The 142220-nt window shown below is 37.0% G+C and overlaps 2 protein-coding genes and 1 non-coding gene across 12 annotated transcripts; 1 reads left to right on the top strand and 2 right to left on the bottom strand.

Moving 5' to 3' along the window:
- Positions 1 to 20986: 20986 nt before the first annotated feature.
- ATF2 (activating transcription factor 2) lies at positions 20987 to 108367 on the bottom strand. Of its 10 annotated transcripts, XM_060152603.1 has the most exons (17): positions 108233 to 108362; positions 99852 to 99933; positions 99256 to 99356; positions 97207 to 97261; positions 90282 to 90356; positions 75823 to 75892; positions 63777 to 63873; positions 60587 to 60705; positions 60319 to 60447; positions 57001 to 57179; positions 55313 to 55427; positions 52941 to 53027; positions 40927 to 41076; positions 38167 to 38373; positions 27688 to 27793; positions 25462 to 25497; positions 20987 to 23584 (listed from the first exon to the last, which is right to left on the bottom strand). In XM_060152603.1, exons 5-17 carry the CDS (start codon positions 90311 to 90313, stop codon positions 23358 to 23360), a joined length of 1554 nt encoding a protein of 517 aa, XP_060008586.1. In that variant the 5' UTR covers positions 90314 to 90356; positions 97207 to 97261; positions 99256 to 99356; positions 99852 to 99933; positions 108233 to 108362; the 3' UTR covers positions 20987 to 23357. The 10 variants fall into 10 exon arrangements, 8 of the variants coding, with proteins under 8 accessions (XP_060008586.1, XP_060008585.1, XP_060008584.1 ...); XM_060152602.1 differs by lacking the exon at positions 99852 to 99933 and having other exon boundaries at positions 108233 to 108367; XM_060152601.1 differs by lacking the exon at positions 97207 to 97261.
- Positions 108368 to 118291: 9924 nt separating this feature from the next.
- On the bottom strand, positions 118292 to 122280 carry ATP5MC3 (ATP synthase membrane subunit c locus 3). The gene is made up of 5 exons (XM_060152613.1): positions 122170 to 122280; positions 121871 to 121982; positions 120596 to 120673; positions 119514 to 119707; positions 118292 to 118820 (listed from the first exon to the last, which is right to left on the bottom strand). The coding sequence occupies exons 2-5, from the start codon at positions 121907 to 121909 to the stop codon at positions 118706 to 118708; spliced, it is 426 nt and encodes a 141-aa protein (XP_060008596.1). The 5' UTR covers positions 121910 to 121982; positions 122170 to 122280; the 3' UTR covers positions 118292 to 118705.
- A 4047-nt stretch (positions 122281 to 126327) lies between these two features.
- On the top strand, positions 126328 to 126432 carry LOC132522561 (U6 spliceosomal RNA). Its single transcript, XR_009541297.1, has one exon. It is a non-coding gene; the product is annotated as a U6 spliceosomal RNA (small nuclear RNA).
- Positions 126433 to 142220: the final 15788 nt, after the last annotated feature.

The raw sequence follows: 142220 nt of genomic DNA, 5'->3' as shown, positions 1-142220 counted from the left end.
TGCCAATGTAAAGGATATTGGTATCACTTTATACATGCATCTAGACCTTATATTTACAAATTCAAGAGTAATATGAATTATTAATATTGTAAAATGTTTCTCTGACAGTATGTGCAACTTTTGACAATACTACAAATTGGAACAGGAAAAGAAAATGGGCATTTGACATTACTGGGAAATGATACTTTGTTGTGCAAGAATCTACTGCATTCATGTTGAGAGAAAAGATTTGACAAATTAGTCTTTTTTCTTTCACTTCAATTACTCCAGTCTTCCATCCACTACAAACTAGTGTTCATCTCTGACATCAGCAGTGACAGCCCGTGGGCTATGAAGGTACATTACACTCCAATGTAGTTACTTTGTTCTTCTGTTGGTTGGTTTGTTTTGGCTGCGCTGCACAGCTGCGGGATCTTAGTTCCCTGGCCAGGAATTGAACCCAGGCCCTCGGCAGTGAAAATGTGGAGTCCTAACCACTGGATTGCCGGGGAGTTCCCTAGTTATTTTGTTTTGATGACATATGAAAGAGATATAGAGGAGTGTATTCCTGGGGCCTGAATGGTGTAAGATATGAGAGCAGCTGTTTGTGTTGTGCCAGGGCTGAGTATCAGGTCTTGAGTGACACAGAGGCTCTCTAAAATATGGAGCTAAGGGCAGTAGCTCCTCCTGTCTAGGTCTGGGGGAACTAGAGTGGCAGAGTTGGAGAAGCCACCTGCTCCTAAACTTTAAAGAGTAAGAGACATTAAGAAAAGGTTTGAATATCAAAGGCCAATCAGTAATAAACCCAGCAATAAAGGATTGAGTTCTTCTCATTTAAGTCTGATGGCTTCAAACTGCCAGTGATTAGAGAGAGAGGCCTGGGAATGAGACATTAATATAGTAAACTAGACTTGATGTCTTTGGAAAGGTATGAATAGTAATGAAAGTTGAGTGTGCCTCCTGGCTCATGACACTAAAGAAGCAAATAGATCATAAGCCAATTGAGATTTTGAGAAAGTTATATTGCAGAAGAATCCGTGAGCCTAGGCTAAAATGCTTTTAACAGGTTGAAACAGTCTCTGGCCCCCAAACTTTCATAGGCAGGAAGTAGGCTGTGAAATCTTGAGGCTCCCAAGGAGGACGTAATCTCTAACACACACCATAATGTGGCCAAGGAGGATAACGGACGTGGAAGAACCTCCAGAAAGGTGATGCAGGGGCCACAAAGAATCGAGAAATTCTTCAACAAGTGGAATCAGGTCTAATCAAGGAAATTCCCCAACTGGCAGAAAAGAGAATCCTCATAATGCCTGTCCCTTCAGATTTCATAATTGCTACAGACCAATGATTGCTGTGTGTCCTCCATCAGGCCTTCTTCTGGAGGGAAGTTTCTGTCATAATTATCCTCTCCCTGATCTGCAGTGGTACAGTGGGAGTGTTAGGGGTCTGAGGGAAGATAGCATGTCCATTAGTTCATGTGTTGTGAGGTCCCACAGAGGCACATCCAGATCTAAAGAGGTCTGTGCCTCATCAGCCCTGGACTTTGAACTGGATGCAGTAACTTGATGGGACTTTGGTTTTTCTTCCTTTGGGAGATGACAGCATGTTCAGTGTGGGAAGGAGAGTATGCCCAATATCTGGTAGCCAAAGGGGTGGACTGCTGTAGAGATGGCCACCTCCCATTGAAAATTGTGCTCTATCTCCATAGTGTAGAGATATTCCTGGAAAGACGTAGGATCAGTTCTTCTGCCAGGCATGAGTTTTACTGGGGTTATGCTTTCCTGGCTCTGGCTTTATAAGAGAAGCCCAGGGCAGCCTCTCACTGCCAAGGAAATCTAACTTCAAATCCAACTGTGCTGTGGGCGTCCTCTTTATTTATGGCACTCCTCTTGCTTTATACCTCAGCTATATATTAAAATATTTCAAATATTATGTATAGCATTTTTATGTGTTTGGAGGAGGTAGGGTTGCATTCCACATTAGCTCTGTCTGCCATCCTGAAGTTCTCCCAAACAACAGCAAACATCCAAAAAATAAATTCCAAAGTTCCAAAAATGTTGAATTAAATCATTGAGGAAGCAGAAGCATTAATTTTATTTATTATTCTTTAAAATATACTTATTTCACCTTATCCTATGCATCTCTTTACATTGTTGTAATTACCGTATAAATCATGATCTTAGTGTTTGCATAACATTCATTAGGTTCCATACAATATTTTTGTAGTGAATTTCTTAGTGGCCTCTGCTTGCTATTCATCAAGTAGAACATAAATATAATACACTAATTTACCGTCAGATACATCTGATGGTAAGATCTTAAAAAAAATTGTAAAAATTCTTAACTATGACTTTTCTTCTAAATACAATTTTCTTAATAGACTTTCCATTTGGGAAGATACAATATTTGTTCTTTTAGTTTCAGAAAGAGGTTCTGGTATATATTGAAGATGAATTGCTTAAATTGGGTCCATTTTGGTTTGTCTTGAAGGAGTATATCAATATCTTTTCTCTATCCAAAAGAGTATTTCACACAAATGTATGACCTAGAATCTCAGAAGCATAATGGATATGCGGAAAACTGGTCAGTAGTGGCATTTTAGGGTATAAATCACTGGCTACTTGTTTCAAATACTGGTCAACTAAATCTGCTCTTGGTGTAAATATTTGCCTATATTTAAGATTCTGAATAGCCTCAAAGAAGTAACACACAGGGACTGGGATTTGATCATGGTGTTTTAAAAAGCAGGTTGTTATGAGAAAAACTGGCAATGAGCTACTCCAAAAAATTCAGTGCAATTTTAGTAAAATTGTTTTTATGTAATATTTTATTTACATTATGAAACATTTATAGAAAATTAGACAAGAGAAGTGAAATTGCTGAGCAGTAGGATGTCAGCTTTGTAAAGTGTTATCAAGGGCTTCCCTGGTGAGTGGTTGAGAGTCTGCCTGCCGATGCAGGGGACACGGGTTCGTGCCCCGGTCTGGGAAGATCCCACATGCTGCGGTGCTGCTGGGCCCGTGAGCCATGGCTGCTGAGCCTGCGCATCCGGAGCCTGTGCTCCGCAACGGGAGAGGCCACAACAGCGAGAGACCCGCATACCAGCCCCCCACCAAAAAAAAAAAAAAAAAGTGTTATCAAATTGCTCTTCAAAAGTCATGGTACCAATTATGCTTCCACCAGCAATGTGTGGGGGTTCCAGTGTTCTCACATGCTCCCTCAATACTTGGTCACATCTGATTTATTTTTATATCATTGTTTTTATTTAATTTCCCTGGTTATTATTGGGTTGAATCTTTTAAAACATACTGTATTTGTTTGCTGTTTGGATTTCCTTTTGTTTGTCTTTTTTTGTCCTTGTCTACTTTTTGTTGTAACATTTGTTTTTTCCTATTAATTTATAGTTTATAGAAGTTATTTAAAGAGGATTTTACACATTTTTTTTAGTAGTTGCCCTAGGATTTATAACATTTGTCTTTATGTAATCACACTGTATCTTTAAACAGTGTCATCCTACTTCATATACAGTATAAGAACCTTACAACGTATTATTTCAATTTCTCCTTCCATCTTTTGTGCTGTTGCGGTCATATATATTATTTTTGCATATGCTATAAACCTACAATACATTGCTATTATTTTTGCTTTAGACAGCCAATGATCTTTTAGAGTGATTAGACATAAGAAAAAAATGTCTTTTATATTTACCTTCATTTTAACCGTTTCTGGAAAACGTTTCTTTTTGTTAATACAAGTTTCTGTCTGTCATCATATTTCTTCTTCTTGAAGGACTTCCTTTGACATTTCTTGCAGTGCAATTCTGAAGTTAATAAATTCTCTCAGTACTTGCTTGTCTAAAAGAGTCTTTATTTTTCCTCCAACTTTGAAAAATATTTTCATTGAATATAGAAATCTAGATTCATCAGTTTTCTCTGCAGCAGGTTAAGGAGACACTAAGGAGGCTTGTTTAGTTGTGGACAAGAAGTCTGCTGTGATTCTTATCATTTTCCTCTGTATGAAATTTTTCAATTGAATTTGTTTGCTTGTTTTTTGCTGTTGAATTGTATGAGTTCTTTATATAGTTTGAATATTAATCTCCTATCAGATATATGATTTGCAGATATCTTCTCCACTTGGTATGTTGCCTTTTCATTTTGTTGTGCAGAACCTTTGTAGTTTGATGTAGTCTCACTTGTTTATTTTTGCTTTTGTTGCCTTTACTTTTGGTATCAAATTCAAAAAATTGTTGGCAAGACCAATTTCAAGGAGTTTACCACCTATGTTTTCTTCTAGGAGTTTTATGGTTTCAGGTCTTATGTTCAAGTCTTTAAACTAGTTTGAGTTAATTTTTGTGTATGTTATAAGATGGTGGTCCAGTTTCATTCTTTTGCATGTGGCTATCTAGTTTTCCAATGCTGTTTACTGAAGAGACTATCCTTTCTCCATTATATGTTCTTGTTTAAAAAAATTTTTTATTGGCATATAGTTGATTTACAATGTTGTGTTAGTTTCAGGTGTACAGTAAAGTGAATCAGTTATACACATGCATGTATCTGTTCTTTTTTAGATTCTTTTCCCATATAGGTTATTACAGAATATTGAGTAGAGTTCCCTGTACTATACAGTAGGTCCTTATCTATTTTATTTACAGTTAATCCCAATCTCCTAATTTATCCCTCCCCCCCTTCACCTTTGGTAATCATAACTTTGTTTTCTACATCTGTGACTCTATTTCTGTTCTGTAAATAAGTTCATTTGTACCATTATTTTAGATTCCACATCTAAGCGATACCATATAATATTTGTCCTTCTCTGACAGTATGATAATCTCTAGGTCCATCCATGTTGCTGCAATTGGCATTATTTCATTCTTTTTTATGGCTAAGTAAGTTCCATTGTATATATGTACCACATCTTCTTTATCCACTCCTCTGTTGATGGACATTTAGGTTGCTTCCATTTCCTCTCTTTTGTAAACAGTGCTGCAGTGAACATAGGGGTGCATGTATCTTTTCAAATTATGGTTTCCTCCAGATATATGCCCAGGAGTGGGATTGCTGGATCATATGGTAGCTCTATTTTTAGTTTTTTTAAGAAACCTCTGTACTGTTCTCCATAGTTCCACATAGTGGCTGTACCAATTTACACTCCCATCAACAGTGTTGGAGGTTTCTCTTTTCTCCACACTCTCTCCAGCATTTATTGTCTATAGATTTTTTGATGATGGCCATCCTGACCAGTGTGAGGAGATACCTCATTGTAGTTTTTTTTTTTAAATTTTATCGGAGTATAATTCATTTACAATGTTGTGTTAGTTTCAAGTGTACAGCAAAGTGAATCTGTTATAGAAATACATATATCCACTTTTTAAGACTCTTTTCTCATATAGGCCATTACAGAGTATTGAGTAGAGTTCCCTGTGCTATACAGTAGGTCCTTATTAGTTATTTATTTTATATATAGTAGTGTGTATGTGTCAATCGCAATCTTCCAATTTATCCCTCCCCACTTTACTCCCTGGTAACCATAAGTTTATTTTCTACATCTGTAACTCTATTTCATGTAGATAAGTTCATTTGTAGGCTTTTTTTTAGATTCCACATATAAGTGATGTATGATATTTGTCTTTCTCTGTCTGACTTACTTCACTCAGTATGAGAATCTCTGGGTCCATCCATGTTGCTGCAAATGCATTATTTTGTTCTTTTTTATGGCTGAGTAATACTCCATTGTATATATGTACCACATCTTCTTTATCCATTCCTCTGTTGATGGGCATTTAGGTTGCTTCCATGTTCTGGCTATTGTGAATAATGCTGCAATGAACATTGGGGTACACGTATTTTTTCAGATTATGGTTTTTTTTCTGAATATATGCCCAGGAGTGGGATTGCTGGATCATATCGTAGCTCTATTTTCAGTTTTTTAAGGAACCTCCATACTGTTCTCCATACTGGCTGTACCAGTTTGCATTCCCACCAACAGTGTAGGAGGGTTCTCATTTCTCCACACCCTCTCCAGCATTTACTGTTTGTAGATTTTTTGATGATACCCATTCTGACTGGTGTGAGGTGATACCTCATTCTAGTCTTGATTTGCATTTCTCTAATAATTAGTCATGTTGAGCATCTTTTCATGTGCTTTTTAACCATCTGTTATGTCTTCTTTGGAAAAATGTCTATTTAGATCTTCTGCCTTTTTTGATTGGGTTTTTATTTCTTTGATATTAAGCTGTATGAGCTGTTTGTATATTTTGGAGATTAATCCCTTGTCAGTTGCTTCGTTTGCAAATATTTTCTCCCATTCTGAGGGTTGTCTTTTCATTTTGTTTATGGTTTCCTTTGCTGTGCGAGAACTTTTAAGTTTAATTGGGTCCCAGTTGTTTATTTTTGTTTATATTTTCATTACTCTAGGGGGTGGATTGAAAAAGATCTTGCTGTGATTTATGTCAAAGAATGTTCTGCCTATGTTTTCCTCTAAGAGTTTTATAGTATCCAGCCTTACATTTAGGTCTTAAATCCGTTTTGAGTTTTTGTGTGTGGGTATAGTGTTAGGGAGTGTTCTAATTTCATTTGTTTACATGTAGCTGTCCAGTTTTCCCAGCACCACTTATTGAAGAGACTGTCTTTTCTCCATCATATATTTTTGCCTCCTTTGTCATAGATTAGGTGACCACAGGTGTGTGGGTTTATCTCTGGGCTTTCTATCTTGTTCCATTGAGCTATATTTCTGTTTTTGTGCCAGCACCATACTGTTTTTTTAAAATAAATTTATTTATTTTATTTTTGGATGCGTTGAGTCTTTGTTGCTGCATGTGGGGTCTCTCGTTGCAGTGAGCAGGGGCTACTCTTCAATGCAGTGCGCAGGCTTCTCATTGCGGAGCATGGGCTGTACAGGCATGGGCTTCAGTAGTTGTAGCACGTGGGCTCAGTAGTTGTGGCTCGTGGACTCCAGAGTGCAGGATCAGTAGTTGTGGTGCACGGGCTTAGTTGCTCTGCAGGATATGGGATCTTCCCGGACCAGGGCTTGAATCCGTGTCCCCTGCATTGGCAGATAGATTCTTAACCACTGCGTCACCAGAAAAGGCCATACCATACTGTTTTGATTACTGTAGCTTTGTAATATAGTCTGAAGTCAGGGAGCCTGATTCCTCCAGCTCCGTTTTTCTTTCTCAAGATTGCTTTGGCTATTCAGGGTCTTTTGTGTTTCCCTACAAATTGTAAATATTTTTGTTCTAATTCTGTGAAAAATGCCATTGGTAATTTGACAGGGGTTGCACTGAATCTGTAGATTGCTTTGGGTAGTATAGTCATTTTCACAATATTGATTCTTCCAATCCAAGAACATGGTATATCTCTCCATCTGTTTGTGTCATCATCTTTTATTTCTTTCATCAGTTATCTTATAGTTTTCTTTTTTTTTTTTTTGTGGTACGCGGGCCTCTCACTGTGGTGTCCTCTCCTGTTGCGGAGCACAGGCTCCGGACGCGCAGGCTCAGCGGCCACGGCTCACGGGCCCAGCCGCTCCATGGCATGTGGGATCTTCTTGGACTGGGGCACGAACCCGTGTCCCCTGCATCGGCACGCGGACTCTCAACCACTGCGCCACCAGGGAAGCCCATCTTATAGTTTTCTGAGTACAGGTCTTTTGCCTCCTTAGGTAGGTTTATTCCTAGGTATTTTATTCTTTTTGACGTGATGGTAAATGGGATTGTTTCCTTAATTTCTCTCTCTGATCTTTCATTGTTAGTGTATAGGAATGCAAGAGATTTCTGTGTATTAATTTTGTATCCTGCAGCTTTACCAAATTCATTGATGAGCTCTAGTAGTTTTCTGGTAGCATCTTTAGGATTTTCTATGTGTAGTAGCATGTCATCTGCAAACAGTGACAGTTTTACTTCTTTTCCAATTTGGATTCTCTTTATATCATTTTCTTCTCGGACTGCTGTGGCTAGGAGTTCCAAAACTATGTCTTGTTCCTGATCTTAGAGGAAATGCTTTCAGTTTTTCTCCATTGAGAATGATGTTAGCTGTGGGTTTGTCATATGTGGCCTTTATTATGTTGAGGTATGTTCCCTTTATGCCCACTTTCTGAAGAGTTTTTATCATAAATGGGTGTTGAATTTTGTCAAAAGCTTTTTCTGCATCTATTGAAGTGATTTTAAAAAATTAATTTATTAATTTATTTTATTTTTGGCTGTGTTGGGTCTTCATTGCTGGGTGTGGGCTTTCTCTAGTTGTGGTGAGTGGGGGCTACTCTTTGTTGCAGTGAACGGGCTTCTCATTGCAGTGGCTTCTCTTGTTGTGGAGCATGGTCTCTAGGTGCGTGGGCTTCAGTAGTTGTGGCTTGCAGGCTTCAGTAGTTGTGGCTCACGGGCTCTACAGCACAGGCTCAGTAGTTGTGGTGCATGGCTTAGTTGCTCTGTGGCATGTGGGATCTTCCTGGACCAGGGCTTGAACCCGTGTCCCCTGCATTGGCAGGCGGACTCTTAATCACTGTACCACCAGGGAAGTCCCTGCATCTGTTGAGATGATCATGTGGTTTTTACTCTTCAATTTGTTACTGTAGTGTATCACATTGATTGATTTGCAGATATTGAAGAATCCTTGCATCCCTGGCATAAATCCCACTGGATCATAGTGGATGATCCTTTTAATGTGCTGTTGGATTTGGTTTGCTAGCATTTTGTTGAGGATTTTTGTGTCTATGTTCATGTGATATTGACCTGTAATTTTCTTTTTTTTTTGTGGTATCTTTGTCTGGTTTTGGTATCAGGGTGATGGTGGCCTTGTAGAATAAGCTTGGGAGTGTTCGTTCCTATGTAATTTTTTGGAATAGTTTCAGAGGATAGGTGTTAACTCTTCTCAAAATGTTTAATATAATTCGCCTGTGAAGCCATCTGGTCCTGAACTGTTGTTTGTTGGAAGTTTTAAAACCACAGTTTCAATTTCAATACTTGTGATTGGTCTGTTCATATTTTCTGTTTCTTCCTGGTTCAGTCATGGAAGCTTGTACCTTTCTAAGAATTTGTCCATTTCTTCTACATTGTGCAGTTTATTGGTGTATAGTTGCTTGTAGTAGTCTCTTATGATCCTTTGTATTTCTGTGGTGTCACTTGTAACTTCTTTTTCGTTTCTGATTTTATTGATTTGAGCCCTTTCCCTTTTTTCTTGATGAGCCTGGCTAAAGGTTTTTCAAATTTGGTTATCTTTTCAAAGAACCAACTTTTAGTTTCATTGGTCTTTTCTATTGTTTTCTTCATCTCTGTATCATTTATTTCTGCTCTGATCTTTATGATTCTTTTTACTTCTACTAACTTTGGGTCTTGTTTGTTCTTTCTCTAGCTGCTTTAGGTGTAAGGTTAGGTTGTTTATTTGAGATTTTTCTTGTTTCCTGAGATAAGATTGTACTGCTATAACTTCCCTCTTAGAACTGCTTTTGCTGCATCTCATAGGTTTTGGATCGTCATGTTTTCATTGTTATTTCTCTCTAGGTATTTTTTGATTTCCTCTTTGATTTCTTCAGTGATCCATTGGTTGTTTAGTAACATATTGTTTAGCCTCCATGTGCATGTGGGCCCCCCACCGGCATCTGCTCCTGATGCTGTCCCAGAGCACGAGCCTGCCCAAGCAGGAGGGGGCAGATGTGGTGACCTAGGGTACGTGAACCCTCTCTGGTGGAAGCCCCTCATAGGGCCCACAGAGGCAGGGGACAGCACGTGGGGAAAGAGGCTGCAATGGCAGCCCCACCTCTCACGTGTCACTCAACAATGGTGCTTCACTTCTATGGCACCCCGTGCTTCTTCAACAACTATTTCTGGTTGCGGAGCTCCTCATTCCTGTCCCTTCAGGCTGTCTCCTCACAGCCAACAGCAGTGCTTTTCCCAGGTCTACTCTCCAAACCTCATGTTCCAGCACCCAGCCCCCATGCACACCAGCAGACACATGTCTCAGGCTGGGGCGTGCAGGACTGTGGCACAGACTATCTGTGTAGGTGTCACTCTGTGCTACCTGCCACAGACTTGTTGCTGTGCTCTCCTCTGGGCCCCCGAAGCTCCCCTTCTGTCCCAGCTGATCTCCCTGCTGGTGAGGGGGCTTCCCTGGATGCAGGAACCTCTCCTGTCCTTCACCTCCCCACCCCCAGGGGCACAGGTCCCATCCTGCTTCCTCCTTTCTTTTTTTTCCTTTCTTTCATCCTACCCAGTTACGTGGCAATCTTTCTTGTCCTTTTAGGTGTCTGAGGTACTATGCTATTGTTCAGCAGGTGCTCTGTGAGAATTGTTCCATTTGTAGATGTATTCTTTTTTAAAAAATTTTATTTATTTGTGGCTGCATTGGATCTTCGTTGCTGTGCACAGGCTTTCTCTAGTTGCGGCGAGCAGGGACTACTCTTAGTTGCAATGCGTGGGCTTCTCATCGTGGTGGCTTCTCTTGTTGTGGAGCATGGGCTCTAGGCTTGCAGTCTTCGTAGTTGTGGCAAACAGGCTCAGTAGTTGTGGCTCGTGGGCTCTAGAGTGCAGGCTCAGTAGTTGTGGCACACGGGCTTAGTTGCTCCATGGCATGTGGGATCTTCCTGGACCAGGGCTTGAACCCGTGTCCCCTGCATTTTCAGGCGGATTCTTAACCACTGCGCCACCAGGGAAATCCCTGTAGATGTATTCTTGATGTATTTGTGGGGAGAGGTGAACTCCACGTCCTCCTACTCTGCCATCTTGACTCCTCCCCCTCCATTATATGTTCTTGACTCCTTTGTTGTAAATTAATTGATCACACATGCATGAGTCTATTTCTGGGTTCCTTATTCTGTTCCATTGATCTATATGTCTATTTTTATGCCAATACCATACTCTTTTGATTACTATAGCTTTGTAGTATACGGTTGACCCTTGATCAAACTGGGGTTAGGGGCAGTGACCCTCTGTGCAGTCAAAAATTCACATATAACTTACAGTTGGCCATATGTATCCAGGGTCCCTCATATCCATAGTTCTGCACCTGTGGATTCAACCAACTGCAGATCATTTAGTAGCACAGTTTTTACTACTGAAAAAAATCCGTGTATAAGTGGACCCATGAATTTCAAGTTTGTGTTGTTCAAGAGTTAAGTGTAGTTTGAAATCAGGGATTGTGATGGCCTCCAGCTTTGTTCTTGTTTCTCAAGAGTGCCTTGGCTATCTGGTGCCTTTTGTGGTTCCATACAAATTATAGGATTGTTTGTTCCATTTCTGTGAAAAATGCCATTGGAATTTTGATTGGAATTGCAATGACTCTTGTTGATTTCTTTGGGTAGTACGTACATTTTAACATTAATTTTTCTAATTCATGAGCATGAAACTTCTTTCCATTTATTTGTATCTTCAACTTCTTTCATAAGTGTCTTATAGTTTCCAGTATACAAGTCTTTCACCTCCTTGGTTAAGTTTATTTCTAGGTATTTTATTCTTTTCGATGCAACTGTAAATGGGATTGTTTTCTTAAGTTCTCTTTCTGATAGTATATAATTAGTATATAGAAATGCAACAGATTTTTGTATACTGGTTTTGTATCCTGCAACTTTACTGAGTTCATTTATTCTAACAATTTTTTTGTGGAGTCTTCAGGGTTTTCTATATGTAATATCATGCTATCTGCAAATAGTGACATTACTTTTTCCTTTCCAATTTGGAGGCCTTTTATTTCTTTTTCTGGCCTAATTGCTCTGGCTAGGACTTCCAATACTATATTGAATAAAAGTGGCAAGAGTGGGCATCATTGTTTTGTTCCTGATCTTAAAGGAAAAGCTTTCAGCTTTTCACCACTGAATATGATGTTAGCTGTGGGCCTATCATATATTACCTTTATTATGTTGAGGTATGTTCCTTCTATACCCACCTTTGTTGACAGTTTTAATTACAAATGGATGTCGAATTTTGTTAAATGTTTTTTTCTGCAGCTATTGAGATAATCATATGATTTTTATCCATCATTTTGTTAATGTGGCATAATATATTTATTGATTTGCAGATGTTGAACCATCCATCCCTGGAATGTCTCACTTGATCAAGATATATGATCCTTTTAATGTATTGATGAATTCAGTTTGCTAGTATTTTGTTGAGGATTTTTGCAGCTGTGCTCATCAGGGATATTGGACTGTAATTTTTTTTTTTTTCTTGTGGTGTCCTTGTCTGGTTTTGGTATCAGGGTAATGTTGGCCTTGTAAAATGAGTATGGAAGTAGTCCCTCCTCCTCTATTTTTTGGAAGAGTTTGAGAAAGATTGGTATTAATTCTTCTTTAAATACTTGGTTGAATCTACCAGTGAAGCCATCTGGTCGTAAATTTTTGTTTGTTAGGAGGTTTTAGATTACTGATTCAATCTCCTTACTAGTAAACAGTCTCTTCAGATTTTAAGTTTCTTCATGATTCAGTCTTGGTAGGTTGTATGTTTCTAGGAACGTATCCATTCCTTACAGATTGTGAAATTTTTTGGCATATAATTATTCATATAGTCTCTTATGATCCTTTGTATTACTGTGGTATCAGTATTAACATATCCTCTTTCATTTCTGATTTTGGGTCCTCTCTTTCCTTGGTGAGTCTAGTTAAAGTTTTTTCAATTTTGTTTATCTTTTCAGAGAGCCAGCTCTTTCTTTCACTGATTTATTTTATTTTTAGTATGTATTTTGCTCTGATCTTTGTTATTTCCTTTCTTCTACTAATGTTGGGCTTCTTTTGTTCTTGTTTTTCTAGTTCCTTGAGGTATAAAGTTAGGTTGAGATTTTTCTTGTTTCTTGATGTAGGCATTTATCACTGTGATCTTCCTTCTTAGAACTGCTTTTGCTGTATCTCATAAATTTTGGTGTGCTGCATTTCCATTTTGTCTCAAGGTTTTTTGTGTTGTTGTTTGTTCATTTCCTTTAGATTTCTTCTTTGACCTGCTATTTTTTCTGTAGCGTGTTGTTTAATTTCCACATATTTGTGTATTTTGATGTTCATTCTCTAAAAATTCTCTTTTTATCAAGTTTTAAGTTAGTACTGTGAAGTTGGTATTCTACTATGTCTCTGTTGAATTTAATCCCCCTTCCTGTTTATTTGTGCTTTTTTGGTTATAATTTTAAAACTTTATTGAAATATTATATACAGAAAATCATGCTGACCATATCCCTTCTTTTTAATTTTTAAATCATTCGTCCCTCAGGAGCTTGTCTTTTCCTCTCTCCCTCTCTTCCTCCCTCCGTTCCTTCTTCAAAGCCAAATTTGGGGTGTTATTGCTCCTCTCTCCTGTCCTTTTTAAATATTAATTTCTATGTGTATTTGCCTTTTTCTAATCTTCTATTATCTTGGTTTTTTGTTATTGTTTTTATAACTTTTTGAGTTACTTAGCTCATTTTCAGCCTTTCTTCCTTTCCTATTTAAGTTTATGAAATTCCCTCTGTACATGTTTTGACATGTCAGGTTTTTATTTTATTTTTTAAAGTTTATTTATTATTTATTTATTTAAAAAATTTTTGGCTGCACCAGGTCTTAGTTGCAGCACATTGGATCTTTTGTTGTGGCACACAGGCTTTGCTCTAGTTGTGGCGTGCGGGTTTTCTCTAGCTGTGGTGTGCACGCTCCAGGGCACATGGGCTCTGTAGTTGTGGCATGCAGGTTCCAGAGCGCGTGGGCTCTGCAGTTTGCGGCATGCAGGCTCTCTAGTTGAGATGCACGAGCTTGGTAGTTGTGGCACTTGGGCTTAGTTGCCCTGCGGCATGTGGGATCTTAGTTCCCTGACCAGGGATTGAACCCGCGTCCCCTGCATTGTAAGGCGTATTCTTTACCACTGGACCACCTGGGAAGTCCTGTGACATGTCAGGTTTTTAATCTCTTGTCTTTGTCTCACTGTTAAACAACAGTTAAATAACAGAATTCTGGATTGACTGTCAGTTTTCCCTGAGTGATTTTAAAGGTTTTTAATATACACTCTTTTGGGGGAAATTTTCAAAAAACACTAAGTAGAGAAAATAATGCAGGGTTAACAATTATCAATATTTCTTTAGCATTGTTTGGTTTTTTTTGGGGAGGGTGGGGGATGCAGGGTTCTTAGTCCTTTGTGTATTAGTATCTTTTCTCTGCTTTTGAGATTTTCTCTGTCTTTGAAGTTCTACAGTATTCACATGATGTGTTCAGGTAGAGATTTAGTTTTATGTAAACTGTTTCTTGAATCTGACAATTCATGTTTTTCATTTATTTTAGATAATTTTCAATTATTATTTTTTAATACAATCTCTCCCATTTTAAAAAGTCCTTCCTTCTGCAATTCCTGTTAAACACATGTAGGAGCTTCTTATTCTACTGTCTCTTAATTTTTCTCTTATATTTCCTTCTTTGTCTCTCCTTCCTACATTCTGTGTAATTTCTTCAGGTCTAATTTGAGTTTACTATTCTCTATGGTTCTAGTCTACAATTAACATATTAATTGACCTTTCAATTTCAATGTGTGTTATTTTTCACTTGTAAGTTCTGTTGATTATTTTTCAAATCTCCCTGTTCATATTTCACAGTACAGTCATCCCTTGGAGTCCAGTCCACAGTATTGGTTCTAGGGCCCCTCCTGAATACCAAAATCCATGGATGCTCAAGTCCCTTAAATAAAATGCCATAGCATAGTCAGGCCTCTGTATCCACAAATGCAGAACCTGCAAATATGGAGGGCCAGCTGTATCTTATTCTTTCCTTAGGGTTTTGATTTCTTCTTTTATTTGTTAATCATTTCAACATACTTATATATTTTTTCTGATTGTTTTATTAGCTCAAGTTCCTGGTGCTCTAATCCTCCTGTTTGTTAATCCTGGTTTATGATAGTTTTTTTTTTAAACATATACTCATTTTTAGTGGGATAAACTTTTTTCCTGTGACATTTAAGTATGACCTGGATTGTGGGAATGTTTGCTTGTAGAGACTCTGCATTTGTGCCCCAAAGCTATCCCATTCATTTTTCAGCTTGGATTCCTAGATCATGTGGATAATGCACGTTAAAACATTGCAACCAGGGACTTCTCTGGTGGCACAGTGGCTAAGAATCCTCCTGCCAATGCAAGGGACATGGGTTCGAGCCCTGGTCTGGGAAGATCCCACATGCTGCGGAGCGACTAAGCCCGTGCACCACCACTACTGAGCCTGTGCTCTAGAGCCCGTGAGCCACAACTACTGAGCCCACGTGCCACAACTAATGAAGCCTGCGTGCCTAGAGGCCATGCTCAGCAACAAGAGAAGCCACCAGCCCCTGCTTGCTGCAACTAGAGAAAGCTCGTGTGCAGTAACGAAGACCCAACACAGCCAAATATAAAAAGATAAATTATTTTAAAAACCCAACACATTGCAACTGAACTGCACAGGGCAGGAGGGTTCCAATTTTTTTAATATATATATGTGTATATATATATATGTGTGTGTGCGTGTATATTTACATATTTTTATTTATTCATTCATTCATTCATTCAGGCTGCACCAGGTCTTAGTTGTGACACATGGGCTCTTTGTTGTGGCATGTGGGATCTTTTAGTTGCGGCATACGGGATCTTTTTTTTTAGTTGCGTCATGAGGACTTCTTAGTTGCAGCATGCATGCAGGATCTAGTTTCCCTGACCAGGGATCGAACCTGGGCACCCCCTGCATTGGGAGTGTGAAGTCTTACCCACTGGACCACCACGGAAGTCCCAGGAGGGTTCCACTTTTCAGGGGAGATTTTTTTTAACTCAGAACTTAGGCAGAAACAAACAAGCTTCCTTTTGTATTTCTTTGTGGGTACAATCCCACTTTAATGTAGGGGTCTAGCTCCAGAAATCAGAGAGCCCAAGACTTTCCTCCTATCCCCAGATGAGAAATAAAATCCAAGTGCCTATACAGGTTATTGTCACTTACCTCAATCATTGTACTGAAAATGTTCCCAAAGGTCATGAAAGACCTTTATATTGCCAGATTAAGTGGCATTTTAAATCTTTACACCCCTTGACATTTTTGTTGCATGTAAACCACTTCTCTTTTAAATTTTGCTTTTCTTGTTTGTGGTGTACACAACACATTCATTTGGGTTAGGAGATGGGTGTGCATGTTGCTGCCACTTACTGGTTGTGTGACTTTGGTCAAATAACTTTTGAGTTTGATTTCTTATCTAAAATAGGGATAATGCCATCTTCATAGCATTCAGAGGTTCTAATAAGTTAATATCTATAAAAGCACTTAATAAATTATAGACCACTATAGAAATTATCATACGATCTTGGTTCTCTTCTGACCATTATGCCTTTTTTATTATAATCATTTGGTATGATTCAAGACGTGATTTTCTGCCTGTCTCCCATTACATCTCCTTTCAAATAATTCAGTCTCATGACTTTAATGACCAACTTCTAAATCTTTCATCATTTCTTTCTTCTTACTAAAACAATGCTACTATCATAGGTTGTGATGATGATTAAATAAATGCAGGCAACTTAGTAAATAATACATACTCAATAGAGGCTGTTATTACATTTTTATGTGCTTCTTGGACATTTGCATTTATCTTCGAAATATGGATCATCTTTCCTTCCCAAACTGGCTTCCTTTCCCAGCTTCCTTGTTCTTACAAGTGATAGCCACTATTCCCCAGTCTGTCAAGCCTGAAAAATGGAGTCTTCTGACCTTTTTGCTTTTCATCATCTTCCTTACTAGTCTATAAATTCTACAGATATTTCTTAAAAGACATTCCTTCCACCTATTCCTTTTGCTCCTAATTGGCTCTCCTTCCTTAGTGCTGGTTACAACTCATACTTGGATTAGTGCAATTTGTAGGCTGGTTTCCATGTGGGCCAGCCTTCCTATTGTTGCACTTTTTTTTTTTTTTTGCACAGTACGCGGGCCTCTCACTGTTGTGGCCTCTCCCGTTGCAGAGCACAGGCTCCAGACGCCCAGGCTCAGCAGCCATGGCTCACGGGCCCAGCCACTCCGCGGCATGTGGGATCTTCCTGGACCGGGACACGAACCTGTGTCCCCTGCATCGGCAGGCAGACTCTCAACCACTGCGCCACCAGGGAAGCCCTGCTGCACATTTTTAAAGCCACTCTCATGTCCCTCTTGTGAAAGTCAGTAGTTTCCCGTTTCCTAGTCTAAATCAACTTTTAGGACCCTGTATAATCTAGCCCTGTTCTAGCTATGCAATTTTTCTCATTCCTAACCCTCTTCTTCCCGTCTTTCCACTGTCTTATGAACGTAATACATTTGTTTACTAATCTTTTGTCTTTACCTTTGTTTCCTTTCTATCCCAATCTCATTCATAATTTAAGGTGAAGTTCAAATATGTGGTTTGTCTCCTTTGGTGAACTTATAAAACCTGTTTCAGAAGTTGTAGATTGTGATTATTTCCTGTCACAGGTATAACAAGTATTTTGTCTTTCCAAATGGATCCTACTTGAGGGTAAGATCCTGGTCTTTTTATTTTTACTGTGGTCCCTACAGTCCAACACCTCAGCACAAAGTAGGTGCTTACTATGTACTTACTAACCAAATTCTCATCCATGGCCTGTCATTTTAGTGGGCCAATACTCCTAAGTACTTTCACCAGCAAGAGACACCTAAATTAATTCTTTTATGTTAGGAATTCTGATAAAAAATTGGGGGAAAACTTTAAGCATGAGATTAAAGTATTTTTAAATTATAAATAATTTAAAATTATACATAATTTTATGTACTACTAGTTACAGCAACAAATACCTTTTATGCAAGTTCTTAAATTATAGATCAATAATATTTTCAATAGCTCACTACTTTTGAGGCACTTATAACAGCTTCTACAGATAAATAGGACACATTAATGAAAATGACAGTGGAAGCAAATCTTATTTTCAAAATTGTTATCTAGTGTTACCTTGTCACAAACTCTAGTCCATAGAAAAGAACTGCAATCAGTTTTATTTGAATTGGTCTTCAGTGTCATGAAAAAGATCTGAAGATCTTTGCTTGCAATATGTTAACGTAGGCTATATTAACATGATTGTTGATAATTTAGCAGATTGCCTCACAGTGCTGGAAGTCAATTACCTCAGAAAACATTAGCTGAGTCAAATAAATTAAGATGTAATGTTGGAAGTATTTTTCTAAAAATTTAATAACTGGGGAAAGTCAATAATTATCTGTTGAATAATTTTTAAATGTTCAAATTAATTATGCTAGGATAGTTGTATTACCTAACTCATTTTATTTTTCACTGATGTTATTAGACCCTATAACAAAGAATTTTAACAAGCACACCTCCCCAAAATAGAGGAACTTAGCTACATGTTTAATTACACAGAGATAAAAAAGTTATTGTTGAGAAGAAAATAAACAAAATTGATTATCCATTTAATACTGTATTGTGCAAAAGGGTTTATTTTTGAGGATAATGGTATTCACAGATTTTCTCATTTCCTCAAACATCACATAATGCATTTCTTCCCAGTTATGAGAAGCTCATTATAGACAACTCTTTCATCTTAAATTCTGCTAAGTAAATGCTATTAAATATTTTTTGTGTCAAGTTATAGAAAATAGCATTTCTTAATTTACATGCTTTTAAAAAATTATTAAAGCAAAAATAATTTTAAGAGCTCCTTTGAGGGAACATTCTCTCCTACTTTCATAGAAAGCAAAATCTACTGTAAAACTAAGTGAATAAAGTAAACCTACCTTTATTTGACTTAACTGATAGTTAAAAATGAAATTCATAATGAGAAATACTTTCTCAAATAATTGAGGTAACACATGATAAAACCATGGTTCAAAAAATTCTAGCTCAATGAATTATTTAAATGTAAAATCTAATGCAAAATGAGGCAAGGAAGGCACTGTGACCACGACAAGAGTGTACTAATGACATCCTCTTGTCATAAAGCCATTGGAAAAATTTGCATGTGCATTTGAGGAAAAAGATACAACTCACTGGCCCATTGTTGAATAGCAGAATCCTCCTAGTCTGAGTACTGTGACATATTTGATAATTTTACAATTAACATTTGGTGCTTTGGATTGCTACAGTAGAATGGAACTATGCATAGTTTTTATTGTAAGTTCCAATGTCGCATGGCCTTGGTTATTTCAGAACTAATAAATCCTTTAGTTTTAGAAACATTTTCACTGATTGTACTTCTTCTATGGCAATGTATAATTGGCAACTCACCATTTACTTAAATGGTAGGGCTATTTATTTCTCCAGAAAAATCTTTATTCTACATTTTGTGATTTTTTTTTTCCCACACAGAAGGATCTTAATACTTTGCTTCAGTGAAAACCCGTCTCAATCTACAGTTACACATAGCCAGAAAGACCCGCACTTAAAAAAAAAAAAAAAGTATGAGAGAATTACAGAAAAAATTTATTTGTATTTATTGATAGTTTAAAGAAATGATTTTTCATAATTATATCAGACATAAAATGGTAATAAAATTTTAATTGCTTCAAAAGTATTATCTTGTGGTCAAGGTAATCTATTTAGAAATGTCAGATTAAAATTTTCTTCTAAATGTCTTTATTTTAGAATTGCTTTGATAACTCTGTGTTCTTTAGGTATTTTGTGTGTGTCTGTGTGATTGTACATGTGTATATTTTTATAAGATGAAGTCCCAGCAGTTAATAGGATTCTCCCATAATTAGTCTCACAAATAAATTATTAATGTCAAGCATCAAACTCTATAGTTTCAGAGATGGAGAATTAGCAAAACTACACTTAACGGTAAGTACATGCCATAGACAAGAGTTTATCTTTCCTGTCCTCTGCAATAAGTCAAAGCAGATGTGGTCTTTCAGTGTATCATTAGTCAAACTTTGTTACAGAAACACATCAGTTTGTCGTCATGAAATCTTTTATCTAATATCATGTAAGTTAGATTAAGCACATTTGTTGAAATGTATACCTTAAAATAAAAAATAACCATGTGATTCTTTACATCTTTTCAGTTTGGTTCTATCTATCTGAGAGAGAAGACTGAAACATCACTCCAGTGCTCTCCACAACTGGTATGTCTGTTTCTTTACTTAACACTTCTTATCGTTTCTAACATAGTAAGATGTACTTATTTACTGTGTTAATTGTGTTTCCCAGCACCCCCCCTTCCCCACTTAGAATGTAAGATTCACAAAGGCAGGGGTTTTTGTCTTTTGGCTATTGGTGTATTCCAAGTGCCTAGAACAAAAACTGACACCTAGTAGTGCTCAAATATTCACTGAATAAAACAACGTGATTGATAGAAGATGAAGTCAGAGATATGGATGGGGGAACAGATCATCTTGTAGGCCACTGTAATGACTCCAGCTCTGAATGCAATGAGGAGCCACTCTAGAATTTGGAGCAGAGGAGTGCCATAACCTGATACGTGTTTGAAAAGCTTCACTCTAGCTGCTGTGTTGAGGATGGGCTGTAGTAGGCAGGGTGGAAGAAAGGAGATGGATCTGGGTGAGGAACGATGAGGGCACAGATCAGGGTGACAGCCCTGGAAATGGTGAGGAGTGGCTGAATTCTGTATTACTCTGAAGGTAAAGCAAACAGTATTTCCCGATGTCTTGGACGCGGGTTGTGAGAAAAGAGAGGAATCAAGGTGGTTCTGATTTAAGCAACTGGAAGGACAGAGTTGTAATCAACTGATTTATGAAACATTATGGGAGCAGTGTGTTTGAAGGTAGGGTGAGGGAAGATTAGAGTTCAGTATTGAAGATACTCTGTGTTTTGTCAGGCAGTCACTAAGATAAACCAAAGGCTGGTGCATCCGTGTGTGGCTCAGGCAATATTCTGGGCTGGAGACATAGATTAAAGGTTCATTTTGTATGAACGAGGCTTAAAGTGAATTCAGAGAAGAGGAGAGGCCTGAACACCCTTGCAGCTGAAAGGTCTTCTTTGAGAAGGAATGAATTTTATCACAGAAATAAAAAGAATATCAGGTTCTTCTCAGGTAATAAACACCCTGAAGGAGAAAAACATCATTATCAGGTGATGTTACCTTATGAAGGATAGGTAAGAACAGGCAAATTATGAACATAATTTAAAGATAAAATTTATTCTCTGATGGTTTACTCATGCAAACTGCACATAAAAGAAAATAGTACAGTTTGGGTAACATTGCAAATATAAGGACTCAAAATGCTAGGTACAGAAGTAGTGTGACATCCTGAAAGTCAAAATGGAATTTGTGTTTATACAACTAATAATGACTTTTATTTGCTGAGTACAGACTGATTTACAATGAAAGTTTTGCTAACCTTGGTAATAAGCTCATTAACTGTTTACATGACTTCTTACATCTATGTAGTTTTATTTTACAGTTGCAAGAATTCCTGTTACCAAAGAACTTTTAACTTGCATAAATAATAAAATTTAAGAAAAATGCACTGAATGACCCAGGAGAGTGAAAAACAGAGGCTTTTCCTAATCCATCCAAACTACAATAAAAAACAGCCTTTGAGATATATTTTCATATTTTGTGCCTTTGAGATCAACTCCTTAGCATAACTATGGCAAAATCATGATTAGAAATTGATTACTGGAAAATTATAAAATCAGTTAAAAATAAAAAAATTTTAGAAGTAGAATTATCAACCCAAAATGGTATTTTTAATAAGCCAAACAATAAAATTCCTATTATCTTCATAATTAAAAGTCCTGAAATGTCATTTGTATAATCTGAACGTTTCCCAGTTTGGAACTTAGGCAGGTGGAATATTTCCTTGAATTACCAAGGATATTCCATACCGGTTTTTAAAATGTCAGTCTCATTAGGAGATGGCACTGAGACTTTAGCAAACAGTGTAGTATGGATGCAGAACAAACTACACAACTTATTATAAATGCATGACAGATATTTACATAATGGATCCTGCTCGAATGCCAGAAGTTGCTACTGGGGAGGACTCATAACTATTTTACAAAGTTTTCTTACACACGTCTACTACATTTTTATTTTTTAACAATTTTGTCTATTTTAAAATATTGTACTGTATTTTGAACATAACTGCAGAATAAAAATAGATAATGGCACATTAGAAAACTCAGTATCCCACAGATGACTGGATAATGAGAAAAGTGTACCTACAATCATCTCATCAGAAACAAACTACATCATGGAATGTTAGTTATCCAAGCCTGCACAGTAATGACATCTTAAATTGCAATCATCTATTGGCCAGCATCACACTGAAGGCATCGTTAAACATTCAAGCAAAGACTGCTGGCATGAACTATTGAAAGACACACACACACACGCACACACACACACACACACGCCACACACACACACACACACACTCTCTCTCACTCACTCGTTTCCCATATTATAATTACATTGTTCTAAAGATAGATACTGATTTTTTTCCCACGAGAAACGTTATCAAAATTTGCTACTAAAAGATGACAGTGCTTTCACAAGAATAAGTACAAGTTAACTTGCAAGTACAAGACAATGGGGGTAAACAGTCTTAAATTTTCTAAGTAGTAATTTTTAGGCTTTTCTGGCAACCATACCTTACTTGATTATGCATAAACTTCTCAGTTTGAAACCTGAAATCTGCAAAACAAAACAAAACAGAACAAAGCAAAAAACTAATTTCAAAAAATTATTAGATATCTGATAACCCTGTATTGTACATTATATAATTTCATATTTTGTTAGTCTCAAAACATAGAGTTTAAAATACTGAATTTAAGCCTTAAAAAAGTCATTTTTGAAATGATAAAGGATTCCAAAATTCATGCCTACTTGAAATCTTAAAAAAAAGGAAACGCACTGTTACTGATCTTCATTTAGTTTAAGTGTGCATAAAAGCACTGTATGTCTTTTACCATGTTTCACTCACTTAAAAAGTGTTCGATAATGTTCTTCCTTTTGCATAATGTGCAAAATAAAAGGCAAAAAGATTAAAAGCAAATTTCTATATTTTTCTTGCTAGTGCTTTATGACCTTGTTAACACTACAAAGTCAATAGGGACTATGCAGAACTTTGGTATAAATGATATAACAATACTACCATCACAGTTGAGGGTTAAGAGGTGGTCAAAAGAAACGGAAGTGGGAAGAGAGATTCAGTAACACCCCCATTTATTAAAACACCACAAAATTAAAAGTGAAATAAACCACAATGAATTATTATACAATTTACACATTGAGCACAGAAAAATGAATAAATCTAACAATATTTATAAAAAAAGCAAAATCAGTCTTTTTCCAGAGACTAAAAACTGTTGTTGTTCAGTCTGATCATCAACTGCTGCTACACCAACTTTAGAGCCAAATTTAATTTCAAGTAAAAAAAAAAATTTACAACCACAGACTTCGCATAAATGGAAATTGGTCTTTCCTTGATTTCCCTTTGAAGTCACTAATGAGTATCTAAAACTGCTGCACTGAGGTTTTTAATCAACTTCCTGAGGGCTGTGACTGGGAGGAAGGAGCCATGACAATCTGTGAAAGCGCAGGCTCTGAACTCTGGTCCGCCATCTGCGTGAGGACTGAAGTGGCTACAGCTTCTGCCTTGGAAGTTGAACTGACTCCATTGGATGTGCTGACAGAACTATGCTGTATAGCTTCAGTATGTGGACTACTCGGCACTGACAGGTCTTCTGAACTATCATCTTTATCAGCAGCTGAGTGGAAAAAAGGAAACTACTCAGTTTCTTAAAATAGTTGTAAGAATTTATCAGGTTGAGTCAATGCACAGAATAAAAAGTTAGATGGCATTTTACAGAATCAGTTTAGAGAAGTTGGTATGACTGGAATTGAGTAACTGAAAGGTGGCTAGAAGTCATGAAGTAGGCAATTTTGTCTGTACAGGCTAAACAAGGCACAAGCATGCACATGGAAACACCTCAATGCCCAGTGCCACATAAAAGAGAGCTGAAGAATTATTTGCTAAATAGTGTTAAGGAAGAAAATTGGGTGGGAATTTGGGAGATAGGTCTCTTATAGATATAATCAAACACTTACCCCAGCAACACATTTAACAAAACCAGTCTGTTTGCCTACATGCCATTCTTATTAAAAGATTAAAAAATTTATAACCATATGCATAAACAAAATGAATGCTAACATACAAATTATATCTTCAAATAATTCCCTCTGCAGAACTATTTTTATTCTGGCTGACTTTCCATCTAAGGCAGCGATGGATGATTATAACACCTGATTCTAATGATGCATACACTTGAGAATAAGCAATATTTAGAATCTAAATGCCACCAGCTGTTATAGTTGCATGAATTAATTGAGATTCAAATAAAAATCCATATAAAACTCAAGATACTGTAATTGAAAAGACATTCAGGAAAGGGCATTCTAAATATTTATGAAAATATATCTACCATTGTTTAGGCTTTAACAACAAATCTTCAACTTTCTTATTAATCCAATAATTTCATTTAGTGAAAAATCTGATAAGTACAACACACACAAATAATTATAGTGTATGCAAGTTATGAGACACAATGATAGCATGAACACCTGTGAACCCAGCCCCCAACTTAAAGAGAAAATTGCTAGTAACACTCGTGCTCCTTGGAGGCTCCTCTCTTCACCAAAGGCAATCACCATTCTGATACGTATTTCTTTTACCATTCCCTTGTTTTTTCTTTGAAGTTTTACCAAATAGGTATATATCCCTAAACAGTACTGTTTAGCTTTGTTTCTTTCTGAACACTCTAAAATAATTTTTATTTAGTGTTTAGAAGTATAATAAGCTGGCTTCCTATCAAATCTGACAATACATACTGGCCTGCTTACTGATGGCCAGGTGCTCATTCTGAAAGTCAACTATTAAAAGACTGTGGACCCCATGAAGTAGGACTTACCCCATGATTTGTAATGTAGAAGATAGAGGGGGAGGATTCTGGCAAGTACAACTCTAGTTCAAATAAAATGCTTCATTTTGAGGGTTTTCTGAAATATAGTAGCTCTTACAGAATTTTAATGTGATAGAATCTCACCCTCTCTATAAATCTGCTTTAAATGCAAAACTACACCACTGGATAAAAATCTGACCTCAAGATGCAGTTAAAAAAAAAAAAACACAATCAGTAATCCTTTTTAAAATTATATAAAGCAGAAAGGATACTGTTCTGATCAAGCAATAATGAATGTTATAAAATATTTACAATTCAGTTATATAGCCAATACAATTGTTATACATTCACAGAAAACACTGGCAAATGACAGTTTAACTAGAGAGAACAGTAAAAAGCCCTCTATTTCACCACTCTTCAACATGACAACAAAATGTCCTTTCAATGTTACATTCTAGGGATATAACAGCTTTCAGAAATAAAGAGGCTGATCTGTGATGAGTGGTATAAGGAAATGTAAATATATTGTGGAGGCGATGACTCAAAATGAAACAGTTAAGTTGTAAGGGACAAGTGCTTATCTACCTCCAGGCTTTCAGAATTTGGTAAAACAAATCTTTAGGCTGTACAAAGAAGCAGGTACTCACTTATAAATTATGTAATTATAAATTTTATGTATAAAATACCTTTATAATGTGATATAGCTGCACCTATGTCCAGTTCTAGATGGTAAGGGGAGAAAAATTACTAATACAATCACAAGCTCGAGAAAGATACAAGAGATCTTACTGCACTCACAGAGTCATTTTTGGCCCTACTTAAAAGAAACCAGCTGTTTGACAATTCACTCTCTCTGAAGTTCCACCAATGTTTATACATATTTTCATTAATGAAAATATAAGCTCACAATTTTGGGCCCAATAAGCTTTTCTTCCCATTTAGGATTACAGCAACAACTATAATACAATGTTAATTATGCCCAGAGATTTACAGAATATGAATTAACGGCAATAAGATTACTCTTATGTTTTACTCTTCAAGGAACCCAAACATTAAAAATGTTTTCATATTTTCATTCTCATTTTATATACTACTTGACCCTTAAGGTCAACAACTGTCACGGTTTTCCCATGACTGAGGGGTTTCCTAGGACGTGGGACTTCCCAGTGTTAAAAAAGAGACCCTATGACTGTGTGACTTTATACTGTCACCTTTACCTGCAAGATTTTGTAAGATTCCTTAATTTCTACTAAACCTTAGTTTTCTATATACAGTGTTTTGAGTTAACTAGTATTATAGCTCACCACTATTAGCAACTGCTATGTGCTACAATGTGATGAATAGTGTTAGGTATTTGTGAATGTCTCCACATTTTCTCCAAGATTTAAACATTTACTTAAACAATCTTTGTATTTACCTTGACTATTAAACAACAGAGAAGTCAGATTTTTCCCAAAGACTTCAAATTTGAAAATAAAAAATTGTCTTGCATTTGCTGAGCATATACTGCCTGGATAACAGGGATAAAACTGTTGGGGTTATCCAATAAATTAACTAAGATTAAAAAACTGAAGATAATTTAAAACTGAATGCAATTTAAGAGTTAATTTTCCTTCTAATTTTATAGAATCACTTGTATATTTCTTTCTGAACTATCAAAATTCAAGAGAGCTCTCTTGTTAAGAAAATCATGTATGCATAATGCTGAACTCAGTAACTTCTAAAGGAAATTATGTTGTTAAGTCAGATGGGAGCCATAATGGCCTCATCCCTGCAGCAATCATTGTTAATACAAACCCCAAACATATTTCTATATGGTTTCAATTTACTCCACAATGTGTTTCACAATCCTGTCAAAATGACTAGATATCAAAGGACTGAGATTTATTTGCTCAAAACTGACAAAAATCAATGTTCTAAATATATATGGCAACAGAGAGTTGCTCAATCTACTGAATCTTTTAAATTAAAAAATATTGCCCATTCTGATGAAACTGCTTACAATGACTACAAGTAAAGATGGTGGCCATTAAGTTTTATCGTGAGCACCTGAGGAACTGTTTGCATCCAATACAAAATGTTTCTTTCTTTTGAATTACTGACACTGGCAAATTAAAACGAAGTGGATACATATGGTTGAAACAATTTTCACATTTACAAATATCCTGAAATATCACTAAATCATAAAAATGAAAGCTGTGGGTTATATATTATGAATGTTGCCTAATGCATTCCCAGCTCTGTTATTTGTTACAAATTTGTGTACGATGGACAGAATTGGCCATTTATTCAAGAGTAACAGCTGGTTCCAACATTGTGCACCTTATCAAAAAAGGACATTACAAGAAGGAAAAGCACAATTAACTTCTAAAATGCTGAAAACAGAAGAATCTCATTTTGAAGGTAAATATTTAAAAGGAAACTTAAAAGCAAATAATTTAAATACTGTTCTATTTTAGCATTTTTATGACTAACTAGAAGACTCAATCTAAAGATTCAGAACAATAAAATTGCACAGTGCTGATATCTAAGAAAGAACAATAGGATGTGCTACAGATTAAGTGAAGACAAAAAAATTACTAAACGGAGGCTAGAAGTGTTTCACTATGTCAGTCCAAGAAAAGTATTACTCTGAGAATATAAACAAAGTATCATCAGTACTTACACTATACTTTAAATTATTAACCAACCCATTTTATAGTAATCTCTAGAAAAAAGCTAGAAGTAGGAAAATTTTAAAACTCTAGATTCTAAGAAGTATATCCCCCATTGCATAATAAACTTGCAGAACTTCTGATATTTAACATTAAATATCAGAACTGCAGTCTCCACTTTTTTAATGGTAGCTTGGTTCACTCTGGCAGTATTTCACTGATGTAGCCTAAGGCTATAGGTAATGGAACATTACTCACTATGATAGCCAGATTTCTTCTGCATGGCGGTTACAGGGCAATCTTTATGAGCCAGAAGAAGCTGTTTCAGCTGTGCCACTTCATTTCTCAGCAGGGTGACTTCACTCTGGGGAAGAAACAACTTATGTACCTTACCAGCCTCAGACTAACAATTTTTACTGTTTAACAAGTGAAGATTAAGATATGAAAATTGGACATCTTTAAAAGAACACCAAGGAATAAACAAAATATGCTGTTTAAATGTTTAATCATTATACATTAGCTTTTATATTTTAGCATTTATATAGACCCTGAAACGTACATAAAAATTTAACACCACAACTGGATAGCATATTTCAAAGTTACTTTTTACATTATCATTTGCCTTGTGACTGCTTATATACTACAGGTTACCTATCAAAGGTATTTTTTACACGTTACATGCTCTTTTTTTTCTGTTTCTTTCTTTTTTTTTTTTTTTTTTGCAGTACGTGGGCCTCTCACTGTTGCGGCCTCTCCCGTTGCAGAGCACAGGCTCCGGACACGCAGGCTCAGTGGCCATGGCTCACGGGCCCAGCCACTCAGCGGCATGTGGGATCTTCCCGGACTGTCAACCACTGTGCCACCAGGGAAGCCCACATGCTCTTCTTGATTATTTGAACAATTAGAAGTGTCAGGGGAGTCAGGATAAAATTTCACTGACTCTATTCACTTGGAAGTAAAAATTTTGTCCTGGAAACTAAGTTAAGCAGTTTTCTAGAAACTAGGAAAAGCTCCATAGGGGAAAACACAAACAACCAAAGAATCATGGATACCTAAAATGCATCGCAAGGCATTGTGTTGGACACGGAACCAGTGAAAGCAGATGTAATGTTGAAATGGCTTAACTGCCTTTGACCTAGGCCATTTGTACACATCTAAATTTAAATCTGATAAATCAATGGTGATCTATCCTACTGCTTATCACAGAATGAGCAGTTCAGTCTTTGTTTTGGATGCATTAATCTGATAGATTCTATGTAAAAGTTCCAAATTGAGAGAGTCCAATTAATTCCTTTGGGTCACCCCCAAATATTAACACATAAATTAGTGATAATTACCAATACTCAAGAGTTAGAAATAATATGAATTTAATAAATTGGTAACATTAAAAGATCTTAACTTACAAACACCTCTACTTATTTGGACTTACATTAACCATTCACATTTTATCCATGAACCCAAAACTAAATGAAATACAGCAAAAAAGGTGTACATAAAAGCTCAAGCACTTCTTTTTCCATCCCTCAGTCTCTTAACCAGAAAGCTGAAGGTAAAATACTTTAGTAGATTAGCCTCATTACGCCTCCTTAAGTGATTAATGACAGAAACACACAAATCAAAAGAATAAAAGTTAAGCAATCCAAAGGCAAGTCTGTCGGGTCAAATAGTTCCTCACACCCCAATAACAATAAACTGTAACACTGTATTAAAGCACAGAACAAATGCTTGTTCTTGATGCTTACAAGAACTCTGAACCATTCATAAAAAGGTTAAATTATGTTTAGAATATTGTATTTGAGACAAAAATGGGTGTACAGTGATTAAAGTACAAAAAGAAAAGGTTAAAAGTTTGCTTTAAAAAACAAGCTGTTATTTAGAAAACTAATTTCTATGGAATACTGAACTCGTCATTAGTGTCAATACCGCTAATTACAGCTTATTAATGACACTATTTATGGGAACCCATATTATGAATAATCCAACGTATATTATCCAAAAATAGTTTCTCTCTCTGCTGTGTCAGCTTGATTTTGAGACTCACATCTACAAGTTTCACTCATTAATTTTTATAATATGAAATAGGGCTGGATATGTATTTTTAGTCAAGAATACACAATCTTTTATAATCTGGTACCTGTGACCACCCTTCTCACTAGTTTGAACCTAATAATCAATATTTAATCATTTTGACCTATAAAAATAGAAATTTCATATGGCTAACTAAATATATACTGTTGCTTCCATCTAGAAAACCTTTTTGCCTTGCTAATTATTTCACTCATCTTTAAGCGTCAACTCAGTACAAATATGCATAGGAAAAGTTAGGTGTCAATTTCTGTGCTCCCACAGCCGTATATACATGTATGTATTGTATGTGTGTTTGTATGTGTGTATTTACATAGTACTTATCTCACTGGATTGTAATTTTTAGTTTACTTATTTGCCACCTCTGCCAGATTGAGGTTTCTCAAGGGCAGGGATTATCTTGCTTTTTGTATCCCCAGAGCATAGCCCACAGCCTGGCACAGACTGAGTACACAGAATTACCATGGTCTTCTCTAAAATCTATTTTCAGGGAGTAAAAAACACCAAAGAAGGTGAAATGAAATAGCTTGAATAATATAAAACTGGTCAGGGGTCCTAATTTCATTATTTATTGCCAACAACGTCACCAACATAGTCACACTGTTAATTTTCTCAGTCAGAAAATGAAAATTGGCGTGTTTAATAGCATCACCTCAATTACAGAATTTTAAAAATCACAAATGCCTTCTCAACTAAATACTCTATATGGACATTCATTGTAAACCATATTATGAAACAAAATGCTGTATTAGATAAAATTCCTGAGCAGTTACAAGTTGATAATCTGATACAAAATAGTTGATTTAAATAATTCTGGGGATTAACCAATAAAACAATATTCCTATGCACTCAAAATTAAATATATACATTCAAAATCTCTCTTTAAATGACAGGTTTGAAACTGATGGAATGGAATATCAGTTTCTATATTCAAACTTAACAGTTGGTGGTGTTTTGGTTGTTCATCTAATTAGACTTCCTGGTCCATTGACAAGTGAAGAAACTAAAGATGCCACTAGCTAACAATGGGTAATGAACATTAAGGACTTCAGAGGTAAGGTATTTGATTCCTGTTACAACAACTTACTTATATTTGTGTTAACTGAATTTAATTGGAGTCACACTTAACAGAGCAAACAACTTGGGGAAGGAAAAAAACTGGAAGAGAGGAGGAAATTGAAAATAAAACCGTTTGAACATTATAATTATATTAACAGTACACAAATTATTACTGTTAATTATAATTATAATTAATTATACTGTTATTATAATAACAGTACACAAATATGCTAGTCTTCATCCAAAATTCAAAAACCCAATTTTCCCCCTACACCTTTTAAATGACAGAAATTGTAAGAAAAAAAACCCCAACAAACTCAAGCTATGCTCAATACAAATTTAGTCTAATTTTTTACATCATCCTGATCTAAAATGTTTTACAATGGTAAGAGATTTTCCTAATGGTAATCCTGAAGCTCAAGTGATTTTTGATTGAAAGGTTAAATTAAATCAATAGTTAGTATTATTATTGTATCCTAATATTCAATTTCTTTAAAAACTGGTATCAAGCACTAGACTGAAAGCAGCAAATGGGACATGGTTGCTAGCAAAGAATTGGGACTGTGAGAAATACTGCAAAGCACACAGGTAGAGTGCTGATTAGGAATAAGAGAAGGCCAAACCTTGAAGGAAGTGGATTTAGTTGAGCTGTAGAGCCCTAAGTGTGAGCATAAGCTTGTGGTCAAGATCAGGTCAAGCAGAGGTTGAAAACAGGAGGCTCATTATGGTATATAACCTTTACATTAGGCAGAATTGTAGGAGTTTGCCAAAGCCCGGCCAGCATTTTTAAAATCGTTTGATAAAATGTAGCAAAATTCAACAAATTAATCCAAACATTCAAGAATTATAGTCTCATACCCATATGTATAAAGGAAAGGACTTAAACATAAATATAGACAATATTTAGATAAGGTAGTTACATAAATCATGACTTTAACTCTGAAATGTTTTGACAAAGAAAGATCGGAAGACAGGTAGAATCAGAGACAAAAGCCTCCATACATATAATAAGAGTCCTGAAGATTCTATGGAGAGAGCTCAGAATGAAAAAAAAAAAGCAAGCCGTAACAGACCATATCTATCTATCTATCTATCTATCTATATTTGTATTTATATAAATATATAAAACCAGTTTGCTTAAGCCAAAGTGAATCTGGAGGGGATACATGTTAAGCCATAAACAGAATTAATATTAAATGAAAAAAGAAATATTTATACCTCTACTATCTGAGGATTATTTTAGATTGGATTATAATTGGATTTAGCCTCCAAAGCCTTTCTGGTTAGTTTGTTATTTAGTATATTTGCAGAATATGTTAACTGTCTTCCCGGATCATTCTGAAGATAAAGTGAAATAAGAGACACGGAAACATTTGGAAAACATTAAAGTCCCATTCAAATGTGAGCAATTACTGATATTTTTGTCAAAGAAAAGTGTATTTGGTAAGATAAAGTAGATGCTGAAGAAAATGATTATTATGGTCTAAAAGAAAATGTAATTATTTTGGCACTGTCTATACCATTGCTCTACTCTATTTGTATCTAGTCAAAGGTTAATTACATACTGATGAACAAATAATATATTTTTTTAACAGTCTGTCTGAAGCACATCAGCCTGATGAAATAATGACAGGATAGCTAATTGACTAATCAGTCAAAATTTTTCACTGATACTTGGCCACAGATTGATGACCAGGTACTCCATAAATTCATGATCTTTGACTTTCTAGTTCAGCTACTACCCCCCAAATTAAAGAAATAATATTGGATAGTTTCTTCTTTGGGGAATTTCTCATTGCTAAAGATAAGCCAGTCTTCACAAAAATCAATGATTAAGTATCTTAACTTCCCACCACAAGTTTTAAGGGTTGTCATGGATGCAAAACCTTATACTTGAAAACAAAATAGTTCTTTAATTTTTATTTTCAACAACAGAAAAAAAGATGACAGGGTTCATAATATTTTGCAAATATTCTGCCAAATTAATGGGAATGACTCTTTTCCTATTCTCATACTTTAATTACTTGTTTCACATCTGTCTTCTCTGCCAGACCACAAATTCTGCAAGTGTTAAGGACAATGTCTTTTTTCACTGTTCTATCCCGTGTCTAATAACATGCCCTGCACACAATAGATGCTTAATGACAGAATGAATGATAAATAATTAGCATTTGCACAGTGTAGTTACAACATCCTTTTCTATTACCTCTCTCATTTGATCTTCAAAAATAGTACTTATTCTATGAGTTTGACAGATGGGGAAGTAAAGGCTTGGGAAGATTTTAGTAAAGGCTAGTAAAAAGAAGTACTCAGAATAAAATGCATGAGGTAGAGGTGGCATCACTATTACCCTTTCCCCCTCTAGAATATAGTGAAAAACTCAGGGGGGAAAAGGAAAACAGTTCTATTTTTTTTCAGGAATTAAACAGATATTGTATACCATCTCCCAACTTCTGCCATTCCTTTCTATTTCGGGTGATAAATACTAAAGTTAAATATCGTTTAGGTACCAGGAACAAAATATTTGATCCCATTCCCCTTAAGTCAATGGACCAATAAGCAAAACCTTTTCCATATTATCTTATGAATAAAAACTCCTCACATATCCTGCTATCAAAGAATGCTTCCATTAATTTACTGAGCTTCCACTCCACACACATTTTGCAATACCTAAGTTTTAAAAGCAAAATCCACAACAAACTCTCCAAGTTTTATCCACAGATTGTTAAGGAGCTCCTATTAGTAAAGAGAAGAGTCAGCCTTTTGTTCATAAAGGAAACGCTGAAATTCTAAACTGAAAACTAACCCCCAAGATGAGTATAGCTGAAAGACAAAGACATAACGAGGTTAAAACCATTTCAAGTAAAAGACAAAAATCATATATTACCTTTAAAAATATAATAGTTTATAACCAACAGTATCCAATTCTTGGTCTAGATGACCACAAATGTATCTAATACAATTTGATAAAATTGCTCTTTTAAAGCAATGACTCTAGAAAGCTAAAATATAACTAAATTCAGTGAGTGGGGCAATAAGGTTGAATAATTAGTATTTTCTTTGAAACCTAATATATATTTGGTAAAAATATGAAGAGTCACACCTCAACACTCATTAAACCTTTTATTATATATAATATGTAAGCAACCATGGGTCATTACTGCCCACTACACTGATCAGCTAAGCCTGTATGTCATGTGAAGGATTATTAAGGAAATGTAGAATTGATGAATGTTTTCACATAGAGTTTAATTATTTCTTTGACATTCAATTTTCTTTACAAGTCATTCTGTTCTTCACAGTTAACGGTTTTGCTGTTGGCGAACCAAATGAAATTTTTCTCCAGAATCTATTATAAGCACATTAACTCTTCATACTCTGAAAACTAGAATGTGTCACTTACTCTTTAAGAACTGTTTTTATTTTATTTGACAAATAACTACCAACCAAAAAAATCATATATCCACTTGAAACAATAAAGTCATAATTGAGGTACCCTTTCTTCCCAAACCACCCATGCTTTCCAACTCCCTCTTCCTCACTGTTACAAGCTGGTACATGTCATTCTTAAAATTTTACTTCTATTTAAAGAATCATTTCTATACTGACTTCCATACCTACACATTTATCCATCTAACTATAAACCTTTCATTAATGAAAAAGAATTATGTTACACATTTTAGTATGCAACTTTAATTTATTGAGGTGAAATTTCCATAATATAGAATTAACCATTTTAAAGTGAACGGTTCAGTAGCATTTAGTACATCTGCAATGTTGGGTTACTACCACCCTCTATCTGTCCATTCAAAGTAAAACCCCTTATCCATTAACCAGTTTCTGCCTATTTCCTCCTCCCCACCAGTCTCTGGAAACTACATTTGCATTTTGTCTCTATGGATTCATTTGTTCTAGATATTTCATATAAATGGAGTCATATAATTCATGACTTTGTGTGTGGCTTCTTTCACTTAAGCATAACATTTTGAGGTTCATCCACATTGTACTTTCACTGCTTTTTATGGCTGAAAAATATTCCATTGGATGTATATGCCACAATTTATCTATTGATGGACATTGGACGGTTTCCAGCAACTTTCTTTTTGCCCATAATAATATATTACAGACATTTTTCCAGGTTAATACATGCAGAAGGACCTTATTCTCTTTCTTTTTTGCACAAGTATTTTTTTTAAAAAATCCCTGATAACACATCATTTCACCTATCTTCATATTTTGGTATGCATTTCTAAAACTAAGAACACTTTCTTATCTAACCATGATGCCATCATCACTCAATTATTAATGATTAAAAATACTGATTTTTATGCTTAGTGACATAAATTAGAGAAAGACAAATACTGTAGGATATCACCTATATCTGGAATCTAAAAAACAAAACTAGTAAATATAACAAAAAAGAAACAGATATTGAGAAAAACAGAGCTTACCAGTGGGGAGAGAGAAGAGGGGAGGGGCGAGAGAGGGGTACGGGATTGAGAGGTAAAAACTACTATATATAAAATAAATAAGCTACAAGGATATATTGTACAGCACAAGGAATATAGTCAATATTTTATATAAGTGTAAATGAAGTATAACCTTTAACAATTGTGAATCACGATGTGTACACCAAAACTTATATAAGTGTATATTATACATCAACTATACCTCAATTTAAAACATATACTGACTTTACTGGTTCTGTTTGTAATTTGAGGTATTAACTAAAGTTATGTTCAACTGTAGAGTTTATGTTCAACTGTAGAGTTTAACTTAGTGACTTCTTGAAGTTGACTTCCATTTAAAAATTTTGGGACTTCCCTGGTGGTCCAGTGGTTAAGAATCCGCCTTCCAATGCAGGGGACGCAAGTTCAATCCCTGTTCAGGTAACTAAAATCCCACATGCCACGGGGCAACTAAGCTCTAGAGACTGCGCGCCACAACTAGAGAGCCTGTGTGCTGCAACTACTGAGCCTGCATGCTCTGGAGCCCACATGCCACGACTAGAAAAGTCCGTGTGCTGCAAGGAAAGATCCCGCGTACCGCAACGAATATCCCACATGCCACAACTAAGACTCGACACAGCCAAATAAATAAATAAATAATGTCTTAAAAAAAAAAAAAAAAAAAGTAAAAGTTTCACACTTGCTTCAAAACTAAAGTGTTAGGTAACTTTTACCTAGGTGATAAATCTTGCCTTTATTCCTCTAATCAAGAAATTTCTACCCAAATTAGGAAATATAAAAATGTAACACAATTTACAATAATGATATTTTAATCAGTTTGGATGGTAGAAAAAGCAAGAGATCAATGAAGTAAATTTTACATTTATTTTGAATGCTGAATTTTCCAAGGTTTTCTGAAATAATAAAGCACTGCTGCTATTCATAATGGTGACCAGTGCTGCAGTATAATTAAAGAAATAGCAATGTCTAATTAAAAGCTGTTAACACTGCTATGCCTTGGGTCAAAACAGAAACTGGCCCAACCTAAATAAAGTCCAATACCATGAAAATAATACCATATACTTATATACCGCTTTATAGTTTTCAAACATTTTTACTTCTTAAAAAGGCACAATAAGCCAAATTACTAAAATACTGATACATTTATCCTATTAAAATCAATATATTTAAAAATATCTGCAAACATTCTAATTCCACTGATGTATGTAACAACCCACAGCAGTAGGACCAGCAAGTATTATTATCTCTATTCTATGGATAAGATAACTGAGGCTAACAAAAATATCTTTAACATCACGTAACTGTAAAATAGCCGAGTCATTCAGAAGAATGATTTTGTTAGTTAAGAACAGAAAAGAAAAAAATAGGTCCTCCTAAATCACTTTGTTAATGTAATATGAACATTTAAAAATTTAAATGATGATAGTTAATATTCTAACAGAGAAATCTGGTAAATAATAGACATATTTATAGTATATAAATAAATTGGTATCTATAATCTGTTTCACTTTAAGAAGAAAAATTCAAGTTTTTTTTCTTAAACATTATGAAAACAGTTCTTGAATAAGAATTCATTTGTCAGATAATATATTATTTCTTAACATATCCTAGTATACAAGTACATATCTGAAGTTTCTGTGATATGGTAAATCATGTTTAATTTTGTTCTAAATGGTTAAAAGTAAATTTTGTGAAATAATTATATTTGTCCTAAAGCTAACATGTCAATATTCAAAGCACAGCAGTTTTTTTTTAAATTTATTTTTGGCTGCATTAGGTCTTTGTTGCTGCACGTGGGCTTACTTTAGTTGCCTTGAGCGGGGGCTACTCTTTGTTGCGGTGCACGGGCTTCTCATTGCAGTGGCTTCTCTTGTTGCAGAGCACGGCTCTAGGCACTCAGGCTTCAGTAGTTGTGGCTCTTGGGCTCTAGAGCGCAGGCTTGGGTAGTTGTGGCGCACGGGCTTAGCTGCTCCGCGGTATGTGGGATCTTCCCAGACCAGGGCTTGAACCCATGTCCCCTGCATTGGCAGGCGGATTCTTAACCACTGAGCCACCACGGAAGCCCCCAACATAGAGTTTAAAAGATGTCAGCCTCACGTATGAAAAAATTTTGTTATAAAATTTACATTAGATTAAATGCTACACCTGGTGCTAAAAAGCTTCTTCCTAAGCATTTAACAAGACACTTATATTGGTGACATCTTTAAAGATATAAGAAGAGAGCAGGTCTCATCATCAATTCTGATTACACAGAAGATTCATTTTTAACTAGGAATGGATAGCTCAGAAGGTTGACCAATAACAACTACAGTTCATTAACATCAATTTTCTAGTTGATGCTCATCAGTTGGTATTTTAGAAGATTTTACTTGAGAATATTCACAACATTAACAACAACAATAAAAAAGGAAGAAAAAACAGAAGGAAGGAAACAGACTTAGTGCTGCCCAATACCATCATTGCAAATCTTACCAAAGACTGAACAGGAAGGAGCCTTAAACCTTTATACCCCATAAGGTTCCTAAGAAATGTATCTGAGGCACACTGGCAGGGCAGTTATGAAATGATTTTTATTGCCACTGGCCACATTGTACCTGTTCTGTGGATAATTAGAGTCCTTCAGTTTCCAAAGCTGTCAATCTGGCACCTTTCACGAGCACTACATTCACTTTAAATAAAACAAACAAAACAAAATTTATAATTCAAAGAACAAAAGAACTAAAAACAGAAACTACAAATTGCAGCAACTTTATAGTTGTGATATAAACCAACAAATAAGGAAAGTAAAATACCAGTAATATCTTACATTTTGAGATTCTTTGTTTGAACGCTATATCACAACTTTATAAAGTTTAAGCCAGACAGTTTAGGTACTTTTGTACTATACAAGTAAACACTTATATTTAAAAATTTCTTCACTGTATCAGTGTTGAAAATTTTATATTACTTCATCTCAGTATTCAAATAGGTTTATAAATCTGCGCTTTACTATAGATTCCATACACACCCAATATTGTGTCCTAAAATGCCTGGATGGCTAACTAGGAAAAAATAGGGAAAATGTGTGTTCATAATTATTAAAAATAAATAAATAAATAAAACAATTTACATATATGCACCATACCTGCAGTTGACCATTTAATGAACTCAAGTCTTCTGCTTTCTTTTCTAAAGATTGAACCCAGACTTTTCTTTTTTGTCTGCATCTTGAAGCTGCTGCTCTATTTCTTTCCAGAAACTTCCTTCTTTTTTCATCAGGATCTTCATTAGCTGCTCTTCTTCGACGACCAGTTGTATTTTGGGTCTGTGGAGTTGTGTGAGCTGGAGAAGCCTATAATAGACACAAATGAAAGTTTTTTATATTTGTACCTAGTGATTAAATTAACACAGGCAGTAAAGGGTGGCAAAGGTGAGAGCCACTAATTTTATTTTCTAAGTCTCACTGTATACATCAATATTGTAGAGCAATGTGAAAATCACCCTGTGGTTTAACAAATTCCTTGAAATAAATGAGCATTGCTAAAACACGATTCTCACTAATTAACTATCACAGTGAATGTATTCTTTAAAGTTTGTATAGTATTTTCATTTTTATAGAAATAATACAAAGAAATTTAAAATGCAATACAAATGATCATGTACAGATCTTGTAGTTTTCCATCTTGTATTTTTCCAAGTGTACTTTTAAGCAAACATTGTGGTATTATTCAATCCTTTGATAATTATTAAGGTACTAAAATAAAAATAACTTCCTATTTAAATTCATTATGAGAAACCATGTTTTCTATGATATTTTTGAAATAAAAAATAGCATTAAATCTCTAAATTTTCTTTAAAAATTGGTTTCTCTAAAATTAAGGAGTTGAAAGTACATACATATTTTAGTGTATTCAGCTCTTCTTCAGTTTTTGAAATTTGGGATCAGTCTTTTTCTAAGGGTCAGGTTCATATAATTATTAATGCTCATTTTCCTGGTGGGTAGAATCCCAGAGTCTAGATTTTCATTTTAATTGGTCCCCCTGCCCTGCCAGATCAGCCAGAGACAGGAATCTTCAGTCACTAGTGATACAGTCCAGTGTGTAGGACTACAGAATAACATCTTCAAGCTTCTCACAAATCCCAAAATTGTGCCACACAACACTTGAATACAGGAGACAGTATATGAACCCTTAGAAATAGTGCAAAAGAAACAGCACTTTGTGGCCACAGACACATGATCCAAAGAAGCAGCCTGAAAAACCTCTACTTAATGGTATTTTAAAACGATGTGAACAAAAACTTCTATCTTCTCTTAATCTATACAATAAACAAAAATCTTAAAAACTTAAGATAAGTTCTGCAGGGAAATAACCTGAATTAGTTCTCACTCTACAAACTCCAAAAATCAAAGTTATCATTCCTTTTCCAAGTAACTAGCATTAAATATTGTGAGGGTTATTTCATTTATACTGTATTTTAATTGTAATTAAGATCAAGAATTAAATCAGATGCTTTTACCTATATAATTGCAATTTAATCTTTTAGAAAAATCTTTCTATGGCTGGCTTCAAGAATGGTAACTTTGAAATATATTCTTTTATCCTCTTAACTTACTAATAGGTTTTAAAATTTTACTGAATAGGGGAGAACAGTTTTTGTTTTTAATTGACAACTTGGTTACTACAGCAAAGGCTAATCACAGGTATTGTAAGCAGAAACTATTACAGAGTTATATTTGTATATCATTACCCCTAACAAGGATTTGAGGCTACTTAGAAGCATATATTTCTCCTTCTCTCCCTCCTTCCAGTGATTCATTCATTCCACTTCATTGAAAAAAATACAGGAGCTATGCTAGTGATACAGCAGTGAACAAACAGATAAAAGTCCTGCCCTCATGGAGCTTCATTCCAATACAATAAAATATAAGGCTATAGATGAAAACTAGATCCAGGGAAACTACAGTTAGTATAAGAAAACAAATTATATTCATTTATTTTCTTTTAAATAAACATTTAAAGATGTAAAAGCCATACTAAGCTTACAGGCCGTACAAAGAAATAGCCATAAGCTGCATTCGGCTCACGAGCTAGTTTGCTAACCCCTGAATTATGACATGAGAACATACTCACTTTTCCCCTCTCTTGGCCCCTAAGTAAAGTTGCTTAGTGGATGACAACCACAACTACATTCCACTTTATCTTAAGTTTCACAAAGATAAAATACAGTAATCTAAATACCTATGCTTAGTAGGCAGTCTAAAACTTGCTGTGTAACTGTGTTTCTTTAATTGGAAAGTTTTACTTTTAAATGTGAATATTCTTTAAGTAGAGAAGATAAAAGGTATAAATAGAGCTCTGAAACATTTAACAGAAATATAGTAATGCTTACTGTAGAAATATACTGCAGACATATAGAAATATCAATCATCTAATGGGTGGTAACAAATTAAAGATAAGTGAAAAGGGCCTCTGGTATAAATAGCTGCCATTAAGCCTATCTGCTCCTTTGGTGTATTTCACAAATGTTAATTCAAGAATCGTTTGACTTATATTAGTAATATAATACCTATATACATTTCTTGTTGAATACAATCAACAGAAAAAAGTTTTCTTTAAAAAGTATTGATGGACATTATGCCATGTCAAACCAACATACAGACACTCACAGAAACATTTACAGGGTGCCATGAGCAGTAACAATTGCTTGATTATTTTTACTTATTTATTTTTTGTATCAATACTTTTACATTGAACTACCTTTTCCTAAGGCTTTTTATACACTTTTGGAATAAAATTTTACCAGAAAATTTTTTTCAAAACATATAGTCATTTAAGTTACACTGTGTTTGTTTGTTTGTTTTTAAGGATAACTGAACACTGAATGATAAAAACAACACACATACCGGAGTTTCTGTAGTGGATGTGGCTGGCTGTTGTAATGACTGTGGTCGAGATTCCTCTGATTGAGTCCTAACCAGTCCGCTACCATGACCTTTGACAGTATCGCCATTGGTAACTGGAGGATGTTGCTGGGTCAAAGCAGCTTTTAATCTCTGAAATGCAAACACCAATTTAAAAAAAACGTTTCCTGCTTTCCACCCAAATCCAACTCCCAGCATACTCTTTGGTTAACCAAAAGAAATTATTTGTTAAGGAATACATAAATACATTCGGCTTTAATATTAGTTTTGATTTATCATATTCCACTGCATTCCTAAATATCAGTAAGACGAACAGGACCTTTGGAAAGTTTGCCTGAGTCTTTTTTGTCTAGTACTACTAGAGGGTTCTATACTTTGCTATTCCTAATTAATCAATTTTGAGAAAAGAGTGAAAACTAAAAACACTGTTGACTGAAAATAACTAGATTTGTTCAACTAAAATAAGCAAAACAAGTTAATTATGCATGTTTCACCTATTTTCTCCTACCCCATTCCTATATCCCATATCCCAGTCTTTTCAGGCTCTGCCTAGATTCTTAGACCTAAATATCTTCTTTTTCAGATTTGAGTCCATTTGATCTCTGCTTGCAGGTTTGATGTCACTGCTTACTTGGACAATGACCTGATGTTGCATTTTTTAGGCCATTGTACTGACTGTCAGACTGAACCTCCTCCTAGAACCCACAGCTGGGTTTGCCTCCCTTAGGTCTTCCCTGTCACCAGTAAGCAGACCTAGCTCCAAGTCTATCCCTTCTACTATGTTCCATTTTGCCAGTGAACTGCACCCAACTCACTGTCAGAGTATGGCAGATCTAGCGTTATAATGAAGCTCTAGACATTTATGGCTACTTCTTTAAAACAAAACAAAAAAAACACCATTTGAGTAAGGCTTATTATTCTATCAGCAAAAATATATGAGTATCCTATCTCCCCAACCAAACAGTAAGCTCTTTAAGAGTAGAGATTGCCTTTTATTTCTTTGCATCCCTTTTAGCAACTGGTACATTGATTTGCTACATAGATGGACAACAAATATATTTGCTAATGGACAGAAATTGGTTTTTTTGAAAATGGCACATGGGATCTTTGGGGTGGTTTTATTGTTACGCTCTATAAATATGAAATAATTAGCACAAAATAGTCATATTATAGTATCTTAGCAATGAAAGGGATCTCAGGGATCTGAGAGACCTGGGACTATTATTGATGATATTGTTCTTAATAACTCAGAAGTAGCCCTTGAGCTCAAAATATAGTTTTATAACAAAATCTGGTGAAGAGATATGTCATTACATTTTCCTAAGATCCACACTCAGGTGCACATGTGGCAGGGAGGGAGGTTACAAATACTGATATAAGAACTATGCTGCAGTCTACCCAGTGCTTCCCACACTTCCTAGAAGTCAATTAACTGCCTTGGTATCACATGCTAAAAACAGATTCTTGGCAACCTTTCCTCTCTTCTTTCCCTGGAAATAGCATAAAGGGGTAGATAATAGAGAAGAGCTTTAGAAAAAGTCTCCCAAATGATTCTACTACAATTGTTTTCATTTATTCCAACTAAGAACAATTTAGAAAATTTGTAATTTCTTTATTTTCACCTATACATATCTTCTTACCATCTATAATTGATCCAGATCCCTTAAAAACTGAAGCACAGGACTTCCCTGGTGGCACAGTGATTAAGAATCCACCTGCCAATACAGGGGACACGGGTTCAATCCCTGGTCCGGGAAGATCCCACACGCTGCAGAGCAACTAAGCCTGTGCACCACAACTACTGAGCCTGTGCTCTAGAACCCGCAAGCCACAACTACTGAGCTCACAAGCCACAACTATCGAAGCCCACGTGCCCTAGAGCCCTTACACTGCAACTACTGAGCCCACGTGCTGCAACCACTGAAGCCCGCATGTCTAGAGCCTGTGCTCCGCAACAAGCGAAGCCCCGCTTGCTGCAAACAGAGAAAGTGACGCGTGGCAATTAAGACCCAACACAGCCAAAAAATAATAATTAAAAAAAAAAGCATATATGAAAAGATCAAAATTTCCAATGAAGCAGTAATTCTAACTAGACAAGTGTTAATGGACATTTTCTACTGCTAATCATTGTAGATTCTGGGTATGATTTTAAAAACAACGTCAGTAGTATAAAAAATATTTTGTTGAGGTATAAGTTACATACAGTAAAATGAACTCTTTTTAGTGTACAGTTCTGTGAGTTTCAACAAGCACATACAGTCGTGCAACCACCCTCTACAATCAGGATACAGAACAGTTCTATTACCCCCCCCCAACTTTCCTCATGCTTCTTTCCTGTCACTCTCCTCCCACCCACAGCCCCTGGAAACCACTAGTCTGTTTTTTGATCCCCAAAGTTTTGCCTTTTCCAGAATATCATATAAATGGAATCATACAGTGTATATAGCCTTTTGAATCTGGCTTTTTTCCTTTAGCATAATGCACTTGAGATCCATCCCTGTTGTTGCATTATCAGTAGTTTTTCAATGAGTTTCTAATAAACTATTCCAATTTTACAGATTAGGACACGAGATCATTTGCCCAAGGTCACACAGCCGTTAAGCTAGTTAAAATCCTACATTTGAACATGGATCTCCTTAATTTCAAAGTGCACAGTTTTTCCATGGCATCATGTTACATATGTTATCCTACAAAAAAAAAAAAAAAGGAAAAATCAAGAAAGAAAAAGGAAGAAATTAAGGAAGATTAAAAATTAAGGAAGATAAGGAAATTAAGGCTGGATGGCTTGATTATTCAGAAGACAACCACAAGGGAATTCCCTGGCAGTCCAGTGGCTAGGACTCCATGCTTTCACTGCCATGGGCCCAGGTTCAATCCCTGGTCCGGGAACTAAGATCTCGCAAGCCACGCGGCATGAAAGACAATCACAAAGGATTAGGAATGCCAAGTCTGATACTGCAACTGCTGAAGTCCTGTCACTCCAGGATCAGGTATGTTTTTTCCATCTTTTCTGACTGAATACTTCTTTATGAATTGTAAATAGCACCACAATAGGTTAGTATATGTAATGTATACTGTGTACATATTAGCATACATAATGTATACAGCTGAGAAGACACTTTATTGTTTAGAATTTAACTCTGCCTCAAACAATCTGTGTGACTCTGAACAAATCATTTCAATCTCTGAGTCTGTGTTTCCTTGTCTGTAAAATTGGGAACAATGGTAATTTCCTTGCAGGGATGAGGTAAAGATTAAATATAATATGCAAAATTACCTGATTCATAAAAGGATTTCTTAAGTATCAACTTCCTTACTTTTTTCTTTTTTAAACAATTATTTATTTTTGGCTGAACTGGGTCTTTGTTGCGGCACACAGGATCTTTTGTTGTTGTGTGTAGGCTTCTCTCTAGTTGTGGCATGCGGGTTTTCTCTTCTCTAGTTGTGGCACACAGGCTCCAGGGTGCGTAGGCTCTGTAGTGATGTGTGGGTTCCAGAGTGCGTGGGCTCTGTAGTTTGCGGCACGCGGGCTCTAATGGAGGCACATGAGCTCAGTAGTTGTGGCGTGAGGGCTTAGTTGCCCTGAGGCATGATGTGGGATCTTAGTTCCCTGACCAGGGATCAAACCCGTGTCCCCTGCATTGTAAGACGGATTCTTTACCACTGGACCACCAGGGAAGTCCCTTCCTTACTTTTTTCAAAAACAGCTATTGAGGCCTCTGTTTTTTTAGCACAGGTGTCAGGGTGAGGACACCAAAGAATCAGGAAAGTTCCTATACTTTTGTATTTTCAAAATATACTTAGAGGGAAAAAAAGTACTTAGGGGTTCATCTTAAGGACTGGTTTAGCTTCAGACATATTTTATTATGGAAAATATATTCTCAAGACCATGTGACACACTGCATCTTTCAGAATTCAGGTCAGATTCCTTCCTGGTTGCTTTTTTTCTTCCTTCTTTTTTAAACAAGCAGAAATGACCACATTAGCAGCTAAGATCCAGGAAATTGGGACACTCATAACTGATGGGCTAATGTGGAAGTGGATGGATTAAAAATTAGGTAGGTGACCAAAGCAGTAGTTGGCTGTAATCAGGTAGGAATACTTAGGCTAAATGGTCAAAGAACTTAAAGTAAAAAGACAGGAGTCTGAAGGTATGGGTCACATAAACAGGAGGAGGATCTGAGTGTGCATACTTAAATCTTTTAAAAGCCAATCTATATGGGGCTTCCCTGGTGGTGCAGTGGTTGAGAGTCTGCCTGCCGATGCAGGGGACATGGGTTCGTGCCCCGGTCCGGGAAGATCCCACATGCCGCGGAGCGGCTGGGCCCGTGAGCCATGGCCGCTGAGCCTGCGCATCCGGAGCCTTCGCGTCCGGAGCCTGTGCTCCACAACGGGAGAGGCCACAACAGTGAGAGGCCCACGTACCGGAAAAAAACAAAACAAAACAAAACAAAACCCACCAATCTATAGCGTTAGGTGGGCTTCCATTTCTGGATATAAAATGTACATAAATATACATATTGGTTGAGATGTGAAGCTTGGTAAATTATGTGTTGGTAAAACATTTTTAAGTCCTTAGGTAGAAAACAAAGAAGAGCATTTAAAGTTTTATAGTGAAGAGCTTAACTCTTAGAATTAATGAAATACAGTAACTGCACATAGGGGAGTCTGAAGTACATAAACATCACTCTCTTGAATAATCTTTAGTAGGGCAAGTTACTACCTTATAGAGCACTTAAAAGCAGCATTCATTATCCTCTCTTGACTGCCCTAGGGTATACAGTACTCATCCAGGGAGGAAGCTCTAATGTTTACTCCATGCTGTTACATTGATTACGATGGGTCTAACTTGGAAAAGTGTGCCACTGGGTACAAAATGTAAGAAAAAGATTTTCAAGGGTTAATTAACACTGCTCTGAACTGCAGATTTTTTTTTTAAACAGCAACAAAAACACACATACACTAAAAGAAATTACAGTGGGTTAGGTGAAGGAAGTTGTCATTATTCATATACATTTTACAATAAGGATATCTACAATCCACCCACATATATGTTAGAGATTTTTTTTTTTTTTTTTTGCGAGTTAGAGATATTTTAAAGAAGGGCAACTATTTGGTCCTCCCCCAAATTAATGAAAACATATAAATATAATATTTATTTTACAGTAGAAATTTGGAGCTAATCAGTTAGTCCAATTACCATCTTACAGATAAAGAAACTAAGGCCCAAAGAGTGAAGTTACTTCCCAGAAGCACAGAGGGAGTTATAAAAGAAACAGAGCTAGGACCAGAAATTCTGTCTGTTGACTCTTACTTCACTGAACAAACATATTTTAAATAAAAGTTTTTCCAAACTAGAGCTTTTGTCTAATATTAAGTATTCTAAGTATATTTTAATAATCATTAAGAAGAGTATCAGACATTGGTCAGTCCATTACTAAGATCAAAATTTCTATCAATAGAGAAATCTAGTTAAGTAAATAAAGATTGAATACTCAGAGAAAGTAAGATTTAACAAGTCTATATTCTCTAACATGTACAATAAAAGCTAGGCATAATTTTAATTTTAAACTAAAGGTATACAGTGCAAGAAAACTAAAATCTTTATTACTACATTTCTAAGCAGACTTAGTGCTTTAATGTTTAGAGTTAAAATTTTAGTGTTGTAAAATTCAACTACTATGTTGAAAACTTTTTTCTTAGAGATTGTGTCAATTAAAGAGTAAATAGTCTGTTGTGCTGACCAATCTGACACTCATCTTAAGAGGTAATCTGCTAAAAATAATTTGTTATTCAAATTCTATGTTATATGTTGTACCCCTGAAAACAAATTTTATCACATCTGTCAGAACTTGGTAGGAAGAAACTACTCTATCATAGTTCAAAGAAAAAACACAATGTTCTCTAGAAGCAATGTATGAAAAAGTCAGATCCATATTTCATATGTGCCACAAAAGCTCATCAGAGTAATAACCCTCCTTCTCTGGGGTGTTATCCTACCATCTGCTGCTCTATTACTTATCTTTATTTTGCAACTAATTAACAGCATAATCTTCTAAATTCAGCAAGTTAATTATCATTATTGTAGTCTTTGCAGCATCATCAGTCCTCGTGAAATCTTGTCTCCCCACCCCCAGAGAACATATGAAAATGAAGTACGTTGGGAGAGAGTCTGTTTCTTTGGAGTGGGCTCGTTAGGTGTTTGCTGATTAGCTTGGCGTGCAGAGGCAGGTCAGAAGAATTCTGCTGAACATGAGGTTCCATGCAGGGCCCAACTAAGTTAATGTAGGTTTCTGAACATTTGCCAAGATGCCCTCTGTCAGCTCTCAGTAGAAACCCCCTGCAGAAACCCTACTGGCTACCCACTGTGTGCAAAGATCTCTCTCAGTTTGTCACGCAAGTCTTAAAGGAATGATTCTGGGGAATACTACTCAAATACTTTACTAAATCTTCTTAAACAAAACTCCTGGATGGTTAACATTTTCTTATTTAGAAGTTACTTTTTTTTTTTTTTTTTTGCAGTACGCGGGCTTCTCACTGTGTGGCCTCTCCCGCTGCAGAGCGCAGGCTCCGGACGCACAGGCTCAGCGGCCATGGCTCACGGGCCCAGCCGTTCCACGGCATGTGGGATCTTCCCGGACTGGGGCACGAACTCGTATCCCCTGCACCGGCAGGCAGACTCTGAACTACTGTGCCACCAGGGAAGCCCCAGAAGTTACTTTTTGATTACAAATATTACATAGGAAATTTGTTTTATTAGAAGAGTAACACAGATAGCAAATATCTGTGGTTTAATGTGCTTAATGACCAACAAAACCCCTAAACCTAAATCTGGTGAGATCCAGTGAAATTTTGTGAAAATAGTAGATAATAGGAATTTACCTAGAGTATTAAAAAATACTAGGTAATCTTGTATTTGTGGACCACCATATATATATATTTTTAAAAACTACGTGCTTACTTTTCCAAAGACTTAACGTTTTTAAAAAACAAAACATAACAAACACAACTTGTCCTGAAGAAATTTCTTTAGCAAAAAAGAAGGATCTTATTTAAATATTTATAGTAGACACAAACACAATGCATATAAATCTTCCTGTGAGCACTGGGCATCTGAAAATCAGGGCACCACAAAAGCATCCTTGGCTATCTTAGGATACAAATAAGTTTCTCTTCAGCTGTAGTGCGCTACTCATTCTTATGTGTTCCAATGCTGCCATTTCTCAAACATTATTTTTTAACCACATTTTAGCACAATCACCATTGCTGCACTATTTAGCATGTCGTTAACAGACTGTGACCACAAAAGTCAAACAAATCCTTAACAGAAATGCAGAATCAAGCAGGGAGGATATTTAAAATATTTTCAAAGAGTTGAAAACAACAAAGCAAAATCCACTTGAAGCAGTGAAAGAAGAAATTATAAGTTTTGCTGGGGTGCTACAGACTGGTAAACAGTCAGAAAAATTATTTAATGTGTAATGTGAATCTAGGGGATGTGAGCTGGGAACCATTCATTTGGAGAGCATGGAACTGGAATTCTATCACTGATAGAGAAAGAATTAAGTCCCATGATCGTTTATCTGATCATTAAGAAACCTCTGTGCAATGGGATATGAACCTAGTCTCAACTTTCTCCAGTTAGAATTATACAATTATTTATTTAGTAAATCTTTTTTTTAGCCCTTTGATGTTTAATTAAGTAATCAATGACACTGACATTTTAATCTAAATTTAGAAACAATCTGTAACTATTTTGTATTTTATGTTACAAATGTATCTAAAATAACTTGCCACATAGAGTAAGAGACTGCCCTTGGATTTTAGTTTTAAATATTTGAGATTGATTTAGTCCTGTGATTTTAGTTGGAAGAACTAAGATAATCTTACTAAGCCTCTTAATAATACAGGAATATTGAAGAGAACCAAACCCTCATTGTATCTATAATTTAATTATTTAAGTTATTGAAGTACTTGGGGAAGTTTGTTAGACAATGAGGTACCTATAGAGAAAACAGGATATATTAAGTTTAAAATGAAGTTTAGTATGTTTAATTTTATTTTAAGCCCTTTAAAAGTGATCGCTGTACAACTCGATTTATAAATTGGCCTTGAGAACTTAGGGAAGAAATAAGTTTTTGAATTTGTAACTTTATTTTTAAAAAGGAGACTCTCAATAATGGTTTTTGTGCACAAAAGTCACCATCAAGGGTATCAAAAAACTGAAAACAAGAGCCAAACACCTCATTGATACAATATAATCCTAACTGCCATACCTGTTGGGAAAAAAAAATCAATAATGGCATATTAAAAAGATAAGAAGACTTTTTTTTACTCTCTTGATGATCATTGGAAACATTTGCAAGAAAAATCTCAAAACTTAAGATCACGTCTGCTGAATTTCTTAGTACCCAAGAAATGTTTGTTAAATAAACAGCAATCATTAGAAATAACTGTTAAATGAGGCTGATGCAAAATAAATGAACATGAATTAAACTACAAAACCCAAACTATTTCCGGGTTATTCCCAAAGGTTGGTAGATTTGTTTTGTACTTATACCAATATATAAGTATACTTGATAATGATGATAATGAAATTCAAGCACTGAAAATTCTTCAATCAAACTGATTCACTGGACAATCAAATATACTAAAGGTGGTACATTACCAAACCACAATGTAATTTAATTAATATAGAAATCAATAAGAAACAGATAAAAAGCCCTGAAATATTTGGAAATTATATACTACACTTTTAAATAACCCACAGTTCAAGGAAGAAATCACAAGGGAAATTAGAAAATAAATAATAAAAGTACAGCATATCAAAATTTGTGCGCAAGTTATAGCGTTAAATGCCTATATGAGAAAGGTAAAAAGATTTAAATCAATAATCTAAGCTTCTACTTTAAGAAGCTAAAAAAAGATAAGCAAATTAAACCCAATTAAGTAGACAAAGAAAATATTAAAGATAAAAGTAGCAATCAACGGTAATACAGTATACCATTAAGAAAAATAAAGGCAAGCTACAGACTGAGAAAATATTCGTGATATATATATATACATATCTATATACAAATTTGTATCTAGAATATATATAAAGAATTCCTATAACACAATAGTAAAAGACAAGTAACCAAATTTAAAGAATGAGCAAAAAATATCACAAATAATGTCTGGCTGATTGGAAATGTAAATTGAAACCAAGAGATGCTGCCACAATCTCCTAGAATGTCTACAATGAAAACAATAGATAAAACCAAATGTCCGCAAAAATGTGGGAACAACTGGAATTCCCATACACTGCTGGTAGGAATGTAAACCTTTGGCAAAAGGTCTGGCAATTTATTATAAAGTTATATGTATACCTACTCTCTGACTCAGCAATTCCACTCTTAGGTAGATAAACTTAATGAAAATATACATCTACAAAGGGAGTTATACAAGAATGTGCATATGAGCTTTATTCACAACAGCTAAATACTAAAAACCATTCAAGTGTCCACCAACAGGAGAATGGATAAAGAAATTGTGGTATACTCACACAATGGAAAACTACTCAGCAATAAAAAGAAACAAACTTTGATACACGCAACAACATGGATAAATCACATAGACATATGCTTAGCTGAACACAAGAGTATATATTGATTCCATTTACATTGCTGGTGACAAATACAAGAACAGTTGGGGGAGGTGGACTGATTGGGAAGGGAAATAAAGAAACTTGATGGGTAGATGTTAATGTTCTATACATAATAAGGGTGTGAGTTACATGAATGCATTTAAACTGTACAGATAAAATCGGTCCATTTCAATCTATGTAAATTTTACATTAAGAAAGCCTTATGGGCTTCCCTGGTGGTGCAGTGGTTGAGAGTCCGCCTGCCGATGCAGGGGACACGGGTTCGTGCCCCGGTCTGGGAAGATCCCACATGCTGTGGAGCGACTAGGCCCGTGAGCCATGGCCGCTGAGCCTGCGCGTCCAGAGCCTGTGCTCCGCAACGGGAGAGGCCACAACAGTGAGAGGCCCGCGTACAGCAAAAAAAAAAAAAAAAAAAAAAAAAAATTGAGTGAGGGTAGGGAGTGGTCTGAGGTACAGATAAAACAAGAATGGCAGTTATATTGCTAATAATTGAAGCTGGATGATGGGTACATGGGGGTTCATTATAGAAACCTATTTATTTTGTATGTGTTTGAATTCTTCCATAACAAAAAGCTTAAAAAAAAAAGGAAATGGACTAATTTCTGAGTCTTTTTAAATTAAAAACAGGACAATCTTATTTACTATCCCAGTTAAAATAGGCAATCACCTAAATATGGCTATTTTATATGTTAACAATATTCTAATAAGAAATTTAATTGGACTGTTAAATTCAAGTGGGGCAATCTGTGACTCCCCATGCTATTTTGGGGCTTTCAACCAGTAACTGTTTTTCATATATAAATTTATGAAATATAGCTTTGGTATTTTTTTTAATATACAAGCATACAAAACACTTTTATTCTTATTAAATTTCTTAGTGATTAAAAGAAAAAGTTATTCAGGGAAGTTTACTAGTTTCTACAAATATGGCCTAATCTCTTATAGCCAAAAGTATTTCTTTAAATCTGATTTTTTCCATTGGAATTAATTTGTGGGAAAAAAAAGTCCACTGAATATGTAAAAATATTTTTAGATACAGTGTACAACAACAGGATCTCTTTAACTTCTATTTCTACTCTACTCAGTTTCACTAATTGAACTTTTCATTATAACAGTTATGTTTAAAGTAGGAAGTGTAAAACACATTCCCAGTGAAGCTCTTCTGCTATGAAGTGGAAAAGATTCATCTTAGTTATTATTTCCATGCCTTTGACCTAAACAAGCTGTTATGTGAAAAATTCCCCTCCTGGGTTTTCAAGTTCCCTCACCACAATCAATAACCAGCTAATTTTAATACTCTTCAACCAACTATTATTCATTCAGATGGTATATAAGTTTTGCTGTTAAAAAAAAAAAGTTATCCCATGCCAATTTCAGATTGATTATTTGCACTAATGGAGAATAGCAGTAAAAAATTTAAAGCCTTGTGATAATATTGATACATAATGGCTTTCATGTGTACAGATTTATATTATTAGTATAGTGCCTAGCATAGAACTGAAACAAATAATAGGTGTCTAAAAATTATCTATCGATTCATTGGTTGTAGTTAAGAAGAATTAGCTTTAAAGTGTGTTAGACTATAGAAGGGAGAATTACACTTATTTGAATAAAACCAACCCCCCACACTCCCCATCCCACAGCAGCAGCTTCAGATCTTCTACCAAGAAAATTAGCAAGTTAGTAGGATTTGGGGCTAAGAGAGACCCCAGAAATCAAAGTTTAACCCCTTTATTTCACAGATGAGGAAAATGAGTCTCAGAAAAGTTAAAGTGGGTTGACTAGGGGTACTGAATAGCAGAATCAGGATTAAAATGAAAATATGTCTCTTGATTCCTACTCTATAGTTCATCCCTTACCACCAATTTCTTAGTGTCTGAAACATAACTCAAAAATATGGTTTTCGTTTATATATTATGTGTAGTGTTTACTAACTCATATACTATTTCAGAATTCTAGTTAATTCTGTTCTACTCATTTGTATGACTGTATACAACCACTCATTATATCAGCACTGCCTTCAGATGATTACTTCTAGTTTCAGCTGCAATATCTCTAGCCTCCAGCAGGGGGAGGATTTATCTAAAAAGCCACACCAAAAATCAGACAAACCAATGACAAGAACTAGAACTTTACTCCCAATCCATTCATTTGCTTTAAAGTATCAGTAGCTTGTCACTATGCTAATGAAAGCTTTCCTTTTCCAAATTTTCTAGTTCTTCTGTAATGTAATACAGTCCACGATTTTATAAAATTTGATCTAAATTGTGCATTTGAAGTGGGCTTTAATGGAAAAAACTAATTTGAAACAGGCTCAAGAAATGTATAGAACAAATAAAATCTTGCTTACCATTTTTGCTTCTGACTGTACTGGTTGAGGAGAAGAAGGACCTGGAATTCCCGGAACACTAGGCACCATGGTGACTGGTCGAACAAGCTATGCAGAAGATATTGAAAAATAATTGCTAGAGAATATATTCAAAATGAGATTTGTACTTTTATTTGCACAATGGCTGCTATAATAATTTACATATTATAATCAATATAATGCATTAACATTTACATGACAATATATTATACATTAATAGAAATGTATATTAATATTATAAATATAATTGGTATAATTATTTGAGACTTCAGAATTAGAAAACTGTATCTCTGTCTGAACCCTTATTGATCTTAATCCTGATTTATCCTTCAAAAGTTGTCAATTGGGGATTCCCTGGTGGTGCAGTGGTTGAGAGTCCGCCTGCCGATGCAGGGGACACGGGTTCACGCCCCGGTCCGGGAAGATCCCACATGCCGTGGAGCGGTTGGGCCCGTGAGCCATGGCCGCTGAGCCTGCACGTCCGGAGCCTGTGCTCCGCAACGGGAGAGGCCACAACAGTGAGATGCCCGCGTACCGCAAAAAAAAAAAAGAAAAAAAGTTGTCAGTTGTTCTGAGACACTCACTTCCCTAATCTTCAATTTTCATAATTCCTTTTTTTAAATGATTTCTTCTTATAGAAAATAATATTTAAAGTGATGGATTTCTCACAGATCTGTCACCCTTCCATTTTGAATGTGAAAGGAAAGAATGTTAAAACTTGTATAACTAGGCATAGAAAGTAATTTCAACAATGAACTTTGCTTTTCTAAAATATATACATATAAAATTTCTAAAATATACGATGAAAGTTCTTTGATATATTAATATAAAGCATGACAAAGAAGAACCTGATTACCTCTAATAATTCCTCTAATAATAATAATATGTAACAGATTTTTCTGGTTTTTGCCTTTTTTAAAAAACCTAATTATCAACACTGAATGATTAATTATTATGTACCTAAAGTATACCTCTTTTTCATTTCAGTTTCTCTCATCACAGTTACATTTAACGGATAACCATACAATCCCAGATACAGGACAAGGATGTTTCCCCCTTGAAAATATCCTGAGAAAAGAGGAAGTAATCACCTTATATTCGAGTCCTTATAAAATATCTCATTCTGAACAACAAAGTTCTGTTTGAAGACAACATATTATCTTGAAATTATTTCAATCAATGTTAATTTTGGATACTTAGAAAGGTCACTCTGGAAGAACTAGTTAATAAAAAAAGTAAATATTTAACATTAATTTTAGTATTATTTCTGAGGATATAATCTCACCAAAGTGTTAGATGTTACTGTAAGGAGGCTTTTAAAACTAATTTTTAAAAGCTATACAATAAGTGATTATATTGTACTGATCAGAAACAACTATCTACAAGGTAAAAGAAGAAACTGTCTTTTTATTACATGAATGAATATTAGGACTTGGTGTAAGATTCCCAGGATTACAATAATAGATTAAACACAAGTGTTAATAGATTGTGTTAATAGATTGTGTTAATAGATTAACACAAAAGTGTTATACTGAAACTACTTGGGTGAGGATGAAAACAATGTGTTTTGGAAAATTGTGTGAGATTTCTTAAAAAGTGGTTCTAATGATGAAAACTTGAATGTTGAAGACACATTTGAAGAGTCTGAATAAACTTATGAAATGTGAGAACAGGAAAAAAGGATTATTTCTAACATATTATTCCAAAGAATGTGCTTCTAAATATTCACTATGTTATTAAATATTGTAAGTAGATATTTAACTACTGTCTATGTCTTTCAAAATTTATATATTTAACATGCCCTCAAAAAACTTTTCTTATGCATCTTCTCTTTAGGAAAGTGGGGACTATCTATTGCCCATTCTACTAGACCATTTAGATTTTCACACGCTTGGGACAGCAAAGGAATTTTGTAAACCCAACCTGACCATAATATTTCACAGAGAGTGCTTTTATAAACAATTTCTATAGTAATCAAAATAACATGGAGTTACCTGATAAGTGTTCCAGTATAAATGTCTTCTTAAAGAATAGAAATCTATGTTAATATTTGAATTCTACAAATCTAGCAAATTGAAATGGGTTGAATATGGAATAAAGTTCTTAATACTAAAAATAAAAGGAAAACAAGATTTTTAGGATGGAAAAATGTTTTCTATCCAATTATGTTTGCCTTGAAAGGTAAATGCTATCACAATAAATATCAGTGAGTAAATATTGCTCACCACTAAGTATTTTGTTGAATTCAGTTTCATAAACTAATCAAGCAGCCCCCCCTTGGGCTGTATTTTCTGATTACAAAGATCGGTTTTACTATAAAGAAAAAATTTTAATAGTCTAAATTTCAAACTTACTGGGACTGCAGCTGGAACATGCACATTCGAACTTGTAATTGATGCAGGAATAGCAACAGGCATGGTTTGTCCATTAGGAAGATGTAACAGAAGAGGAAATGGGCCTGGTACAGGACTAAGGAAAACAAAAGAAGGGCAATTAGAGAAAAGAAATCCCTATCAATAATCTCTAAAAATACAAGAGTATTTTTACTCCTATTATTATATCATTTAAAAGTAAATTTTCCAGAGAAAGGTAAACACTGTATGATTTCACTTATATGTGGAATCTAAAAAACAAAACAGATGAACAAACATAACAAAACAGAAACGGAGAACAGACAGGTGGTTTCCAGAGGGAAGGGTGTTGGAGAGATGAGAGAAATTAAGAGGTACAAACTTCCAGTTACAAAATAAAGAAGTCACAGGGATGAAATTCAGTGTGAGGAATGCAGTCATTAATAATGTTATATCTTTGTACAGTAACAAAGGTGGTCAAAAGGTACAAACTTACAGTTATAAGATAAATAAGTACTAGGGATGTAATGTACAACATGATTAATATAGTTAACACTGTTGTATGTTACATATGAAAGCTGTTACCAGAGTAGATCCTAAGAGTTCTCATCACAAGGAAAAAATATTTTTTTCTCTTATTTTATATCTGTACAAGATGATGGATGTTCACTAAACTTACTGTGGTAATCATTTCATGATGTATGTAAGTCAGATCATTATGCTATACACCTTAAATATATACAGTGCTGTATGTCAATTGCAGTTAACCCTTGAACAAGAGGGTTAGATGCACTGACACTATGCAGAGTCGAAAATCCCAGTGTAGCTTATGGTCAGCCTCTGTATCTGCAGATTCAACCAACTGTGGATTGTGTAGTGTGGTAGTATGTATTTGTTGAAAAATATCTGTGTGTAACTGGACTCACGCAGTTCAAACTGGTATTGTTCAAGGGTCCACTGTATATCTCAATAAAACTGGAAAAAAAAGAAAAAAGAACTGCAGCTCCAGCCCAAGAAAATGCCTATGTGACAGATGGAAACTTGATACCATCTTTCTCATAACATGAATAAAATACCCACAGAAAATTATTCATGGTATATATACACCACTCAAGTAATTAAAAACAAAACAAAAATCTTCCAATCACTGCAAAGCACATTGTAAAATTTAATTGTTTTTAATTGCATCTTAAATGCACAATGTACGTAAGCAGTGTAGAGAAAAAGAGGAAAAAAATGGAAAAAGTTATGAATTTACTTAGGACAATCTCCAACATGTTAGTTGAGAAAAATTCTTATCAACTACCTGTAAGAACTGAAAGAAATGTTACCTGGTGATAAAAATAATCTTATGTGTTTTGTGTGAAATAGCATGAAAATAAGAGACCATCTTAAAATCACATTCTATGTTGATTTGTTTTTCAAATTAAGTTTTAGATATTTATTTTCTAATTTATTAGATACTATTTATATTTATTAAAAAGACTACCCAAGCATTTTTTCCGAAAATCAAAGCATGCAAAATACTATTAACACACACACACACACACACACACACACACACACACACACACACACACACACACACACACACAAAGGCCACAATTAGAATAATTAAATATCTTAGGACAAATCATAACAAGAAAAACTTAACAATTCATATAATTCAATGATTGGCCCAAATCACTTACACGATTGGCCTGTTGGAGGACGGTGCCTGTGTGATTACAGTACTTGAGGTTGGTGAAGGTACTGCCTGCTGAATAATTACACTTGAGTCAGAACTTGTAAGCAGCACATTGGGAACCTGTAATGATGCTGGACGAACGATAGCTGATGTGGGCTGTGCAGTTTGTGTCAATGGTACTTCCTATTTAATAATGAGATAGAGAAAGAATGTAATTTAAAAATGCAAGTCAACAGAATATAACACATTTTTAAAAACAACCACAAACATAATACTTAATATACCCCAAAGTATATTAATATTTAAAGTTAATTAAAAGAAAATTGTAGAAGCCACTGTAAAGTTTCAGATGCAATGTTCATATTTTAATTTAAAAACATCTTGAGTGGTTTTTTCAGTACAATTTATTTTACCATCAATCTAGAAATAAGTTAGGCTGGGCAACTTGGCTATATAACTCCATGAGAATTTAAGTTAAAAAACAGAAATACAACTCCATTCTCATGGAAGCATAGAACTTAAAATCCAGAAGGGATTGCCTAGTCCTACTCCATCATTATACTGTATAAAGAAGAAATAGGTCCAGGAGACTGTTTTATAGTTGATACAAATTCAATAATAGAATACTTATAAAATGGTACTATAGTAAGGGCCCAAAAATGTTAAAAATTTTTTAATACAAATATTTGCTAATTTCAGGTAACTATCTCTACATTATCAATAATTTTTCAGTATCAAAAGGCCAAGTAATATTGATACCTTGAATGTAAAAATAAATAACTATTGGAGTAACATCTTTCCAAAGTAAAGGAAAACACAGAACCTCATAGATGGTCTTTTCCCCAGTTTTACAGATTAGAAAACAGAGATTATCCAGGACTCTGTAACTAGTTACTGTAAAAATTGGGTCTACTATGTTCTTTGAATTGGCCTTTATACTGCCATTTATTATCAAAATCTTATTAAGCTATACAGGAAGAAAGATAAACTAGTAGTACTGGGACTTCATTTATTTGACAAGTTTGAGAATTTACAACACACCCTCAAGGCCTAGTGGGAAGAGAGACAATAAACAAGTAAAACAAACAAGAAAATTTCAGACTGTAATGTGTTACAGACTAACAGCAAAACATAAGAAATCATGAAAGATCAACTGAGGGAAGGTTGGAGTTGGCTCCTTTGATAGCATAGTGAGGTAAGGTGAGCTTCTTTGCAAAACAGCATTTGAACAGGTACTGAAAAGATAAGGAGGAGAGCATTCTAGGGAAAAGGAAGCAATACCAAGAGCAATGTCTTTGAGGTAGGAAAAAGCTTAGAATACCTGATGAACATCCCAGAGAATGGCATGAGGTGAGGCTGGATGGGTAGGTAAGTCCAGATCAATGAGGACTTATAGAAGGAGTGTGTTACCTTAAATGCAATGGCAAACCATTGAAGGATTTTAAGCAGGGAAGTGACATAATGTATTAAAAATAAAATAGCCTATGGAAAATAGGTTGGAGATGGAAGTAGAAAGTCCAGGTAATTGTTAAAAATTATATTAACATTATTAATATATTAATTATATTAAAATTATTATTTTAATACTATTTGTATTTTAACAAATAATAATTGTTAACAATTATTAGAAGGTAATCGTTAACAATCCAAAAGATGATGATGGATTGGACTAAAGTGGTGACACTGAAGATAAAAGAGATAAATTAAGGATATATTCAGGAAGTAGGTCTCGTAAGATTTGTTACTGGTTTCAGTGTGAAGGAAAAGAGGGAATTAAGTATTCTTTATTCTTGGCCTGAGCAACTAGATGGATGGAAAGAAGTTTTCCCTGTTTTACCGAGACAGGGAAAACTGTGGGGAAAAAAATCAAGGGCTCTAATTTAGACATACTATGTTTAAGATGTCCATTAGACACAGAAAAGGAAATGTCAAGATGGAGCTGGATATGAATATGGAAATCTGGGAAATATCCGGGTTGATATAAATTTGAAAACCACGAAGATGGTTTTTAAAGTTATGAGTCTGGATGAGAGCACTTAAGAAAAAAATTGAGAAAGAAAAGAGAAGGGGGCCCAGAACTTGCTTTTTACAACTTGGAATGACTATGCCATGCCCAGGGGGAACTAATGACTGAGGAATGCAGGAAGAAGAAATACCCCTAGAAGAGGCTAAAGCAGCAATCAACAGGAAAAAACTGCTGAGTGTGAAGGGACTGAAATACTTTCTAGGAAAAAGATATTTATATCAAAGATTTAACAGCGTTTCTTATAATTGTGATAATGTGGAAACAACCTTTATGTCCAACAAGAACAAGATAAGTAAATACATTAAGGTAATGATAAAATAAAGTGCAAACATTAAAAATTATGACTTTGGAAAATTTTCTAATGCCATGGGAAAATGTACATTAATGCTGAATGTCTAAAGCATGATATAAAAAAGTAAACTGGGACTTCCCTGGTGGCACAGTGGTTAGGAATCCACCTGCCAATGCAGGGGACACAGGTTCAATCCCTGATCCGGGAAGATCCCTCATGCTGCGGAGCATCTAAGCCCGTGCACAACTACTGAGCCTGCGCTCTAGAGTCTGAGAGCCACAACTATTGAAGCCCGCGCACCACAACTACTGAGCCCACGCACTGTAACTACTGAAGCATGCGCGCCTAGAGCCTGTGCAATGAGAAGCCTGTGCACTGCAATGAAGAGTAGCCTCCGCTCACCACAACTAGAGAAAGCCCGCAGGCAGCAAGGAAGACCCAAAGCAGCCAAAAAAATAAACCAAGATTCCTCTTTGTATCCTGTAACTATTCACTTATATATGTATATTTTTATGTATAAATGCATGCATATATCTAGGAAAAATGTTTCAAAATACTAGTAATTCTTATCAGTCAATTATGGGCTAAAAGGTAGTTTTTTTTTTCTTTCTTGTATTTTTCTATATTCTTAAACTTTTTATAACGAGAATGTACCTTTATAACAAGGAAATGAAAAAAACACAAAACACCTAAGGTCAAAGCATTTATTCCTAGGTAAATAGTTACTTTTTCTGCCTTACTTCTAGCTCCTCTGCCATGGCTCTTCTATTCTCCCCAATAATTTTTCTGTGTGTAACAAAAAACGAATTATCTATAAAGGTACAGTCTTCTTTCCCTGAAATTTCTGAGTATTCACAGGCTTTCACATATAATAAGACTATTACAACCTGACACTGATTTATGTAAAATTTATTACATTAACATTTTATGTAGATCAAATATTAGACTTAGCTGATTTTTTTTCCACTTAGTTTGTGTTTCTACCATAAATACAAATTTCTAACCTTCTCATCACTGGTAGTAGACTCTGGGTGAGGTAAAGGACTATCCTGGTGAGTTGTTTCTACAACAGAGGGCTCCTCAATTTTGCTTCTTACGATGGGTGTTGCAAGAGGAGATAAATCTAGAGGCATCTAAAACACAAACGTTAAAGAAAATGTTAGGAGTTTAAAAATAGCCAATCAGTATATCTAAAATAAGAGAGCAGGGAGTGAAAACTATGATTACTGTTCTGTCAGAAGCACTGTTTTAATTTCATGGTTAACAACATACTTTTTTAATGTCGTCTTCTGAGGCTTTCTTGAATTCATTCTCAAATGGACTTGCCAACTCATTAAACAAACCCACTTCTTCACAGTTTTTCAAGAACCTTGTTGGTGTTGGGGTCTGATCTGAAATAAATGTCAAGAAGTAAACACATAGATTTAACTATCATACAGGACCCTAAAATATAGCTAGTAAATTAACAAATTAGCAGGACTGGTTCAGTCAGCTGTTAATTCTCTTTGGAAAGACCTCTTCCTTTAAAGCAAACAAAATCTGGTTAAGTCTTTGTTGCAGTTTAAGGTATTTCCTCCAACTTTATGAACCATAAAAGTATGAAAAGAAGTACTTCTTGTTCCTTAGTCCACACGTTCTCTCTGAGTGACATAAACACCCGCTACTCAGAGATCAACTACTGTCGTTATCTAACACAAAATTTAAAAAAAATTTACACTATTAAAACTTACAAATGCATAAAATACATGCAATTTGGGGAAAACTAGGACAACAGCATGTATATTTGCTTTAACTTTGCCCTTCCACTAGTGTTCATAATCTATTATGAAAGCAAGCTTAAGATAAAATAGTCTTTAGCAGGTAGATCAAAATACTAGAAGAAAAAGGTTAAAACAAGAGCCCCCCGCAAACGAAAACTAAAACAAAACCCTCCTTTTTAAAGCTAATTTTCTATTTTAAAGCATTTTTCAAGCTTGGTATGAGGGGCTATGTAAGAGTTATATGTCTAACGTTCTAGCTTAATTCCTAGGCAGGAGAGAATTAGTCAAACTCTGCTTTCTGGAAACTTGAAACATTTTAACTACATTTGAATATGTACTCACACTAGGTGCATTAAAACATGTACTGAATGTACATGTGAGCATGTATTAGTTACAGAACAAGTGCCACTTAAGGTCCACGTTGAATTGAAAGAGCAAATTTATGAATTTTGCCTGTTTAGTCTTATTATTTTCAAGGCTATTTACTCAGATTGATTAGAGTTGGTAGCACATTCAAATTCTATTCACATTTTATATATTTTAGGGCATCAATTTTATAGGTTATATCAGGGATCAAGCTTTAACTAAATAAAAGTATAAGGATGACTCCTGGTTTAAGATAAATTACTCATAAAACCTTCTGTGAAATTAAAATTCACATATTTCTGTTAACTACTGGGTCCCCAGAGTGGGCATTACTTACTGTTTTATCTTCACCCTCACCTCAACATATTCCCAGAGTATTAATATGTTTACTACATATAAATATATTTAACACTAAAATGACCTACTTGTCATACACATTAGATATAATGTAGGCCTACCTCAGACACTATTAGTATTATCAAAATTACTGAAGGACTTTTATTTTGTCTTCATTTTACCTAATAGTTAGTCTGCAACATATATAACCTCTACCCCAAAAAAGACTTCAAAATGGTATTATAGTAAGGGCCCAGCATACTTGTATCAACCTAGGTCCATCATGACTGAATTAGTAAACTGAACATAAATTTGACTCTTCTGTTCATGCCCAAAGGGTTTGTCTATCTAAGCCCAAGAGAAGGCTATTTTGTATTAAAGGGAGAGAAGTCTTAAAAATAAAATACGTATGGAAAAATCACTTTTATCAGTGATTACTATAATGATCAGGCTTGAAAAGAGAAAAGTCAACACAGGCACAATTGTTTAAACATGCACATGGCTTATGGCTATTGATCATCAAATATATACCATACACATCATGCACTATATTTATACAGTAATGCTAAACTACTCATCTCAATATATATTAGTAAAAAAATGGTCAAGTGCTATGTTTGAGTGTGTTCTACTTTTCTATTGCATTAAATGTAAACAGATAGGAAAGTAAGTTCTAGAAACCAATCTCAAAATATTTTTGAGTTAAATGTTACAGAGAGAGATATGGCTCTAAGGCAAGAAATTCTAGAGAAGCAAAGGCCTTCGTGCCTAGGAGAGTGAAACTTCAGGCTGTTGTTATTTTGTTTGTGTTTTTGGTTCTCTCTCCTAGTATCTGATGTATAGTGTTTTAAAGAAATGCATACCTCACTCTTGTCTACTTCCTTCTACTTACAGAAATGAAGATATGTTGAATGCTACCCTACATTTTTCCTAAACAAATTGTTTTTTGGTAAATTATCAACATTTTTACCTCCAGTTTTTTCAATGCAAAAATCTTGATACCGAATGACAAGAACCGTATTTTTTCCTCATTATCTCTCCAAACCATTGCATATGACAATTTGATCTCTATGTTGGGTAATAATTTAAAAGTATTAATAATATTCAGTATACAGGTATATAATTCTAGACTTACAAATAGTATAACCTAAGCTTTACAAGAGAAAAAAATTAAGTTAATTTGAATATTTATGTGAATCTGTGGTTATGACACAAGAAGGACTGAAATGTATATAAGTATATTAAATTTTATATAAAACTGTTTTCTTACCACACTACTTATAAAATATACAAAATGCAATGAAATTAAATGTTATGTGTGTGTACATATACAGAGATATGTACATATATATATTTAAATACCAAAAAAGGGGTAGCTGATATAGCATGGAAGGACAATAAACCAATGCATGAATTGGGTTTCTCTTTTTGCATACTGTAAGATAATCATCTGCTTAGGTGATACTGCATGTTCATAGGAGCAACATACAAAAATAAAAGCACTGACTGAATTTTAGCCCCCTTTATTGAGAGTATTTTACTAACACAGATGTTTAGTCCAAAAAGAAACAAACAAAATCCTAATGAACAAGTCTGCTAATTGCTCTTTCTCCAACAGGAAGAGCTTGATCATCATCTAGCTTCGCATAGCATTGTAAAGCAGGTGTAAACAGCTAAAAGAAACATTGACTAAACATCACATTAGTTCAACTATCAGTTAAATGTAAATTTTGGAAATGGTATGAATGTTCCCAGGTTTCTAATTAACTTCCACAAAAAATGACATTAAAATCTACATTTGAAAACCACACAAAAAGAGTGAAATGAATGGTCAGAAGGAAACATAAAAATGTAATGGGTAAAATACATGTTGCCAACATTTATTGTAAATGAAGTCATTGGAATATCACCAGACTATATTATTTACAGAGAATACACAAAAATTGTGCACATTCCAGGTGAAATATGTATATAAGCTATTAATAAAAGCATATACTAACCAGCCACAATGACACTGTCATTACGTGCTGGACCAAATTTCAGTGTCATCTCATGTTTATGTTTATGGACAGCCAAATGATCCTCGTTGGTAAAACGCTGTGGCAAAAAGTTTTAAAATATAGTTAAGATTTTCAATTTGATCAAATAAGTTAAATGATAAGGAAATTCATTTCCACAACATGTAAAACCACCATTAAAAAAGAAATAGCAGTTTGTTAACTATAAAGAACCTACTGTTAGTATAGATAAACATACTAGATCTCAAACAATCATAGAGAAACACATTACCCAAGAACAAGCAATTCTGATATAATACTAGGTCACATAACTCATTTTAGAGCATTTAAAAACAAAACCTGAGGCAAAGAAACTTTATATAAATTTCATTTGGACACTAAAAATAGACCACTATTAATTTTTGCCATATCATAGTAGAAATATATACTCCATGGTATAATGACTTTTGAAGAAAGCACTGTATTTTACTTAGATTTCAGGTTACTTACCACTTTTAAAACGAAAACTTTCTTATAAAAATATTGCTCCTGGACAAATTAAGAGGTGAATCAGGTTCTTTATGTTATCACATAAAAAAAAGAATGCCTCGATTATAATCCAGCAAAGAAATAGTGGCCAGTACAATAATAAAGCAATTAATTACTTTAAAATAAAATTAAGGACTTCCCTGGTGGCACAGTGGTTAAGATTCCGCCAGCCAATGCAGGGGAAACGGGTTCTAGCCTTGGTCCGGGAAGATCCCACATGCCGCAGAGCAACTAAGCCTAAGCCCGTGCGCCACAACTACTGAGCCTGCGCTCTAGAGCCCAAGAGCCACAACTACTGAAGCCCGCGCACTGCAACTACTGAGCCCACGCGCTGCAACTACTGAAGCCCATGCGCCTAGAGCTCATGCTCTGCAATGAGAAGCCCGTGCACCGCAATGAAGAGTAGCCCCTGCTGGCCACAACTAGAGAAAGCCTGCACGCAGCAAGGAAGACCCAACGCAGCCAAAAGTAAATAAATAAATAATTTTTTAAAAGTAAAATAAAATTAAATTAAAATTTTAACTTAGAATAAAGTGATTTTTCATTTTATTATCGCATTCTTATATAAAAAATGAAGCAAATTTATTTTTAAAACTACACTTAGCGTGGATACATCCTGCCTGCCAAAGGTGACATTTATGATTACAATATAATAAATGCATTGTTTAAATACCTCCTGACTGTCTCTGGACATCAATCTTTATGAAGATGCTTCCTTATCTTTAGTAACATTTATAACTGAAAATAGAGAGCACTTACTTTTTGTTATTTCAGAGCAATAATTATAAAATGCCAAATTAAGAGATCTAAACTCACTCTCTAGTCTATATCCTTACAAATGGGATGTTAAAATTATATATATTTGAACTTGGTTCCTCTGAACCACCAAAAATGGATTCTTTCTCTTTGGTCTCACCACCCCACTATCCAACTCACTACATCCTTTCATGCAACAAATGATAATAGCTTTAGGGTAACCTTAAAACTACGTAAAAGAATGAAATATTTCTTTCCATTATGTTTTTTATTCTAAATATTAAAAGTATGACCTATATCATACTTAGGCCAGCCCACAAGCCCACTGTAAAAGTTAATCCCTCTCATATATACCCCATCTTGCTCTGCACAGTGCCTGGTTATAGCACCTATCAATATGATACTGATATTTTTGTATTTCCTTTTAAGTAGGCTGAGCTCCTACTATTTGAGCTCTCCCAAATTTAGCATATAGTAAGTAGTCAATAAATGCCAATTGAAAGAAAGAACTCCTTACAATTAAAGAATTGAATCTTCAAGCTCAGTCTAAAGGAAAAACAAAAAACCCACCAAACCACAGACTGCTCCTTAAGATGAATTAAGCCTTTAATTTAATTTGGCTGTATAGTGCTCTCATGTAAGTATGCTTACCATTAAGTCTTTAAGTTACTGTACACCAGTGGAAAATTATTATTATATGACCCCTCTTCAAAACCTGCTTGTATTCCCATTGTAGGTGAGTGTCCAGATGCAAACAGTACCTCTACCCCTTGACTTATTCATTTACTCTTCAAACATTTATTGAGTACCAACTATAGGCAATGGGATCATAATCCAGCTCCTCCCCACTCAAGTGCTATTTTCCTATTGCTTCATCATTGTAAGAATCCTTTCCAAATTGGAGAAATAAGGGCTTCCCTGGTGGCGCAGTGGTTAAGAATCCACCTGCCAATGCAGGGGACACAGATTTGAGCCCTGGTCCAGGAAGATTCCCACATGCTGCGGAGCAACTAAACCCGTGCGTCACAACTACTGAGCCTGCGCTCTAGAGCCCGCGAGCCACAACTACTCAGTCCGCGAGCCACAACTACTGAAGCCCAAGTGCCTAGAGGCCGTGCTCTGCATCAGGAGAAGCCCACACGCAGCAATGAAGACCCAACACAGCCAAAAATAAAAAAACAAATTTATTAAAAAAAAAACAAATTGGAGAAATAAGAAATAGTCATCCTTTGATAGACCGAATAACAAAGCTCTTGGAGAATGAACATAGCTATAGCGTTTACTTGTGTTACTTCATTGCTTTTTACTTTACAGTTCTGAATGTCTTACAAGTATCTTTTTTTTTTTTTTGCTTGAATGTCTTACAGGTATCTTAAAGCAAGGTTCACTTTATGTTCCAAAGAACCTAACAACGTGGCTTTCTCCATTGAGGGCAATCATTAAACATTTGCAAATGAATGCGTTTTGGTAGAGGTCTTAGATTTTAAAACAGCAGTCAGCATAATTAACAGATAGTTATGTGCTAAGAATTTTTTATCCTAACAGTATCCTCTGCTTAGATTCTGGTTTGAACACAAATATCCAAATCAAACAGCAACTACATATAGAATAAATAACATTATGCTTTATACAAAACATGTGAAAACGGCACCGAGATTGATTCTAAGTGAAAAGAAACAGCTAAAAGGATCCTAAAAAACATTTAGGATCATATGAATAGTAAGAGGAGAAATGCGGCGAATATGAATTTACAAAGTCTCATGGAGAATTTACAGATCAAATTTACCTGAATGCTATTTATAAAGGAATTGTTGATCATATAATGGTATTATTTATATACACGGGTAAAATACACTGAAATTGACACTTGATACAGGTGAGTTTAACCTTGGCTATCATCTGAGAAAACTTATTTATCTCTAATAAGAAACTTAAAAAGACAGTGTCAAAAGGCAGTCACCAGGAACACATATATTGTAAAACGCATTCTTTCTTCAACAAACACATAAAGTAGCTATTACAAGCTAACATTTTTGCAGAATCTCTTTGAACTGCTTTCCCAGACAAATTAAGAATTTTATTCTAAAAATAAGCTTCGTAGAAAAATTATAATGATACTGCTAGTGATAACACATTGAATTCATACAATTTCTTTCTTCCAGGCAATTGAGAGCACAACTCCAATGCAAAATGTTATTGATGTGTAGTGTTTTGTTAAACAAGAAGACTTTGAGCATACAGCTGAATAAACAATGGGAAAGGCAGTCAAGAAAGGTAGGATAGGCCAACCATCTCTCTTAAAAGGTTAAAAAGGATGGGTAACCTGACAGGTAGGAGGGAGGTGAAATAGTTGCTTCCATAATAAATTAATTTAAGCTCTGCTATCTGAGAAATCTGTGTTTCCAAGGCTTGAACACTCTTACCAGAATTAACTTCCTAAGAAATCAGTCATTCTACATTTAATACATGCATTCATATCTATGATATAGATTATTATTCCTATTTAAAATAGATTAAATAGGCACTAAGTTATAAAGCCATCAGGCCAATAGCCCATTTTACTACTTCTTTAACTAGCTGAATTATTTTATTCAACATCAGGAAGTTACTAATTAAACACACACACATACACACTCCCACTCTCACACCTTCACTGAAACTTTAGGTTAAATAAAATGATTATCTCCTTTGTAAAACAGCTTATAATGTATTAACATTCTACCAAAGAAAGAATTTTCAATAAGAGTATCACCAAAAGCAAAGATACTATCAATAAAATATGAGTTTCAATGTTAAATGAATCTTTCACTAAATTATCTCAACTTTGTCTCTTTTACTGAATTCAATGGAACACCATGTTAAAACAAATGAAATGAACAGGACTCTTTGTGAAATACCTAATAGTGACTGAGCGAGCATATGAAAAAAATTGTAATATAAAGAGTCAAACGTTAAAATCCTCTGCATTGAATTCTATAAGTCTCTATCTCTGAAATGACATTATCAACAAAATGTATTAAAAATTTTAAAAACCTATTTGAAAATTTAAGTCCATTAAGTTTTTTAAAGGTGAAATTCAAATTTGGAATAATGTTATCACCTACTAGTGACAAAAAATAATTTGTAATACCACCAATAAATTGGTGTTTCTAAAATCAATTCTTATTAGAACTTCTGATTTCCTAGGAAATACTATTTGAATCTAGAGAGAGATTATACCATTTCTGTTCTAAGCAAGATTTAACAAATGGATGATGCTGACCTTAGCCGGATTATCATTTTGGCCAGTAACAGTTACAAGGTATTATTATAACATAGAGATTAGACTATTTTAAGTATCTTAGGGAACAAATATAAGCCAAAAAATAGTTAATAATACCTAGCATTGGAGTGTTCATGATGAGAACGGTGCTTAGATAAATTACTAGTGAAAATAAATTGTTTTAGCTTTTAAAAACAATATGCAAAATGTATGAAGAACCTTAAAAATGTGTATACATTTTCACCCAATAATTTGATTTCTAAAAATGTATTTTGAGGAATTAATTAGAGATGCATATAAAGGGTAATACAGAAGAATACTCATCACAATGTTGTGATTTTTTAAGGCCATAATAATTCATTTTTAGGTCATAAAAGAGGAATGGGTAAATAGATTATGGGACACATTCTGGCAACAGAATACTACACAGGAACTCAAATCCATGTTTTCAATTAACACACAAAATGCCCATAATACATATAGTGTCATCTGCATACAAATAGAATACAAAACTATATGTGCAGTATGATCCCAATTTTGTTTGAATAAATAAAAGGGGGGAAGGATATAGGAAATACACCAAATGTTAACAGAAGTCCTCTCTGGATTTTATTTTCTCCTTTTGTCAACATTTTCAGTGATGCTTTTGTAATTATGAGGAAATAAAAACCTTTAATGTTAATTGAAAAAAAAACATATACAAAGACCTGTATTCAAATATACCTTGAAGCCTGAACATTCTATTTAGGGATGTTTCGCTATAAATGTTAACACAAGAGCAGGCTTGGGTTCAAACTTATCTTCAATATTTTCAGGCTCTGTGACTGAGAGACATTCAGTAGTATATTTAAGTTCAACTGCTCACTTATAAAATGAGGCCAGTAGCACCTATTTTATAGGGCTTTTGCAGGATTAAGTGACATATCCCACATAAGCTTCTTAGCACAGTGACTGGCTAAGTTAAAAAATGTTACTACTGTTATAACTGTTTTTATTACTATGACAACTATTATATGAAACTTTAATTCCTCAAATCCTTTTTGAAACAAGCTGGAGCACAAATAAATAGACATGGTATATATACACTTGATAAATATCTGAAAGCTCTATTCTGTGGTTCATAAGCAACTTTTTTGTGTTTCTCAGGTAGAGCTTTTTGTTGTTATTGTTTTGAATAAACTTTTTATTTTGGAAAACCTTTAAGTTTACAGAAAAGTTGTAATAATAGTACAGAGAGTTCTCACACACTCATTACTCAGTTTGTTTCCCCAATGTTCTCATCTTACATTACTGTGGTACGTTTATCAAAACTAAGAAACCAACATTGATATATTACTATTAACTAAACTCAAGACTTTGGTAATTTCAGTATTACCCAGCTTAACCAGACTCAGACTCCAAATGACTTTTTGTTAGGTTACCAAATTTAAAATCATCTCTGAAAACTATGACAAGGACCGCCAGCTGTCCCTCAATATGTATTACCCTTTTTCCTTCAATAAAAGAACTTCTGAATTTTAGGTGAGCACTTGGCTGCCCAGGACAAAGACCACATTTTCTAGTTTTCTTTGCAGTTAGGTGGGCATATGATTGGGCTGGGACCAAAAGAATGAGTGAAAATTATATGCATTACTTCCAGTTAATGCTCCTAAAATGATGGGTGTATACATGCTGTGTTTTGCTTCCCCTTCTCCCTCTCTTATTGCTGGAATATGGACTTGAGTGAGGAGCTGGAACAGCCATCATGGAGCTAAAAATGGAAGTAGCATGTTGAGGGTTATAGAATCAGCCAGCCCTGGGACTCCTACTTCCCAGTTATTACATAAAGAACAAACTGCTCAATCTATTAAGGTTGAGTCTTTGTTTCAGCCAGCATCCTAAGTAATACAAGTCTCTTTAAAACAATGTGCCATAGCTTCTAAAGGTGATTTCTTTTGTGTAATGGAATGAAAAGAAATGTAGTTTTTTATGGTGACCATATCGAAGAACTGTTTGTATGTCTAAGTTTTGATATGCTTCCTTTTCTCTATTCAAACCTTCCACACCTCTTCCCGCCTTTTCACTTTCAGTTACTATGGATAAATTGTCTATGGTCCTTTCTAAGGCCAGTTCCTTCACTTGAACACCGGATCCCATCCTCTCTTAAGGACCCCATTCCTGCAATAGTCCCTCTCTCTGCAGTGTCAAATATGCTGTGATAGTCCCACCTTAAAATTCAAAACAAACAAAAAAACTCCATCTTCAATTCTCCTCCAGCAGTTATTTTACTGTTCCCTTTAAGCTAAATTCCAAGAAAAAGGTATCGTATGATGTCTCCACTTCTGGTTCTCCACATTTACTTGTCAGGCTAACTCCAATCTCACTGTTGTCACTGCTGCTTCACTGAAGCTACTCTTAGCAAGGTGTCTAATAATCCCCATTTTTCTAAATCCGATAATAAATACTGAATTCTCACCTTACCCTACCAACTATATGACTACATTGTTCCCCCACACTTTGAAATACTTTTTCTTCATTGTCTGCTTGCTTCTCAGTCTCCTCTGCTACATCCTCCCCCTCTTTCTGACTTCTGAACACTGGAGTGCCTTAAAGCTTAGCTCTCACCCTTCCTCTCTATCTATACTATTTAAATACAGAAGTAAAACTAAAGAAATATGGGGATTATAGATTATCAGACAAAATGTATTACAAACCCTGACAATGGAAAAATTATTATCAGACATCAAGGGAGAGGAAAGAAGTAGGAAAAATGAATGTTAACTCCTTTCATAACAGGGAGTCTAAAAAACAATTCTAACTTCTTAATGTTTTTCATATTTTTAAAAAATATTAGGTCTTTTAAACAATCTCTGATGCACATACATACATATGTTCTTACATTCAGCAATAGGTTTCTTTTTCTTCTGTTGCATTTTAGTAAATTAAAAAGAAATAGTGTAATAAACCCCTTTGCACATTCACCCAGCTTTAGCAATTATCAACCTATGATCCATCTCATTTCATCTCTACTCACCATTCACCCAATGGATTTTTTTGAGGCCATCCCCAGAAATTATTTTACCTGTTAAGTATTTCAGTATTTGTCTGTGCTAGATTGTAAAATATGGCCACAAATTCCTTCCATTATGATATGTACCCTCCTTCCTTTGCAATGTGGTAAGGCTGGTTCTCCCATCCGGAGGAGGGTATCTATTTCCCCACCCCTTGAGTCTGGGCTGGTCTGGTGACTTGCACTGATCAACAGAATGCTGCAGAAGTGATGACCTGTCACTTCGAAACTGAAGCTTCAAGAAGCTTTATAGCTTTTGCTTCTATTCTCCTGGAATACTACTGTCCAGAGACTGACAGGTAACAAAATATATTGAACATATATCTAATAACCTTGGGCATATGTCTTTTCATAGTTTTGACAGTGCACCTTTGGGATAGAGTCCCAGAAGTAGGATTGTTGGGTCAAAGGGTAAATGCATGTGTAATTTTGCTAGATATTGTCAAACTCCCTCTAGGGGGTGTGCCATCTTGCACTTTTACCAGCAATGAATAAGAGTGCAAGAGTACTTTTAATATCACTGAAGTAAAATGGTTGCTGCTTTGCCAAAAGTATAAGCATTCTTATGGTAGAAAATGTCAAAATAAGCATAGATTGATTTATAGGCAGGATCATTAGATGGAAATGTTGCTGATATATATTATGAGGAAGAACAATGGGTGACTTTGGGGCCTGATAAAGTGCTGGAACACCCTTGTTATGTTCATAGAAGACCTTAGCCCTACGAAGGGTCTCTTCTTGGCTGGCTAAGAGGTAGTCTACCTCTCAGTCTCTTGGCCATTTGTGCCATGGACACGGACTGGGCATGTGCAAGGCAGTCTGCTGCGAGAACTTAAACAATGAATATTAAAAAGTTCCCAGACTTTCTGGATCTGGTGTTGAGGTGAATAAACTCTTACTTTACCCCGGGGATGTACTGTGTAATGTTCCATTTGCCTCACCCCATCAGCTAAGGAAGCAAACCATTAATAGTGTCTAGAAACAGTCTGGATATGCTTGAACAGATTGTGTAATTTTTCTCAGCAATTTTAAAATATCTTCTTGACCTAAAGACTATCTCATTTCCATTTGCCTTTTTCTCCTAATTTTACTGAGTCATTCTTTCACTGGTTCTATCTCCCAGATAGGGAGAAACGACAGCCTGGCCTTGGGAGTTGGGGTGGAGGCAGAAGATGGAAGGGATAGTTTTGGCGCAGAGGCACCAAAAACGGGGAAGGTTGGATGGTACTAATTCGACTTCTTGGATTCATCCTGAAGTCAAATCCCCCCTGATCTTTTGTTGGCTTCATTTGGAAGCTCTCTTAAGTGAATTTAAATGTAATTCTTTTTATTTAAAATGGCATGTATGTTACTAAAGACTCAATCACAAAATAACAATTCCAACTATTTTAAGCAGAAAAGGATAGGACAAGGAATTAGGGACTAGTTTGAGACTGAGTTTCCACGAATGATTCCTAGAACAACACAGCAAAACTGGTCATGGTCCAAAGGCTGGCTCTAGAAACATATTGTATTAGCTGTAATCCAGGGATTAAAGATTCATACTGTGTCTGTCCAATCCATTCCAGCAAAATGGAGGACTTGAGTAATACCACCTTTCCATTCAACTTGGTCCCAAATCCAAGGAGTAAATGTAATTTACCAGAATGAGTAAATCTGGTTGGTGGAACCTAAAATCATACCCAGAATTCTAGCTGAAAAGGATTTTAGAAATTGCAATTTTTAGCTTTCCTGAATTTATAGAAAAATGTATACAAAATATGTCTCCAAAATATATGTCAAATCAGTCTATTTCTCTATTTGTCCATTATTCACCTAGTCAAAGCCACCACTATCTCTCTGACTGCTGCCAGTCTCTACTTTCACTATTAGCTCAGCAATGGCTTTTCCTTGCTCTCTGAATAAAATCCAAATACCTTATCACAGTCAACAAAAGCCCTACAGGTTATGGACTCTTTTTATTCCCCTACCTTTCTGACATCATCTCCTACCCTTATCCTCATTAATCACTATATGCTCCAGCTGCAACAGTCATCTTTCTGTTTTTAAACACACCAAATCCATTTCTTCCCTACAAGACTTTATATTTGCTGTTCCTTCAGTCTGGAAAACTCTTCCCCCAGGTATGTGCAGGGTTTGCTCCCACATCTTTATTCAAATGTCACCTTATTACAGAGGCATTCCCTGACCAACCTATCTAAAATATCACCAACCCTGGTAACTCCTACCTTTACCCTGCTCAACATCATGGACACCATGTAAATTAAAATCTTTAGATACCACTATACCCTCACCAGAATGATTAAAATTAAAAGACTATCCAAAACAATCCTGAAAAAAAACTAAATTGGAGAACTTACTCTACCTGACTGGAAGGCTTACTGTAAAGCTAAAGCAATCAAGACAGTATGGTACTGGCATAAAAGTTGACAGACTGATGAAAGGAACAGAATAGAAAGCTAAGAAATAGATCCACACTTACACAAATCATTTGATTTTCAATAAAGGGGATGAAGCAATTTAATGGAGAAAGGAAAATCTTTTCAACAAACGACACTGGAATATCTGAGAAACCATATGGAAAAAAAAGCGAGCTTCAATTCCTACCTCACGCTATACACAAAAATTAATTCAAGATACAAAAGAGACCGAAACGAAAAACCAAGCTTTCAGAGGAAAGCAATGGAGAATATCTTTGTGACTTAAGGTTAAACAAAAGTTTCTTAGATAAGTCACAAAAACCAACAACCAAAGAAGAGAAAAAATTAATACATTAGACTTCATTAAAATTAGAAACATCTGTTCATCAAAAGATACTATTATGAAAATCAAGTTGGAAACCACAGACCTGGAGAAATATTTGATGACAGACTGGTACCTAGGATATTTAAAGAGCTCATACAACTCAATAATTAAAAGACAGGCAACCTAATTTTTAAAAACAAGTAGAAGATTTGAAAAGATATTTCACAAAAAATAAAGTATACGAATAGCCAAAAAAGTGCTCATTTTTTCATCAGTCAACAAAGAAATGCAAAGTAACACTTTATATATCAGTATACACACAATGAAAATGGCTAAAATTAAAAGATTGACACCAAATGTTGGCAAAGATATGATACAACAGGACCTCTCATAGACTGTTGGTGGAAATGCAAAGTGACACCTCTGTTTTAGAAAGCAGTTTGGCAATTTCCTATTATATATTACATATGATCCCACCACTACTCTCCTAGGTACTCACCCAAGAGAAAAGAAAGCATGCATTCATTCAAAGACTTATACATAAATATTCACAACAGCTTTATCTGTAACAACTAAAAACTGGAAATAAGACAAATGTCCATAAACAAGTGAATAAATAAACTAATGGTGAAATAAGGAAATACTGCTCCTCAATGAAAAGGAATTAACTACTAATCACATAGCATGCAGAAATTGTAAATTAATTATGTGGAAGGAAAGAATCCAGTCAAAAGTACATACTGTATGATTCCACTTATATAAAATTCTGGAAAATACAAACTAACCTATAGTGACAGAAGGCAGATCAATGGTTGACAGGGATGGGAGGGAGGTATAACAAATAAGCATGAGGAAACTTTTGGGGATGATGAATATGTTCACTATCTTAATTGTGGTGATGGTTTTATGGATACATACATATGTTAAAATGTATCAAACTGTACACTATGAGTATGTGCAGTTTATTGTATATAAATTATACCTCCATTTAAAATATCAGCTAAAGAAAACAATGAGAACCAAAGAAACACTTTAATACTTATTTATGATTTAGAGTTTGTATATTTAAGTACTCTGTAATTTTACTACACATTAAATTTATTCTTTCATTCCTTAGTGTCTATAGCTATTTTAAGATTATTATAACAGTAACAGATTAATAATTTAACGGCCTATTAAAAAACACTGAAATATTATTTTCTGTAACACTAAAATATTATTTTCTAAAAATGCTTCCACACATGCTCTATATTAAAGATGTTATACTTAAGAACATTAATATATTATTAGTGATATGCTCAGAGGTAAACATTAGTTTTTTTCATAAGAGTTCAGCAAGTAAACTAATTTTCATAAAAGATAATGTATATCTGATTTCCAATTAGGCAGTTCACAATGATTTTCAACCAATAATGGTCAAATGAATATACTTTTAAATCTTGGATTTTCTCCAGGTTTTCCATCTTTCCCTTACAAGACTTAATTTTTTTTTTTCCATATTAGATTGTATTCTTTAAAACTCAGATGTGCTATTGAGGAAAATTAATTTCTTCCCCAAATTTTTCTGGGTTATTTTCATTCTAACTCCAAAATTGTACAAAACATTGTAAAAGAATCCTTTTAATGACAACATATATTGTCATAAGTGTTTTACTAAATATGAATATACAAAACAATTTATATATTACCTGGCCACATCCAGGGGCAGTACATAGAAAGGGTTTGTCATCACTCATATTCCACAGGTCCTTGTATTGCCTATAATAAAACATTAAGAAATGGCTAAATGTTTCACAGTATAGATTTTTAAATAAAGAACAACTTAAAATGTAATATTATTTGATTTTCACTAAGCTTATCACCTTCTATCTGAATGTGAAGTAAAACACTTTTACTGACATTTTAACCCCACCTTCCATTTTCTTATTACAAACAGAAACATGTAACATGCAGATTTTACACTACAGAAAAAAATATTAGGAACCCTGATCTATCAGTCTAAATCTTTCCTGTTCAGTAGCATAAGTGCAGAGAAATGAAATAATGAGAAGATAACCACTTTAAACCCCAATGAAATAATGGACTAGGTAACTATCATCAGTGTCTGATAAAACAATCAGGAACAAAGGTGATGGGAACTTTATAATGGCTGGGTCAGGGTGACAGCATCTGAACTCACAGGTCAGTCTTAAATTAACATCACTAAAAGTGAGACAAACATTATGTGCCCCCGATATGATGCTAGAAAGCACACAAAGGATTCTTGGGGGAAAAAAGTCAAGCCTGAATCTAATCAAGCCTCTCTAGATCCAACTACAGGAAATACAGGAGATAGAAAAACATGTCGAAAGGGGAGACAGCAGAAGCAAGAAGAACTACAATTCTGCAGCCTGTGGATCGAAAACCACATTCACAGAGACAAACAAAATGAAAAGGCAGAGGACTATGTACCAGATGAAGGAACAAGATAAAAACCCAGAAAAACAATTAAATGAAGTGGAGATAGGCAACCTCCCAGAAAAAGACATCAGAATAATGATAGTGAAGATGATCCAGGACCTCGGAAAAAGAATGGAGGCAAAGATGAAGAAGGTGTAAGAAATATTGAAGAAAGACCTAGAAGAATTAAAGAACAAACACCTAGAAGAACTAAAGAACAAACAAACAGAGATGAACAATACAATAACTGAAATAAAAACTACACTAGGAATGAGAGGAAGATGGCGGAAGAGTAAGACGCGGAGATCACCTTCCTCCCCACAGATACACCAGAAATACATCTACACATGGAACAACTCCTACAGAACACCTACTGAAGGCTGGCAGAAGACCTCAGACCTCCCAAAAGGCAAGAAACTCCCCACGTACCTGGGTAGGGCAAAAGAAAAAACAAAGACAAAAGAATAGGGACGGCACCTGCACCAGTGGGAGGGAGCTGTGAAGGAGAAAAAGTTTCCACACACTAGGAAGCCCCTTCGCGGGCGGAGACTGCGGGAGGCGGAGGGGGGAGCTTCGAAGCCGCGGAGGACTGCACAGCAACGGGTGCGGAGGGCAAAGCGGGGAGATTCCCGCACAGAGAATCCGTGCGGACCGGCACTCACCAGCCCGAGAGGCTTGTCTGCTCACCCGCCGGGGCGGGCGGGGCTTCGAGCTGAGGCTCTGAGGCTCGGGTTTCGGTTTCGGACGGAGCGCAGGGAGAGGACTGGGGTTGGCAGCTTGAACATAGCCTGAAGGGGTTAGTGCACCACGGCTAGCCGGGAGGGAGTCCGGGGAAAAGTCTGCACCTGCCGAAGAGGCAAGAGACTTTTTCTTCCCTCTTCGTTTCCTGGTGCGTGAGGAGAGGGGTTTAAGAACGCTGCTTAAAGGAACTCCAGAGACAGGCGCGAGCCGCGGCTAAAAGCGCGGACCCCAGAGACGGGCGCGAGCCACGGCTAAAAGCGCGGACCCCAGAGACGGGCGGGAGACGCTAAGGCTGCTGCTGCCGCCACCAAGGGGCCTGTGTGCGAGCACAGGTCACACTCCACACCCCTCTTCCACGGAGCCTGTGCAGCCCGCCACTGCCAGGTTCCCGGGATCCAGGGACAACTTCCCCGGGAGAACGCACGGCGGGCCTCAGGTTGGTGCAAAGTCACGCCGGCCTTTGCCGCCGCAGGCCCGCCCCGCACTCCGTGCCCCTCCCTCCCCCCCGGCCTGAGTGAGCCAGAGCCCCCGAATCAGCGGCTCCTTTAACCCCGTCCTGTCTGAGCAAAAAACAGACGCCCTCCAGCGACCTACACGCAGAGGCAGGGCCAAATCCAAAGCTGAGCCCCGGTGAGCTGTGAGAACAAAGAAGAGAAAGGGAAATCTCTCCCAGCAGCCTCAGAAGCAGCGGATTAAAGCTCCACAATCAACTTGATATACCCTGTATCTGTGGAATACCTGAATAGACAACCAATCATCCCAAATTAAGGAAGTAGACTCTAGGAGCAAGATCTATGATTTTTTTTCCCTTTTCCTCTTTTTGTGAATGTGTATGTGTATGCTTCTGTGTGAGATCTTGTCTGTATAGTCTTGCTTCCACCATTTGTCCTAGGGTTCTATCCGTCCATGGTTTTTTAAAAAAATTTTTTCTTATTAATTTTAATAACGTTATTATACTTTACCTTCGTTCTTTCTTTCTTTCCTTCCTTCCTTCCCTCCTTTAGACAACGAATCATGCCAAATTGAGGAGGTGGTCTCTGAGAGCAAGATTTATGATTTTTCCCCCTTTACCTCTTTTAGTGAGGGTGTATGTGTATGCTTCTGTGTAAGATTTTGTCTGTATAGCTTTGCTTCCAACATTTGTTCTAAGGTTCTATCCGTCCCTTTTTTTTTTCTAAATAAGAATTTTTTAATTCCATAACTTTATTATACTTTATTTTTACTGTATCTTCTTTCTTTCTGTCTTTTTTCCTTCTTTCCCTCCTTCCTTCCTTCCTCCCTCCCTCCTTTCTTTCCTTCTTGCCTTTCCTTCTTTCCCTCCTTCCTTCCTTCCTCCCTCCCTCCTTTCTTTCCTTCTTGCCTTTCCTTCTTTGCTTCTTTATTTCTTCCTTCCTCCCTTGCTTCCTTCCTTCCCTCCTTTCCTTCTTTCTTTCCTCATACTTCTACTAATTCTCTCTACTTTTTCTCCCTTTTATTCTGAGCCATGTGGATGAAAGGCTCTTGGTGCTCCAGCCAGGAGTCAGGGCTCTGCCTCTGAGATAGGAGAGCCAACTTCAGGACACTGGTCCACAAGAGACCTCCCAGCTCCACATAATATCAAACGGCGAAAATCTCCCAGAGACCTCCATCTTAACACCAGCACCCAGCTTCACTCAACGACCAGCAAGCCACAGTGCTGGAAAACCTATGCCAAACAACTAGCAAAACAGGAACACAACCCCACCCATTAGCAGAGAGGCTGCCTAAAATCATAATAAGGCCACAGACACCCCAAAACACACCACCAGACGTGAACCTGCCCACTAGAGAGACAAGATCCAGCCTCATCCACCACAACCCAGGCACCAGTCCCCTCCACCAGGAAGCCTACACAACCCACTGAACCAACCTTAGCCACTGGAGACAGACATCAAAAACAGCGGGAACTACGAACCTGCAGTCTGCAAAGAGACCCCAAACACAGTAAGATAAGCAAAATGAGAAGACAGAAAAACACACAGCAGATAAAGGAGCAAGATAAAAATGCACCAGACCTAACAAATGAAGAGGAAATAGGCAGTCTACCTGAAAAGGAAATCAGAACAATGATAGTAAGGATGATCCAAAATCTTGGAAACAGAATGGACAAAATGCAAGAAACAGTTAACAAGGACCTAGAAGAAATAAAGATGAAACAAGCAACGATGAACAACACAATAAATGAAATTAAAAGTACTCTAGATGGGATCAATAGCAGAATAACTGAGGCAGAAGTACGGATAAGTGACCTGGAAGATAAAATAGTGGAAATAACTACCACAGAGCAGAATAAAGAAAAAAGAATGAAAAGAATTAAGGACAGTCTAAGAGACCTCTGGACAACATTAAACACACCAACATTCAAATTATAGGGGTCTCAGAAGAAGAAGAGAAAAAGAAAGGGACAGAGAAAATATTTGAAGAGATTATAGTTGAAAACTTCCCTAATGTGGGAAAGGAAATAGTTAATCAAGTCCAGGAAGCACAGAGAGTCCCATACAGGATAAATACAAGGAGAAATACGCCAAGACACATATTAATCAAACTGTCAAAAATTAAATACAAAGAAAGCATATTAAAAGCAGCAAGGGAAAAACAACAAATAACACATAAGGGAATCCCCATAAGGTTAACAGCTGATCTCTCAGCAGAAACCCTACAAGCCAGAAGGGAGTGGCAGGACATACTGAGAGTGATGAAGGAGAAAAACCTGCAGCCAAGACTACTCTACCCAGCAAGGATCTCATTCAGATTTGATGGAGAAATTAAAACCTTTACAGACAAGCAAAAGCTGAGAGAGTTCAGCTCTCTCAAACCAGCTTTACAACAAATGCTAAAGGAACTTCTCTAGACAAGAAACACAAGAGAAGGAAAAGACCTACAATAACGAACGCAAAACAATTTAGAAAATGGGAATAGGAACATACATATCGATAATTACCTTAAATGTAAATGGACTAAATGCTCCCACCAAAAGACACAGATTGGCTGAATGGATACAAAAATAAGACCCTTATATATGCTGTCTACAAGAGACCCACTTCAGACCTAGAGACACATACAGACTGAAAGTAAGGGGATGGAAAAAGATATTCCATGCAAATGGAAACCAAAAGAAAGCTGGAGTAGCAATTCTCATATCAGACAAAATAGACTTTAAAATAAGGACTATTAAAAGAGACAAAGAAGGACACTACATAATGATCAAGGGATCGATCCAAGAAGAAGATATAACAACTGTAAATATTTATGCACCCAACATAGGATCACCTCAATACATAAGGCAAATACTAACAGCCATAAAAGGGGAACTCGACAGTAACACATTCATAGTAGGGGACTTAAACACCCCACTTTCACCCATGGACAGATCATCCAAAATGAAAATAAATAAGGAAACACAAGCTTTAAATGATACATTAAACAACATGGACTTATTTATAGGACATTCCATCCAAAAACAACAGAATACACATTTTTCTCAAGTGCTCATGGAACATTCTCCAGGATAGATCGTATCTTGGGTCACAAATCAAGCCTTGGTAAATTTAAGAAAATTGAAATTGTATCAAGTATCTTTTCTGACCACAACGCCATGAGACTAGATATCAATTACAGGCAAAGATCTGTAAAAAATACAAACACATGGAGGCTAAACAATACACTACTTAATAATGAAGTGATCACTGAAGAAATCAAAGAGGAAATCAAAAAATACCTAGAAACAAATGACAATGGAGACACAATGACCCAAAACCTATGGGATGTAGCAAAAGCAGTTCTAAGGGGGAAGTTTATAGCAATACAAGCCCACCTTAAGAAGCAGGAAACATCTCGAATAAACAACCTAACCTTGCACCTCAAGCAATTAGAGAAAGAAGAAGAAAAAAACCCCAAAGCTAGCAGAAGGAAAGAAATCATAAAAATCAGATCAGAAATAAATGAAAAAGAAATGAAGGAAACAATAGCAAAGATCAATAAAACTAAAAGCTGGTTCTTTGAGAAGATAAACAAAATAGATAAACCACTAGCCAGACTCATCAAGAAAAAAGGGAGAAGACTCAAATCAATAGAATTAGAAAAGAAAAAGGAGAAGTAAAAACTGTCACAGCAGAAATACAAAAGTTCATGAGAGATTACTACAAGCAACTCTATGCCAATAAAATGGACAATCTGGATGAAATGGACAAATTCTTAGAAATGCACAACCTGCCAAGACTGAATCAGGAAGAAACAGAAAATATGAACAGACCAATCACAAGCACTGAAATTGAAACTGTGATTAAAAATCTTCCAACAAACAAAAGCCCAGGACCAGATGGCTTCACAGGCGAATTCTATGAAACATTTAGAGAAGAGCTAACACCTATCCTTCTCAAACTCTTCCAAAATATAGCAGAGGGAGGAACACTCCCAAATTCCTTCTACGAGGCGACCATCACCTTGATACCAAAACCAGACAAGGATGTCACAAAGAAAGAAAACTACAGGCCAATATCACTGATGAACATAGATGCAAAAATTCTCAACAAAATACTAGCAAACGGAATCCAACAGCACATTAAAAGGATCATACACCATGATCAAGTGGGGTTTATCCCAGGAATGCAAGGATTCTTCAGTATATGCAAATCAATCAACATGATACACCATATTAACAAATTGAAGAATAAAAACCATATGATCATCTCAATAGATGCAGAGAGAGCTTTTGACAAAATTCAACACCCATTTATGATAAAAACCCTGCAGAAAGTAGGCATAGAGGGAACTTTCCTCAACATAATAAAGGCCATATATGACAAGCCCACAGCAAACATCATCCTCAATGGTGAAAAATTGAAAGCATTTCCACTAAGATCAGGAACAAGACAAGGTTGCCCACTCTCACCACTCTTATTCAACATAGTTTTGGAAGTTTTAGCCACAGCAATCAGAGAAGAAAAGGAAATAAAAGGAAATCAAATCGGAAAAGAAGAAGTAAAGCTGTCACTGTTTGCAGATGACATGATCCTATACATAGAGAATCCTAAAGATGCTACCAGAAAACTACTAGAGCTAATCAATGAATTTGGTAAAGTGGCAGGATACAAAATTAATGCACAGAAATCTCTGGCATTCCTATATACTAATGATGAAAAATCTGAAAGTGAAATCAAGAAAACACTCCCATTTACCATTGCAACAAAAAGAATAAAATATCTAGGAATAAACGTACCTAAGGAGACAAAAGACCTGTATGCAGAAAATTATAAGACACTGATGAAAGAAATTAAAGATGATACAAATAGATGGAGAGATATACCATGTTCTTGGATTGAAAGAATCAACATTGTGAAAATGACTCTACTACCCAAAGCAATCTATAGATTCAATGCAATCCCTATCAAACTACCACTGGCATTTTTCACAGAACTAGAACAAAAAATTTTGCAATTTGTATGGAAACACAAAAGACCCCGAATAGCCAAAGCAATCTTGAGAACGAAAAAAGGAGCTGGAGGAATCAGGCTCCCTGACTTCAGACTATACTACAAAGCTACAGTCATCAAGACAGTATGGTACTGGCACAAAAACAGAAAGATAGATCAATGCAACAGGATAGAAAGCCCAGAGATAAACCCACGCACATATGGACACCTTATCTTTGATAAAGGTGGCAGGAATGTACAGTGGAGAAAGGACAGCCTCTTCAATAAGTGGTGCTGGGAAAACTGGACAGGTACATGTAAAAGGATGAGATTAGATCACTCCCTAACACCATACACAAAAATAAGCTCAAAATGGATTAAAGACCTAAATGTAAGGCCAGAAACTATCAAACTCTTAGAGGAAAACATAGGCAGAACACTCTATGACATAAATCACAGCAAGATCCTTTCTGACCCACCTCCTAGAGTAATGGAAATAAAAACAAAAATAAACAAATGGGACCTAATGAAACTTCAAAGCTTTTGCACAGCAAAGGAAACCATAAACAAGACCAAAAGACAACACTCAGAATGGGAGAAAATATTTGCAAATGAAGCAACTGACAAAGGATTAATCTCCAAAATTTACAAGCAGCTCATGCAGCTCAATAACAAAAAAACAAACAACCCAATCCACAAATGGGCAGAAGACCTAAACAGACATTTCTCCAAAGAAGATATACAGACTGCCAACAAACACATGAAAGAATGCTCAACATCATTAATCATTAGAGAAATGCAAATCAAAACTACAATGAGATATCATCTCACACCAGTCAGAATGGCCATCATCAAAAAAATCTAGAAACAGTAAATGCTGGAGAGGGTGTGGAGAAAAGGGAACACTCTTGCACTGCTGGTGGGAATGTGAATTGGTTCAGCCACTATGGAGAACAGTATGGAGGTTCCTTAAAAAAACTACAAATAGAACTACCATATGACCCAGCAATCCCACTACTGGGCATATACCCTGAGAAAACCAAAATTCAAAAAGAGTCATGTACCAAAGTGTTCATTGCAGCTCTATTTACAATAGCTCGGAGATGGAAACAACCTAAGTGCCCGTCATCGGATGAATGGATAAAGAAGATGTGGCACATATATACAATGGAATATTACTCAGCCATAAAAAGAAACGAAATTGAGCTATTTGTAATGAGGTGGATAGACCTAGAGTATGTCATACAGAGTGAAGTAAGTCAGAAAGAAAAAGACAAATACCATATGCTAACACATTTATATGGAATTTAAGGAAAAAAAATGTCATGAAGAACCTAGGGGTAAGGCAGGAATAAAGACGCAGACCTACTAGAGAACGGACTTGAGGTTATGGGGAGGGGGAAGGGTGAGCTGTGACAGGGCGAGAGAGAGTCATGGACATATATACACTAACAAACGTAGTAAGGTAGATAGCTAGTGGGAAGCAGCCGCATGGCACAGGGATATTGGCTCGGTGCTTTGTGACAGCCTGGAGGGGTGGGATAGGGAGGGTGGGAGGGAGGGAGACGCAAGAGGGAAGAAATATGGGAACATATGTATATGTATAACTGATTCACTTTGGTATAAAGCAGAAACTAACACACCATTGTAAAGCAATTATACCCCAATAAAGATGTTTAAAAAAAAAAAAAACTATACTAGAAGGAATCAATAGCAGAATAACTGAGGCAGAAGAACGGATAAGTGACCTGGAAGACAGAATGGTGGAATTCACTGCTGCGGAACAGAATAAAGAAAAAAGAATGAAAAAAAATGAGGACAGCCTAAGAGATCTCTGGAACAACATTAAACACACCAACATTCACATTATAGGGGTTCCAGAAGGAGAAGAGAGAGAGAAAGGACCCGAGAAAATATCTGAAGAGATTATAGTCGAAAACTTCCCTAATGTGGGAAAGGAAACAGCCACCCAAGTCCAGGAAGCACAGAGAGTCCAGGCAGGACAAACCCAAGGAGAAACATGCTGAGACACATAGTAATCAAATTGACAAAAATTAAAGACAAAGAAAAATTATGGAAAGCAACAAGGGAAAAATGACAAATAACATACAAGGGAACTCCCATAAGCTTAACAGCTGATTTTGCAGCAGAAACTCTACAAGGCAAAAGGGAGTGGCAAGATATATTTGAAGTGATGAAAGGGAAACACCTACAACCAAGATTACTCTACCCGGCAGGATCTCTTTCAGATTCAACAGAGAAATCAAAAGCTTTACAGACAAGCAAAAGCTAAGAGAATTCAGCACCACCAAACCAGCTCCACAACAAATGTTAAAGGAACTTCTCTAAGAGGGAAACACAAAAGAAAAGGGCCTAGGAAAAAACCCCATAACAATTAAGAAAATGGTAATAGGAACATACATACCGATAATTACCTTAAACGTGAATGTATTAAATGCCCCAAGCAGAAGACACAGGCTCACTGAATGGATACAAAATTAAGACCCATATACATGCTGTCTACAAGAGACCCACTTCAGACCTAGGGACACATACAGCCTGAAAGTGAGGGGATGGAAAAAGATATTCCATGCAAATGGAAATCAAAAGAAAGGTGGAATAGCAATACCCATGTTAGATAAAATAGACTTAAAAAAAAAGAATGTTATAAGAGACAAGGAAGGACACTACATAATGATCAAGGGATCAATCTAAGAAGAAGATACAACAATTATAAATAAATATGCACCCAACATAGGAGCACCTCAATACATAAGGCAACTGCTAACAGCTATAAAAGAGGAAATTGACAGTAACACAATAGGGTGGGCTTTAACACTTCACTTACACTAATAGACAGATCATCCAGACAGAAAACTGATAAGGAAACACAAGCTTTTTCTTTAGACCAGATAGATTTAAATGACATCTACAGGACATTCCATCCAAAAACAGCATATTACACTTTCTTCTCAAGTGCACACGGAACATTCTCCAGGATAGATCACACCTTGGGTCACAAATCAAGACTCAGTAAATTTAAGAAAACTGAAATCATATCAAGCATCTTTTCCGACCACAATGCTATGAAATTAGAAATCAGTTACAGGGAAAAAAAAAACGCAAAAAACACAAACACATGGAGGCTAAACAATACATTACTAAATAACCAAGAGATCACTGAAGAAATCAAAGAGGAAATCAAAAAATACCTAGAGACAATGACAATGAAAACACGATGATCCAACACCTATGGGATGCAGCAAAAACAGTTCTAAGAGGGAAGTTTATAGCTATACAAGCCTACCTCAAGAAACAAGAAAAATCTCAAATAAACACTCTAACCTTACACCTAAAGGAACTACAGAAAGAACAAAAAAACCCCAAAGTTAGCAGAAGGAAGGAAATCATAAAGATCAGATCAGAAATAAATGAAATAGAAACAAAGAAAAAATAGCAAAAATCAATGAAACTAAAAGCTGGTTCTTTGAGAAGATAAACAAAATTGATAAACCTTTAGCCAGACGCATGAAGAAAAAGAGGTAGAGGACTCAAATCAATAAAATTAGAAATGAAAGAGGAGAAGTTACAATGGACACTGCAGAAATACAAAGCATCATAAGAGACTACTACAAGCAACTCTATGCCAATAAAATGGACAACCTGGAAGAAATGGACAAATTCTTAGAAAGGTTGAACCTCCCAAGACTGAACCAGGAAGAAACAAAATATGAACAGACTAATCACAAGTAATAAAATTGAAACTGTGATTAAAAATCTTCCAACAAACAAAAGTCCAGGACCAGACGGCTTCACAGGTGAATTCTATCAAATGTTTAGAGAAGAGCTAACACTCATCCTTCTCAAACTCTTCCAAAAACTTGCAGAGAAAGGAACACTCTCAACTCATTCTAAGAGGCCACCATCACCCTGATACCAAAACCAGACAGAGATACTACAAAAAAAGAAAATTACAGACCAATATCACCGATGAATATAGATGCAAAAATCCTCAATAAAATACTAGGAAACAGAATCCAACAACACATTAAAAGGATTATACACTAAGATCAAGTGGGATTTATCCCAGGGATGCAAGGATTCTTCAGTATAATGCAAATCAATTAATATGTGTGATATACCATATTAACAAATTGAAGAATAAAAACCATATGATCATCTCAATAGATGCAGAAAAAGCTTTTGACAAAATTCAACACCCATTTATGATAAAAACTCTCCAGAAAGTGGGCATAGAGGGAACCTACCTCAACATAATAAAGGCCATATACAACAAACCCAGCGCAAACATCATTCTCAATGGTGAAAAACTGAAAGCATTTCCTCTAAGGTCAGGAAGAAGACAACAATGTCCACTCTCGCCACTATTATTCAACATAAATTTGGAATTCCTAGCCACGGCAATCAGAGAAGAAAAAGAAATAAAAGGAATATAAATTGGAAAAGAAGAAGTAAAACTGTCACTGTTTGCAGATGACATGATACTATACATAGAGAATCCTAAAGATGCCACCAGAAAACTCCTAGAGCTAATGAATGAATCAGGTAAAGTAGCAAGATACAAAATTAATGCACAGAAATCTCTTGCATTCCTATACACTAATGATGAAAAATCTGAAAGAGAAATTAAGGAAACACTCCCATTTACCATTGCAACAAACAGAATAAAATATCTAGGAATAAACCTACCTAGGGAGACAAAAGACCTGTATGCAGAAAATTATAAGACACTGATGAAAGAAATTAAAGATGATAGCAACAGATGGAGAGATATACCATGTTCTTGGATTGGAAGAATCAACATTGTGAAAATGACTATACTACCCAAAGCAATCTACAGATTCAGTGCAATCCCTATCAAATTACCAGTGGCATTTTTTTTTTTTTTACAGAATTAGAACAAAAAATCTTAATATTTCTGTGCAGACAGAAAAGACCCCGAATAGCCAAAGCAGACTTGAGGGAAAAAAACAGAGCTGGAGGAATCAGACTCCCTGACTTCAGACTATACCACAAAGCTACAGTAATGAAGACAATATGGTACTGGCACAAAAACAGAAATATACATCAACGGAACAGGATAGAAAGCTCAGAGATAAACCCACGCACCTATGATCAACTAATCTACAACAAAGGAGGTAAGGATATACAATAGAGAAAAGACAGTCTCTTCAACAAGTGGTGCTGGGAAAACTGGACAGCTACATGTAAAAGAATGAAATTAGAACACTCCCTAACACCATACACCAAAATAAACTCAAAATGGATTCAAGACCTAAATGTAAGACCGGACACTATAAAACTCTTAGAGGAAAACATAGGAAGAATGCTCTTTGACATAAATGACAGCAAGATCTTTTATGACCCACCTCCTAGAGTAATGGAAATAAAAACAAAAATAAACAAATGGGACCTAATGAAACTTAAAAGCTTTTGCACAGCAAAGGAAACTATAAACGAAACAAAAAGACAATCCTCAGAATGGGAAAAATATTTGCAAATGAATCAATGGATAAAGGATTAATCTCCAAAATATATAAACAGCTCATGCAGCTCAATATTAAAAAAACAAACAGCCCAATCAAAAAATGGGCAGAAGACCTAAACAGACATCTCTCCAAAGAAGTCATACAGATAGCCAAGAGGCACATGAAAAGCTGCTCAACATTACTAATTATTAGAGAAATGCAAATCAAAACTACAATGAGGTATCACTTACACCAGTTAGAATAGGCATCATCAGGAAATCTACAAACAACAAATGCTGGAGAGGGTGTGGAGAAAAGGAACCCTCTTGCACTGCTGGTGGGAATGTAAATTGATATAGCCACTATGGAGAACAGTATGGAGATTCCTTAAAAAACTCAAAATAGAATTACCATATGACCCAGCAAACCCACTATTGGTCATATAACCAGAGAAAACTGCAATTCAGAAAGACACATGCGGGCTTCCCTGGTGGCGCAGTGGTTGAGAGTTCACCTGCCGATGCAGGGGACATGGGTTCGTGCCCTGGTCTGGGAGGATTCCACATGTCGCGGAGCGGCTGGGCCCGTGAGCCATGGCCACTGGGCCTGTGTGTCGGAACCTGTGCTCCGCAATGGGAGAGGCCACAGCAGTGAGAGGCCCGCGTTCCGCCAAAAAAAAAAAAAAAAAGACACATGCACCCCAATGTTCACTGCAGCACTATTTACAACAGCCAGGTCATGGAAGCAACCTAAATGCCCATTGACAGACGAATGGATAAAGAAGTTGTGGTACATATATACAATGGAGTATTACTTAGCCATAAAAATTAACAAAATTGGGTCATTTGTAGAGATGTGGACAGACCTAGAGACTGTCATACAGAGTGAAGTAAATCAGAAAGAGAAAAACAAATATCGTATATTAATGCATATTATATGTGGAATCCAGAAAAAATGGTACAGATGAACTGGTTTGCAAGGCAAAATAGAGACACAGATGTAGATAACAAATGTATGGACACCAAGGGGGGAAAGTGGGGGTGGGGATGGGATGAATTGGGAGACTGAGATTGACATGTATACACTAATATGTATAAAACAGATAACTAATAAGAACCTGCTGTATAAAAAAATAAATTTTAAAAAGAATCCTCTAACGTAAAAAAAAAAAAAAAGAAAAGAAAAACATGTCAAACAACATCACCAAGCTGGAATTAGCCAAATTCTACAGGACAAAAGACCTGGTTTCTTCAAGAAATAAATGTCATGGGGAACTAAAGAAAAGAGGAGGTAGAGGGGAACTGTTTTAGATTAAAAGAGGTCTAATAAACATACTAAACAAAATGCAATATGGGGACTTTCTTGGATCCAGATTTGAACCAAACAACTACAAAAAGACATTTTTGAGTCAAGATTGTTTTCCTACTTTTTGATATAGACTTAAAGTTTCCAATTATTCCTTCCGTTAACTTGTAGGTTTTTGTTTTTGCTTTCTTCATAGAAATTACATATATGAACTATATTTGACAACTAAAAATACTGTAACATTGTTTCTTTTTCAACACTAGTGTGTTAACCTTTCGGAAATAAGTTTCTCTTCAGGAACAGAGATGACAATCACTATTATGGCCAAATTTGGGAAATGCTAGAATACTGTTTTTTAGGGGCAGGACTTTTCAGACTTTATATGTTCAAGAGAAATGACCAGAAGAGCACCTAGAATACAGCATTTCTGCCACATCCATTTTCTATTTGAACCTTTTTCACTAGAACAATACTAGAACATCTCATGGGACTAGTATTATTTGGAACTCATTTTAGGAGAAATCAAAACCCTAAAATATGTTTATGCTTGTCATAGTTAAGTGTATTTTGATGCTCTATTTGATAACTTTAAAATACTATAGAAGTAGCAGCTAAACTACATACTAGATAAGTATTTTCTTATTTATGAAAAACACTTGAAATATTTATTTAGAAATAACCTATGAGAATTTTTATAATCTAAAATATGAAAAAAGCACAAAATACCAAATATTGCATACACACCTGGCAGAATTCACATGTAACTTGAATTTCATAAGTTGTACAACTTATCACGTCCTCTTTTTCATGGCAAGGATACTGAAAAATGAAGTGGTTTCACACTGTTAAATATAGTTTTGAAACATTTCTTGAAACATAGTAAAACAATAAAAACACTCAAATAATTACACTCTTTGTAACACTACTGTCATCCAAAAACCCACTCACTATTAAGAATCTTTATAATAGAGCACTGCTCCTAAAATATGAACACCCATATAAATGTCTTAAACATAGGTATTAATATATCCAACTCCACGATAAAGAGGGTAAAAGAGAAACATTTAACTTAGCCTTTAGGACTGTGGTTGAAGAGCAGTAATTAAAAAAGTGAAAATCCTGACTTTTGACGTCTGATGAAAAGATGAGATCTAGTATTTCAAAATGTCTATTCAGAAAGCTTTAAGTTTTAAAAAATGTAGTCAGTGATGGTCTGGTTCTCAGCCTAATTCATCACTATTTGTCCCATAATGTAATGATAGTTGATCTTTATAAGAAGTTCCCTCTTCCCTAACTTTATAGTTTACTTATTTGACATTAGCTTAAGGACAAGTACAACATACTTAAACTATGTTTAAACTATGAGGGTCAGTGCCTCATCTTTAAACTCTGCTAATCCTCCATTACATTCACTGAAACCCCATGTAGTGGCAAACAGAGTTAACTATATGCTTATGCAAATAAACCAATGGTACACAGAGAAAATTTTTATTTTACATAATTTTGCTTATAAATGTGGTGTCAAGAATGTCCTGCTCAGGAAAATTGGGTAATTCCTGTGGGGAAATGTGTAAATAGCTACACTTCTGAGTCCTAGAGTCAGAGATGGTCTGATATAGGAGAAAGGAAGAAGAAAGTTCTTTTCCTGGTCCCAGGCAAAACTTCTATCTATCTGGTAAGGTTACATTTCATCATTCACATTCAACTTTATCATGTTGCCTGTGAGAAGAGGGGGAAAAAGCACTGGAATAATCCAAAGGAAACCTATAAAAGTTATGCTTCAGTCATTACCAGTAGAATGTGAACTCAATGAAGACAAGGAACTTATCTTTGGGTTAACTACCTGAAACAGTGCCTAGCTTATAGTAGCATTTACTCATTAAATATTAAGGAATGAATAAACAGCCATATGATATGAAAAAGTCAGATAAATTTAGTTTAAGTTATCTAACTCAAAAAATTTCTAAAACTAATAAATGCAGTTCATATTGCTTTGAAAAATCAAAGCAATATTTAAACTCAGTTAAGTTCAAGAAACATTTAAACACCAAACTCATGCCAAGACACAAAGGTGAAAAAACAAACAGTCCAAAAAAAACCAAAACAAAACAAACAGTCCCTCCACTTTGAGAAACTTTCAGTCAAGCAGAAGAAAGAATACAGAAATATAATTTCAATTCAATTTGGTAAGAATAACAGTTAAAATATTAAAAATATACAGGTAGGGGCTTCCCTGGTGGCGCAGTGGTTGAGAGTCCACCTGCCAATGCAGGGGACACGGGTTCGTGCCCCGGTCCGGGAGGATCCCACATGTCGTGCAGCGGCTGGGCCCGTGAGCCATAGCCACTGAGCCTGCGCGTCCGGAGCCTGTGCCCCACAACGGGAGAGGCCACAACAGTGAGAGGCCCGTGTACCGCAAAAAAATAAAAAATAAATAAATAAAAATATACAGGTAGTGCAGGGACCAATCCGATAGTTCTAGAAAAGCTTTGAGGGAATTAACTCTTCGTATCCTCCTCTCTGATCTTTTCCACACCCCCCTGACTACTATTGTCCCATTCTTCTACAAAAGGTGTTCCTTACCTGCAGGAGGCAACTTCTATAGTTCCTTTCCTACAGTCTAGGAACTAGACTATTTCCTAGCCAACCAATAAAAATTCCCATTCCTTATACTATTTCCTAATACCTAGCTGAGGTCTGTAAATATAAGTCAAAGCACCTTGGCACATAAATGATGAGAGTTCTTCTGGGAGGATTAACAAAGAGATAGCATTTTTAAGCTAACTAACTGAATCTCAAGCCTCTAAATCGAGGTTTATCTCCCTTTTACATCAAGGATGGAAATATGCTCCTAGCAAAGCATGGGAAGGAGGCTTTGTTCAACCATAAACTCAGAGAAGACAATGACTGCAGATAGTGAACTGTTACTATACCACACCACTCTGGCAAGCATCCACAACCTATACTGGTAGGAAAATCACTGTCATGAAGAATACACAGGAGGGTTCTAGGCAAGATTTAAAAGAAGCCAGTTTCTTTGGTTTCTCTAATCTCTCTTAACTCTTCTTCTAACACTCCTTCATCTTCCCTACCCTAATGATTTAGTGCCAAAGTTCCCCCTTTTGTCTTTCAACCAACAAATATTTGAGTATCTACTTTGTGCTTTGCACTATGCTACATGCTAGGGATGCAGTGGTGAATTAAATAGATTCTGCCCTCAAGAAGCTTCCAGGATTGTGAAGGAGCTTATGCTAGCTAATCAAGCATCCAGCTCAGACTCCTCTTTCCAGTTTCTAAGACAATTCCACATATAAACACGTGTATGTTCCTCATATTTTCTCTATTTCATTGCTATAGGCATTTTATTTTAGAACTCCAAACTTGGTTAAAGGTATATTTTAAATTTTGTTTGTTATAACATAGCCATAGAACTATTCACCACTAGGTATCCCACATAAATGATCAATCTTACATAATTCTAAAAAACCTTTAAAGCTCAAGTTTAATTGGGGTTCAGAAAGAGGTCATTGTTATTTCTGGATAATATGAACTAGATTATGCTTACTGAATTAAGATGTTGTAAGGAACTTTCAATTTGCTCCCAGAAAAAATACAGAAGAAAGAAAAAAGCCACCCAAAATACTATCATTCAGAGATAACTACTGTCTAATATTCCAGAGTACATATTCAGTCTTATTAATGTATAAAGATAAATAAAAAATTTTTAATTGTAAAAAGAGCATTATAACTTCCTTTAAAACACAATTATCTAAATTCTGCCACATCATCAAATATTAGATGTCATTTTTATGGCTATATAGTATTCCACAATACAGATATGACATATTTATAACTAATTCTTTACCACTGGATTTTTATCATCAGTGAATATCTTTGAGGACAAATCTTTGCATAACACCCACATGAGGTAAAGAATAGGGATGGCACCAGCCCAGGACAGGATATCAGGGCCCAAGCAGGAAGATGTCTACTTGATGAGGAGGAGGGGGTCTGGTGGCAACAGGCAATTCATTACATATACATGCAGGTATTAATTGAATAAGTGAATTTATCAAGGATATAGTAGATGAAGGTAAATTCACACTACAGGTGAAGGTAATTACACAGAATGAACTCTGGTACTGGATGAGATCTGGAGATATTCATGTGCACTCACGACTTTCAATGTAAATATACAGATATAGAAATACAGATGATAATATGTGTATATACATGCATATATATTCAAATACTTCCTTAGCTGTGTCACTGAGAAGGCCTGGGAGCACTGATACCCCAATAGCAAAAAGCCCTCTAGACCTTGATGTCAAAATACTATTCTCCACCAAAAGGAACCTGGGATCCTTGAAGAATTGGCTGATTCCAAGGCTAAAGCAGGAATAATACAGGATGGGCCTTGAATACCTTCTGCAAGAAAGTAAAGAAGGACTTATGGATTTAGCCAGAAAGTGGCCAAATCTCAGACAACTTGAGATTCAAAATAAATGATAGTAATAGATCATACTGTGAATAAAATAGGATTCCATTAATCTGATATAAAGCATACCAATGTAGAAATGAAAATTTGGTAAGACAAGATGTTTACATCCTCTCAAAGTATCTCCCTATAAAATACATTTTAATTACTAAAGGCAAAACAGTAATATACAGTACAAAAGCCTGGCAAATATCACTTTACTCAAGTGATCCAAGTTAACAACACTAAACATCAGGAAAATCAACATCAATATCATTGCAACCCTTCGGTTGCAATGAGGATGACACAGCATCACTTTCATAATAGTCATGCCAAAGATACATAACCTGAGTCTAATCATGAAGAAACATTACAGAACACCAAATTGAGGTAAACTCCTCAAATAACTGGGCCATAATCTTCAAAAGTGTCCAAGTCATCAAAGTCAAGGAAAGATCGAGGAACTGCTTCAGATTGAAAAAGACCAATGAGACATGATAACTAACTGCAACATGAGATTCTAGACTGAATCCTTTTGCTATAAAGGACAGACATTATTGGAATAACTGGCAAAACTTAAATGTAATCTGCAGATTAGATGGTAGCAATATTTCAAAGTTAATTTCTTGATTTTCATGGTTGTATTATGGTTTTGGAGGAGAGTGTCTTATTGTAGAAAGTACAGTATTTGGGCGAATGGGACATCATGCTAGCAACTTACTCTTAAAAGGGTCTGGACTAAACAACTTAAAAATAAAAAAGGAAAAACTTACAGAGGGAAGGACTTCCCTGGTGGCGCAGTGGTTAAGAATCCGCCTGCCAATGCAGGGAACACGGGTTCGAGCCCTGGTCTGGGAAGATCCCACATGCCACGGAGCAACTAAGCCCGTGCGCCACAACTACTGAGCCTGCACTCTAGAGCCCGCGAGCCACAACTACTGAGCCCGTGTGCCACAACTACTGAGCCTGTGTGCCACAACTACTGAAGCCTGCGTGCATAGAGCCCATGCTCCGCAACAAGAGAAGCCACCGTACTGAGAAGCCCGTGCACTGCAACGAAGAGTAGCCCCTGCTCGCCACAACTAGAGAAAGCCTGCACGCAGCAACGAAGACCCAATGCAGCCAAAAAATAAATTAAAAAAAAAACTTACAGAATGAATTTAAATTATATATAAATAACATGCACTGTAATAATTCAATATATAACCACTATATAATTAGTATCATGTAGTTTTTAGCAGTAGTTTTGAGAAAAATACTAAAACACACAGATTCTCTAACAATTCTCTGCTTGCTTCCAGTTTATAACCTTCATGTTATGAGATGTCAAAGAACATGGACTTCCCTGGTGGTCCAGTGGTTAAGACTCTGTGCTCCCAATGCAGGGGGCACGGGTTCAATCCCTGGTCGGGGAACTAGGATCCCATATACCTCACCACGTGGCCAAAAAAAAAAAAGAGAGAGAGAGAGATGTCAAAGAACAGAAAAACTGTTCTGTACTGAAAAGTTAAGAGCAAACTTAGTAGAACAATTTCTGTACCTGAATAAAGACTCAAAGGGTAGTGTTAGACAATTATTTGTCCTATAGGTAACTCCTTTGTTTAAAATCTGAAATGTGAGTTAAACCTATTAAACAAAATAAACAATCCTTTAGGCTGTAGTATCACTATTCCCATGCCATTTTGAATTATATCATTCAAATGATGCAGCTGATAAAAATGTGTGCTTTTCTTACATCTCACCAAAAACAAGTAGGCAGGAAACCAATTCACTTCACAGAAAACAGTGCGAGTCAAGTGGGAGCAGGACATTCCTAAGATACTGCTGGTCTCCCCCGAAGTGGACAGCCAAGCCCTGTCTGTCTTGGGTGTTGACAATGTGGACAAAAATGTCCAAAGGTATGATAGGATCTATCCTCTGCCTCTCTCCATGTTTCTGACCAAGAAACAAAGGACTTGTGACTCTCAAAAATATTTGGAAGAAAATTTCTACCCATCTCCACTATCCACTCATTCAGTCTCCCAAATAGGAGGAGAAATAACTTGGTGAACTTGAGAAAAGGGTTATTATGGATATGTAACTTAGGGCCCTCTTGGCTCCTGAGTTCATTTCTCACAGAAATATATGGGAAAGACTACAGTCCTTCACTACATGGCTGGGTAAACATCTAATCTGTAGACCTCCCTAACCCTCTGGGGTGGGGCATCCACTGTCTTTACACTTGGGGTAAAAGTTCATTTCAGGCTTAGGTCCAAAACATGTTCTCCAGTCCAGACCTATCAGCAATAAAGCTGGTATCTATTTTTATTCTTTTAAAATTTTTAACATATAAATCATTTTTGGACAAAAACACATGCCCCTGGTAAAAATCAAACAGTACAAAAGGATATACAGTATAAAGTAAGTCTCCTTCCTTTTTTCTCATCCCTGACCTCAGTCCCAATTTCCAAAGATAACCACTCTTACCAGTTACTATGTATTTTTCCAGAGATAATCCATGTATTTACAAGTATATTATATATGTGTATATCACATTTTTATACAAATTGTGGCATACTATACATGCTGTTATGAATTTTGCTTTTTCATTTAACAATATATTACAACTGGTATTTTAATCCCCCCATCCACCAAAAAAAAGAAAATAGTGTGAGTAAATGAATCTTTGGAAATAGGGGTGGGGGAAATGAAACAATTTCTGGTGACTAATTTCAGAAATCACTAGAGTCTAAAATGTAAATTTGACTGATCTTCTAGTTAATTATAGAACTACAAATGCTGTAACCTCTTACATTTAAAGCATGTACTCAAGTTTCAAAGCAGATTTTTAAAATATGGATATTACTAAATGTTACACACAATGTACAGAATTCCCAAACATTTCTAATACAAATAATTTATTTTATTAAATTTATTTGGAAGACATTTGACTATTTTGTACCCGATACTACATTAAGAATAAGAAAGGTGGTCCCTGACCTCAAAATCAGATTAGTAAGGAAAACAAATAAGTGAAAATAGTAATACTAATTCAGTGATATACATATAATAATAGATATACACAAGTGCTATGGGAACATAGGGCAATAAAGGGTATACTGGAGCTGGTCATCTCTCCTCCGCAGCCATAATCCCCTCTTAGAGCCAGACTGTCAGTAAAGGGCAATCCTGTATCTCCATGGCCTGACATACCTGTTTCAGGTGAACCAGAGGAGACACCTGAACAGTCAAGCCAATCAGATTACCTCTTCAGGAAACGTGTAAAAAGAAAAAATAAATAAATAAATCAGCCAAACAGAGGTATACACTAGACATTCAAAATCATACTCAGGACTGGCAGACATTTTCTGCCACGTTCATACTGATAAGAAATTAATGAGGGACTTCGCTGGTGGCACAGTGGTTAAAAATCTGCCTGCCAATGCAGGGGACGCGGGTTCAATCCCTGGTCCAGGAAGATCCCACTGCTGCGGAGCAACTAAGCCCGTGAACCGCATCTACTGAGCCTGCACTCTAGAGCCCGTGAGCCACAACTACTGAAGCCTGCAAACCTAGAGCCCGTGCTCCGCAACAAGAGAAGCCACCGCAATGAGAAGCCTGCGCACCGCAACGATGAGTAGCCCCCGCTCAACACAACTAGAGAAAGCCCGCGCCCAGCAACGAAGACCCAATGCAGCCAAAAGTAAATACATTAATTAATTTTAAAAAATTAATGAAAGCCAGAATGGAGTAGGCACAGAAAAACAGGGACGAGAAACCATGTAGCCAAGATGAAGGAAAGAAGTTTCTGCAATGCCTGACTATGCTTTCTGTGATTGGGTCATGTGAGAATCTTCTGTATCCTGATTATGAGCTTTTTATTTAGGTTGAATTTATCTGATTTTCTACCCCCTAACTAAGACTAGTACCTAGCCAACCCTGAAGAGAGGGTCTGTGAAGGGTACTGAAGGAAGTAATGCCTCAGCTTAGTCTTCTCAAAGAAATAAGAGATGATGTTTTGGGCAGAGGAGACAGCATGTAGAAGCACAGTAAAGCAGAGTACACTGAAGGATCTCTCAGAACTTCTGATGGCTAAAGCATGGGATATATGATTGAAGGGAAGAGAGGTGAGGCCAGAGAAGGAAACATATCTCTAAGGGCCTTTAATACCCCAGTAAGGAGTCTGAAGTCCAACCTCACTCCCCCATCCCACCCACACCCTGAGGTTATAAACTATGGTCCTGCACCAAAATGTTGAGCTAAGAAAGTTTTTCCATTTTTTAAATGGTCAGTGGGTAGGGAAGAAGAAGCAACAGAGACTATATGTGACCCCCATAAAGCCTAAAAATCTTACTATATGCCTCTTTAAAGAAAAAGTTTGCTTAATCCTGCTGTAAAAACTGGAAAGATTTTAAATAGGTGAATTAGATAATCAAAGGGGCATTTTTGCAACATCTCTAATGGAAGTGTGGAGGATGGATTGGTGAGAGTAACACTATGCATAAGAAAACCAGTACACGTTACTACTAGATTCAGGAAAGAGAATGATGGTTTATACTCAAGCAGTGCCAGTCAAAATCAGAGGAAAGGACAAGTTACGGAAAAACATGTTCTTATGATAAGGCTTCTAATCCTTAACACTGTCTGCAGACCCTTGTGTGGACTGACCTCTGACACCCACCCCAGTCTTAATGATACCTTGATCTCTTGGCTGTAGTTAGGCAGCTCCCTCTCTCAGCCTAGAGTGCTCTTACTTCCCACTCATCTGTTCCTTTCTTAGTTAATACCACTCACCTCTGATCTTCCTCCATCCACTATCCCCCTACCCTGAAATTCGGATGTCTCATTTACTTATTCAGTCAATAAATATTTATCGAGCACATGCAAGAGGGTAGGAGTTAATCCTTACAAAATCCTAGGAGAGTTGGGACTTTCATATTGGAACTCTTTGCTACAGAGGGCTCCCTAGTCAGACAAGTTTAGGACCCTCTGAGTTAAACAAAATTACATACTTTTATGTAGTCTTCAGTGTGCTTTTACATGCTGATATGCACTGTAGCTCCAAAAGGATATTTCCAAATTTGCTGAACCTTAGGAATTTCTTTTACTAAACATTATCAATATGGTAGGACAACTAGCATTCTGAGGATTACCGTATGGAAACACCTCTTGAACTTAATAATATTTGAGAGACAATCACAAAATGAGAGACAATCACAAAGTAAAAGACCACTTTTGCAGCAAAAGCTTAAAATTTCTTACCTTTCTAGCTGGTGGGCCATGAGCTTTATTTACTCTTCTGCCAGGAATCCCTCAACTCCAGTCAAGTAAGCAGTGCTTCTCAAGTTTCCATCTAAGTATCCCTAGGGCAAAGGAGAAGCAGAAAAGAGCAAATTCATTACTCTGCAAAATCTAAATAACTCCAGGAACTTCCCTGGTGGCGCAGTGGTTAAGAATCCGCCAGCCAATGCAGGGGACATGGGTTCGAGCCCTGGTCTGGGAAGATCCCACATGCGGTGGAGCAACTAAGCCCGGGTGCCACAACTACTGAGCCCGCCTGCTGCAACTACTGAAACCCATGTGCCTAGAGCCCGTGCTCTGCAACGAGAGAAGCCATGGCAATGAGAAGCCCACGCAGTGCAATGAACACAACCAGAGAAAGCCCACACGCAGCAACGAAGACCCAACACAGCCAAAAATAAATAAATAAATTTAAATAAATAACTCCACTACAAAAATTTGTAAATGTTTATTTTATATTTTAAAATGCATGTGTATTTTGCCTTCTATTCCATTATTTTTTAGTATAAAAATTAAGGTTCCCTGCAAAATCTTTAATGCTCCAGGAAGATGTTTACCTTGTGGCCTCCCAAAACTCCTGGCACACTGCCACCTATCAGATGTGTAACAGTTTCAAAGATGGAAGCACGGCAATGGAATCTTGGTGAAAAGGGAAAAATAAAACTTTTTAATATAACAGAAGGAAGAGGTAGTCACAGCTGATCCGCGAAACGGCAGCGCTGAATCTTGAGCGTCAAAATTCTTAAGAGTGAAGGTTAATGGCTCTTCTTGTGCCAGTGTGCTTCACACAACTGTTTATGTGCTTCTTATTTGGAAATGACTTTTTTATGCCTGTATCAGTTAGGATTAGGTTCAGCTGTGAGAAAACTCAAAATAACAATGGCTTAAATGAATCAGAAGTTTATTTCTCTCACAAGAACACAGGCAGTCCAGAACCATGATCATTGGGAACCCAGGCTCCTTCTGTCTTGTTGTTCTTCCATCCTCAACATGTGGCGTCCCCTTCACAGTCTAAAATAACTGCTCAAGGTCTAGCCATCACATCAATGGCAGGAAGGAAAATGGTGAGATGAGAGATAGCCTCCCTTTACTGATTTACTTTTCAGAAATCTTACAGGAAACTTCTATTCTGGCCAGAACTTAAATCACATGGCCATAGCTAGCAAGGAAGCTGAGAAATACATTCTTTATTTCACCACATGCTTGGAAAAAAAAACTGGAGCATCTACAATAAGGAAAAAGAAGAGAATGAATATTGGTGGACAATTAGTTGTTTCTGTCATCATATGCAGCTCATTCTAAAATGTAAGATGGTTGGATATCTTGTAGAGATGTCTTATCAGTCCACTGAAGGGAGCTTTCAAAGGCAGAAACTCCTGCCAGTGGCCAAGGAGCAAGACCAATGTTAATAAGGACTTCTCTAAATATGCAAGACCAATCTGTAGGTGACAGAGGAAGAAGAAAAACTATCTGAAGACCAGAGTAACAATATAAGAGTAAAGCAACAACCTAAATAGTTGTAGTTTAGGAGGATAAACTCACTAGGCAGTCCACAAAACTTAGGAATGATTACATGGGACCGTTAGGTAAGTAATGGAGTGCCTAAGGTGAGATTGGGTAAGAACTTGGCAGAAAGTTCAGTTACCAATTGCATTAGGAAAAGGCAGCTATCCCAGGAGCAAGATGTTAAAGGGAAAGTTGACCTTCCCTTACCTGAGGGCTGAGCTCCCATGCATGAGGGCCAAGTAGGAACTTGGAGATTTCCTTATTGCACAGACTGTTGAAAAGAAGAGTTGCACTTTACCTTGAATAAGGTTGGCCAAAACAGCCTTAATATGTTTAAAACTTTTGATGCAAATACCAAAAGCTATAAGGACTCTCATTTCAAAATTGGCAACGAAATTGTTTTATATACAGACTGTTCCTTAAAGGAAAAGGGACCAGAACAGGGCATTTAGCTAGACAAATGTAAATTTGGGACTATGAATGGAGCAGCAATCCAAAGGACAAATGGCTCTGTGGGATAACTGTACTTCCTACTGAAAATAATCCACATATAAGTGGATCCATGCAGTTCAAACCCATGTTGTTTAAGGATCAACTGTACTTATAAAAGAATGGTGTATCTTGAAAAGCCAGAAATTACATTTTTTTCAACTATCTAAACTTATGAAGAAATATTTTAGGAATCAACTTAGAAATGTGCAAGAGTACATAGTTTATCAAATTTCTTTTCAGGAGTATATATATGAGTGTACTAGGCAGAATGGCCCCCCAAAAATGTCCACACCCCAATCCCTGGAACTTATGAATAGGTTATGTTACATAGCAAAATGGACTTTGCAGATGTAAAAATCATCACAGATTCTAAAATAGGAAGATTATCCTGGGTTATCCAGATGGCCAATCTAATCACATGAGCCAGTAAGAGTGAAGAACTTTCTCTGTCAGAGAGCTTTTGGCAGTAGCAGAAGTCAGAGATAAGCATGAGAGAGACTTTACCTGACATTACTGGAGGGGGCAGCACTGAAAGCATTTCAACTTCTATGAGTGAAGATTAGCCCTGGCTGACAGCAAGGAAAGAAGGACCTCAGTCTTAAAACTGTATGCAGTCAACAATCCAAATGAACTGGGAAATGGATTCTTCCTCAGAGACTCCGAAAAGAAAGAAAGAATGCAGCTCTGCTAACATACTGATTTTGGCTTAGTAAGACCTTATGTAGTGGGCCCAGCTGAGCCCACCTGGACTTCTGACAAACAAAAACTATGAGATAAATTTGGGTTGTTTTATGATGCAAAGTATGTAGTGATTTGTGAAACAGGAATAGAAAATAAAGTAAGCAAAAATGCTAATGTACTCAGGAGGACAGGCTTGTAGCCCAAGGAACCGCACAGATTCAGAGTTTTCTCTGTGCTCTAATTTCCTTCTCATATCTTGGTAAGTGCCACAAAATGCCAAGAAATGATCCTAGAGCTCACACTAGGAAGAGCAATATGGTCATAATGACGAACTTAAACCTAAGAAATTGAAAACCTGTAGCTATAAGCCAGTAGGAATTCATTCCCCTTTGAGTTTCTAAATTAGGAAAAATTTAAATGGTATGATTTCACCTCCTATCCTCTCCAGGAAGAAAAAATATACTAGTTTCAGGATTGTCAAAAATAATAATTGAGGGCTTCCCTGGTGGTGCAGTGGTTGAGAGTCCGCCTGCTGATGCAGGGGGCGCGGGTTCGTGCCCCGGTCGGGGAGGATCCCACATGCTGCGGAGCGGCTGGGCCCGTGAGCCATGGCCGCTGAGCCTGCGTGTCCGGAGCCTGTGATCCGCAACGGGAGAGGCCACAACAGTGAAAGGCCCACGTACCCCACACACACACACACACACACACACACACACACACACACACACACACACACACACACACACACACACACACACACACACACACACACACACACACACACACACACAAATAATAATAATAGAAAACAATACTGTATATGTAAAATATATCAAGTACAGTGCATGGCACTCATATAGTATCTATTCAGTTTATTAGAAGTTTTACTGTATTTTGACTTTAAATGTACATTTTCCTAATATTTAATTAATCTAAATCTTACTACCTTCTTTATTTTTAAAGCCAGAAGCTGAGCACTACATAGTTTAACTTTTAGACAGAAGATTTTTACATTAATCTTTAACCCGTGAATTTGATGTTATCCCATAAGGTTATTCGGTATATAATGTTTTACTTCATCAATGTAAGAAAGTGAGAAAAATATAAGTTCCGCTTTAATGAGGAAAGCAGCAGTTTTTAATTGTTCGCTACTCACAGGAGACACGACAGATGTTCTTCATACATATCACAACTCCCAAGAATATACCAAAGTTTTGATGATATTCCTCAAAGTTGATGGGATACATGAAGAGCATCACAGACTTTTCTCAATACTGTATTCATGAAAGTACACTACGAGTGCAGTTGGCCCTCCGGATTCAACAAACCTCAGATCAAAAATATTTGGGGGGGCGGGGGGCTTCCCTGGTGGCACAGTGGTTGAGAGTCCTGCGCTCCGCAACGGGAGAGGCCGCAGCGGTGAGAGGCCCGCGTACTGCAAAAAAAAAAAAAATATATATATATATATATATATATATATATATATATATATTTGGGGGGAAGAAATTCCAGAAAGTTCCAAAAAGCAAATCTTGTATTTGCCTCCTGCCTGGCAACTATTTACAAAGCATTTACATTGTATTAGGTATCATAAGTAATGTAGAGACGATTTAAAGAATATGGGAGGGCTTCCCTGGTGGCGCAGTGGTTGAGAGTCCACCTGCCAATGCAGGGGACACGGGTTCGTGCCCCGGTCCGGGAAGATCCCACATGCCGCGGAGCGGCTGGGCCCGTGAGCCATGGCCGCTGAGCCTGCGCGTCCGGAGCCTGTCCTCCGAAACGGGAGAGGCCACAATAGTGAGAGGCCGCGTACAGCAAAAAAAAAAAAAAAAAAAAAAAAAAAGAATATGGGAGGATGTACTTAGGTTATATGCAAATACAGTGCCATTTTATATAAGGGACTTGAGCATCAACAGATTTTGGTATCTGCAGTGGATCCTGGAACCGAACCCCACAGATACCAAGGGATGACTGTATGTGAATAGTGAAATCAGCCCAATATATCAAAATATTATTTAATAATATCAGTAGTCCAATTTTTAAGTCAAACTTCATTTTTTCACGTGAGTCTTGATTATTCCCAGACCTTTAATTCCTAGGTGAATTAAGGTAAGCAAGTTCTTGTTTTATAGTTTAAAATTACAACAGAACATTAGAAATATATAAATACACAGAATTTACAGATTAATGGTTATGAATATGAACAGTGCTAATGAAAGTTTTTACTAATAACATCATTTTAGATTTGGTAATCATATCAGCTATACAAAACAGTGTCCATAGCATTAATTTTGCTCAAGGTAGATGTATAAAATGTACCTATTGATCATTGCTTTTCCTCACTAAAAACTTATCTTTGTAAAAGTAATATAGAAACTCACAGCTCACCAAGAATTACAATAATTCACAATCACCGCTTAGGAGTACATCAATAATTTCTCATCATGAAGAAGGCAATAAGATACAGATTATGTACAATTCCCATTACAACACTAGTAAGCTTACCTCCCCCCACACCATGCAAAGTACATCAAAATTCAGGTAAATGAAAGAGATATTACCTCAGAAGTAACCCTCAATCCAACATCCACACTTCAACAATCATTAAAACCTATCTTACAATGATAAAAGATATTAGTGACTCTCAACACCATGACTGAGAAATGATGCTATACTTATATTAAATAATTAGTAAAGAAATCAAAAGAACAAACATTACAAGTATGATGTTTTAATTTAATCATCTCTTCCACTATAGAGAGGAAGAAATGAAAGGTCTCACAGAAATGTTTATAGTGGGATTGGTGGAGCAGAAGAAAATGACAACTGGAATGCATGCAAATCACAGTATCATGACTTTACCATCTCAAAATGTGGATATGCTATACTGCACGAGTTTTATATAGAAAAAGTCTCACTTGGGAAGAAGGGATGTATATGGAACAAAAACTACAAGCTATTCTCTCACATGGATTTATGAAAATTCTGAGGTAGTATTATAAGTTCCACCACAAATTGTAAGTTCCTAGGGAAAACTCAACATTATTGCCAAAGCTACCAAATAGATGACTGCTGTACTGTCTTCAAGCCACACCACATGCATGCCTGTTGGGGTTGTGATGGATTATTATTATTTTTGAATTAACTTTAACAATTATAATTACCATACCATATACTGAGTACTCATTAAGTTCCTGACACTGTTTCAAGCATTGTATATACGTTAAATATTTGAATGTTCACAACAAGACTATGAGTTAAGTATTATCTTTAAAGATAAGGAAACTGAGGCACAGAGAAGTTATATGATTTGCCCAAGGTGACCCAGATAATAAGTGGTAGACTCATGACAACCTGATTAGTAACTACCCTATGACATTGATTATATACTTACAATGAGCCAGAAGATAATACTGAGGAAACAAAAACACAGTCAATTTGGCTGTAACATACACATTCCTTATTTGAAGGGTTACCTATATGGAATGTCATTATGAAGTTTAATAATTCACAAATGTATAGTTCAGAAAGAAGCTCTTATATTAAAACAAACTAGCATAAGACATCCAATGTGTAAACTATGTAAAACTGCAGAAAATTTAAGGATTATTGCTACTTGGATGTCAAAAGTTTCAGTAATCTTTAAGAGAAATAAAATCAGTGAAATGACAGAAAATATGAAATATACATATCTGTCCCAGCACACAGATCACTGGCAGACAAATAACTACAGACTGATATAGTCAACTAAATAAAACTTCTAAATAATGTCACTTACATTAATAATTCCTGGGCTTCCCTGGTGGCGCAGTGGTTGAGAGTCCGCCTGCTGATGCAGGGGGCGCGGGTTCGTGCCTGGGTCCAGGAGGATCCCACATGCCGCGGAGCGGCTGGGCCCGTGAGCCATGGCCGCTGAGCCTGCGCGTCCGGAGCCTGTGCTCCGCAACGGGAGAGGCCACAACGGTGAGAGGCCCGCATAGCGCGCAAAAAAAAAAAATAATAATTCCTAGCTAAGTAATCCTACTTTTTTTAATAAGCACAACTCCAAAGTTGGTAAAATTATGACAAAGTTGATGCAGTAACATTCTGATGACAGTGTAAACTTGCTCAACTCTTTGGGGAGGCAAAAATTTGGCAACTGTAGAAACATTTATATCCTTTGACCTAGAATCTCAATAGAGATTGGTATCTACAGAAATAATTCAAAATAAAAGATCTATGCACAGAGATGCTTAATTCAATGTTAAAACAGGCAGAAACTGAAAGTTATTTTCCTGTTGGACCTTTAAAATCGAGGCAATTTTAGGAACTTCCCTGGTGGCACAGTGGTTAAGAATCTGCCTGCCAATGCACGGGACACGGGTTCAAGCCCTGGTCTGAGAAGATCTCACATGCCGGGGAGCAACTAATTCCATGTGTCACAACTACTGAGCCCACGTGCCACAACTACTGAAGCCCGCGCACCTAGAGCCCGTGCTCCGCAACAAGTGAAGCCACCTCAATGAGAAGCCCGCGCCCTGCAAAGAAGAGTAGCGCCCGCTCTCTTCAGCAACTACAGAAAGCCCGCGTGCAGCAAGGAAGACCCAACGCAGCCAAAAATAAATAAATAAACAAACAAATCAATAAAAAACAAACACCTATGTTCTAAATTACCACAATATTATAGTTTAAATAATTAAAAACTTAATGGCAGTAGCATCCTCTCAGAACAAGATTAAACATGTCTTAGGAAAGCAGCATACACAGCACGGTAAATTTGGAATATTCTTACTAACTATTTTACAAAGATTAGGATTCAATTATCAATGACCTTAAAGACCCATGAACTTTTTTGTTTCTTGATCTGAAGAAGGGCATCTCTATTTTTGAACACACTTTACGACGATGTTCCTGCAGTTTTGAAAAGTGTTTACAGTGGATTTTTCAAGTCACTGTAACAAATTTAAATTTAATTACAAAATATCATTGCTATTGCATTTGTCTTTCAGGGCACTTAACCGTACTGGGATGACTTTTTAACAAGCTTCTCACCTTCACAGTTTTGGTACAACAGACCAAGCATATAGGCTTTCCGATTATGCCTAGAAAAACTATTACTGGCAGTGGTTATAAATTTCTTCAGATAGGACAAAAAACGTGCTCAGAGGAACAGTTTTTGATCTGATTTCAAATATAGACATTAAATTTATTTACTGTTACTATCTCCAAAATTTTAAATTCCTAAGAAATTGTAACTTTCACATAATAATTTACAGATTAGTAAACAGGCCTAAGGTCCATCAGGAGTAACCCCTTTTACTCCATCATATTCACAATAGTTTTGCTCTTGGCCTGACCAGTTTTAAAACTCTTCATTAAACAAAGACAATTTTATACCACTTAAAGGCACAAAAATAGTCCCCATCTCTTCCGTCCTCTGCCTCCTTCTAGCGTCAGTTCAACCAGCGAACACAGAAAACACACTCTCGGCTCTGGTCCCCAAGATATCAATTAAAAAAAAAAAAACACAGGTGATTTCCCTACAGAACGTTTGCAGTCCACCCAGGAAGGTTAAAAAAAAAAAAAAGGGGGTAAAATACCAGAATCAATCTGCACCCGCACCTCAGCCCCGCCCCATCTGAAAAAGTGGGGGGTGGCGGGAGTGTGAAGGGGCAGAAAGGACAGAAAAGGCCGAGACTTCCAGCTCCCAGGTTCTGCATACCATTTGTTCCATCAGCTCCCACCGCAGCCAGAGACCCTGACCCTGTTTTCTGCCGCGCCTCCTGATCCTCCCCCTCGCCACCATCACATACAGTTCCCAACCACTGAGTGGGGAGACCAGAGCCGGCCCTCTTCCTGTTCAACCCAAGGACTGAAGGGGGCTCTCCTTGCACCCTCGGCAAATCCGACGTGTGCCCCAGGGATCTCCAAACTGACCAGACAAGGGGACGATATAGCAGGGGGAGGGGTCTAAGAGGAGCCGTTATTCCTTTTTCCTCCTCGTCAGGAAAGCGCGCGAGCGGGGAGGGGCCGGAACAACAAATGCCAGTTACCTAACAGTCCGGCCTGTTCGGCCGGGCTTCCGAAGCCGACGCCGCGCGGGCCGCTAAAGCTGCAGCACAGCCACAGCCGCCCCGAGGGCCAGGCACGGGCAGGAGCGCCCGAGGTGATGGGAAGAGGGGGGTGGGGACTATGGTGAGCGACGTCGCCATGTTAGTGCCTTCTTTCTCTGTATCCCTACAGTCTCCAGTCCTGCGGCCCTCTCCTCATCACTACTCACCTTTCCAGGTCACTAGTTCATGCTTCTTTCGGTCGCTGGGGAGACCCGAGCTCAGCGGTGTTTACAAACCACCCCTGGAGGAAAGGACTGAACCGCACTTTAAAGGCCACGGGCTCCCACAGGCTTCCGTCCTCTCTCGCGAGATCGGACTGACAACCCTTCTCTCCGCCCCCCTCCCGACATCCCTCCTTTCTTCTCGCGCCCCTCCTCTCCACGCACACGCCCCTTCTTGCCTTCCTTCTGACAGAGCGCCTCCGGATCAGGTGGTTCAGTCAGGCTTAAGGAAGGGGGCGGGAACCAAAGAATACTCGGGCGCTGGTTATTGGATACAGAACCCGAAGGGCGGGAAGCAGTTCTGGAGGGGGCGGGACCAGGGAGTTAGTAGAGTGGCGTCTCTGTACCCGGGAGCTGCGGAAGGCTGTGATTGGCAGCCGGCTGGAGGTGGGCGCGAGTGTAGGGCGCTGGAGCAGGTGGATGTTGAGGTCGCGTGAGGAGGTTGATGGTGTGCAGGGAGGAAAGGTGAACTCTGGGAAGGCTGCCGGTGGCGGGAGAGAAAGCAGGAGGAATCCTCTGAGCCCAGCTCCGGAAACCTGGTATTTCCGTTGCTGTCATTTCCCGGCCCTTGGTAGGGAGGAGGGTAAAGCGTAGGGAGGCGCGCACTGAAACCCACCTTCCGGCTGCACTGAAGCCTGAGAAGGAGAGCTTCGGTTTAGAAGCCGCGGAGTTTGCTGGAAATTACCCCCTAAGCCCCCTACGCGCCTGAAACGGGGAAGCAAGATGTCAGTTCCGAAATAAATGAAATAAGCCTTTACCATGAATGGAGTTTGTTCGAATTTTACTAAGCTGTAGCTGGAACTGATTCCTCCGGCTCTCAGCGCCCAGTAGTGTATGATGTTAGCATACAATTATGTTCTAAGTAACTTACTAAAAGGAAATACAGTGCCTTCCACTATATCTCCCTAACTTAAAATAGTGCAAGAGGAAAATCCTCCATATTATGGTGTATCCTATTTTATCAATTTTCCTTTACTTAGCAGTTATAGATAAAAAATATCAATTTTAGTAGAGAGAATTCCAAACCTTTAAAACATCAGCAACTCCGTATTAACACTTGAGAGGACCAAAGGACACCAAATTAATACGGCGTAGAAATAGCACTCTTTCCGTAATACTGTCCTACTGCTTAATAGGCCGATGCAATGCCTAGGAAATAACTGTCAAGCTTTGAAAGTAGCTGTTTAAAAAGAATGCGGGGCGGGGGAGCGAATCATTTGATTAACATAAAGGACAAAAAAGACCGTATTTATTGCTCTTCAGTTGACACAGATACATTCCTACAAACAAAGAGAAGTGCTGAAAATATTTCTTAATGTTGTTCTATGATTCTCTTTACAACTTAAATGTTTCGAATGTTAAAGGTAGGGATATTGATTGTTCAATAAATACACCCTAGCGCCCTTGAAAAGTATGATGGGGACCCTGCGAAAATTTGCATTAATTTTTTTTTAAAAAAGCACGTTTTTTTCAGTGCCTTGTTTTCCACTTATTAAGTGATTATTTCTAGTCTATAGCAAAATTATGTATTAAGTTTACATATGAACATTAAATGCACTCAAACGTTATCTCCAAACTCAAATGAAACTGAAATTGTTGTTAGATTGTGGGGCATAGTATTTGAGAGTTATATGAACCTACAGTTCAATAATGGTATCTGCCATAAAAGTGACATTGTAATGGCACTGGACCTTTTAGCAGGTTTCTGGCCTCTATACATGTATGTGAGCCAACTCACCCCTTTTAAAACTAATTTCATTACTCAAGAGCCCTGAAAGAAGCCAAATTGACACTGTTTATGCCTCAAGTTAAAATGAAAGTACCATCTCTACATAACATTAGTAACATTGTAGTAGTGTTAGTGTAGTGTAGCACTGATTATTAAAACCTCAGCAGTTCAGATTACTGATGATGAACATGGTGATGGACAAAACGTGTGACTGACAGATCACAGATTGCTCGGTCTAGAATATATTCACTAAAATGTGCGCAAATGAGTTATAAATGTCATGGCATTTCAAAGTAGATAGGCCTTTTTTTTTTTGCGGTACGCGGGCCTCTCACTGTTGTGGCCTCTCCCGTTGCAGAGCACAGGCTCCAGACGCGCAGGCTCAGCAGCCATGGCTCACGGGCCCAGCCGCTCCGCAGCATGTGGGATCTTCCCGGACCGGGGCACGAACCCGCGTCCCCTGCGTCAGCAGGCGGACTCTCAACCACTGCGCCACCAGGGAAGCCCTCTCTCTTCAAAATTTAAGCTCCTTTGAGAAAGAAGCTCTAAGTTACAAAACATATAAGAGGAGATAGAGTACTTAAATCATTTGGGAGAAAGAAGTACAGATTCTTGCCGAGAACCTGTGCCAATTTTTAGAGATTATAAACAGATTGATAGCTGAAAGGATATGACCTAGGGAGACAGGTTACCCTCAATTTACAAAATTGACATTTCTATTGATTGGTAAGTGCGATGTGTATTGCAGCCTGTTTTCTCACTGACAGATTAGACCAGTGGTTCTCAAACTTTTTGACTTTGGGACCCTACACCTGATAACAACATCTTAACATAAATAACACTTTGGGGAAAAATAATTATATTTTCTAAAACAAAAACAGAAGAATGACATTGTTTTCATGTTTGCAAATCGTTATGTCATGGCTTAGTAGAAGATAGTTGCATTATTGTATCTGCTTCTGCATTTGATCTGCTGCAATATGTTTTGGTTGAAGTGTATGATGAAAATCTAGCCTCACAGAACTATGTAAATGGAAAAGGGAGGACCTCATGAACTCCCTGAAAGGCTCTTGGGGCCCTCAGAATTCTCAGACCACACTTTAAGAATCACTGGATTAGCAGTACATTGCAATAGGGAAGAGGAAACAAGTCTTCCAATGAACCAGTTGACAGCTTTTTGAAAGATAAGGAGTCTGAGTCATGACATGCCGGGAATCATAGTATTCTGGTAGTACTTCTTTGAGAAGCACTGTAAACTTTGAGTTTTATGTATATACAGATCACCTGGGTTCCTTGTTAAAATTCAGATTCTGATTCAAAAGATCTGATGCGAGGCTACAGAACCTATAGTTCTAACAAGCTCCCAGGTGATGCCAATGGTGCTGATCCATGGACATCACTTTGAGTAGCAATGCTCTAGTAAATTATGATATACACATCACCAGAAAACCTACAGGAGAATGCACAAGTAAGCTTGTGTGTGTGTGTGTGTGTGTGTGTGTGTGTGTGTGAGGGAAGTGTAGGATAGGGATAGGTGGAGGAAAGAGAGAAGTATAAATAAATGCATGCTATCTACCAATACTTTTTAAAAAACTATTTAAAAGATACTATCGTTTTTTATAAATCCTATACTATGACAAATTTTCACTACTACTTGTCAACCAACAAAGCAAACTAAGGCATAATGTTGCTATGTTTGTTGAGGCAGAGGAGAATGGTATTAGATCTGAAAAAAAATAATTTTTTCCCCTAATAATGTAAAGGATTGGGCAAGTAATTGATGAACTATGTGTTAGAGTCTTAAGTCCATAGTATTAGCAGTAGAGCAACAGCATGAAATTATGCAATTTATATATGCTCAGCATGTAGAGAATTCAACAACTCATTTATAATTTCATGTGTAGAAATCATATTTTAAAAGGCTTTGTGAGGATAGTACTGCAATAATACAAACTTCTCCTTAACATGCAAAACAAACCATATTGGCTAAAATTATCAAACACAATTTTGCGGTACGCGGGACTCTCACTGTTGTGGCCTCTCCCGCTGCAGAGCACAGGCTCCAGACGTGCAGGCTCAGCAGCCATGGCTCACAGGCCTAGCTGCTCCGCGACATGTGGGATCTTCCCGGACCAGGGCATGAACCCGTATCCCCTGCATCGGCAGGCGGACTCTCAACCACTGCGCCACCAGGGAAGCCTATCAAACAGACTTTAAAACTTGCAGTAGAAGCATGAGATAGTTTATTTGGTTATTAAATGTTATTTCCCATTTCTCTACAATCTCTCCTTAAACTTAACTTCAAGGACATTAATTTCTACCCAACTTTAGCCGCTTAACAACTTGATCACAAAATTTGGTCATTCCTTGGACCTACCTTACTTCTAAGATCTGAACTCTGAAATTTAAAAAAGTTGTCTAGTTTTTGGTGCTTACTGAAATGGATCTTCAACCTTATTGCAACCTCTGAGCCCTTGATCCCCTCTCTTTTAAAAAAATTTTGATAAAATACACACAAAATTTACCATCTTGACCATTTTAAGTGTACATTTCAGTCATATTATAATAAATATATTCATAATGTTGTGCAACCATCACCACCATCCATCTCCATAACTCTTCTCATCTAGTAAACTAAAACTCTATACCCATTAAACTATAGCTGCCCGTCCCCCTCATTTCCCCCACCTCAGCCCCTAGCAACCACAATTCTATCTTTTGTCTCCATGATTTTGACTACTCTAAGTACCTCATATAAGTGAAAACATATGGTGTTTGTCTTTTTGTGACAGGCTTATTTCACTTAGCATAATGTCCTCAGGGTTCATCTGCAGTGTAGCATGTGTCAGAATTTCCTTCTTTTCAAGGCTGAAAAATATTCCACTGTATGTATATACCACATTTTGTTTATCCATTCATCCATCGATGACACTTGGGTTGCCATTTTAGCTATCGTGAACAACGTTGCTATGACTATGGGTGTACAAGTATCTCTTCAAGACCTTGCTTTCGATTCTTTTGAGTATATACCCAGAAGTGCAATTGCTGGGTCATATGGTAATTCTATTTCTAATTTTTTGAGGAACACCATACTGTTTTCTACAGCAGCCATACCATTTTACATTCCTACTTACTGTGCACAGGGGTTCCATTTTCTCCATATCAATGCCAACATTTGTTATTTTCCATTTTTCTTTGATAGTAGCTATTCTAGTGGGTGCTTGGTGGTATCTCATTGTAGTTTTGATTTGCATTTCCCTAATGATCAGTGATGTTGAGCATCTTTTCATGTGCTTGTTAGCCATTTGACTATCTTTTTTTTTGGAGAAATGTCTATTCAAGTCCTTTGGTCATTTTTCAGTTGGGTTGTTTTTTTTGTTGTTGAGTTTCAGGAGTACTCTATATGTCTGGATATGAATCCCTTATCAGATATATGATTTACAAATATTTTCTCCCATTCTGTGGATTGCCTTTTTATTCCGTTGATGGTTTTCTTATTGCACAAATTTTTTAAAATTTTCATGATGTCCAATTTATCTAATTTTTCTTTTGTTGCCTGTGCCTTTGGTGTCATATTCAAGAAATCATTGCCAAATCCAATGTCCTGCAAACTTTGCCCTGTTTTCTTCCAAGAGTTTTATAATTTTAGGTCTTACATTTAAGTCTTTAATCCACTTTGAGTTAATTTTTGTATACAGTGTTAAATAAGGGTCCAGCTTTTTTCTTTTGCATGTGGATAGCCAGTTTTCCCAGTATCATTTGCTGAAGACTGTCCTTTCTCCATTGAATGGTCTTAGCGTTTTTGTCAAAAATTATTTTACAAAAAAATATTACTCAGCCATAAAAAAGCATGAAATATTGCCTTTTGTAGCAACATTGATAGACCTAGAGAATATTATACGTAGTGAAGTCAGACAGAGAAAGACAAATACTATATGATATCACCTATATGTGGAATCTAAAAAACAATACAAATGAATCTTCATACAAAACAGAAACAGACTCACATAGAAAACAAACTTATGGTTACCAAAGGGGAGAGGGAGGGAAGAAGGGACAAATTAGGAGTATGGGATTAACAGATACAAATTACTGAACATAAAACAGATAAGCAACAAGGATTTACTATATAGCACATGGAATTATATTCAATACCTTGTAATAACCTATAATGCAATATAATCTGAAAAAAATAATTGTATCACTTTGCCGTACACCTGAAACTAACACAATATTGTCAATCAACTATCCTATACCAAAAAAAAAGAGTAAAAATATTATTTGGCCATATATGCAAGGGTTTATTTCTGGGCTCTCTATTCTATTCCATTGGTCTATTATGTCTATCTTTATGCCAGCACCACACAGCTTTGATTACTGTAGCTTTTGTAAGTTTTGAAATCAGAAAGTTCATACTTTTCTTTTTTTGACTTTCTCCACATCTTCCTTTAGTTCTTTGATCATCTTTAAGACAGTTGTTTAAAAGTCTTTGCCTAGTAGATCTGCCATCAGGTCTTTTTCAGGGGCAGATTCTGTTGATCTTTTTTTCCTTTTAACGAACCACACTTTCCTGTTTCTTTGAATATTTTGTGATATTTTTTGTTGAAAACTGGACATTTGAATCTAATAATGTGGGATCTCTGGAAATCAGATTCTCCTTCTTCCCCAAGATTTGCACTTTTTATTATTTTTATTTATTGTTGTAGGCTGTCTCTGTGCTAAGGATCAACCTGATGTGTAAACATAAGGTCTTCTCAGGTCTTTCCTGAGTCCTTGACTTCCCTTGGGCACAAGTGGTCACTGTCCTTACTCCTGCTCTGCACTTCTTTTATTCACATGTACTCCATATCATATACCATACCTTTCCCCTTTTCAAGCCCACAAGTCTCTCTTCAGGAGTATGCTTCAATCTTGTATTAGAATTCTGTTACAAAACAACATACCAACTTCCCCCAAATCAAGTTTTTCCTTGTCATCCCTAAGATAATCATACTAAAAATCAAAGCATGGGCTTTGCAATCAAAGATGACCTGAATTTGGATCCTGACTTTGCCACTTAATGGCTATGTAATTTGGGGAACTGTTTAACTCCTCTCAGCCTTTTTACTCTACATCTTGGAAACCAATCCCAATTTTGCATGGTTGTCATGAAAGTTAAATGACATAGTATACGAAGTCACTAGGATAGGGAATGGCACTTATCTGATGCACATACCCTCTCCTCCTCCAACTGGTTCCCATCAAATCCTACTGATACAACTTTTGTAGACTCTTTTAAAAAAAAGTACTCATTGCCGCCATCCTAGACTGGACCCTCGTTGCCTCTCAGCAAAGCTACTATAGCAACCACTGACCATTACTGCCTCCGGTCTATCCTACACTGTTCTTGTATTAAACTTCCTTGGCTCTGGACCTTCAATGGCTGGCTGTGGTCAAATGAATAAAACCCACACTTTTACATCTGACAAATTACATAATTTGGTCCCTGTTTACCTTTGCAGCCTTATCTTACACTATTTCCCTTCCATACCCAGGCAGCTCCTTGTTTCTCCCGAACCTTACCACATGCTTTCACTAGCTAAGATACCCTCTTATTCTGGCCTTTCTTCATTCCACCAGTTCAAGGTTTGTATTAATTTGTAGAAAAATAACTCTTCTTCATGTGATTCCATTGTTAGAAAACTCTTTCTACTCCCCTGAACATCTTAGTACTTCCTGCCACTCTTCTGGAACTCACCATTCTACTTTGAGTTTTAGTTATTTCCATACATGTCTAGTGTTTGGGGCTAGATGACAAGTTTTTCTTTAGTTCAAACATACACTTCATACTCAAATCTGTATTTTGGGTTAATCCCAAAGGCATTAAAAATACCACATTCCTGCAATGAAGAAAGGTAACAACATGTTACCAAATAAGAAGTATGCCTGGAAATCTGAAATACCTTTAGGTATTCTAAATAAATAGATGAATTAGCACTCTACCACTCTTGGGTGCTCTTGTCTCTTGGAGTTTTTAAACAGACCAAACTTATCAACATGGAAAACTCATTTGGTCTTCAATGCAAAAATATCTTTATTGGCCTCTGTTCAGAAACTAAGAAGTTAGTGAAAAGCATACACCATTAATATTTGCTTATAAGGCTGGTAGTACTTGCTGCAAAAATGGCGTACAATAAACATTTCTGCTGTCAAATAGATGTATTCTAGTGATGTACTTTCAACGTCAGAAACTTGTTACTCCAAGTAAGGTAAGATCGCCTGTGGTTATACTTCTAAGTTATACTGATTTTCTAAAGAATTCTTTTTTCCTCAGTAACTTGGAAGCCAGGCAGCCACAGCACAATTTCCTTTTCATTCTCAGGGGATTTCCTCAGCTAAGGGCACGTCTTATAAGAAACCTGTTCCAGAATCAATGTTTCAGGCCTCTTTAAACACCAAACCAGCAGTAAGAGCAGGTTTTTTGTTTGTTTGGCCTAAAATGAACTTGTAACAGAGGACTGGTTAATCTAAGTATTTCCCTAGGACTTAAAAAATGTCATATGATTTTACACTATGGACTTTGTGTTAATTGTGCAGTACTTCTTTGTAAATTGTAGTAAGATATGTATTTTCTTTTAACCATTTTAAAGTGTACAATTCAGTGGCATTCAGTACATTCACAATGTTGTACAACCATCACCAGAACACGGGTTACCCCAAAAGGACCTCCCACACCTATTAAGCAGTTACTTCCCAATCTCTACTCCCACTAGCCTTTAGTAACCACTAATCTACTGTCTCTATGGACCTTTTTTTTTTTTTTTGGTGGCACTGCGCAGCTTGTGGGATTTTAGTTTCCCAACCAGGGATTGAACCTGGGTCCTCGGTGGTGAGAGCGCAGAGTCCTAACCACTGGACCACCAAGGAATTCCCCTGTCTCTACAGATTTGTGTATTCTGAATATTTCATGTAAATATTCAGCCTTTTGTGCTTGGCTTCTTTCACTTAGCCAAGTGAAAGCACTTTCACTTTCATGTTTTCAAGGTTCACTCATGTTGTAACGCTCATCAGTACGTCATTCTTTTCTATAGCTGAATAATATTCCATTATATGGATATACCACATTTTATCATCAGTTTATCCAAACATCAGTTTGGTTGTCTCTACCTTTTGGCTATTGTGAATAGTGCTGCTATGAACATCTGTATATAGTTTTTGTTGAATGCCTGTAATTCTTTTGGGTATATACCAAGCTGCGGAATTGCTAGGTCATATAATACATGTAATACTTCTTTACATTGCTAAATTCAAATACTGAGTAGTACTTTTAAGAAAAAGGTGAAGGTTCCAGGAAATTATGTAACATAGACTAGGTGATTAACCAACCAGAAAGTGGTAGTAGCTCTAGCTCTTTAGTGTTTCTGACACTTTATAGAGAGTGGGAAGGATACAGATAAGTTAGTGATCCTCAAATAATGTGCTCAAAAATTACCTGAGAAACCTTTTTAAAAATGCAGATGGCTGAGTTTCAAGGCCAAAGACTCTAATTCAGTAGGTCTGGAGCGTAGGGATTTGTACTTTAGACATCCTAGGTGATTCTGATGGAGATGGGTCTTCCCACTGCACTTTGACAAACCCTTGTAGCTGACGGCTCTTAACTGAAATCAAATTAGGCAGAAGGGATTAAAGGAATAAAATGAAGCTTTCCAACTGTCAGCCTAACCTTTTATAGAAACCCTGAAACTGTGATGACAAATAATGTAATGGTACAATATATTTGCTAGGGGGAAAGCTCAGTCTTTCTATAGTAGCACCCCTTTCTTCATTTTAATAGGCAAAATTTGACCAATAAGCAACATGTAGTATTAGAAACAGAATACTATTGAACCAATTGTCATTCCCAAGGCTCCTATTATAAACATTTGTTGGTATCAAAGATGAGCAATGCTTTAGCAACTTTTGGCTTTAAATTTAAATTCAGTTTACTTTTTGATATTTGGTTTTTAATGAGAGCCTTGTTTAAGCAAGAAACTAGCTGCTAGTTAGATTGAGTTTCTTCTTAGAAGACAGATAAGATTCACTATAGACACACAACTGCTTAACGTGAGACCTACTGAAAAGTAAAAATCACCTCCCTAATCCCAACACCCATTTAATAAGGCTTCAATTCCTAAAAACCCGACATGATTTATTTTTAGATCCAGCTGTGTTAAGACCAGCCAGGTTAGTCCTGGAAGGTGATCCTGCTTCCAAGTATTGTAATTCACGTTATTAGCCCTTAAAAACACAAAACCATCTTGAGTAATTAATATCTTGATTTAATTAATCATATTTCATAGAAGCTCAAAGCACTCAAACATTTCCCCTTTACACGAATAAACAAAAGCCCTATAATTTACAATGTTCAGAACACTATATAAAAGAATTCCCATAAAAATTACATTAGGATCTTTTCCATCACCAGGGCAACTGCAGTAGTTTCCTCTGACTTGTACAGCCTCTGCCTGAATACATGTTCTTCTTTGTGATGATCTAAATTTAAATTAGGTAAGTACAAATCACAGCAAAAATTAAAGTTTTCATCTTTAATGACTTTGGAAATAACGTACATTTTCATGACACCAATGCTACAGTTTTTGGAGTCACAGTAAGATACACAGAATTACATCTGTAATTAACATGAATGCCAACATTTCAAGCAGTAATTTCTGTTACATGGCAAACAAAATCAAGAAAGCAACCATCAAACAAAAGAGACCCATAGCTTCAGACAAGGCAAATCCCAGGATAGCATATGAGAACAGCTGCTGTTTCAGCGAAGGGTTTCTAAAAGAGACAACACATATCATTGTTACTTTGAAATATTATTTGAATTTTAACATGGTTGGTAAATGTTAAAAAACCAGATTACTAGCGTGAGGATCTTTGTAAATTGGAAAGTACTGGAACAGTGTTTTGCCTAGTTCTCTTTTGGTTCTGCCTTTGACATTCCTTTCTCCTCATTCCTAATCATATGGGGAAAGGGAGGCACTGTCTCTCTATATCAATATAAGTGGTTAGTCTTCATCCATTTTGAGGGATTCTGACATTCTTCTTATCCCCGTGAAAGTATGTTCTATACTTTTTAAGATTTGTTAGTTTAAAAATAAGGTCTTAAGTAATAAAACGGAAGCTGATATTTTTAAAGCATGAGCTCTCTTAATTATATTCCCACTACAACTTAAAAATTAAAGAGTGCAGACTCTGAAGTCAAAGTGAGTTATAATTTATTTTCTGACACTGGCTTTGACTTTGGGCAAGCCGTATAACCTCTGTGTCTCTAGTCCTTCACAGGTAAACCAGTGTTTCTCCAAGGCGTGTTGGGAGCAGTGAGATAACTGCATGCAAAGACCTCAAAGTATAATGCAAGACACAGACAGGCACTTAATACAAAGTAGCTATGATGATTTCACTAGTTTCCTAAGTTTCCAATTATTTCAAGCATGTTTTTAAACTAGTTTATTTGGCAACAGGAATTACCTGGCGTAACCAATGATGAGGCTGCCGAAGACTGTGCCAATACCAGCACCAGAACCAGCCACTCCTACTGTTGCAGCACCTGCACCTATAAATTTGGCCGCAGTATCAATGTCTCTGCTGACTGCACTGGTCTGGAACTCCCTTTGGATTAACTGAGACACACCATTCTGGGCCCCATTAAATACCGTAGAGCTCTAGAGAACAGGAAATAAAGGCAAAGGTCAAATTAGCAATCACAGTTATCTATTTTAATTACCGTACTGTCAAAATGATAACCACTTCTCTATTTTTGTAGCTGAGTTTGAATAGGTGGTGTGGCACAACAGAAAAATCTGGGGCTTAGAATAATTCCCATCTTGCAGAATAGGAACAGCAATATCACACTGCATAAAGTTTTTGAAAATTAAGAAACGGTGTACGTGCATATGCTTTTAATTTTGAATTAATTAATTTATTTTTGGCTGCATTGGGTCTTCATTGCTGCACATGGGCTTTCTCTAGTTGTGGCGAGCAGGGGCTACCCTTCGTTGCAGTGAGCAGGCTTCTCATTGCAGTGGCTTCTCTTGTTGCAGAGCACGGGCTCTAGGTGTGCAGGCTTCAGTAGTTGTGGCATGTGGGCTCAGTAGTTATGGCTTGCAGGCTCTAGAGCACAGGCTCAGTAGTTGTGGTGTACGGGCTAAGTTGCTCCACGGCATGTGGGATCTTCCTGGACCACGGCTCGAACCCATATCCCCTGCATTGGCAGGCAGATTCTTAACCACTGCGCCACCAGGGAAGCCCTGCATATGCTTTTTAATAGAGTAGGCTGTTCAGTAACTGTTGCTATCATAATCTTAAATACAGGCAACTCAAAACCATATACTTAAGTATATATACTGACTATATTTCTTAGCCAATTCAGATGGATAAGTTTTGGATACAGAAGTTTCTTTCATTGGCTCATTCTCTGCAAATTTTTTGGATGAAAGGGTGGAAAGGACCCTCTCAGACCACTCATTAATGAGGTTTTTCCCCTTCACTTTAATCGAAACCATAAGGCTTATTTGGTAGTGTTACTTAATTTCTATTATTACTACATTTACCTCTCCAGTCCTAGCCTCTGGTCGAGATAACACTGATGCAGAAATTGGTCTGTATGCAACTCTGGATCCAGCTCGGATCTGTTAATGAAAAAAGATTCCATGTATTAAGTAAAAATACAGATAAAACTTCAATGACCCTTCTTGCACCATGAATTCTAAAAAGGCAAACTGCAAAAATGAGTAAGAAAAATTATGACTTTCCTCTATTGATTCTTATCTTGTCTGTTTGGTCATTTTTCAAGGTACAAAGCAATTTTAATAAAATTGTTAATGCAATTTTAAAGCTTGCTTCATAATGTATTTGTGATATCCTGAACAAAACTTCTAAGAACAATTAGTTAAAAAGAATAAGTATTGCTTTTAAAATTTCAATTATTGTAGCGCCACAATTCAGATCAGAAAACCAGCAATAAACACCCCACATTCTTTGGTTAAGTTTAAGTGGATCAACAAGTAGGTACAACAGCACTATAAACAGCGTGTCATTTTAAATAGCCCATTAGTTAACATGAGCTCCCGCTATTTCTAGGATATTCTTATATGTCCATTAATCATAGAATTAAAAAGCAGCTTAAGCAATTCCACATCAGTGGAAGAACAATCGTTGAAATACTCTGACCATAAGGACACGTTCCAGTCCACCTTCTCCGCCCTTGAGTGTCCACTAAATTAAGGTCACAGAAAACCCCTTCAGAACCAAGACCTGATTCTCTAAGACAAACCCCCGAGATCTTCACGTCATCAAAAGTGTCCAAAATGGTTTTGGAAATAACATCCCAGAAGCAGGAGGAGAGATTTTCGGGTCCTGCACCAGCCGCCTCCGCCCACACAGGGTGAGGAAAGTCCCTCCCTCTGCAGCAGCGAGACTGACCTACAGATCAGCAAGTGAGAGTGCAGCCGCAACGCTAGGCCTCAGGGGCCCCCTCCACCCTCCACTGCACCCCAACCCTTGCGAGGCCGCGATCCAACAGGGTGTCGGAGGAGGTGGGGTGGGGGGCCGCTCCGGAACGAGGGGCAAGGAGGGTTTGACCTACACCGAGCTGGGCCTGACAGCTAGGCCTCGGCGGCTCTCCACCCCGCGAGTGGAAGGGAGGAGCGGAATGAGAAGCCCCAGGAAGAGGAGGAAAGGGAGAAAAGGACACAGAGGTTATGGGGCTAGGGAGAGCTGTCCCGAGAGGGCGGTGTGTCCTGCCCCGAGGTGACCCGTTCAACAACGTGGACGCCCGGGCCAAGTGGTCGGGGCCTCGAGCCCCCGGCCCAGCCTGGGCTACGCACCAGAGCTGGGGTGCAGGCGAGCTTGGCGCAGGCGAACATCTTGCACTCTTCGGGGCGGCGCGGCTGGAGGACTTGGGTGACAAGCGGCTAGGGCTCCTCTCCCGCTTCCTCTCTGCGGAGGCAAAGAGGCTTAAGGTCAAGTGCCCTCCGAGGGCCCGTCCTTCCACCCAGGTCCAGCGGGCTCCCGTGCACGCAGTCAGCTCGGGTCCCGTGCCAAGCGAGGCGACAGCAGAATGAATGGGTCCCTCCTGGGCGCGGCTCCACCTCGGCCAGGTCCGGCTCCCGCACCCTCCGCTTACCTTCCCAGGAGGTGGCAGCGGCCGAATCAGCAGAGGTCGAAGGAATGGGGCTGGGTGCGCAGGCGCGGTCCGGCTCTTATCCGCGCCGCGGCACCCGGATGCAGAAGGCGGGGAATCGGGTACAGCTGGGAAGACGCTCAAGGTCACTGTGTAACAACTTTATTGGTAACCAGTCGGGAAAGGCAGCGACAACCGCCCGGAGACGGACTGAGGAGCAGAGGGTGGCGGAGAGACAAAAAGAAGAAATAAAGACCAGCCCAGGCAGAGAGAACCGAACAAGTTGTTTCGCCTTTGATCTAGGCTGGTCGGAGGATAGTGGGACTTTGTCTTTCAGTTGATGAGATTTGGCCTTTTATCAGTTTCTAGGTCCCTTTCATAGAGGAGCTCCCTTCCTGGTCATTCTCCTCTGTGAAATGGGACTCAGTGTGGGGAAACGGTTCATTCTCTGCTTGGCAGAAGCAGTTAGGGTTCCCAGCAAAGTGAAAATACATTTCTTTAAAGGAATCTGGAAAAGGTTCCAGAGTCTGGAATAATCTTTTGGGTGAAAGTGGGCCTGACCTACTGGGACAAAGGAATAAGCAAATGAATAGATCTAAGAGCTTAGTGACTTGGGCACAAAATTGCCTCTTGGTAAAGTGAGGCAGGTCGGTTTTTCAATCCCAGACCCATGGTTGGGAGAATTAAGGGATTGTAAATGTTTTTTCATGTAGGGCCAGGGACTAAAGAAAGTCTGAGTTTTTTCAAAACTGACCCAACTTTAACACTTGTTTTTGGTAACTTTGGACTTCAGATGAATACAGAAATGTCTCAGAAAAATGGCTCTTTCTGGACTTCTGTTGAGTCCTTGAATTCTGTAAATCTGACTTAATAGTTCTAACAAGTGGCTATCAGAGGTGATACAAGTCAACATAAAAGAATAAATATCTAGTGTGCCCAGATGATGGGATGGCTGGGGACTGAAATCCTACCCACTTGGTCTAGAGCCCTGGTACAACATGGACCCAGAGGATCACTTCTTCTTCTAGTTGGCACAAAGGTGCAGTATCATCTAGCAGTAATCCTGGGGAGAAGCCCTCAGAACTAAAATTTGAAGAGTGAATAAGACTTTGTCACTGATCTAACTTCACAGACAAATGCTTCAAAATCACACACGAGCTAATCATTTTAGTTTCAATCTCTTTTTTAAAATTAATTAATTTTTATTTTTGGCTGTGTCAGGTCTTAGTTGCAGCACGCGGGATCTTCGTTGCAGCACGCAGGCTTCTCTCCAGTTGCAGCGCGCTGGCTCTCTAGTTGAGGCATGTGGGCTTAGTTGCCCTGTGGCATGTGGGATCTTCCCGGACCAGGGATTAAACCCATATCCCCTGCATTGGAAGGCGGATTCTTAACCACTGGACCACCAGGGAAGTCCCCAGTTTCAATCTTTAGCCCATAAAATAGAGATAATGCATACGTGCAGTTCAAAGAGAAATTATTAGTATATTTTCTCAAGTACTCAGTTCTTGCCTGAAGTATGTGGTAAGATGTCCTGTGATGCTTAAAGTAGAATAAACAATAATGCTCTGTATTAGTCAGAGTTCTCCAGAGAAACAGAACCAGCTGGAAGAAAAACTGACCTCCCTCAGTAGGATCCTACAGGTTCTGCTTCTGTGGAGAACCCTGAGTAGTACAGAGCACTATTGTTTATATATAGAGAGAGAGACAGACAGACTGACACGATAACCATGAGGAATGGGCTTATGTGGTTATAGAAGCTGAGAAGTCCCATGAGCTGATGTTCCAAGCTGGAGACTCAGGAAAGCTGGTGGTATAATTCAATTGGAATCTGAAGGCCTGAGAACCAAGGAGGCCAATGATATAAATCCCAGTCTGAGAAGATAAGATGGAATGTCCCATACCAAAGCCAGACAAAGATGTCACAAAAAAAGAAAACTTACAGGCCAATATCACTGATGAACATAGATGCAAAAATCCTCAACAAAATACTAGCAAACAGAATCCAAGAGCACCTTAAAAGGATCATACACCATGATCAAGTGGGGTTTATCCCAGGAATGCAAGGATTCTTCAATATATGCAAGTCAATCAATGTGATACACCATATTAACAAATTGAAGAATAAAAACCATATGATCATCTCAATAGATGCAGAAATAGCTTTCGACAAAATTCAACACCAATTTATGATAAAAACTCTCCAGAAAGTGGGCATAGAGGGAACCTACCTCAACATAATAAAGGCAATATACGACAAACCCACAGCAAACATCATCCTCAATGGTGAAAAACTGAAAGCATTTCCTCTAAGATCAGGAACAAGACAAGGATGTCCACTCTCACCACTATTATTCAACATAGTTTTGGAAGTCCTAGCCACAGCAATCAGAGAAGAAAAAGAAATAAAAGGAATACAAATTGGAAAAGAAGAAGTAAAGCTGTCACTGTTTGCAGATGACATGATACTATACGTAGAGAATCCTAAAGTTGCTACCAGAAAACTACTAGAGCTAGTCAATGAATTTGGTAAAGTAGCAGGATACAAAATTAATGCACAGAAATCTCTTGCATTCCTATACACTAATGATGAAAAATCTGAAAGAGAAATTAAGGAAACATTCCCATTTACCACTGCAACAAAAAGAATAAAATATCTAGGAATAAACCTAGATAAGGAGACAAAAGGACCTATATGCAGAAAACTGTAAGACACTGATGAAAGAAATTAAAGATGACACAAACAGATGGAGAGATACACCATGTTCTTGGATTGGAAGAATCAACATTGTGAAAATGACTATACTACCCAAAGCAATCTACAGATTCAATGCAATCCCTATCAAACTACCAATGGCATTTTTCACAGAACTAGAACAAAAAATTTCACAATTTGTATGGAAACACAAAAGACCATGAATAGCCAAAGCAATCTTGAGAAAGAAAAACAAAGCTGGAGGAATCAGGCTCCCAGACTTCAGACTATATTACAAAGCTACAGTAATCAAGACAGTATGGTACTGGCACAAAAACAGAAATATAGATCAATGGCACAGGATAGAAAGCCTAGAGATAAACCATAGGAACTATAGGAATAGCTACTACCTTTGGCTGAGTAAGAGTGAATAGTAATGAAAAACTTAGAAATTTAGAGGAGAGGACATGGCTGTCACAGGAACTTGAAGTTCACTTGTGGTGAAGAAACTTGCTGAAGGCACGGGCCACAAGTGAACCATGAGGATTGCCGAGGTGAACACAACCAGGCCTCTGCTGCAAGCCAACCCACCTGAAGAAGAAAGGAAAGTCCTTCCTCCTCTTCTGGCCTCACAGTGTCTTTCCAGTGCCCTCTATTGGCCAAGCCTAACATTTTGCCAGTTGTCATAGCAGAAATGCCTATTGGGTCCAGTTGTAGAACAGAAACAAGGCATAGAAAGATGGATTTCTAGTGGAGAAGTCATAAATTACTAACTAGCACAGATGGTAAGATTCTCAAGGGCAGGGATTAGGTCTAATTTGTATTTATGTCTTCCACAGCACCTAATGTAGAGTATTAAACATAGTAGTCACTCAGTAAAGTTTGCTCAGTAATAAATAGGGTACTTAGTATATTCGAAGTAATTTGCAGAAACTTTATTATTCTTCTCTTTTAACTAAAATTTTAGGCTGTTGGGAAAAATTGGAATGACCTCTAGAATTTCTTTTTCTTGCTCATACTGCAAAATTCAAACTTACAGAACTTGAGGAACATATTTTTGCTTTGTGGCATGAATTTGTTCAAACAAACATTTTTTCTGTGCCTAAGAAGGATTCTGTGTGTATATTCTCATGTGCCTAAAGAATTCATTAAAAAACAAAACAGTAAAGCCCTTTATTGACCTGTTCTATGATACAATAGAATATTGGCAGGAATGGGACATCAGCTGAAGCATAATAGGCCCTGGGCTGGGTTGTGAGGTAGGCAAGGTCTGTCTGTGGTCAAACTTTCACTTCTTTTCTCAATGCCTTTGGTCCATCCTTCGGCAACTTACTCTCTCTGCCGGCACCTCGTACCTTCTTGGTGTCTCCTGGCTATGTTAGGCTCTCCATGGTGGCACCTACTGAAGCCATCTCTTTCCAGGCAGTGTCCAGCTTCTGAACTCTTATCCATGTAAAATCTAACTTATTGCTTGCTTCAGCAGTGCATATATGAAAATTATAATGATACAGAGAAGACTAACATGGCACCTGTGCATGGATGACACTCAAATTTATCACGTATTCCATGTTTTAATAATTTGCTACCATTTCCCTCACAGGTGGGGAGGGATGTGAATGCATCTAAGAAAGGGAGAGAATTACAAATGCATTTCCTGTGTTTAAAAAATAGAAGGTTTATCGATGGTTACCTATGGTGGAAGGAATAGATTAGAGAGAACAAGAATAGAAGCTAAACCTCTTTGAATATGCTTTGCTTTCTGGATTTGAATTTGGAACCATGCAAACCATTTATAGAAGTAAAAAAAATTTAAATCCCTACAAATTGAAAGTAAATGAAACAACTGAATTTAACTGTATCTAGTCGGTAACATAACCACACATTTACTTTTGGTAAGTAAAAAGAGTCTACAAATGGATAAAAAGACAAGCAACTCCTAGATCATCTGCTTTATGCACGCCAGCCTCTTTGTTATTCCTGCAACATGCCAACCATATTCCCCTGACAGAACTGCACTTTTCATTCCTTTAGTTTGGAACACCTTATGTTTATGGTTTAACCTCCACTTCATTCAAGTCTTTGCTCAAGTCACTTCTTAAGAGAGACCTTCCTGGATCCCTTACCTAACCTTATATTTCTCCATAGCAGTTATTGCTACCTGGCATTATTTACTGCTTGTTTGTTTGTAGCTCACATTAGACTCTAAGTCTATGAGGACAGGGACTTTGTTTCGTTTATTGCTGTATCCACATAGCCTAGAACTTGCTTGGCCCACTAATAGGTACTCAGTACATTTTTGAGCAATGAGGTTGGAAGGAACTATTAAATTTTCTTCACATACCTCTGTATTATTTGATATGTTACCATAAGCATTACTTTAAAATGTAAAAAACCAATATGTTAGGAAAGTTTTAATACTTCATAATAATTGATAAATGTATTATATTATCCCTTCTATGGCACTTGTATTAATGAAACCAAAGGGAAGCATTATTAAATGTTGAATTTCAGTTTTTGGTGATGGGCTTCGGTGTACTTTTATATTCAAACTCTAACCTCTCCATGGTAAGGCTATTCCTGTTTTAAAGCGTCACGTGGGTGTGGGTGTGGGTGTGTATACCTTCTTATCTATATGTTGGCTGGAGTTTCCTGTATGTGATAGGAAAGTATATTGTCAGTTTCAGCTGTGTGTGTGTGTGTGTGTGTGTATAATTTTTTTTTTTCTGGCTGTGCTGCGCGGCATGTGGGATCTTAGTTACCTGATCAGGGATTGAACCCGGGCCCACAGCAGTGGAAGCACTGAGTCCTACCCATTGGACCACCAGGGAATTCCCTCGGCTATATTTTAAGACAACCAAATGCAAATGTAAGTCCTTATTCTCCTTCGAGAAATTAAATCCATTCATAATCAATGGACCCAGATACTGAACTTACTGTTAAGAGATAAGAGATTTCACAACACTAACAAAATGTTTGAGAGGACTTTTGCTTATCAATTTTTTTGCTACTCTAGCCTCAGTGAGGTCTTTAAGGGTCATATTTCTAGTCCTAGTGCTATGTGATAAATGAAGGTCTTACATCAATTTAGGGAATTACAGGGTTTCCATATGGTACAAGTGCCCCATGCTGAGTAATGCTTTGTTTTCTTTCCACTTTTGGATTATCGTGGCTCTGTGTAAGAATAATATGGTTACACGGCACGAGTCACTCTCCTTGGCCACCTCTTACATCACTGATTTTAGTCAGTTATTCCATTACTTTAGTCAGTTATTCCAGTTTGTTCAGACAAATAGTCTCAGGCTTTTCCTTACCAATCTCACCTATCTAAGCATTTCTGATCTATGGGCTTTACTACCAAGGTTAGTTTCCTATGTCATGTCCCCAAGCCAGGGAACTTGGCTTAAAGTAGTGAGGGCTCTGTATTAATTTTAAGGGAAGCATTGTTTTCAGAGGCAAAATATCAAGGAGACACATTTCACAAAATGGGGTCTATAAACCTTAAGGTTCATTTAAGCCTCAAGGATTAAGTTAGAGTGCTTGCTGAAATTGCCTTTCTTGATTTGAACTAGAGGAGAGCATAAGCAAAATGTGTACGTTTTAAATATAGCAACTTGTATTTGAACTTGAAGTGGAAAACATGGCCAGAAAAACACCAGTGGTCAATAGCTATAGGAAAAGCAAAGTTCATAGTAGATAAAATCTTTAATTTAGAGGGTCCTATTCCCTCATTGTGATGAGAACATTCCAGTTTGGAAAGTCACACGTGGAACTTCTTTTATCTGGTCATATTTTTTGCTCAGTCTTATACAGTATTATGGGGCTGGTCAATCATTCAGGAGAATGGCCATATATTCATGGTAGACACAGGTTATTGAACTGCAGATTCTACCAGTTGCTCCAGGTTGTTCTTTGGTGAGATTCCATCTGCCTTTCTTGACCATATAAGGGAGTTCTCTCAGCTTGTTCTACCAGAGAAGTCCTACCAGCTGAGGAATACAAGCAGACCCGCTATAGGAGTACAGCCTTAAAGGATCAGGGAAACTTTTCAAAAGGCCCTGTTCTATTTTATGTTAAAAAAAATCCTGCAATGTTTATATGATACTCTATTGTAGAAATTGAGATAATTTAAAATGCTTTAAATTACCAATTAAATTACTTAATTCTCCACTTTATTATTCTTCAGTGAAACTGATGTACCAGGAGATAGGTCGTGCTAGGAAAGCATGGTTTTGCTCACTTCTTACCCAACCATTGCCTACTTCATGATTGCAAGGACCTCAGCTTTAGGAGGAAGGATTTATTGTCAGACCTTCCTCTTTCTGGTCTGCTCAACCCATGGCCTGTGGCCATGGGTACATTAATAGAGGGTACACTAATACACAACAATATGGTATGTATTATATACCAGGTAGATAGTCCACCTTTCTGAAAACTAAACTGGCAAATTGTATATAATCCTTTTATTAAGATCCTAACAATTTTAATTTCTCAAGAGTTAACTTCAATCAAACCCTTCCACTACACTGTTTCCTCACTATCTTTCAACCTCTTGGCAAAATATCTTAGTGTTTCTTACATTACATCCTACATCTGATCAGCATCAGTTAACCTCATCTGATCAACAGCACGACAGCATGTTGAGAGCTCTGGGGAATGAACTGGAAGGGAGGGACCAGGTATAAGGAGTTCAGGTTAAACTCAGGGTCAGAAGTGGTAACTTCTTCCCCCATACAAAGGCTGTGACTTTTTCAGATAAATTTGGAGGGTGCTTTTGGTAGGCAGAATGCCCTTCCCCAAAGATGTCCATGTCCTAAACCCCAGAATCTGTGAATATGTTACCTTAGATGGTGAAAGGGACTTTGCAGATGTGGTTAGGTTAAGGGTTTTGACATGAAGAGATTATCCTGGATTATCTGGGTAGGCACAATGTAATCACAAGGGTCCTTATAAATGAAACAGGGAGGCTGGATAGTCAGAGAAGGAGATATGACCCTAGAAGCAGAGTCAGATACAGCATGAGAAAGACTCTGGCTGTTACTGGCTTTGAGGAAATGGAAGAAGGCCACCAGCCAAGGGATTCAGGCAGCCTCCAAAATCTAGAAAGGCAAGGTAATGGATTCTCTCCCAGAGCTTCCAGAAGGAATGCAGCCCTGCCAATACCTTGATTTTAGGCCAGTGAGACCCATTTCAAAATTCTGTCCTCCAAAACAGTAAAATAATAAATTTGTGTTTGTTTTTTTAAGGTACCCAGTTTGTGGTAATTTGTTATAGCAGCAGTAGAAAACTAATACAGAGGTCAAATTTTGGTGATTCCAGGCATGGGTCAAATCAAGGAGATGGGATGGGGCCTTGACTTTGGAATCCAGGCAGCCAAGGTGCCCAGTGTTATGTGGCATGGGCCATTCATTATGGATCTTAGTTTAGTACAAGGCCTGGGAGATGAGTAGCAGGGATGTGCTCTGACAGAAGAGGACATGATCTCCAAGAGCATAGTAGGTATACTAGCCAGCTTACTGGAGGACAGAAAAAAAGCCAGGTACCCAAGAAACTGGACAGAAGTATATCAAAAGAGAAGACTGATATCTCTAGGCAGGCAGATATAGGAAGCTGGTATATAACAGTGCTGCTGAAATGCTCTTGAGCATAAAGCAACAGAATATACTTTCTGAACCACAGTGACTTCTAGAAGACTAGAAATAGCTTTCCAGGTTGGCCTCCAAGTTGCTCTTAGGGTAGAAAACCTGCAGGAAGAGGGCAGCTAGAGGAGAATCACTAATGATAGGCTGTTGGCCAGAAAGGGAATAGAGGGAGGGTCAGGAAACATGGGCCAGTGTCAATTCAATGATGAGTCAGTGTCATTGATAGCTTATTGCACAGTAAAAGTCACAGGCTTCCTAATTCATACTTTTTGACTATTCAGAGGTCTGATCTAGGTGGTACTATGAACTAAGTCTAGACACATTCCTTCCTTTCTTTTCTTCCCCCACTGAGACTACCCTATTTAGGCCAATACCTCACTAGTACTACTCTACTCTTTTTTTTTTTTTTTTTTTTTTGTTGGCTGTACGGCTTAAGGGATCTCAGTTCCTCAACCAGGGACTGAACCCAGGCCACAGCAGTGGAAGCGCTGAATCCTAACCACTAGACCACTAGGGAACTCCCATATTACTCTTACTTAGTCTACTTGTCTTCATTTTTGGTCCTTCAGATTCATACGTTATTCATTCATTCATTCAACAAGCATTTTATTTATTATGTATAATTGTGAGACTCCTTTCCATAGATATTTTCTTTGCTGAGAATTCTAGAATAAAATATATAGTAATGAATGTAAAGTTAAAAGCTTTCATTTTTTTCTGGAACCCTGCTACTCAGTCTGCTATTAAAATCCTCTGGTCTGGCCAAACAACCATCCTCCAAACAGCCATTGCATAAGAGCCTCTTTGTAACTGGCTGCTTTGCTTTGGCAAAGCTCACAGGGACCTCTTCAGTTACCTCTTACATATGTCAACAAAACATATGCTATGCAAATACAAGTGAAGGTTAAAACAAAATAAATAGGGGGCAGGCTAGGTGGAATGTTAAGAATTAGGACCAAGTTTTCTTAACTGTCTCTATTTGCTATTGTTGCTCCAAGATTATCTGGACAAACAGCATTTCCCCTGAGATCTGCTAATTCCTTGCCACATTACAGTGCACCTGCCTTGGAGTTCTGATTTAATTTGGACCTCTAGCGTACCAGAATATAGACCCTTGGGTTACACATCCCATGCTTTGACATCTAACCAATTTTCTCTTAAAAACAAAAAGAAAAAAAACCCCACCAAAACTATCCTTCTAAAATTATATAATATATGACTACAGGCTTGTAAAAATCTAAACAGTATAAAATTATAGACAATAAAAATTATAGCTCTTATATATCCTCCTCCCCAATATTGTTTTCCTTCTCAAAGTAACCATTATTAACCACATAGTGTATACCTTTCTAAATCTTTCACTGTATTTTTACATAGTAGTATACAAATTTATGAATATAGTTTTACATTTTCTTAAATAAAAATGTGTATCTTCTTTTCAATGAATAGTGCTGGGAAAACTGGATATATATGTGCAAAATAGTGGGACCCTTACCTTATGCCATATACAAAAATTAATTCAAAATGGATCAAACACCTAAGTGTAAGATCTAAAACTATAAAACTCTTAGGAGAAAACATAGGAGAAAATCTTCATGACAAAGGATTTGATGATGATTTCTTAGATATGACACCAAAAGCACAGGCAACAAAACAAGAAATAGATTAACTAGACTTCATCAGCATTAAAAATTGTATGCATCAAAGGACACCGTCAAGAGAGTGAAAGACACACGCACAGAATGGGAGAAAATATTACAAATCATATATCTGATAAGGGATTAATATTCAGAATATGTAAAGAACTTCTACAACTAAACAACAACCCCCCCCAAACAACCCAATCCAAAAATGAAAAAGGAATTCAATAGACATTTCTCCACATAAGATATACAAATGGGCAATAAGAACATAAAAACATGTACAACATCACTAGTCAGTAGGGAAATGGAAATCAAAACCACAAAATACCACTTCATACCTATTAGAATGACTATTATCCAAAAAATGGAAAAAATTGTTGGTGAGGATGTAAGGAAATTGGAATCCTGGTGCACCAATAGTTGGAATGTAAAATGGTACAGCTGCTGTTGAAAACAATGTGATGGCTCTTCAAAAAGTTAAATACAGAATTACCATATGATCCAACAATTCCACTTCTAGGTATATATACTCAAAACAATTGAAAGCGGGGACTCAAACAGATACTTTCACACCAGTGTTCATAGAAGCATTATTCACAATAGCCAAAAGATGGAACCAACATATATGTCCATCAACAATGAATGGATGAGCAAAGTGTGGTATATACATACAATGGAATATTACTCAGCCTTAAAAATAATGAATATTATTTTAATACATGCTACAACAAAATACACACTACAATGAAATTAGAACTTCTCTAACACCATATACAGAAGTAAACTCAAAACGGATTAAAGACCTAAATGTAAGATCAGATACTATAAAACTCCTAGAGGAAAACATAGGCAGAACACTCTTTGACATAAATTGCTTCAATAGTTTTTTTTGTCCCGTTTCCTAGATAATGGGAACAAAAGCAAAAATAAACAAATGGGACCTAGTTAAACTTAAAAGCTCTTGCACAGCAAAGGAAACCATAAACAAAATGAAAAGACAACACACAGAATGAGAGAAAATATTTGCAAATGAGGCAACTGACAAGGGATTAATTTCCAAAATACACAAACAGCTTATATAGCTCAATATCAAAAAAAAAAACCCAATAAAAAAATGGGCAGAACACCTGAATAGACATTTCTCCAAAGAAGACATACAGGTGGCCAACAGGCATATGGAAAGATGCTCAACATTGCTTAATTATTAAAGAAATGCAGTTCAAAACTGCAATGAAGTATCACCTCACACTGGTCAAAATGGCCATAATCAAAAAGTCTATAAATAATAAATGCTGGAGAGGGTGTGGAGAAAAGGGAACCCTCCTACATTGTTGGTGGGAATGTAAATTGGTGCAGCCACTATGGAAAACAGTATGAAGGTTCCTTAAAAAACCAACACTAGCATTACCATATGATCCAGCAATCCCACTCCTGGGCAGATATCTGGAGAAAACTCTAATTTGAAAATATACATGCACCCCAATATTCATAGCATCACTATTTACAATAACCAAGACATGGAAGCAACCTAAGTGTCCATCAACAGATGAATGGATACAGAAGATGTGGTACACACACACACACACACACACACACACACACACACACACACACACACACTAGAATATTACTCAGCCATAAAAAAGAATGAAATAGTGCCATTTGCAGTAACATGGATGGACCTAGTGATTATCATACTAGTGAACTAAGTCAGACACAGAAAAGCAAATATCATATGATATCACTTACATGTGGAATTAAGTCAGACAGAGAAAGGCAAATATAATATCACTTATATGTGGAATCCAAAAAACGATACAAATGAACTTATTTACAAAACAGAAGCAGGGGGCTTCCCTGGTGGTGCAGTGGTTAAGAATCCGCCTGCCAATGCAGGGGATATGGGTTCAAGCCCTTGTCCGGGAAGATCCCACATGCTGCGGAGCAACTAAGCCTGCGCGCCACAACTACTGAGCCTGCGCTCTAGAGCCTGCAAACCACAACTACTGAACCCACATGCCACAACTACTGAAGCCCGCGCACCTAGAGCCCGTGCTCTGCAACAAGAGAAGCCAACGCAATGAGAAGCCTGCGCACTGCAAAGAAGAGTAGCCCCCGCTCACCTCAACTAGAGAAAGCCCGCGCGCAGTAACGAAGACCCAACGGAGCCAAAAATAAATAAATTAAAAAAAACAAAAAACCCCCAAAACAGAAGCAGACTCTTAGACATAGGAAACAAACTTATGATTACCAAAGGGGAAAGCGGGAGGGAGGGATAAATTGGGAATTTGGGATTAACAGATACACACTACTATCTATAAAATGGATAAACAATAAGGACCTATTGTATAGCATAGGAAACTATATTCAATATCTTGTAATAACCTATAATGGAAAAGAATCTGAAAAAGAATATATGTATATGTATATAAATAAAACTGAATCACTTTGAGGTACACCTGAAACACTGTAAATCAACTATACTCAATTCCAAAAAAAATAAGAAACAGGCTTTGGAAAAGTGAGCTTTTAATAAAACAAAAATTATGACAAAAATATTGTATCTCAGCAAAACATTTTTTTGATACATGCTACAACATGGATGAAATTTGAAAACATTAAAATAAGCCAGATGCAAAAGGATGAATATCATATGATATACATAGAATAGGCAAATTCATAGAGACAGAAAGTAGGATAGAGGATACCAGGACTGAAGGGAAGGGAAATAGAGAGTTACTGTTTAATCGGTACAGAGTTTCTCTTTAGGATGCTGAAAAAGTTCTGGAAATGGATAGTGGTGATTGTTGTACAAAATGTGAATTTACTTAATGCCATTGAACTGCACACTTTAAAATGAAATAATTTTTAATATAAATTTGTATATAAAATTTTATATTATGTACATTTTAACTAAATAAGTATAATATATAATGATAAATATAATAAAACAACCCCCCAAATTATACCTTGCTTTTTCAACAAATACCTGTTAGTATTATTTCAATTTCAGTAAACACACAGTTACCTCAATCTTTTAAAAATAGTGTTTAAAATTTTATAATGGAGGGACTTCCCTGGTGGTGCTGTGGTTAAGAATCCGCCTGCCAATGCAGGGGACATGGGTTCAAGCCCTGGTCTGAGAAGACCCCACATGCCACGGAGCAACTAAGCCCGTGTGCCACAACTACTGAGCCTACACTCTAGAGCCCCCGAGCTACAACTACTGAGCCTGCGCTCTAGAGCCCAAGTGCCACAACTACTGAGCCCACATGCCACAACTACTGAATCCCACACGCCTAGAGCCCGTGCTCCACAACAAGAGAAGCCACCACAATGAGAAGGCTGCACACTACAACAAAGAGTAGCCCCCGCTCACCACAACTAGAGAAAGCCCACGCACAGCAACAAAGACCCAACGCAGCCAAAAATAAATACGTAAATAAATTTTAAAAATTTATAACGGAAAATTCAAACATATTAAAAAGCAAAGGGAATAGTATACTAAATTCCCACCCATCACCCAGCTTCAATGGTTATCAACGCGTGGTTAGTCTCGTTTCTTCTGTTCTCCCTCTCATCTACTCCTTTTCCCCTCTATCTGCTCTACCTCATGTTATTTTGAAACAAATTCCAGAAGTCATAATATTTAAATTATGAATGTTTAAGTATGAATCTGTATAAGGACTCTTTACTGAAAAACATAACCACAATACCATTATCACACCTACAATATTTAATAATTCCTTAATCTCAACAAATATGCAGCCAGTGTTCAGATATGCCTGATTGTATTATAATATTTTTTAGTTGGTTTGTTGAAATTAAGACTCTGTACAAGTTCTACACATTGTAATTAGTTATATGTCTTTTAAGTCGCTTTTCATCTATAGACTCTCCATCACTCTTCTTTCGCCTTTATTAGTTGAAGAAACTCAGTTGTTTGTTACGTAGTGTTTCCCATAATCTGGATTTTGCTAATTTTATCCTCATGGTGTCATTGAACATGTTCATTTGAACTCTGTATTTCCTGAAAATTGGTAGATAGACCTAGAGGCTTGGTCATTTTTTTTTTTTTCCTTCTTATAGCTTTTGTAGGTTGTGTTGTGTACTTCCTATGTGCACCATTTTGGAGGCACATGATGTCTGGTTGTCTTTTTCCTGATATTAAAATTGATCAATGAGTTCAGCTTGATTTATCCATTATAAAGCTCCCCATCAGCTTCCTACTTAACAAGTTTAGTGCTCATTGATGATTATTTCATTAGGATTGAAATATGGCGATATTCTTTTTCTATTATTTCTTCTTCACTTAGCTGGAATTATTCTACAAAGAAAAACTTTTCCATATCAACTATTTTTATTATCTTGTGTTAGTTAGGACAGAAAAGGCAGAAGAAATTGTTGATTCTTTCCCTTTATTACAGTTTTCAGAATAATGAGTCATAGGTAATTTTAAACCATCAGGAAATGAATACAAGAGTGATTTAGCCCATGGATTTAGAGTGGGGGATATATCTTTAAGGAAATTTGGATGATTTCTGTCTTTGAAAGAAGCCTGTTCTAGGTGACCTGTAAGGTCCGTTTGAACTCAAAATTTTTCTTATTTGTGAAAAACATTTATGCTTTATTTCTTAATTTTGTAAAGAATTAGTTAATATATTCTAATGTTCTTTAGAGTGTAAGACATTCCTTTAACATATAGCATAATTTATTTGCCAAATAATTGGCAATAATTTTGTGGGTTTATCTCAAAGTACTGGAGAGTTAGCTGATATTTTTTGGGGGACTACTTCATTATCTTTAAAATTTTTTATGTAAAAAATTTAAGCTATATATATATATTTTTTTGCGGTATGTGGGCCTCTCACTGTTGTGGCCTCTCCCGTTGCGGAGCACAGGCTCCGGACGTGCAGGCTCAGCAGCCATGGCTCACGGGCCCAGCCGCTCCGCGGCATATGGGATCTTCCCAGACCCGGACACGAACCCGTCCCCTGCATCGGCAGGCAGACTCTCAACCACTGTGCCACCAGGGAAGCCCTAAGCTATAGTTTTAAACTTTAAATATTAAGCAAAGAAAAATTGCAAGGAGAGTGCAGAGAACTACTGTTTGCCCTTTACCCTACTCACCAATTCTATCATTTTTCTACACTTTTTCATATTCTCTCTTATTCCCTCTGTTTGTATACACACACACACGCACATGTATGGTGTATGTGTATGTATGGTGTTGTCTTTATACATAGATATGTCTATATCTCTCTATCCACATCTGTACACAGGTGTTATATATATTATTTATTTTTCCTAAACCATTTGAGGGTAGGTTTCATGCCTCATGCCCCTTAATATTTCTGTGCATATTTCCTAAGAACAAGAAGATTCTCTTACATAATCACAGTTATCAATTCAGAAAATCTATCATTAATAAAATATTTTTATTCAACCTACAGCCCACATTTCAATTTCATCAGTTGTCCCAATTAGGTCCTTTAGAGAATTTTTCCCCTCTAATACAGAATCCAGTCCAAAGTCACTTACTGCATTTAGTCACTGTGCCTCTTAATCTGTTATCATCTAGAACACTTCCTTAGCCTTTCTTGCTCTGTCATGACACTGACATTTTTGAGGAATCCAGGTCAATTTCATTCATTTTTTCCTGCCATAACCATATACATTACTCAGTTCTCATCATAAATAACAGAAATTGCCTATGGCTGACTGAGCAGGAAAGGAATTTATTAAAAAGGTATTGGGGAGCTCCCTGACATATCTCAATAAATACATTTTATTTTGCATATATATATATATACATCAAACCATATTGTTCACACACACAAAATAGTGATATTTATTGAGCACTTCTAATGTGCCACTGTCCCTATTACACTATAAGTATTGTCTTACCCAAAACATGACCCTATAAGATACTCTTTCAAATACTTCTGAGTCCCATTTTGAAAATGAGACGATTGTGGATTACGGAGGTTAAGTGGCTTGCCCAAGGTCACACAACTAATACGGGGCTGAGTGTTCAAAGTCAAGTTGTGTCTGACACTAAAGTCCATCCCTCTTCAGTTCCACAGTTTTATATGGCAGCATTACTTGAACATTTTCCCGTAAGATATTTTCTAGAAAATAAATGATCTGTGATAACCTGAAATATTAAGTATTGTTTCAGTAGATATTATATAATAAGAGGTACATGCTGAAAAACATTCACACTTTTGTATAGCTTTTTTCCATCTTTAAAAATGCTTCACAGACATGACCTAATGCTAGAGTTACTGGCCAGAAAATCCTCGGCATGCACATCAAAATGTACCCACTTGGGGGCACCCACAATGCAGCTTTTCTGCCTGTTCTCCTGCCCAGAAGCTTTAAGCCCTGCAGAGCTGGAGTTGAGCTAGCTGATGAGCTCAGGCTGCTCTACAGGACTCAGACAGCAGGAGCTAATGTCTCAAGGAAGTGTCTCCTGTATCTCCAAGTGGGGAGAATATCTTCCTTAGCCTGTTGCCTGAACAATACATTGTTATGTGTTATTTAAAACATTAATAATTAGTGCATTTGCTACAGGCCAAATGTACTAGATACGTTATTAGGATTTAACGACCAAGACCTAAAAATAATTGCTGATTAAAAATGATATATTTGTCCAAAGGGGTTTTTGGATTTGTGCTATGCCAACATTAGGCACATAATAATTAACAGGGGTAAACATAAACAGCAGGGGTAAAAATGTGTCCTAAAATCAAGCTAAATGTTTCAAACTGATTTTGCATGTGTGTTCACCTGAGGCATGCTCTCTGGTGATCTCTAGAGCATGGAGGGCTTCTACAGGTGTTACTGCTAATATAATCTCTAGGTCAGTCATTTGGTCTTCAGCTGTATCAGATAATAGAGATGCTCCTGAAATATACTGTCAAAGATGTCATTGACCCAGATGTAGTTGCCAAGACTGCCTAGAAAGGGGTTATTATTCTAGAACATAAGGAGAGAAGATATGGAAAACGAGATTCTACTGGACGTGGCTATCACAGTGTCTTTTATACCCACCGCCTCTGCTAAAGAGGCAGATGAAGGTGGCTATGTTTCGTACCATATAAATCTGCCTTGCACTAGAGGGGACCAAAATATCGACTGGAGAGCAGCTTGCAGGGTGATCTGGCTCAAAAAGCACTACTCAAAGAGGGACAAACTGGACCAATCATGTGCTCGCTTGCAGGAATCTGATTTGGGAAACTGAAACACGAAGTGGGTAACAGTAGGAACTGATGTGGAAGGAGTATAGAGGGGGGTACAGTGTAGAATAGAGGCCAAGAGCAAAGCCAAGTATGAGGAAGCTAAGCTGTGAAAAAGATGAGAATAATTAAGTGGAAGCTGTGAGAAGGAGAAGACAGAGAAGAGAAATCCAGTCATTTGCGGGAGGAGTAGCAAGAAGTTTGAGGAGAAGCAGAGACAGGGAGAGGCTGAGCCATGTGGAAATGGAGCACTTTAGAGGAGAGTCATGGCTCTTGTTCCCGAGGGTCCTTGGGAACAGTCTGATCCCTGTTTCTGGTCCAGTCTGGTCCCTGTTCCTTGACTGCCATGAGATCCTGGCTCCATCCTGAGTCTTATAATAAACAGCCGTTAATTGTGCAAACGAGTGAATATCTGTCTCTCTCTAACCAAACTAACCAGAATAGGAGTAATGGGAGAGAAAAGTATTACTGCTTCCAGAGTCCTTTTTGAAAAAGTGTGGTAAAATATACATAAAATCTACCCCTTTAATCATTTTTAAGTACACGGTTCAGAAGCATTAAGCACATTCATGTTGTTGTGCAACCATAAACACTGCCCATCTCCAAAACTTGTTCATCATCCTGAACTCTGTACCCATTAAACAATAACTCCCCCCTGTCCCCTCGTGCAGCCGCTGGCAACTACTATTCTACCTCTGTCTGTATGAATTTGTGCAGAGTCCCTTTTGAATGAATAATACTGGTAGTAAATGGTTATTATTTATAATTTATATAAATTATATTTATATTAGTTAGGATTCATTTAAAATATTGGTATCAGATTAAGATATTACTTATATTATTGGTATTAAATAGTTAAGTATATATATTTAATACATTTGTTATAATAATACATGTATACGTATTATTTATGGTTAAGATATTTATTTTATTTAAACGGCTAAGATTATTTATCTGGACAAAACCACTGCCCAGAGTTTTGGGAGAGCTGGAGTTATCCCAAATAGCCTGGAACGTTTAGACTATTAATTGTGTGCAGTCAATTAACTGCATAAGGAATACAAATCACACAGGAAAGTGTCTGGGATGTTGAGCAATGTCTTTAGCCATGTTCTAGCAAAGGGGGTTGGTATGTTTCGAGGAACACTCCTTGATGTATGAAGCAAAATGACCCTCCTTGGGAGGGAAAGACTGAGATCTGGGAAGAAAGGAGGCCAAGGAAATTGTGGGTTAAAGTCGGCCACCTCTATACGGCTAGAATAGAATTATTATACCAATTTGATTCCTGAAGACTACTTTGGAGACATCCTTCTAAGAGGCTTCAAGGTGTCATAGACTATATATTTCACCAGTGGTTGTCCTGGACCCTCAACAGTGTGGGTCTATGAGGAGATGAGAGTAAGCTTAAGCTTTTAGGGAACAAGGGTTTGGGGGGACTGACCTGACCAGTTTCTGAGGAAGCTGGCCCAGAAGTCCAAATCACAAAATGCAAATTAAGGTATCAGATAAGGGGAGCTGGGGTCCTGTAGCTAGATTCCCTGAGCAGTAGCTATGCTGTTGATACTCAATGGCTGATGTCATTTTGGTTCTCATGAAAACAGGATCCTAGACAGCATGGTGGGGATCAGGACATGGTCCAAATCCTGGGAAAAATAGATTGACCAGAACTAGGTAGACTGATAGAGTCCCAGCCAGACAAACACATTCAAGGCAGTGCTGGACCAGTGAATAAACCAGAACTGGTGTCAACAGCCTCTTCCTTCAAACTGAATATCTATGACAGGGATTCGTGTAGAAGGCTGCTGTTCCTCCCTTCCAGGTAAGACTGATGAAAGGAGAGAGAAGCAGAACCTAATTATAGTTATGTTTGGTTCTCTTTAGCATAACGACAGGGTGGGACTGAGCCGGAAGGTTGAACATGTCAACTGCCCGTATCTGGGCTTGAGCACAAAACGGAGAGTGTGACAATCAGCGTCTTGCTGGGGAGTCTAGAGGAGTTCCATGGTTTTACTGATTGATCCCCTCTTTCAGACCATCCAAGTAAGGCTAAGCAGGCATTGTCCTGAGAACGTGCAAATTCCCTACTTCGTAGACCAGCAACCAAACTCTGGACATAGAACGAATGTGTTTGATCAAGGCACTCATGCTGAAAGCTGACCTGGAAGATGGTGTTGTGGCACTGGCCACTGGGATTCCGTGTTATTCTGCATACTTTGTCCATCCCTGTTACATGGCATTCAGATCCTCCTTTAGTGGATCTTGTTAACCGAGCTGCTAAGAGCCTTGTCAGCAGATAGCCTTCAGTTGCCAGCCCCTTCATGAATGACCTAACAAAGGAGAAACAGCCATGCCTGAGGTCACCCTTTCCCAGGCAGCCCATATCCAATGATTGACCAGTGGGGAATATAAAGACACTGACATCTTGGCCCAACTTGAGGCAACTCTGAAGGGCTATTCTAGCTCCAAGACTTCCCACAGAGTCACCTGAGGCAGCTTGATTTCTCCCTTTGCCCAGTTTTACTTCTGTCCCTGTTCTGGTCTGAATGTTTGTGTCTCCCCAGAGTTCATATGTTGAAATCCTAACCACAAAGGTGACAGTATTGGGTTTCCCTGGTGGCGCAGTGGTTGAGAGCCCGCCTGCCGATGCAGGGGACGCGGGTTCGTGCCCCGGTCCGGGAGGATCCCGCATGCCATGGAGATGCTGGGCCCATGAGCCATGGCCGCTGAGCCTGCGCATCCGGAGCCCGTGCTCTGCAACGGGAGAGGCCACAACAGTGAGAGGCCCGCGTCCCGCAAAAAAAAAAAAAAAAAAAAGGTGATAGTATTAGTAGGTGGGGCC

The sequence above is a fragment of the Lagenorhynchus albirostris genome, chromosome 6 (genome assembly GCF_949774975.1).
Source record: "Lagenorhynchus albirostris chromosome 6, mLagAlb1.1, whole genome shotgun sequence".
Classification (NCBI taxonomy): domain Eukaryota; kingdom Metazoa; phylum Chordata; class Mammalia; order Artiodactyla; family Delphinidae; genus Lagenorhynchus; species Lagenorhynchus albirostris.
This window is presented reverse-complemented; position numbering and strand designations above follow the sequence as displayed.

Excerpts from the sequence above, each read along its gene's own strand:
- ATF2 (XM_060152602.1), bottom strand. The coding sequence starts at position 90,313 with ATGAAATTCAAGTTACATGTGAATTCTGCCAG. Across the intron at positions 41,077-52,940 it reads TACAGTCAGAAGCAAAAATG|AGATTAAAAGCTGCTTTGAC; the intron begins GTAAGCAAGATT and ends TTTGCATTTCAG. Across the intron at positions 25,498-27,687 it reads GAAGAAATCTGGCTATCATA|AACTGGACATAGGTGCAGCT; the intron begins GTGAGTAATGTT and ends CTTACCATCTAG.
- ATP5MC3 (XM_060152613.1), bottom strand. The coding sequence starts at position 121,909 with ATGTTCGCCTGCGCCAAGCTCGCCTGCACCCCAGCTCTG. Across the intron at positions 120,674-121,870 it reads TCGCCTGCACCCCAGCTCTG|ATCCGAGCTGGATCCAGAGT; the intron begins GTGCGTAGCCCA and ends TTTCATTAACAG. Across the intron at positions 118,821-119,513 it reads CTCATCATTGGTTACGCCAG|AAACCCTTCGCTGAAACAGC; the intron begins GTAATTCCTGTT and ends TGTCTCTTTTAG.